Source organism: Alosa sapidissima, chromosome 1, assembly GCF_018492685.1.
Source record: "Alosa sapidissima isolate fAloSap1 chromosome 1, fAloSap1.pri, whole genome shotgun sequence".
Lineage (NCBI taxonomy): Eukaryota > Metazoa > Chordata > Actinopteri > Clupeiformes > Clupeidae > Alosa > Alosa sapidissima.
The window spans coordinates 23,976,118-24,119,016 of NC_055957.1; the positions used below are offsets into that span (position 1 = coordinate 23,976,118).

General features: G+C 42.9%; 7 protein-coding genes and 2 long non-coding RNA genes across 16 annotated transcripts; 7 read left to right on the forward strand and 2 right to left on the reverse strand.

Moving 5' to 3' along the window:
- Positions 1 to 22,881: 22,881 nt before the first annotated feature.
- LOC121716779 lies at positions 22,882 to 26,469 on the forward strand. The gene is made up of 3 exons (XR_006033801.1): positions 22,882 to 23,001; positions 24,191 to 24,348; positions 26,242 to 26,469. It is a non-coding gene; the product is annotated as an uncharacterized LOC121716779 (long non-coding RNA).
- Positions 26,470 to 54,389: 27,920 nt separating this feature from the next.
- On the forward strand, positions 54,390 to 61,595 carry psip1a (PC4 and SFRS1 interacting protein 1a). 5 transcript variants are annotated; one of them, XM_042106480.1, is made up of 17 exons: positions 54,390 to 54,530; positions 55,118 to 55,207; positions 55,350 to 55,426; positions 55,659 to 55,797; positions 56,042 to 56,140; positions 56,404 to 56,487; positions 57,257 to 57,301; positions 57,387 to 57,450; positions 57,529 to 57,637; positions 57,821 to 58,004; positions 58,101 to 58,204; positions 59,124 to 59,176; positions 59,346 to 59,416; positions 59,683 to 59,784; positions 59,956 to 60,157; positions 60,389 to 60,485; positions 60,720 to 61,595. In XM_042106480.1, the coding sequence occupies exons 2-17, from the start codon at positions 55,136 to 55,138 to the stop codon at positions 60,748 to 60,750; spliced, it is 1,533 nt and encodes a 510-aa protein (XP_041962414.1). In that variant the 5' UTR covers positions 54,390 to 54,530; positions 55,118 to 55,135; the 3' UTR covers positions 60,751 to 61,595. The 5 variants fall into 5 exon arrangements, with proteins under 5 accessions (XP_041962414.1, XP_041962431.1, XP_041962448.1 ...); XM_042106497.1 differs by having other exon boundaries at positions 56,045 to 56,140; XM_042106487.1 differs by having other exon boundaries at positions 54,478 to 54,496.
- A 2,022-nt stretch (positions 61,596 to 63,617) lies between these two features.
- Positions 63,618 to 66,962, reverse strand: snapc3 (small nuclear RNA activating complex, polypeptide 3). Its single transcript, XM_042109994.1, has 9 exons — positions 66,694 to 66,962; positions 66,473 to 66,559; positions 66,286 to 66,367; positions 65,725 to 65,829; positions 65,438 to 65,587; positions 65,210 to 65,292; positions 64,619 to 64,777; positions 63,991 to 64,098; positions 63,618 to 63,889 (listed from the first exon to the last, which is right to left on the reverse strand). Exons 1-9 carry the CDS (start codon positions 66,924 to 66,926, stop codon positions 63,742 to 63,744), a joined length of 1,155 nt encoding a protein of 384 aa, XP_041965928.1. The 5' UTR covers positions 66,927 to 66,962; the 3' UTR covers positions 63,618 to 63,741.
- A 3,276-nt stretch (positions 66,963 to 70,238) lies between these two features.
- Positions 70,239 to 77,658, forward strand: LOC121714875 (tetratricopeptide repeat protein 39B-like). Of its 3 annotated transcripts, none has more exons than XM_042100035.1 (20): positions 70,239 to 70,642; positions 70,752 to 70,879; positions 71,070 to 71,098; positions 72,116 to 72,292; positions 72,374 to 72,505; positions 72,882 to 72,958; positions 73,051 to 73,118; positions 73,274 to 73,338; positions 73,520 to 73,625; positions 73,707 to 73,772; positions 73,959 to 74,067; positions 75,099 to 75,166; positions 75,256 to 75,315; positions 75,454 to 75,615; positions 75,804 to 75,895; positions 76,163 to 76,283; positions 76,385 to 76,496; positions 76,618 to 76,735; positions 76,876 to 76,992; positions 77,447 to 77,658. In XM_042100035.1, the coding sequence occupies exons 2-20, from the start codon at positions 70,790 to 70,792 to the stop codon at positions 77,547 to 77,549; spliced, it is 1,872 nt and encodes a 623-aa protein (XP_041955969.1). In that variant the 5' UTR covers positions 70,239 to 70,642; positions 70,752 to 70,789; the 3' UTR covers positions 77,550 to 77,658. The 3 variants fall into 3 exon arrangements, with proteins under 3 accessions (XP_041955969.1, XP_041955990.1, XP_041955979.1); XM_042100056.1 differs by having other exon boundaries at positions 72,116 to 72,220; XM_042100045.1 differs by lacking the exon at positions 70,752 to 70,879.
- Positions 77,659 to 78,211: 553 nt separating this feature from the next.
- Positions 78,212 to 90,908, forward strand: dnajb14 (DnaJ heat shock protein family (Hsp40) member B14). Its single transcript, XM_042100070.1, has 8 exons — positions 78,212 to 78,395; positions 81,677 to 81,851; positions 84,506 to 84,651; positions 84,768 to 84,953; positions 85,591 to 85,676; positions 85,973 to 86,082; positions 89,052 to 89,224; positions 90,015 to 90,908. The coding sequence occupies exons 1-8, from the start codon at positions 78,263 to 78,265 to the stop codon at positions 90,137 to 90,139; spliced, it is 1,134 nt and encodes a 377-aa protein (XP_041956004.1). The 5' UTR covers positions 78,212 to 78,262; the 3' UTR covers positions 90,140 to 90,908.
- LOC121714890 lies at positions 80,331 to 80,897 on the forward strand. Its single transcript, XR_006033477.1, has 2 exons — positions 80,331 to 80,366; positions 80,422 to 80,897. It is a non-coding gene; the product is annotated as an uncharacterized LOC121714890 (long non-coding RNA).
- Positions 90,909 to 91,381: 473 nt separating the features above from the next.
- Positions 91,382 to 93,983, forward strand: pla2g12a (phospholipase A2, group XIIA). Its single transcript, XM_042110274.1, has 4 exons — positions 91,382 to 91,781; positions 92,018 to 92,094; positions 92,228 to 92,393; positions 93,167 to 93,983. Exons 1-4 carry the CDS (start codon positions 91,577 to 91,579, stop codon positions 93,283 to 93,285), a joined length of 567 nt encoding a protein of 188 aa, XP_041966208.1. The 5' UTR covers positions 91,382 to 91,576; the 3' UTR covers positions 93,286 to 93,983.
- Positions 93,984 to 101,882: 7,899 nt separating this feature from the next.
- Positions 101,883 to 105,766, forward strand: LOC121710099 (caspase-6-like). Of its 2 annotated transcripts, none has more exons than XM_042094052.1 (8): positions 101,883 to 102,015; positions 102,404 to 102,449; positions 102,871 to 102,900; positions 102,988 to 103,137; positions 103,310 to 103,386; positions 103,513 to 103,688; positions 103,793 to 103,943; positions 105,399 to 105,766. In XM_042094052.1, exons 1-8 carry the CDS (start codon positions 101,988 to 101,990, stop codon positions 105,635 to 105,637), a joined length of 897 nt encoding a protein of 298 aa, XP_041949986.1. In that variant the 5' UTR covers positions 101,883 to 101,987; the 3' UTR covers positions 105,638 to 105,766. The 2 variants fall into 2 exon arrangements, with proteins under 2 accessions (XP_041949986.1, XP_041949977.1); XM_042094043.1 differs by having other exon boundaries at positions 101,884 to 102,015; positions 102,404 to 102,448; positions 102,858 to 102,900.
- A 1,495-nt stretch (positions 105,767 to 107,261) lies between these two features.
- LOC121710094 (calcium uniporter protein, mitochondrial-like) lies at positions 107,262 to 118,925 on the reverse strand. The gene is made up of 8 exons (XM_042094031.1): positions 118,622 to 118,925; positions 111,773 to 111,842; positions 111,475 to 111,645; positions 108,795 to 108,899; positions 108,506 to 108,666; positions 107,920 to 108,123; positions 107,571 to 107,687; positions 107,262 to 107,480 (listed from the first exon to the last, which is right to left on the reverse strand). The coding sequence occupies exons 1-8, from the start codon at positions 118,724 to 118,726 to the stop codon at positions 107,403 to 107,405; spliced, it is 1,011 nt and encodes a 336-aa protein (XP_041949965.1). The 5' UTR covers positions 118,727 to 118,925; the 3' UTR covers positions 107,262 to 107,402.
- Between the last annotated feature and the right edge of the window lie 23,974 nt (positions 118,926 to 142,899).

Genomic DNA, 142,899 nt, shown 5'->3' on the forward strand with positions numbered 1-142,899 from the left:
CTGATTCTGTCCTGAGAGTAAAAAGTACACTCATCAAATCTCAGCACTGCACTGATGCAGACATCCATTTGCTTTACCCCCTCAACGCCACAGAGGAGCAGAAAGATTGCTCATGGAACACTCCCAACATGAGTTGTTTGTTGTCATTTTGAAGGTACACACCTTGAGAAACCATGTCAGGTAAATGATTTATCTCTCCTCTTTGTTGTTACAATAGCCCCAACGGCGACCTGTGACCTAAGTGTGTTTATTTTTTTTTTCCCCTGTGCACTCCCTGAGCCTCAGAGTGTCCAAAAAAACAACAGCAGCACGCTCTCTTCCTCCGCTGGGAGCAGCAACAATGGCCCTGAAAGGAACAATGCGGCTGCACTCAGCGCACCTCTTAAGCACTCCCTGGGCCAAGGGCGGCTGTGCGCAGGGCCACCGAGGCCTCTGAGTGAGCGCTGGCCTCCTCGGCCGCCATGAAATAATAATGAGCCTCCACTTCCTCCTTCACGGGCAGAGGAGCGCAGAACCCTCTCATGGCCTCTCCATCTCCCATTGTCGCCAGGCACAGGAGAGATGCTGCTAGACCCTGAGAGTTTAATGGGGGGGGGGGGGGGGTCGGCACAATAGGCTCGGGCCTAAAAAGGCTGCGGCATGAAAATTTAATCGACTTTTTGTCTTCCCTCCTTCGTTTTCCCCCCCCCTCTTTGCGACGGTGAGCGCGCTAAATGACAAGAGGGACAGGTGCTCTCTCAACACCCCCCCCGCCTCATCCTGGTCCCTCTGGCCGGGTTCATCTCTCTCTCTCTCTCTCTATTTCCGGATCTTAGGGAGCGAGTCCTCCAGGTGTGTCACAGAATCGCTTCGCAGGCTGTGGGCACTCAAATTGGATTACCAGCCGAAGACCCAAAGTCCTGTGCACTTAACAAAGAGAGATGCACTTAAGGGAGCCCACAGGCTGATTCAGGCCCAGGCAGAGAATGGGAATGGGAAAGACTGGCCAAGACCACAGGGGCGGTGTAAGATGTCGTATACCGGAAGAGCCATCAGCCCAAGTTAGCGTACTGGAAGAGGCGTGAACTCAGAGAGCTCTGCAGTGTTTTTTTGAAGTGTCGTGAAGTGCTCGGTCTACCCTCTGTGGCTGCCAGGGAAAATGGCTTTAGCAGTAGACTGGTGGAGCTTTTACCGTATGTGGTCATCGATAAACAACCCCCACCACCACCCACCTACACACACACACACATACACACACACACACAAGAATCTTTGTGGCATTTAGACATCATAACACTTAACAGGGTTTGCACACAGGTCAGGAATAATGGTGACACTACAAGCAGTTTAGAGAAACATGTTTCTGTCTGGGAACAGACATTTTCTATTGCTGCAACTTATCTGTGCCACAAAGTGACGGTTCATATTAGAATGAGGTTAAAGTAGGGTCTTGACCCCAATATAGCCCTCATAAATTCTATAATTATGAAGCTGTATGCCTATACAGTTCAGACGCAGTGAAGGTCATTATGGAAGGGTGTGTGTGTGTGTGTGTGTGTGTATTTTCTTTTATGCAAATACTTCAGTAACACGTTATGCAAACAAATAATGTTTCCTGAGTCTTTACTCTGAAAAGATCAAAAGCCATCACATAAAGGTGGGTGAAAGTTTCCTACAGTCCGAAAGGTCCTTCTCTAACAGAGAGCCATTCTCTGCGCTGCATAATGCTGTAATAATTGGGCTCTACTGTATTTGCTAAGTGTAACATTTTGAACTTGCCCTTCTGCTCTTTTCCTTCTTTTTATGAAGCTTTTACTGCCCTGTTACTCGCTATTTCACAGGACTTTATAACTACCCATAAACCAAGCTATACCATTTTCATCTAGTGACATTTTATTGTAGCGTTTTAATGACATCACATCAGTTATTTAAGTGTATTTTTCCTTTGTTCAAGCTTCTTTAGAACAATATTGTGAATTCACCGAAATAACCCTTTGTTTCACAGTTTACCACTTCATTCTTGTGCAATAATAAATTAGCATTTCTGTGGCCTGAATATAGAAAATGAAATCTGGTGAACAACAAGGAAAATGCAGACACCGAATTTGAAGCAATGCTCGTGCCAGCACAGAAATGGTTCACAAGGGTGTTGCAACAGAAATTCCACAAATGACACAAGAGGCGAATGTGGAGCTTCTCTACATAGAGAGCGCACACTGGAGCAGGAGGGGGCGGACGGCAGCGGCTATCTCCAGTCGGCTGTCAGACAGGGGGCCACACTGAGAGCAGGCCTGGGAGACAGTGCTCCCAGAAGCCTCCTTTCTGACGGTCTGGGGTGGAAGCACACTGTTCCATAGGAATGGGTTTATGGAAATGGGGGTTAACCGGAGCCCCGGCAAGCCTCTGATAGGGAATCTGCGATGCGCTGACACATGCTGCCCCAAACCCGTGTTACATGAGAGGGAGGTCACCGCCCGGCCTAATCACAGCCGTGACATGACACGCTGTAGGTTACCCCCTCCATGTTAAATATTTATGTCAGCTCCACTGCGTGGCTCTGTGAGTGCTGTCAGGCCCACTTTTGACACCTTTCCTTTCTCTCTCTCTCTCTCTCTCTCTCTCTCTCTTTCTGTCTGTCTTTCTCCCCACACAAATGCTGATTTAATTTGCGTCTAAAGTGAGCGTCATGAAAATTCATCAAAAAGGGTCATATTTGACACCACAATTAATAGTGGACATTCATTCAAGACTTAATGTTTAGGACGAAATATTTTCTGCAGCCTTTATTTTTTTTTATGTTTGCATCTGTTGAGATCAAAGTCAAATATATTGTCTGATATATTGCCCTATAGTGTTCTGCAGTGTCAGAAATTACTAGTTTAACTGTTTGACACCTTGTTGACCAACATTTTACCTTATTCACAGGATCATGTTCAGATTCCACCAATGATTCTGATGAAATTGGCCAAACTGCATAATAGAAGATATACAGTATTCATCTGAAAAATATCTAATGGCAGCATCATAAAAAAAAGTCAATTCCTGCACACCCACTTAGACTAAATCAATCACATTAATACAACTTAGCACTTAAATCTACATCAAATGACCAGTCAGATCTGAGCCCACCATCTTTACACCCAGTACACAGAGAGAGGAGAGGGGCAATCACCATGACTAGCGGAACGACGGGTGTCAGGGTATTCTAATGAGCACACGAATACATTTCTTAAGGCACGAGCCACTGGACTGGTCCCTGCCGCACATCCGCCCAAACTGGGACCGACCTCAACTCCCCCCCCCACACCACCACACCACCCTCGCCCCCTAGCCCTGTCTCTGCCATGTACAAAGGGTTAAGAAGATTAATCAATGTCAATGTCTGCAGCTTTGAAGCCAATAAGGTGCAGACAGCCAGGGCCATGCCCAACAGAACACCACTTTGTTCAGTCACAGGGCTGGCCCTGGGCCCCCACGTCTGTCAAGCCTGGCTTGCCGGAGCCTGTCTGCCCTTCCCCAGCCAGCTCACCGCTCCTCCCTGCTTGACCTATTATTTGATATTTGACCACTCGGTTGCAAGACACTTGCTCTTTGGAGCTGAAATGTCACTGGGGCATCTTGTCAGCGTGGAGACACCTCGGCCTGACAAGCGGTTTTACTTTGGTGTGCTACAAGGCAGAAAATGCACAGGGCCATGGCTGCGGCACTCGGTGGAAAAGGAGGCAGCAGGGGCAGCCATCGCCTGGGCGCTGCTGGAGACCAGAGGCTGCGACTCACTGCCCTGCTGGGGGCATGAGAGCGGCGTCTGACCGCACCTCACCTGAGACGCCGCACTACAACGGCCAGTCGCTTGATGGCATCATAAAAACCCTCCCCTGCTCATCTGTATGCAAGAGTAGAAATGAGATGGTAGGAGGAACTTAAGAAGTCAACAAGCAAAAAGCTATGAGCCAACACAGTAGAGGACAGTAAAGGAAATAGACTGCGCCACACACACAGCATCCAAACAAAGCAGAAGCGCGGAGCTTGATTTGGTGAACCAGGTCACCAACCCTTTCCTCCAGGATGTCTCCGAGCCTCCCCCACTAATAGGGTGACTTAAACAGTAAATGACTGAAGTCTCATCTGTGTGGGAGTGATAGGAGTCCCTAGAGTCTTGTTCGACTCCATGTGACATCGCAGTGTGCCAGGGGAGGCTGTGGAAGAGGTGGGGGGAATGGGTTGGGGCTATTATAGAGGTGTGTGTGGATGTTTTGTGTGTGTGTGTGTGTGTGTGTGTGTGTGTGTGTGTGTGTGTGCAGGCGCGTGCATGGGGAGGGGGTAAAGTAGCAGTCACATCATTTCTGGTTTGCGCAACCTGCTCAAAGTTTGCAACTAAATGCTTGTCTTCCGTCGGGCTGACAAGGGAGAAGTGGGCGCTCACTGAACCATGGCCTGGCTGCCATGAAATGACAGGAATCATTGGCATACATTTCAAACAGCTCACACGATCCTATTAAAGTGCCACATCCAGCGCTTTAAAACAGACAAGGAGGAATCCACTTTGATAGATAGAGACTAAAATGGCTTATTGATTTTTTTTTTCCCCCTTAACCTCTTCCTTTGTTAAGAACTTTGGGAAATTACACCAAACTTAAGCCCAAGGTTTTTAAAACTGTTACAGCAGTTATGAAATGTAAAGTGCTGCAAGTCATCAAATCCATCGTCCGTCATTTTTTCAAAAAATATGATTCCTGGCGTAGTCTGTATAAGAATTCACCCCGGCGGTGGCAATGTCAAGCAGAGCCAAGCAGTTATTTTTATATCCTTCAGGAAAAAAAGGAAAACCTACATTCCTTCAAGTAAGAATGTAAATAAACAATGTTTCAGAGTTTCTGAAACTAATTACTGCCTATAGTGCAGTACAGTAATTGGGTGTAGGTCAAGCTGGAGTGCAAAGAACATATTGACAGTTCCACATATCGACAGTATGCTTCCTTAATGATCTAATGCAGTAGCTGCAGCTCCTTTTCCATAAACATGACCCTCCGTGAACCATGCCATTATTCTAAGAAAAATATTACAGTAAAGAGTTATGCCATTCTTTTCCAAACAAGTGTCCTCCTGATTGCTTCCTCAAAATAGGAAATACATACCCTTGCCTTCCACCTATACAGGATGTGAGGTAATGGCTTCATAAGCGGGTTAAAGAGTTATTATTGCTCAGGAGGAACGGCTGTAGAAAGGCTGGGCAGGAAGCATTTGGACAATGTGAGAAATGCATTCTGGAAGATCTGATATCCTTCTGAGCGGGGCTAACTGGATTAAAGTAAGAGAGGAGATGTGATGATGATGATGATGAGGGGGCGTTTGAGAGTGGCCGTAAGACGCTGGCCACAGGTATGCAGCCCTTCTCGGTCAAGCCCTCAGCTTCAAGCCCTCATTAGTTAGTCAGACACAGAACTCTTTGAGAAAACGCAGATAATTATTTACCCAATCCATACATGCATAACATAGTGAAGCATTGGGTTTTCTGTATCCTGAGCCTTATTTTCTGGAGACAATCTCAATGTCCAAAACACTTCCTGTGAACACTTAAAAAAGACATAAAAAAGAACCATGAAATAAATGGAAACTGTGATGTAAAAGCAACAAGGTCTTAATAATCTTGTCAAAAGACTATGGATGCACATAGGACTGAGCTGAATAGAGACCATGTTCTGGCCCATCAATTTCATGGAGCCTCTTCCATACAGGTCTGAGGGTGGGAGAGCTCCAGCTAGTGTTTGTGCTGGGCTGGAGGCACTGGAGACCAGAGACAAATGTGCGTTAAAACACAATGATGCTCTCGAGCGCGTGTCCTCTCATCTATCATACGCTCCCCTTTAATTAGGCACAGGAGGGAGGGAGCCCTGAATATCAGTCCTCAACACTGAATGCTACTACAGCAATTGTCTCATTTCCATCTGACACAATGATGGAAATTGAATGTGAGCTTTAGGAAGATAAATGGGCTCACACACCGTCTCTCTCTCTCTGTCTCTCTCTCTCTCTCACACACACACACACACACACACACACACACACACACACACACACACACACACACACACACACACACACACAATCTTTTAAGGCACAATAGACATCACTCTTGGGAATTATGGCAGGTCACAAGGGAACTCTTGGTTCAAATAAATACCTTTTCTTTTATTCTGTGTGAGAGCGGGGGCATTACTAAAACAAACCAGTTTTACTATAATACTGAAACATAAAACAGGAGCCTAAACAACCTCATGAAGTGGCTTTTAATGAGGTTTGTTTTACTTTATTATGTTTGCATACTTGCCCAAACCCTGATAGAGTATATAGAATACTTTAAGTTCAGCTTTGTAAGAGGCAATACATTTCCTATTCACATTAATCGTGTCAACATCTCTCAAGAATTCAATTCTTCCCTGTTGTATTCTAAGAAAAATACAACAGGAAATTATTACTAGAACTAGCAATGCCGATCATTGTAAGCACATGTCTGCCGTTAAGCATAACAACAAAAAAAAACAGAATCTTGGGATATCTGTTTCAACAATCCCATCTCAGCATTTAGAAACATATTCATATGAAAATGACAAATAAGAAAATAACAAAACAGTCAAGACGATCATTGTAAGTACATGTCTGCCGTTAAGCATAACAAAAAAAAAAACAGAATCTTGGGATATCTGTTTCAACAATCCCATCTCAGCATTTAGAAACATATTCATATGAAAATGACAAATAAGAAAATAACAAAACAGTCAAGAAACCAAAAATATATTATTTTTTTTGGGGGGGGGAGCATTTTCAGCATAAAGCTGTCGATGATTAGCTTTTTACATAGCTAGTTATATTTAGACTGTGTAAGTACTTTTTTAAGCAGGTGCTGGTGAGTGAATTAGCAGACTCTGACACTTCTTATGAGTGCATATTAATGCTTCATTAAGGACCTACTGAGTGTCTGTCAAGTGCTGTAGGCGCCTGCTCTTCAACAGTGACATCGTTAAATTGGCGAACACGTGATTTTCTTCTTCCTCTATTTTTTTTATTTTCATTTCTCCCATTTCAGATGGGCTGGTACAGGGGCTGAAGTAATATGTTTGTGGATACTCTCTCTCTCTCTTTCTCTCTCTCTCTCTCTCTCTAACAGCTCAGAGGCCCACTCGGGCCCAGTGACAGGGTTCTGTCTCTCAGCCACACTTGACTGGGTCCTGCTGACACTCAACTGTCAAGCCGGCAAGCCTCAAACCACGGCCCTAACATGCTCTACAGCTTCACCCAATTAACTTGCTTTCACTTGACACCGCGGCAAAGAGCTTCATAATAGGTGGTCAAGGTGCAGCGTGTCTGCTTCGCCCCTCCGACGGCTCACACAAGGCCAGCGGGCTTAACTACCTCTCTCCTCTCTGCTCCTCTCCGCTTCCTGTCTCCCTCTCACCCATGTCTCGGAGGGCCTGGCCATTCCCCCCTCTTCCCTCTGTGACATGGACTGAGCAGGTTGCTGAGGAACAGGCTGTGTGCACTGCCGAGCCATCAACCATAAACTGGAATGTACTTCAGGATTATGTCCACTGATGCTTTTTCCATGTAGTTGTACATGGGTGTTTGAGAATATATCTTAGTCTGCCTCGGATAAGTCTGTATAGGGGAGGTCTACATTGCCATCTGTGTGTATATCAGTATATAAACCACATTGTGTGTGTAAGTCTATGCATCTATGTGTTTGTGTAGTATAGTATCCTTCTTCCTCTCTCTCCTTTGCTCTTTCCCTCTCTCTTTCTCTCTCTCTCTCTCTCTCCCTCTCTCTCTATCTCTCTCTTTCTCTCTCTCCAGCTCTCTTTCTCTCTCTCTATTACTGATTCAGTAAGTCGGAGACAAACACTGGCGGGGAGAGGAGAATGCCTGACCCCCGACAGCGTGGCCGGGGAGGAGTGTCTTGAAGCGTGTCAGGAGCGCTTCAGAGACCAGGCTCCACTTCCTCTCACTGTGTCCTTCCTATTTTTTCCCCAGTGCCCAGCCCAAACTTTGAAAACATCCACCTTAATAGGGCCGCTTCCATAGGCGCGGCTCTCCCAGCTATCAAACTGTGATCCGAGGTGTCAACCTCAGCGGCTGACAGAATGTCTCCAAACGTATAACAGAATCCGCCTGCCTGCTAGGCTCGCCATTACAGTGTGGCGTTGTGCTGGCTACTTTATTCCAGTCCACAGAGCACGTTGATCCTAGTTGTGATGGACAAGACAGATAGATTAATTGTCAAGGTTTTTTTTGCTATTATTCTCCCTCTCAAAATTGATCTGGAAGCTTTCATCAAATAATTTCCCTACCAAGTGCAGCTGTTGGTTGAGCTGGATACCGCGGGATATCTTATTTCAAGGGTGAATGTAATTAACTGCAATCAGAGCAGGGGGTCACGCCAAATCAAACGAAATATCTCTGACCATAAAACAGCCTTAAATGCAGTAAAAAGAAAAGCGCTATTGATGCAGCCGATATGGAACTGCGTGATGGAACACACACACACACACACACACAAACACACACATGCAGTAGCCCGGGGGTGGGTTGACCCCCACCCGCCATCCTCCTACAGCGTCTGATATAAAAACACAGAAATAAACAGAAACTCCCCAGTCCCAGCGCTCTCCCCCATCCCCACCCATACACCCCGCAATCTGACAAAAAGTAATATCATTCCTAGCTGTCAGGCCCTGTGGCATCTGCAAACTTCCAGCAGTATTGATTGGGCTTGGTATTGACCATTCACCAGATGTAGGCCAGTTGCATTGTAGTTACAGAGCATTTCATAAGCAATATTGTGCTAAGGAGAAATTAAACCTGCCCTACTGAGACATCAAGATGATGTCCATCCTTTATGATGTTCATAACAGAGTGTAGAGGTAAGGAGAGAGAGAGAGAGACCCGCGGAAAACACAACAGCTGAGTTCTTCCCCCATTAGACCCCCTGCTCTCACTAGGCTGCAGAGAGAAAGAGAGAAAGAGAGAGAGAGAGAGAACAGCAGAGCACAACAGAAAGGTGAGAGTGTAGCAGTGTAACTAGTGGTGTGTGCTGCAGGTACAGTACGGCACATTTCTTCTCCACCCAGGGAGGGTTTTTCACGATGGATATGGACTAAATGGTAGCACGTTACTTAAGAAGTCGTTGCTATGTGGTGTAGGCTTAAACAGAAGAGACGCAGTACAGTGAAGCAGACCTCCCACAAGACACACAGTAAGAGCTTCTTGGAAATGTCCAGGAGCAAGGAATCCACGTCGGAGTGACCAGACACACAGGGCTTTGTATTACTTCTCTGTTTTGATTTCTTCGTCTTGTAGCACTACACCGTTTTTATTTATTAATACTGCACCCGGGCTGGATAACACAGGCTTAAAGAAAACATGCCTGCTCTCCAAAGGCCAGCCAGGGCTGGGACTTTGTCAGATAAATTCACAGCAACAGAGTCGGCAACAGACGCAGGGCTCAACACCGCACAGAACCCTTTTTCCAGGGGAGGACAAGTCTTAGGCCATGGCCCCCGTCAGGGGACGCTTTGGTCCTTGGTGATGTTTTGCTGGAGAACACCAGCATAGTAGCCGCTGGTGGTCCAGCCCTCGTGTTTTTTCATGCTCCTCTCTCTCTCTCTCTCTCTCTCTCTCTCTCTCTCTCTCTCTCTCTCTCTCTCCCTCCCAATTCCCTCTCTCCCTGAGCCTCTGTCTCTCTGGTTGCAGTCGGACCAGAGCCAGAAGAGAGAGGGAGACGGGGGCCTCACGCACAACACGGTTTGTCATTGAAATTGCATGAAACTCTGGCAGATTACGGGGTTCAGGGCACGCATTCTTTTTCAGATTCACTGCCCTGAAGCTACGCATTGCAAACTCCAAAAGCACCAGTTGAGAGTTATTTTTTTCTGAACTCTCTTTCTCTTTCCCAGACTGCAGAGTGGTGATGACTCCTCTTCTTGAGGCCCTCTAACCATTATTGAGTCAATACACCAAAATAGGGCCTGGATGCTGGAACGGTTCCCAGTGGCAAGGCTGACTACTGCCACTGCCTCTCATTTTCGCACCCTCTCTCTCTCTCGCTCTCTCACACACACACACACACACACACACACACACACACACTTACACCATCCTCACACCATCTTACACAAGGACACTTGGGTGGTTTAACAGCTCTAGAAGTCGCTGTCAACCTCCGGCAGGGTGATGTTTCAATGTAACACTTACAGCACAACTTGTCCAGCCAGAGACAAGAACCCGTTGTCAAAATATTAATGTAACACCTCATAAGGCTCTTTAGGAGGAAGGCCGTCCTGGGGAAAGCATTAGGCACAGTTTAGAGGCTGCAAAATGTCAAAGTGCTGTCATCACAAACAGGAAAGGAAAGAGAGGACAAGTTTTCAATGCCATTCCTCAATGTGTATTTTGCATATTTATTTTGGACATCGTTAGACTGGACACACAAGGAGAAAGCAAAAAAATTAAATAACAAACACTTTCCAGACACCAACTATCTCAATGATTGAAGCAGAGTTGTCTGAACATGGAGAAGCCAAGGTCCACAATAAAGAGCGCCCAGGACTTTGATTTCAGCACAAGGCCAAGGACACAAATGTGGTTCTCATTCCTCGGCGGGCTTCCTTGTTCCAGAGTTGCCCTGTGTGCTTTCGCCAATCACTGAAATTCCTTGCCTTGCCTCGACTACTTCGAAAGCTATATTTCACATACACAGTCCTGTGATGGTGAAAACCACCTAACAGGCTTCCTGAGACTCCAACCAGGGAAAGAATTCGGAGACAGGGACTCCTTTCTGTAACTCTATACCATACCACGGGCTAAAGGGAAAAGCCCTATTATTTATCTCAAGAGTTTGTGGCTTTAAATACTGAGCGGAGAGCAGTGTGATGTGTGTGTGGTCCAAAATGTCCTCTGTGTTTAGAAGACCATTTATTCTGCAAATGCCAAGTGTTCTTTTACAAAGGCGAAATGTTCCTATGGACCAAGGTGACTCTTCTCTCCACAGTGTTCTTTCTCAAATACATCACCGGTTAAAAGTAAGCATGATGAATTACTCCACAAAATATAAGTCCATCGGTCTTTGGACCCGGTGCTACTGCAACTGAGATGGTGAACCAGAGGAGCAGTGTGAAACGCGAAGGAGAAAATGAAATACAACAAATCAGTATTTTAATGCTGCTTGTCACCATGTAATGTCCTCCATTGGACAAAACGCTGACCCTGAAGAAACTGTAGAAGACTTCCAGAAATCCCCTACCACCACCGTGTGCTCCACGGCGAGTCCAAACGAAACACTTATAAATCTAGTGTGTCCACATCCATGGCGCAGCGCTGAAGGCCTCCCAGCCCCGGACAAGCACTGGGGCCAGGGTGTGGAGGGTAGGATGTATTTGGGAACACACACACACAGACACACACAGACACACACACATCCCAGGCAAGGAACGATCGACTTATAGAATTTTTTAAAAGCTGCCGCAGAGGCCTCTGCCATGTTTTGTGAATTTCATGAAATTTTACTCTCTGTTATGTGATCAAAATTTCAATACACTGCATCTTGGGAAAGGTTATAGCATACAGTTTTGATTTAATATATCCAATTTTTCAACAACAAAAAAAAAAAAAAACATGTACACCCACATCCACAAGATGAAAAATGACCACTCGCTGCTAGAGCCTACCTAAGTGTTGAACATGAAGTGACAGGACTTGTACATTGGCCCTCTGCCACAACCAGCCATTCCTTTCTTCCTCATCTCATTTGTTTGTCTGTTTGCTTGTTTGTTTGTTTAGGTGTACCACAAACATGAAGACCCAAGTGAGGCAGGGGGATTTATGTAAACATGTGCGTAGAACTGGGGCTGACACAGACAGAGGACAAGTCCTAAAGGTTAGGCAAACGCGGGGCTCAGGGGTGAGCCAACTGCCGACGGAGGGCCACAAACACTGTCCCTGTTTTCCCAGCCGCTGCTCGGTGAGGACAGGACTCCAGCGCTGGCTCGGAGGCTGAGGCGGCGTGGCGCAGCACGGCACAGCGGGGGAGGAGGCGGGGGAGGGGGCGGCCAGGGAGCTGCAGAGGCAGGAAATAACTCTGCCTCACTGTCAAAGGCCAGCCTGTTTCTCAGAGCGACTGCGCTCTCGCCACCACCTCTGGGACATATTACCATCCTCTCCGCTCTCCAACCACCACCAGCCCCAGCCACCTACACTCCTCCAACCAGCACCCCCCCCCCCCTCTCTCTCTCTCTCTCTCTCTCTCCCTCACTCCTGCGCACTTTTTTTCTCTGGGATCTGGCCTCTTGAGCCCGCCGTGGTTGCTGGGTCGAAGCTGTCCCCGCGTTGTGTTGCTGGGTTTGGGCCTGGGCCCAGTTTTGATTAAATCAAGCTGGATATTTTCCTTTTTTCCCCAACTCTGTGAGGGTGGGAGACAGAAACACACTCTCAGAATGTATTAGTGCCAGAGCTACACTATGGCAGCGACACACTGTTCCAGTCTAGTCACACACACACACAACTCACCCATCCAACCTCCCCCCCCCCCCTCCCCTCACACATACACACACAAAAACACAATATTTCTCTTTTCCTCTCTCACACTCACTCTCCCTCCCTCATCATGCTTTTTTTCAAAGGAAATAAAAGATCATGTGTAGAGTGAGGAGAGGCATAAGTAGAGGCTGGAGAAAAACATATAAATCTAAATTAGGACGGAGTATGTGAGGAGAGGACTTCGGGGTCTTAACACATTCGTGCTCACCTAAGTCAATAAAACCCCAGGGGTCAATGAAAGAAAATCCAATCCGCTGGCCACAGGTACTATATACCATCAAGCCTTTTGATTTCTGCTGCAATTAAAACTCTTCAACCCACCATGACTATCAAACAGAAGATGCTATGACACATTGACTGTACTATCTGGGCGAACCCTATAACCCCGCTCCATTAGCTACTAAACACTACTTACTGTATGAATGCATTTGACAGGCCTGTTGTATAAATCTGTGGCGTCTGTGTGACCCAGCTGGTTACATATTTGTTCATGCCGGCCTCATCCTGCTTGACACTGCATTGAGATGTCCAGGTCAATCCTGACAACAAAGCATTTTTTAATTGGACACTAATTCCTTTTAATTACTGTGTGCACACAGATAAGGGCAGTGTGTAGTCTATTACAGGGAAAGGGGAGGGTTGAGGGTAAAATAGTGGTTAGCCCGGTCTTATTCAGACAGCAACACATGTGGAGCCTGCACCCCATTTGGGAGTCTCTAGATGATGACATCATGACACGGTGAGTGGGAGGTAAAGCAGAGAACAATAATAATTCATTCTCATCAGCCCATTACAAAGCCCATTGATCTTCCTCTCCACCTACTGACAGGCGAATTCGGAAATAAACAACTGAGTCTAACACACACACACACACACACACACACACACACACACACACACACACACACACACACCACACACAGATGTACATGGATACACGCACACACACACATCCGCACACACTGACATGAACAAGCCATGACAGATTCAACTGCCCACACATGCATGCATACAACTGACATGCTGTACAAACATAAAGATACACACACACACACACACACACACACACACACACACACACACACACACACACACACACACACAAATGTACACACTGAGACCAATAAAAATGGCTAGTAAAGAGTCATACAAACTCAACACAATAAGAGGTTTTGTACTCAGCGTCACCCCCGGCCCCTGCACATACATGTAAACGCTTCCGGCCATGGTTAAGAGTGAAGGTACACATGTTAAATGCGTGTGAGCTGGAAGATAAGCTACACTGGGAAAGCTGCCCCATTGTCCGTCCCCTTGCTCAAGAGGCCTTAAACCAATTTGCACACCAATTCCTTCCACCTCTTCACTGCCATGATGTTTAAATTAGAGAGGGAGGAGATTGGAGCAGAGCGAGAGAGAGAGAGAGAGAGAGAGAGAGAGAGATAGAGAGAGAGAGATGAAGAGAGAGGAGGAGAGAGTGAGAGCAAGAGAAAGAGAGAGAGAAAAAAAAATGTTTCCTGAACATAGTAGAAAATTATTTTCTCTGGACAGTTTTAAGAGTCTACATCCTGTGCTGGAGTTCTCTAATCATCACCAGCGCAATTTACAATCAGAACACACAGCGAGCCGATGGAGGCCAGCTCATCTGTTGACTTTGGCCGCGGCTCCCCGTTTCGCTGTGTGCAGCTGCCATTCGAGACTGGGTGACTCGGCACAGGGCCTGACACGGGTGGGGTGCAGCTCTGGGCCCGGAGCAACCGCATGCACTCTCATACACACGCACGCACACACACACACACACACACACACACACACACACACACACACACACACACACACACAGAGAGAGAGAGAGAGAGAGAGAGAGAGAGAGAGAGAGAGAGAGGAAAACATAACTAGCAAACACAAAGTGAATGCAAACCGAACAAGATATACATGGTTGTGCTTCCATGTGTGCGTAGTTATGTGTGTTGCCCACATCCCCAGAGTATATCTACATGTGAGAAGGCATACACGCCCAATCACAGAGGAAGGAAAAATATGGAAGACATACAGTACTCAAGCCCCAATTTTATACAGTGCACTACATTAAGGGAACATGTGCACATACACACACACTCACATGTGGCTACTACCTCTAAGGCTTTGTGGTCCTTCAGTGTGGCCTCCAGTTTCAGACATCCAGTCAGCACTTTGGTCTCCCTCTCTCTCGCTTTCTTTCTTTCTTTCTCTCTCTCTCTCTCTATGTGTCTGTGTGTGGGTGAGAGCCCCTCTCTCTCTCTCTCTCTCTTTCTCTCTCTCTCTCTCTCTCTCTCTCTCTGAGACATGCTCTCTCTCCCCCATGGCTCCCTGCAGGGCTGGGATGAACAGTGCTCAGGGCTCAGCGTGTGTCTGCCCAGACTGTTCTGTCCCCACCAATGTGCTTCTGATTAGGTGGCTTAATTGCAGCTGTAAAAACAATGTTGATATAAGCCTCCAAATTGCACAGTGTGTCAGATACTATTAGCCAACCTTGGACGCCAGCCATTGTTATCCAACTCTTCCCAAAGACTCGCCCCCCCCCCCCCCCCTCCAGCCTCCACCTCCTCCTCCGCCATATTTTCATTCCCCTCAAGTCGCAAAGCTGCTGGACACATTTATTTTAAGAGGCCGAGTACCCCGCAAATAAACAGCACTGGCACGCACACTTTCCACAGGCAGGACGGACAGTGTTTTCTCTCTCTCTCTCTCTCTCTTTCATTCTCTCTCTATTTCTCTCGCTCCTACCCACAGACAGGAAAGGGGCAAAGGAGAGGAAACATGGTGGAATGTTCACACATTGCTCTTACACACACCCACATAAACACACACACACACACACACACACACACACACACACACACACACACACACACATCTAGTTTAAAATTCGTCTCTTGAAAGGAGCAGGTGTGAATTTCAGTTCATAAGCTAGGCAGCTCTTTTTAAAACACCAACATCAACGCAACATACTCTCCAGTGGATGCACAGACGACATCCACTGGAGACAAAAACACACACAGCCAGTGACAAATTGGTGTGACTCAGTACCCTGCATTGGCAGGTGAGCAGACAGCATCTGATTCCAGTCACTGGGGGGGGGGGCTGCAGAAAGGTCAGATGTGTGTGGTACGGTATGGAGTGGGGCAGACTGGGTGGTCCAGCTGAAGTGGCAGCTCTAGGGCCGTCCAAGTCCTCTCTCCTCTCTCTCTTTCCTTCTCTCTCCCTCTCTCTCTCTGTCTTTTTTTCTCTCCTACTGGCTGGGAGAGTGTCGAGGCGTCGTGGGTGAGAGCGGGGGGGCATTCATCAAGCTCACTTACAGCTCATCAGCCACGCAGAACAGCCACGAGACAAAGTTTCACTCTGGATGTGGGGAGAGACGCGCAGGCACCGCGCCAGGCTCCGCAGCTAAATGGCCTCTAATAGCCCGCGCAGACGCCTCCACCGAGGCCCTCGCGCCGCTCCCACCACCCTAATAACACACCTCCCCCACACAGACCCAGAGCAGCGCGCCTGGAGCGAGGGGACCGCCATGGAACACGGCACCTCTTGCGGCTCGCCGCCTCGCTATATCGATTCCAGAGGGCCGCGTGCCGCCACCCCCATCCCCTCGGCCTGAAAGCGCGCGCGCGCGTGTCACTAGGTGAATGTAATCTGCTATCAGCCTTAATAATTCATGCCTTTATTCAAAGCAATCAGGTCCTCACAAGACAATGCACTCCCTCTGGTCTGAGAGCTTGGCCTCTTTTTTGTCCCAGTGCCTTAAAGGTACTGATAAAAGCTTTTAAAGAGCAGGAGAGGCCCAGGCCACTGGAAGTGCTCGCGCTCCCCGTGGACTCACACGTCTCCCGTTGCAACCGGGCCAATCAAAATGGCATCCCAGTCAGTATGCTGGGGGAACACATTTGAAGTGCACCAAGAGAGAGAAAGAAAAAGGAAAAGAAAGAAGAGAGACAGACAAAAGAGAGAGGGAGAGAGAGAGAGAGAGAGAGAGAGAATGTTCTGGAATCCAAGAGCCTTTGTCCAAACAGGAAAGGAGTAGAGTTAATAGCATCACCACCCTTTTCCCTTTGTGGCTCGAGCAGGAGCAGCCTGCAGCCGGCCAACTCCACATGACACACCGCACGCACCCTCTCCACACCAGCTAACTGCAGGGGGAAATTAAAAAGCAGCAATCGGCTCCTAGAGTCTCGTTCCGACAGTACATGCGCCCTGAGAGGTGGTTACATGGCAGCCTATTGTCACTCCATTATCAACGTCAGGCCTGCTAAAAGCGTCCCCAGCAGCCCTCCTGTTGGCTGGGTTGCTTTGGCCCTGTCACGCTGGCAAATCAGACGGCTCAGAGTCAGAGAGGGCAATTTTACTGCAGTGTACCTTGGGCAAGCTTCCTCTCTTATCTGTGTGCTGTAAAAGCAGTTAGCAGTTAGTGCACTCCAGCCCAAACCCCCTGGTTGTTGCCTTTGTGAGTCAAGCGGGGTGGTGGAGGCTATGGAGCTCAGGTCTCTCTCAGATGGGAGGCTGAGGCAGACAGTCTGTGGTATCAGCATGGGACAGAGAGAAAAAGAAACAGAAAGAGAGAGAAGGATAGAGACAAGGTGTGTGTGTGTGTGTGTGTGTGTATGTGTGTGTGTGTGTGTGTGTGTGTATGTGTGTGTGTGTGTGTGTGTGTGTGTGTGTGTTTGTGTGTTTATGTGTGTGTGTGTGTTTGTTTATGTGTGTGCAAAGGTGAGTGTGTGAGGGGGGGGGGGGCAAAAGGGGCAAGTGGGCAGGGTGAGAACAATGTGACACATGGCCGCCCTGTTATCACATTTTCCTCCTGCCAGCGAGAGAGCAGCTCTTCTCCAGGGGAAGGCCTGCTGCTACCGTGCACTCTGTGTCCCGCAGCCTCCCACGCCTGTTCAACAAAGAGGCTACAGCAGAGTAAACCCTCCGCAGCGCTGCACTGTCATAGCCCATGGAATCACCTTGACACAAAACTAGCAAACTAAATATCTTTGACATGTGGACAAAACAAGGCAATTGAGGACATTATCTTGGGCATTAAGAACTATTGTTCACTATTTCCCCGTATTCAGAATTCAGAACTATTGTTCACTATTTCCCCGTATTTGTATAGATCAAACAACTAATCGATTAATCAAGAAAATAATCGATAGATTAATCGACTATGACTTCTAGCAGTCAGGATACAAGACTTATGGGACATGAGGCACAACAAGATTAAGACCTAGAAGTCCATCTTTTTTGTTCTTTTCTTAATGAGGTGCCCAAACCATTTATTTTTCTCTTGATTTAGACCCTGTACCAGCTGTTTTGACATTGCTAACTGGTTTTGTCGGCAGGGGAGCCCTTGATTATAAATACCAGTCCAAATGCATTGAGAAACATTCCACACACAAAAATGCTTGTTGAAAAGCATGGGCTGATTTGAATATCAAAGGCTACTAAACATATTCCACTAATTTGCATCATAGTAGGAGTATGCTGTCTCCTGAAGAGATTATCTGGCAGTTTATACAAAAACATAATGGACACCAACATATTCTATATACTCATGTGAAGTACAAGCAAGCATCATAGATTTTGCTTCACTTGATTTCATAAAACATATTTGGTCCTTCTTACATAGAGGATGTGGGAAGGCTGAAAAGTCAAGACTCCACTTCGTCTTCTCCACCATGTCTGAGGGAAACATACCTCACAACTTAAATAGAGAAATGCTAATGAAGTCAATGTTATGACCTTAAGATGACAAAACTGTTTATTTACCACGTTTCCCGCATCTCTGCGTCAGGAGCTTGCATATTCATGGTCCGCTCCAGCCGAGGGCATGTCACTGAGACTGCTATCCCATGCCGACTGGGCCGGGGGGAGGGGGGCAGCATCTCTACTCCAGTCATCACCCAGACAACTGACAAAACAGCCAGAACATCAGGACACACCGAGGTGCGCACTCAGAGGTTACGCTCACCTTTACTTTCTCTCTCTCACACACACACACACACACACACACACACACACACACACACACACACACACACACACACACACACACGTCCACAAATACACAATCACCATCACATACACACAGTCACACACTTGCTCAAACACTGAGAGTTTCAGCAGGTTAACTTCTTAATAACCCCAATGCTGTTCTTTTGACCTTCACACAACAGGCAATAGCAGGAGAGGTGAGCCCTGGCACACTGCTCTAAGCCATACAGAGACCTTATGGATTCATGAGCAAATGCTCAGTAGTTAAAAGGTCGCTTAATAGGAAAGGCCATGTTTTCCCATTTGCATAGAAGTAGTTTTGGCTTTCATAAAACCACTACAGAGCATTCCTCAACAGCAGCACCTTATCCCAGGTACAAATCGAACTGTGGAGGGCAACGCTGAGGTCATGACCTCCAGACGCACCTGCATGTGCTTACTGCCTACTGAGTGATGCTGGGCAGAACATATCCACCTGCCCCTCCACTCCTCCTATACAGCACAACATACAGCTCATTCAGCTCCTTCAGCAAGTCCTCAGAGTCCACATGGAATCTTTTCTCAGGTAAAGGAAAGGGACTCCATGATAGACAATACGTAAAATACAAATATCTGTGGGAGATCACAGCTTTCTGGGTAGAATAATCACATACCAGTGGTAGAGGCAGAACATCTATTTGATCTCATATTCAGATAAGATGTATAGCCTTTGAATAGAACAGCTGTACATCAAATATGTCAGTTTAAAAGAGCCAGAGGCCAGAGGCCAGACATTAGAAGTGCCTTCAAGTGATAAAATTATAATGAAAGTATGTGCAGCATGAGGAAACCGTAATCCTACTAACAATGAATTGGATAAATGTATATTCTCACATTTTTATGATGAGTGATTTATCATCACTTTGTCGTCTGGAAACATTTCAAAGCAAAAAGTTGACTTGAAAAGCTACCTGAAATGCTATTGATGCTAGAATAAAGATTTATACTAGGATTGCCCTTCTCTATTTTTGTTAAGAACCCGATTCTTTTGTTTCTGTTCAGCTCACCTCAGTCGCAGCTTCTGTTGCAGTACACTGACTCCATTTTCAACAGCATATTGTTTGCCATTACAAAGACATAAAGATGTAGTGCTCATTAAATTGTTCTGAGGAGATATACCTACATCCACCCTTGTTCACTTATCTTGTTCACATTGTTTTATAAATGTGGTAACATGGCTTACTGTAAATGAGAGAAACATGACTCTGTGTATAACTCCTATTTAGCTGTCATGTGCCTGTATTGTGCTGTATAAACACAAGATGTGGATGGAATAAAGCTTTGTTTTACATATTGAAGCAGTTGAAAGACTGCCTCTGGCCACAAGGACACCTGAAATTCCACTGCTAATTGAGGAGATGTGTATAGACCCTTTCAACAATAAAAACAAAAACAATGCTTGAACGTTCTATTTGGGCCCCAATCTACTTCCTCTGCATTAAGTTAACATATGGAATATTAAAAAGGAAGTCTTGTGGGGCCAACTATGATGCTGATAATGGAACTCTCTTGAAAGGGTCCATACTCTACTGTGTCTGTGTTCTCTGTGTCTCTGTAATGTCTCTTACATCGCACATAAATATTCAGGAGAGTAATTTTACCTGATTTTAATTAAGCCATTGACAAGGTGCACCAAACTCTTTCAAATAAATACTGTTTCTTGGATAATGAGATCTTAAAATGACTGAAATGTAAACAAACTAGAGAATGAGTCTTACTCTAACTGAAGAGACCCTAAGGATATTGTTCACAGATGCCAATGAAAACACTTCTCCACAACAAAGCCTTCTCAACAACAAAGATTCTCAACATCCAAGTACCAAGAATAAATACTGCAAAATTATCAATGATTTTACTAGCCATTCAGTTGGTTTATTATGGCCCGACCTTATTTAAAAAATATAAGACTAAAGTAAAACTAAAAATAAGACTAAATAAGAGACTGATGTCACATTCATTATTTTGTTAGTACTATAGGAGTACATATGAAGCAGACTGCATTTATTACCATTTGTTCTCGCAGTTAGATGGCCATGTGCACTAGACACTGGAATAAAAGAATCAGATGGAAAAAAACATCTCATTTAGTTTGTTGGTTTAAACTTTTCCCCCGCAGGTCGCAGTATTTATACGGAAACGCTTATCATTTAGTCTCTGTAGCGGATCAAGATGTCAAGCTCCGCAGAGAGTCTAAGCATAGCTATTAGGGGCTAAAGAGCATTTTCAGAGCCTCAGGATCTGAGCGTGGAAAGAGATGATTTGCAAATGTCGAAATATCTTTAATTGACCTGGATATATAGCCTAAGTGCTGTAACCATTTGAAATCAATACTCATGCTGTTTACTGTATGTGTCTTAAAAAAACAAACACATTCGCACACACACTTGCATAAACAGTCATACCACTGCATACATTACAAATATCAACAAGAGAGAAGAAAGTGGACTGCTGAAAATATGAAGGAAGATCCTTCACTCAAAGCCCTTGAGCCATGCAACAGCTGTAGAAGCTCAGTGGTGATTATTTGAGTTACATATACATTTGTTTTTTTAGTTTTTAATTGCATGTTTGCTTGTTTTTAAGGCAGCTTACCTGCCACACATATGAAAATATTTTTGGTATATCGCATCAAGTCAAACCGGTAACCTTTACACGTTTGACAATTATAGCTCTCAGCACTGGTCAATTGTTCTCTGTGGAATCCTCCCATGGCATTTCAGCTGCCGCGTGTTCTGTATCATACGCATCCCTGTGATGTGCACTTGTATCCCCTCTGGTTAAAATGGATTTAGAAGGGCTAAAGCAGACCTGTTTTAATAATGACTCCAGGCTAACCTGACACTCCACCACCTCTGGCCGTCCCAGCGGTCCTCGTCATGTCCAAGTGCCTTGTGGGTAATGGTGAGGTGAGGCCCTCCCTGGTGGCGGTAGGCCATGACAGCTCGACGCGCTCTTTGACCTAAAGGAAGAGAAAACAACATCAATGGTAATTCCCCTTCAAACACATTAAGTGGGATGAACCCGGTCCCAGGGAGCCCTACTGAGTGGACTTGCATTGATCGCCAGACCCAGAAATCCATGAATAAATTTAGCACTAATTGATTTTTTTTCCACAGCAAATAAATCTCTAATTCTGTGTGGAGGCAATGAATGTCTGAGATGGAAAAATGCTTTCCTTCATTTGAAATTAAGGGGAAATAGTATTTTAAAACAAAAAACAAAAAGCCATCAAAAAGTATTCTTCACATTGTCTGTGTCACCTGTCTGTATTTGGCAACTCTGCCATTTCCACAGAACCACAGAAGCTTCATCATATTGAGACCCGACAAGAGTCAATAGAGTCCAGCTCCAGCTCTGTTGCGAAGCAAACAAACAAAGAGAAGTCATTGTATTGGGCTGCTGAGCAACAAGCCCAGAAATTAACCCATTAGATCCTAAGGATTTCAGCTACCTTTTAATTGCTTTCAATGGGGATTGAAGTAATGGTTGGAGAGAAATGGTGTCACATCTGCATTACAAGAGCTTTCCCTTTTCCTTGGCCTCTGTTTTGGAGGAATGATATTGTCAATATTGGTGGGAATAAAATATGTTATATTTTGTGTATGCCATATCATCCAGCAACCAGTTTCAAAAGGATAAAATTGATTAAATGGATGAATGAAAAAAATCAAATGAAAAATATATACAGTATATCTCATATTTTCTTTTCAATTGATATTAGATGTTTCAACATTTTTACACAATAACTTGTATTTTTATGGGAACTGTCATAAATGGATATGTTCTAGACATTCTTGGTTTTACTTTTATTGTTTGTGACTGTTACGTTTTTATTTGCCTCATGTAAACTATGATTTGATTACAAAAATGAAAGAGGAAATGATAATTACTTAAAATAAAACACCAACTGTCAACATAAAAAAAAAACACAAAAAAAAAAAAAAAAAAAGCAATTTGTTTACATTTCAGTCACTGTCAACAGATTTTAGTTTTAATTTGTTTAATCTTGTTTCAAAATTGAAAGATGTATGGCACTTGTTTATTTGTGCATGTTTATAGAGACATAGGCTATGGACACTGCCTAAAGGCTACAGTCTTCCCCAAGTCTTCTAAAAAGAAGCTTAGGATCTCCGGCAGCTGAGCCATTGCACGGAGGGATTTAAGTATCTTACTGCCACCTATCGGCGGAAAGCGTTCACAACAATGTACTACTGTGACAGAATGTTTAAAGTTGGTTAGAGTCAGCTTCATGGGCATTTGAACCTATGATTTGAACACATGAGCTGCACTAGTCCAGTATCAGTAGGCCAATGGACTAACATGAACATCATTCAGGTAATGATTTAGAGAAAGCGAGAAAGCTAGTTCTCTGAGCAGTCTATTTTTTAGGTAAGTTTTTTTTTTTTTTTTGTCTGTTTGTTGTTAGAACTATTGCCCTATTTGACATAAAAGGATTGACTGACAGGCAGGCTAGGCTAGTCAAAAACATGTCATAGAACGTACATGTAAATGCTAAGGTCACCTCCATATTGGTGTGATTTAGACGCCATGAAGTTTTGACAAAAACTACTAGGACTTAGCCTAGACTCCTTCTCTTCAGTCTCCCTGCTGACTTTAACGTTGTCTGTTATTTGAAGTAGCCTAGATGAAGTACAAAATGAAGAGCTAATAAAAAATAAAATAAAATATAAAATGAGCTAGTTACGAACAAGTAGGCTAACCTAGGACGAAAGGCACCAGGGATTAATGATAACCAACTGCTCATGCTTAGCAACAACAGCTACATTTTCAAAATATTTCTTAAACACGCATGTGATGGATAGGCAGAGTAGTAGAATATGCTTACATGTCGTTGGTGATTTGTTTTATCAAATCATATTGGAGGCATTTATAAACTGTCTGGTCACGCTTAATAAAAATAAAAAATAGCTGTAATTGAGAGGACATAACGAGTCAGACAGCTGTCTCAATCACCTGCATAGAGCTCCTTCACAGTGTAGGCTATTGACTGCTTGTGAAGGAATGCATTGCCATTCTCCAGAATTACAGCATGCCGCCATTTTTTGAGTAGGCCTAAACCTAATGGCCTACCACATAGCAGACAAAAATATTTGGGGCACATTTAGTAATTGCAAACTTCTGCATTTCTTTTATGAATTTTATGCCTGAATACTACTGCTACTACTAGCCTACCACTACTACAAAAAATAGTAATAATAATAATGATGATAATAAGGACAATAATTGACTGTGTTTTTTTTGTAACAATATTTTAACACACAATGTGTGCGTGCGTGCATGGTGTGAAGTCAACTTCTTCCCTGCAAGCCAGTTTCTAGAAAGCAGTTGTTTCTTTTATAAATGAATTATAACAAAATGTCACCATGGACGGAGCATAATCAACAGTAAATTTAACTAGATAGTGTGTGTACACAGTTTCAGCATTTTGACTGTATAAGTATGATTCATGCTCTTAAACACGCTTCAGATGGCTTTGTTTGTAATATAGAGAGAACTGTTGACTTTTATTGTGTTTGCCATCTCTAAGTGCCCTGTGTTTGCCCCTTGTCTTTTGCAGCTGGTGCAGGGGGAGAGAGTCACGTCACTTGGCTGAAGTAACCATACAAGAAAAAGGAAGATGACGGCATTGTCATCATCATTATCATCATCACCATCATCCCACAAGCATTTGCATGGCAAAAGCCATTTGATGCAGGCCAGCTTGAGAAGAGAGAGGTGGGTGAGTGGGTGGGTTGGGGGAGAGTCTGTATTCAGGCAGATGTGCCTCAGTGTCACTCCACATCCCGAATCGAATGAATCACACAACAGATGTTTAACGTCAGAGCCAGGCTGTCACGCCAGCCAAACGCACCCGCGTGCGGCGCATACAGCTATTTATTACCTCTGAACACATGAGGGAGATGGGTTCTGTGAGGGGTCAGGACCGAGCGCTTCACCTCAACGTGACTTTGACAACAGAAATGGACAGAGTAATTTTCACCCAGCCAGAAATGCCAAAGACAAGCTGGGATACGGTTTCTGAGACACTGCATTTTCAGAAGGTGGAGTCTGCAGCAGGAGACAGAAAGTGAAATAGAGAAGACACTTGTGTGGGTTATCAAATTTGCCTTCACAACGTCAGCACCATCATATAATGAAAATGAATGAAAGTTGTCGAGATGGGGTTTTTTTGTTTCATTTTGTTGTTTTTTTATTCCTTCTTGTTTGCTTGTTTGTTTGTTTGGGCTTTGCACATCATCTTTTTGACCAAACAAGCCGTCCAAAAGATGTTAGGCCCTTTGATAGCCACCACACTCTTTGTAATGTTGTGACTTTCTTGGTGTTCCTCATAATGTTTTCTTTTTATTGTGAGTTGTTTCATGTCAGTGTAATGATATTTTGTCAATACGTACCGGAGTATGGCCAGCCGGCTTCTATTGGTCCTTTTGTGATGTAATTTTTATCACCCGGCTAGTGTGTGCTGGTCTTTTTCTTTCTTTTTTTTGTGGAGAGAATTGCATCAGTATTGGCCAGCGCAGTACAATTAAGAAAGTATACTTTTTGGAAAGATGGCTTTAAACTGTGCGGCAGAGGTATGCTCTTTAACAGAGTTGGTGGATGTCTGAGAATATTCTTGAGGCCTTTTTCCCCCTTTTGGAGAGACCCAAGAAGATAAAAGGAAACACTCGGGTGGATTAAAGTACTCAGAATGTATCAACATCAAACCACTAGAGTTTTTGCCCTCTACATTTTTCAACCACAGTCAATAGATCTAAATATTTTACTGTGCCCTGGCCGATTTATTGTTTGATGTTTAAAAACTTGCGTGGAATGAAAGAAAATTCATTAAAGTGGAGCCCCCGAATGAGGTGCGATCAGCTTTGAAAGTCGAGTTTAACTGGGATATTGATCATTCTCTTTCTTCTGTGACAAAGGCCACCAGGGAGGCCGCTGGTGTCGGAGTAGAAAGGCATGCTGCCAATAACCCCAGACAACAATGCACGTACGTGAGGCAGGGAATAGCATCCCTCCTCTGACACCTCCGCTGCTCGCTCGCCAGCCAATAATGGCCCAGGGAGTGCGGCCAGAGACACCCTGCAAGCACCCAGCCCTTTGTTGTTTGTCCGAATGAAGTGCTGTTAAGTGTATTACCCTGACTAAATTAAATGGCACCTGGGGTTAGTGTCTAAAGCAAACCTGTACACGAGGAAGGAGTTCTGGTTGATATCTCAGGCATATATTGATCTGCTCGGTGAAAACCTTGGTTTGGTTTTGATGAGCGCACTGCACTGCAGCTGGATCCACATAAATGACAGCGAGAAGGTCTGCAGGAAAGTGCATGGCATGTAAAGTCTCATCACAGTTATATTCATAGAATGTCACCAGTGTTTTTCACCTTATCACAATTTATTGTTTTGTTAGTACATTTACCATTTGTTTTTCAAACAGCCCATAAGAGATCTTCATTTTTGAGTATAAATGGAACTAAAAGTGAAATGAAGTCTTAAATCTCTACTTTTCAGATTGGCCTATACTTATAAAGTTTCTCCTATTTTGTCTCAAATCATGCTCAGTTTTTTACTAGATTTTTAGACATCTCAATATTATTTCCTCTGTTTCTCTCCCCAGACAATCATGATGTTTGGAAGTGGGACACATATTTTCACAATAAAGTACATTTAACCAGAGTATGATGAGAAGATTGTTCAAAACTGCTGGGGAGAGGGATAGCTAAGAGACAATAAAATGCCTTATCTCATGTGCCTCACATCAAACTGCTTCTCTTATAGAAAGTTTTGGAAATACCTGAGAAATAAATTGATACATAAATGAAACAGTAATGAGTCCCATCCAAGCTCCCGGAGCTATCGAAAATTTTACTAGGAAGTAATTACAGTTTTGTGTGTGTGTGTGGGGGGGGGGGGGGGTTCTGTACACTGAAATATTTGCCATGAATCAGAAATATTAGTCAGAGAACTGTACAATATATATACATATATTTCAGATTTTCTTTTCCTTTTTGCAAATTACAGAAAGTTGTGTTGCACTGCTCTACAGATTGTCAAAACATAAAAAATGTGTTATTAATTCTTGCGTCTAACTCCACTGGCGTAGTAATGGCTGTGCTCTCCTGCCAGGGATCAACATCAACAACAATTTTATGGCCATTTTGTATTTATTTCCAGAAACAGACCTGGGGAGATGTGTTTTGCATGAGAAAAGACTGTGTGAACTTTATTCCCCAGGTGGCTTTCTTTCTCTGTTATTGTTTGGCTTTGTTTGGCTGTGAATCCATGTCAACTCTTCAACAACGGAAAACTCATTTTGAATACAGTTAATGTCAAAATACTGTGTTGCATTCTGTTCTCATTTTTTTCCTTTTTTCCTTTTCCAGTGAAGTTCATATTAGGCAAAAATACTGTACATGTTATACCAATATAAATTAGACAGCAAACACATGGCCATTTTGTTCTACTAAGCAAACATGTAATATTATGTTATAAAGATAAATAAGAACCTTGCATTTAATGATACTATTTCATTATGACAATAATCAATCATAAAGAATGTTATGGCAGTTTAGAGATTTTGTTATAGTGGGTGTATCACAGCAAGAAAGACATTTTCTGCTTTTATGTGTGTTGCAATATTTATTATGTGTGTCATTCTGCTTTTATGTGTATAGTTGGACTATTTTCTGCTTTTAATTTAATTTGTGTTCTTTTCACATTTCCTACTTTTAATGCGAGTAGTTGTAATATTTTCTACATTTAATGTATGTACTTTTCATATTTTCTGCCTCTATATTTTGTGTAGTGTTCCTATTTTGTGCATATACTTTGTGTAGTGTTCATATTTTGTGCGTATATTTTGTGTATTGTTCATATTTTGTGCTTTTTGTGTAGTGTTCCTATTTTGTGCGTATATTTTGTGTAGCGTTCCTATTTTGTGCGTATATTTTGTGTAGCGTTCATATTTTGTGCGTATATTTTGTGTATTGTTCATATTTTGTGCTTTTTGTGTAGTGTTCCTATTTTGTGCGTATATTTTGTGTAGCGTTCCTATTTTGTGCGTATATTTTGTGTAGTGTTCCTATTTTGTGCGTATATTTTGTGTAGTGTTCATGTTATTCATCTTTTCACAGTTGTGCTCCTGTTGCTCCTAATTGCTTCAATTCTGAAGTTTTCCCTCAACTGCAACAAAAAGTGTTTACTGACAAAGCCATGACTGGAAGAGCCTTGCTGGGCTGTGCTGTCGTGTCTATGTTGGACTGCCTGCCTGTTTGTGTTGCGTGTCTGGTCGTTGGTCAGGTGTCTGAGTGTCTTCTGCTCTCTGCCCCACTGACCGCACCGTTCTCCTGATAGCCCGACCTCTCCAGCTCCTGTCCTCAGACCAACAGAGCCTGTCTCCCTCTCTCTCTCTCTCTCTCTCTCTCTCTCTCTCTCTCTCTCTCTCTCTTTCTCTCTGTCCTTCCTCCTCAGCTCCTCTTTCTTTTCTCTGTGTTGTGGAGAGGGAGAGTAACCAACCAGGAGCTGTGACTGCTGGGTTGTGGTGGGCAGAGAGGTGCGGTGTGCAGCAGGGGTGAAAGACGCCGGCCCACCACCACCACCACCACCAGCTCCTGCTGACCCAATAAGAGCTCTCAAAGTGGAGCAGCAGCATCCGCTCTCCTGCCCTTCCAGCTCATGCCCCCCGACACACACACACACACACACACTCCCTCTCTAGCCTTCTGTCTTCTCCTCCTCAGTTTTGTCTTTGTGTTCCTCTCCTCCTATGCTTTGTGTTCCTCTCCTCCTATGCTTTGTGTTCCTCTCCTCCTATGCTTTGTGTTCCTCTCCTCCACTCTTTTCCCATCTTCTGCCCCTTTTTCTTTTCCCCTCCTGTCTCTCCCATATCTGCATGTCGTTTGCTTCCTCCGCCTGGTACTCTGATCAAAATGGCAGGTCCAGAGACTGTCAGAGGAGAGGACTTATTCTGCACTTGGCAGGATGTCATTCACGCCTCTCCAAAAGGAGGGCTTTGCTAACTGCATGTACAGAGCCATTCTGTGGTGTCAGATTCAAAATGCGGGTCAACCATCAAGGGATCCACGCTTGTAATATGGGCTGGAATGTTGTCAGGACTGGATCAATGTCATAAACCAAAACAGAAATGTGCAGATGTACTTGGCAATGCAGGGTTGTGTAGAAATTGTGGTGCGATTGATGCAATGCGTGCTATCGAACATGTGAATGTCATTATGGGGTTTTTTTGCAGAGGACCATATGTTTTTCATGCCTTTGTTATTGGTGCAGAACTACAATGTTGCTCTAAGCTGTCAGCCATATTGTTAAAGTTACTCAGTTCCATGAACAATCAAAGAATGTGCAGTTTTGGGGTCATTTGGAATACCGTCCAGTATGTTCTCAGCAAATTGCAGAATATTACATTAAAATGAGCAAAGGACATGCAGCCTTGCAAATTGAATCCACTGTTGTCAATGAGGCATTAATTCACTAGTAATTCAGCATGAATTTCACCTTCTGTCCCCTATGACCCCATTGAAATGGATGACACACACTGCACATTGCTATTGTGGGTTTATGCTTCTATTGTGAGCGTGATCTCTACAAATATGTCTATACTTTACTCTCTGTCCAATGGCTATTCTCTGGTCAACATGCCAGGCAGGAGCCCCTGACAGCAAGCTGTCGCAGGCGCAGCATGGGGGACCACAGCAGAGGGGGTGCAGCCGAGGGCACAGCCAGGGTGTGTCCTTGCCTCTGAATGACAGGATTGATGGGAGCCTAGGTCTTTAGCCACAGTGGGGGTGGTGCCCATCAGTGTGTGTGTGTGAGATTTTGTGTATGTGTAGTTTGATAGTTTGGGGAAGGAAGAGTGGCTGGAGCCCTTCATATATATGCAGCGTGTGGCTTTGCCCTCGTAGCCCTGTCAAGGTCTCTCCCTCCCCATGCTGCTAGGAGGGGCCCGTGACGGGTCATGGATGACACAGACGTGACAGCACAGCTGGCCGCCTAATGACAGAGGCTCCAACACCTGCCCGTCGTCCCCGGCAACACGACTTGAGCGGGAACAGACACGCCGGGCCGCCGAGGTGGGCAGATGTTGCGGAGGAGCCGCGCAGGCAGCCTGCCGCGCTACAGGGACCCCTCTGCGTCTTCTCTGCTCTCCTCTCCCCTAATTGAAAACCGTGTAAAAGGTCACCCGTGTAAGCTGTCCCCCCTCTCACACTCGCAAAAGCCAAAGCGCGCATTCAGAGCAGCGCAGACCAGACTCTTCATTTAGCCTCTTCATTTAGCCATTGAGCCGGTAATGAACGGCTGTGTATTGGTGCTTTGTCCGTGTAGAGACCCTCCAAATCAAATATGGACATGTGTCTGAGCGCGCTAATGAGTGGGGGGCTCATCTGGCCGGTTCCTGAGGCCCAGCTCCCACAGGGCGGGCCGATCATGGGAAACATTATGGAGACGATGTTATGACATTGAGGGGGTGACGGCCAGGAGAGACACTAATAATGTGAGACATGCAGAACGACACGGCCAGAGGAGCGCGGTGCGGTGTGGGCGCAGCACAGCCCAGAGATGGGGCCTTTACGGGAAGACAATCACGTCGCCCTCAGCTCAGGGTCTACTGGTGTGATGGTTGGAGCCTCTCGATCCAATTCCCCAAGGCCATTTCTGTTTGCGGTTATCGTAAAACAGAACCAGATCTCCTCCTGTCACACCCTATCATCTCGCCACAGCACAGCCCATAAGTCTGGACACCGACACACAGGGAGCAGGCCAATTCTAGTGCCTCAAATCAGAAAGACAGACACAATAGGCTTCAAATATGATAGACGTGGCTTGTGATCTCTTTGGAATATTGGATCTTTGGCAGTGGATTCCACCACAATATGACGGTGTCTTCCTCTGTTCTTGTAGGTGGATCAGTGAATAAATGTTTTGGGGTTTTTTTGCCTGAGCTACAGGTTCAAAAGGCTAGCTTAGAATGTGCTGTATGTTGTTGAAAAATGGATTTGGAAAACCAAGTGTGCTCCGTTTCCCAGTATCCAGTGTTCCAAAGTAAAAAAGGTAAATGTGAATCAAGTGAACGCACCAACAGGAAGGAAACATTACACTCCCCAAACTCTCCAAATGAGTGTGTTATCAATACCATTTGTGTCTGTGGGGGAATCGTAGAGCAGATTTTCACGGTGTGTGTTTTGAGTTGAGGACTGTGGTCGTGGCCAATAACAATGTAAGCCACAATCACCATCCAAACCACACACCCTTGGCTCGCATACAGCCACAAATTACAGTATGCTATGGTTCTGATAGTATGCAACCGCTCTGCATTTTACTCTGTCTGTAATGCATTCTTTCTGTGAACAAATCAATGATGGTCTCTGGAAGAAGAAAAACAGGCATAGGATCTAAACACATAATCTGCTACTTATGTTGAGAAAGTCTTGGTTGACAGACCTTCGTTAAGATATAGATATGATAAAATAGAATTAAGATCTATGTTGAATTTATTGATGAAATATGCACATATTTGGACATAGAGCCCTTTTGGAAGCACTGCTTGTTTCCCACATCTATGCAATGCAGCATGTGGTTATGTCTGTGCCTATATCTCACAAATGTTTCTGAGCCAGATTGAACATTTCAAATGCGAGACAACTCCTAGCCATGCTGAACTCAGGCTTGTTATCAGGCTTTGGAGAAAGATGGAGAGAATTGATCTTGTGTCTGTTGGAGGAGAGTCCCCCAGGGCCAGGCGGCTCTTTCTCAGTTCACTATCCCAGCTGCTGTTCTCCCTCTCTCTCTCTCGCCATCTCCCAAGCTATCAATCCATCCATCTATCTATCCCTTCTATTTGGTACATTCTTCATCTGATAGAAATATAGGAATTTGACTGCTGTTGCTGTCTTAAATTTTAATCTCTTTAGTCCTCTCATTATCTTTTCAGTCACTCTGGCTTTTTCTATTTCTCTCTCCTTTTCCATCCATACATGTAGCTTATTCCTATCTTATCTGTCTGGACTTGTCATTCTTTGTTCATTCAAATATCACAATATTTGCACTCTTTTAATTTATAGATACCTCCATCTCTCATGAAGCCTCTTATGGTTACTGTAAGAAAGACTTGAGGAAATCTTTGCCTCATAACTAGTGGGTTAAAGTTGAAGAAAACACAAGTCATATCATTTAGACAATATATCAGTTTCCTCAAAGCCTATGCTTTTTTATGCTATTGCTGACTGCAAACTTAAGGACTTTCTCGGTTGCTTTGGTACATTTCCCATATCATCTTTAGCATTTATAAAACAGTGAGTGTGTTTCTCATAACAAGTACAAACAGCAACACACTATGGATTACCTGAAAAAGTGTACCTAAAGATAACCTACTATGACATAGTTATTTACTTTTGAGATCAATGTTACTGGCCAACAAAATGTAAAGTCCTTTTCTCATTGACTAGAACCAAGACAGTGAAAATGTTTAGTCATGATATAAAATATAAATTGAATATCAATATAAAATTGAATACTTAAACTGTATTTTTTCCCAATTTGTGTTTGTACTATCTCCCTGAGGTCTCTCCCACAGTAATTCATCACCATTCCAGATTATTGCAAGTCTCTGACAAACTGTAACTATTTTGTTGCTAGATGAATGCTATTCATGTCAATGGCAATGATTTCAACTCAATTAGGTATCAAATGGTATGGAGGAATGTAGTAGCAATAACTTGAAAGACTAGAACACCAGAAACTATAACCTATTGAGAAATTATTGGATAATCTTGCATGCCATATTACAGTAACTCTTTAATGTTATCTAATCATGATGATCATAAACATGTTCAGCCTCACATAACCCATACAGAAGCCATTTGATGAAGGACAAAATAATACTGATGAAGCAGTAATCAGCATCCTTTTGAGGCCTACTGTTGATGTTTACTTTCATCCAATTGACTACATACTTCCAATTTGGCATACTGCCTCTTATAACCTCCCTCTCAATCTTGTGATTGAGATCTTAAGCTTGAGATTGATGGTTCAGAGAAAGGAAAAATTTTTGCATATTGACACATGACTGTGCAAAATGATGAATTGCTGTTATGATGGGAACACATGACTATATTATGTGGAGACTGAACAAGCAGTTAATTCTGATCTGGGAAATGTACCAAAGCATCTGTGGGAAACTGTGATATAAATTGAATCATATTTTTTAAACATTTTTCCATGTCCAAACCCCCTGTCCTTGATTTTTGATGTAAAAACGTTACTAACTACAAAGGCCCTCAGACCGTGCAGACCTCCACCAAGGACAAATGCCTCATCTCAAAATGTTAACGGAAGTGAAACATAAAAGGTGGATCCATCTTGTAATTCAAACATTGGGTTCTCCCTTGGTCCATGCTGCACCAAATTTCATAAAAATCTGCCTGGTACTTTTTATTTGTGAAATCTTGCTGACAAATTTGTCTCACAATACACTATGAAAACACAGTCTCCATGGTAAAGGAAGTAATAATAATATTATTTTATTATTATTCATTATTATAAAAAACAAATATTTATCTTTTTTTATTTCTATGAACAAGAAAGGTAATTGCAACATGACTCAAAAGTGTACGGACTGGAGGAATTCTGCTCACATAGTATTAACATTGAGCCGGCTACACTCTCATTCAGCTGTATGGTTGTCTACATCAAGCAACTTTTTATTGGTTTTCTGCAGTCAACCTCATTTGTTATGACAGAGCTGGAATAAACACAGCAGGAAGAGGGTGAAAGTGGAGAATCATAAATAATGCTGGAGCTCTGACTGAGGACTGGTGCAGCCTCCTGTCCTGACCACTTTGACTGGCTGAGTATTCCGTTACTTTGGGTGTGATTTCCCCTTTCTTTGATTCAAAACCGTGTCCATATTTTTACATATGATTAATGACACTGCATGAGAACCACCCAGCCGATTTTGACATGGCGTGCCTCCCGCCTCAAAGCAGGCGGCTGACTTTTTTTTTCTGCGCCTTCGGGTCTATCTGTCATTACAGTTTCCCAACTCCACAAGATTTCCTTCCCCCACCAAAAAATAAATAAAAAATCTAAATCTGGACATCTTCCAACTTCCATGAATTATGAGCCCCAGTGAGCGCATCATACAACTGAGAATCTCTCAGCATTCATAAAAACACACAGAACATCAAATAGAGCTGCATGTTTCTGCATGGGGAGGGGAAGACTGTGTTAATGATGTCACCCAATCTATGGAAGTTATGCCTATCGAAGCACGCCAGAGTTTAGAAACAACAACGACCTTTGAGTCAAAGCTCACAAACAGACACATGTGTGCACTGTGGGCCAGACAGGAGGAGCTGTGAGGGGGAAATATAAGACTGGACGGGGAGAACTGAGACAGAACAGAATCCTGCAGGTGCTGTAGCATCCAGTGAAATAGATGTAGTGTTATGGCAATGAATTAATGGTCCCCACTTAATAATCCTTGAAATAGGTGCCACGCACCTCCTCCTAATCGTCTTAGCTGTGCGGTGGGAGGCCCTGTGATTGGTGACAGGTATCTGCTCAGGATTTGCTGACAGGCTGTGAGTTGTGTGAAGGGCTGTAATTAGCAGGCTGGTGCCAAGGCTCAGCACCGTCCTCCTGGGGATGGAATAAGGGCATGTTAGCACAGTTTACCAACACTGATAAGGTCCCCTCTACACAGCAGTCTACTGCCACGGCCCTCTAGTTTTTAATATTCAGAACCATGTATTTGCAATGAGGATGACACACATACTGCTGTTGATTGAAATACATTAATTGTAATAATGCTTACAGTCACTGCAGCTTTTAAAAGAAGCAATTTCTACGTGGATATATGATGATACATTGCTCAAATTACCATTTATTTTGCAAGGCATGATGAAATGAAAAAAAAAAAATATTTGTATTTTGACACACCCTGCGAACTTGGTTTGATTAATTTCTCTGCTTTATTTGTCAGGGAAAGAGACACCAGTGCCTGTCTAACAAGAGGCAAAATGTAAGAAAATCATTGTCTCACAGTGTCTTTTGGATTAAATTATCATAGTTTTTTATTTCTGAAAATACATTTTTTTTAATTATTATTATTATTATTTTTCTTTTACCAAATCAGCATGTTGCTCCCTTACTGATTCAGGAGTCCAGTTGAGTCCAGCCATTCAGTGATGGCACAACATGAACAACAGGCGGAATCAATTTTAATAACAAAGACTACTGATTGGACACCTCGTCTCACCTCCTCTCCCTCTCATTCTTTCTACTGAACTCTAATTACGCAGAGAGCTCTCTGCACTGTCACCTGATATTAAGTTGTCGGAATGTGGGAGTAGGCTAATCAATAAACACTTACTTACGGTGGCGAGCGAGCGAGCGAGCGCGTGAGCAGGGGAGAGGAAGACAGAGAGACAGCAGTGGAGGGCTGGGCTGGGCGCGGGGCTCCACACTGCCAGGGAGAGTGGGAACGGCAAGCACCCAAAGCCCCTTCAGCATGAGAGAGCTCCGGTGGGACAAAACCCAGTGATTGCTGAGGCAGTAATCCGGAGCCTGTCTTGCTGGCGAGAGCCCCTCACCCCTCACCACCACCACCCCCCACCCAGGAGGCCCCAGGGGGCCCCACCATGCTGCAGCGCCTGAGAGGGAAAGGTGAACACGGTCACCCTAATTACGGGGGCCCCACTCTCCCACACTTCAGCCAGAAGTAAAGACAGGCCAATTAGGACGGGTGGGAGATAAGGGGAGTTTATTTGTATACTAATTAAACCCCTGATGAAATTCAAACGTGGGGCAGGCAGGAAGGGGAGGCCTGTGGCTAGGTAATTGTGTGCCTGAGAAAAGGTCGCTGTAGGTGCAGTTATCGGAGAAGCGCAGCCTTGAGATAGTTGCCCTTAATCCTGCACAGAGCCCCCCGTGCTGCACCGCAAGGTCTCTCATAATTTGATCGGGCTCTTATGAAATTTCAGGTCTTGACAGTGGGATCATCGACTGTGTTTATTGTCTATTTGGTCCTTGTTAGTGTGAAATGGGAAGGTTGGGGATCAGCAGAGATGCTCTGTTGTCTTTGTCTGTTGTGTGAAGGTAAAGAATCTCTCTAGTGCTGCCTTCATCACAAAGAGGCTCATGAGTGCAGTGAACTCAAATTAGATAAAGTTAATAAGCTGACGGTGCCGTGCATGACAGAATATGTTGCTCAATGACAGAAGTGTTCTTCATCATTGTTCTGTGCTATTGGTGCCATTATCATGTTTACTGAAGAAGGGTGTTTTGATATTATTTGTCTTACATATCAGTGTATGTTTGGCCCTTATGCTTTTACCAAAAGACTCTGTGGTACATACAGTTCAAACTGCAGAAAGTCAACAGTTTAATATGACAAACTCTTCAATCTCCGAGAGGAAACTATGATTCATAGTTAAACTCACAGGACAGCTTTGGATCACAAGAAGTAGCAGAATTTATGCATCTTATTTTCTGAGTCACTTCATCTTCTGCGCACAACACTCCTCTCTCTCTCTCTCTCTCTCTCTCTCTCTCTCTCTCTCTCTCTCTCTCTCTCTCTCTCTCAACTTAAGAGCTTTTTTTAAAGATCAACCTGGTGCTCTAATGCTCCTCTGTACGCGTTTCATCCCTGATTAGAGATTAGCTTCACAGAGACCCCCTGCGAGGCGTTGTCACAGTAAGCCATGTTGCCGGGGAATCAAAGAGGGTGCCCCACCGTGCGTCGGTAAAGCTGCACTTTATCTCATGAGTAAAGCAGAACCGCATGTGGCAGGATCTTCAAAAAAAGCAAGTAATCTGGACGATTTGACAGCTCACCGTGGGGGTCCTTGTTTCTCGACTCTGAGAAGAGTCGAACGCGCTTGCGGTCCCCTCGCTTCAAATTGAATTTGCCGGCGAGACGAAAATATTAATGATGTAATAATGCGTCCACTCTAAACCCAGGCGAGTAGCACATCAGAAGTGCCGGCTCTCAGAAACTGATAAAGAGAATTCGGCAGAAGTTTCTTCATCACTTCATGTCAGCAGTTATTTCTGGCCTGGGCCTGGCCAACACACACACACACACACACACACATACCACCAAAAACAAGTTTTACAACCTTTCAATATAACACATCCCATTTTGTTGTGACAATGATTTTGTTTCTATGGTTTCTCTCATAATGCTTCTCAGATTTTTGATGATTTGACTCGGAAAATGCACAACAATCCTTGGATTTTGTTGAGCACGAGGTTTCAAATCCTGGCATACACTTTCACATTTTGGGGCAGTCAAAGTGTCTAAGCATTTACATACTTTTTGATTAACACAGCAAATCAGAGTAGCCATGCTACTGCAAATTGATGGGGCAGGCTGAGATACACACGTAATAGAGTGAAAGACGGACCCAAACCACAGTCATCTAGTGCGCACTCCATCTGATGAACCACTGGAATGAGGAGAGGCATTAGTGAGGGCTTTAAATAATTTATTGGCCAGAGGCTCATTAAGGCACTGACTCGGACACTCACTTCGGACTCTTTTTTGATGTTACAGAAAATGTATAATCTGGAATCAACTAGGCTCAACGGCTATGGCAAGGTGTCTTTTTCAGCCCTGAAGGGACAGGTCAACAGGACTTGAGTGTAATGCTTCTCTAGAAGCTGAGGGGGGTGGGAGGAGGATGGTTTACTTACTGGCTTTGCTTTTCCACCACATCTCTAGGCAATTTGACTGAAAAAGCTAGAAAGCTAGAAGCTGCCTCTATCAACCTGAACACTCGGTTTGAACCGGTCTGTGGATCCATGTGTTATGGTTGATCAATGGGGCGGACTTGTGAGCAGAATGCACTTTTTAAGATAGAACACTTGAACAGATGTGAAAAAGAAAATGACATTTTCATAAAATCATACAGTATGCAGTGAACCTGAACTGCATAAAATAAACGAGAATGACTAAAAGCAAATTCATATATAAGATCACCTATATAAAAGCACATCCATATACGATCACTTATTTTGCTTAACTTGATATCAAAGAGAAAGATTCTCTGGGTTTTGTGGATACAGTCATGAAATATAAGGCGGTGTTTGTTTACTGGTGTATGTTTCATCCACACATACGGACACACACACACACACACACACACACACACATACACACACACACACACACACACAGGTCCAGAATGTAGTTGATTCATTTGGTATGTTTCAATTTTCACAGGATTCCTTGCAAATATTAAAAAAATGATGCAAGCCCCTGCAACTCCAAGGGTCAACAGATGGCTAGTGGGATCTTACAGAAATAAAAATCACCCAAACATCATTCTGTATTCCACAGTGTGCACACTATGAAAAGAAAAACAGTGTAGGTCATTTTTTTTCTGATTGCATGGTAATTCAACATATGTCACAGACTTTGCAACTTTTATCGTGGATCCCTTACAGGAATAACCATCCGTGAGTTTCATATCCAGTGGTCATTTCTGAACTACTGAAAGATTAGTAGGAACTGTTCAGTGCTGCACAACTGCTGAGTCTTGAGAGAAGCCAATTTGAGACACATTGTTTAATAATGACTTTGATTTGATTTGTATAACAGAGCTGTAAAGGTGTGTTTTTTAACGGTGACATACCAAGGCACTAAGCTCAAAGTGGCAGATGAGGACGAGAAGTGAAGTACAGCACCCCCCTCTGACCTCCAAAGCGACTCTTGCGCTTGTTATTAGCCACAGGAGTCCACGGGGAGCGGTAGCGGGAGCAGGCGAGCTGGAGAGATGCCCACGCCAGCGACAGCCAGCTCAAAGAAAGTGCCGGAGCAGCACAATGAAGCCTAATTAGCGCCGAGACCATTCCGAGTCCCTGTGTCATTACCCTCCCTCTATACATACACACACACACACACATATACTGTATATATATATATATATATATATATATATTATATTATATACTGTATATATATATGTGTATGTGTGTGTGTGTGTGTGTGTGTGCACGTTTGTGTATATATGTATACAGTGTATGGACTATGCCAGACACAACTACTGTTTCCAGGGTTAAAACCTCAAGCTACAGAATGGAGAAGGTTAAGGTAAGAGAGGGAATTTAAGTCTGTAAGTCTACACACACACACACACACACACACACACACACATACTGCACACACGCACACACACACACACACACACATTTCATCATTTCTTGATACACCAGTGTTGTGTCTGAAAACAAGACGTCGTAATTTAGAATGAATTTCAGAGCAATTAAAATTTCACAGGCACAATTACATTATGTCCCCACTGGGGCCTGCCACAGTCCTCCTCCAAGAGCTAAGGGTTTATGGCCTTGATGCAGCAAACATGTCCTGCCAGGTCCTCCTCAAGACTGCCGGTATTAATTGTGGCTGAAGTTGATAAATAAAAATGCTCTGTGCTCTTTAGACTAATTAGCACTTGAGATCAATTTATGATTTCATAAGCGTACATTTCTCCCAGGCATACGTAGAGGCATGCATGCCTCTGTGTGTGTGTATGTGTGTATGTGTGTGTGTGTGTGTGTGTGTGTGTGTGTGTGTGTGTGTGTGTGTGTATGCTGACTGTGTTGTCGTAGGCAGGCCCATGTGTGTAATACATCTGTGTGGGAGAGCGTAAGGGAGTGCGCTGAACCAGAGGTAGTAAATACTATACGCATTTAGCTGCTACTGAGGGACCCACAGTGCTTCCTGGTGATTTACTGACACACTCACTCACACTAGAACACACAGCCATGAAGAGAGCGCCCTGCAAAAGAACAGCATTCAACAGGGCAGTCACACGCAGACAGAATGGTGTAAGTGAAGCCTTAACATAAACATATAACACAAAAAACTGACAACAGTAATGTTTTCTGCCAAGACCTAAAAGTCATTATCTTTCTCTCTCTCTCTCTCTCTCTCTCTCTCTCTCTCTCTCTTTCAATTTACATGACAAGAGTACGTTATCAAGGCTTATCACCCAGAGAGAAGAAATACTCTTTTCTGATTGGCTGATAGGGTGGCTATTAATTCTGAATAACGGGACACCTATGAAGTAGATCTGGTGAAAAAAAAAGTTTAATCACCGTTCCATATCAATGCTCATTGAATGGTAACTATAACAACAACATTAAACGATGGTTACTGTAGGCCTGGAAGCAGGCTTTGCAAACAACGGAACAAGCTAAGCACTGTCAGGACCAAAGACAGTTATACAACAAACTGAACAAGTCGGCTTCTTTTTTTAAAATGAACCGCATGACTATTGCCTATAATGGCAACTGGGTGATAAGCAGGATAACGGCCTTCGAGGAGTCCCGATATACAGAATTCGGCGGTCGTTAATAAGGACAATATTGGTATTACTATTAATAGTTGCTATTGTATGAAGTAAAAAATATATAAATAAAACAAACAAAAAAAGGGATATTGTTTTTTAGTAGTGACAGTACTAGATTAGTTTGGACAAAGAGCTTTTCTTACTCTGTGGGCTTGCAAGCTCTAATGTCTTGTTCATTTTAGAATATTCATCTAGTGACTGTAATTGAGGATGTCCTCAAAAAATTTAAGTTAAAGTTGTTCCTCTCTCTCTCTCTCTCTCTCTCTCTCTCTCTCCCTCTCCACTCTTCACCATACTATCTCACTGTTTGCATGTGAGTGCCAAGAGACCAGCTTCAAAATGGGGAAGAAAGGCCCTGTGCAGCGTTGTGCTCTCTCAGACCTTCTGCGTTAGCCACCGCCGCCACTGATTCCATGAGTCTGGCTATTGATCCAAGTCCCCGCATCAAGGTGAGGTGATGCTGGAGAGGCGCGTTGTGGGACTCTGCTGAAAGAGGCGCAGGGCCAGGAGCCTGAGGCCATGCCCAGAAGACTGATGACGGCTGAAAGCGAGTTCAGCGCGGCCCGGGCCCCTGGCCCTTTGCTCTCCACTCTTCAAAGCCAAGCAGAGCCTCTGGCTGTCCCTCTTTGCCTCCTGCTCCCTCCCTCTCTCCCTTCCCCTCCTTCTCTGGCTCTGGCTGTTCCTTTGCCTGTCTACCATTTTCCCTCCTAACTCTGAGAACATCATTACTAAGGTACATGGAAACTGTGTTCAATCCAAACAATCCATCTCACTGTTTGGAGAATCTATGGATGCCACGTTTACAAAAGAAGTGAAATACAAAAATAGCCATAGTGTCATAAGTGAATCAAAACAAGCACCTCAAAGTCTTCAGTTGTGTCCTTGGCTTAAAGTTGAAACAGCTAAAGAGGTCCAGAAGGGACACTACAGGAAACCATCTCTACAAATGGAAAAGCCCAAACTTGCTCCTTGGCAGCACTCATGACTGAGGGAAGGGAGGGGAGAATGAGCCAAAGAGCTCTTCCCACCGATGGGACCTCAGGTTTCACCCCCCTGGGCTGAGAAGCTTTCATTTGACCTCTCTTACACTTCTATTCCCACTTGGTCTGCCTCAACTCAAGATTGACTTTCTCATATTGGAGTTTTTGAGGGAAACTCTCAGCTTGTTTATCCACAAAAAGAATGATCACTGGTGAGGATGGGGGGAAAGCTTCATAATTCTTTTTCTCTCTGACTCTCTCTCACACACACACAGTCAGACACACACACACACACACACACACACACACACACACACAAACACACACAAACTGCAGTTCCATTGATTTAATCAGAACTCATCAACACTCTGGATCTGGCCACTGGCAGCAGAGGACGGCATCTGGTGAGACGGTCAGGTCCCTCAGTACCCACACAGCCTGCCCAGTCTGACCATACTGGAACCTCCCAGCTCAGTCCAGCCAAGACAAAAGCACTGTGACATCATTCACCTTCAGCAAACATTGTGTGTTTGTGCTTTTTTCTATTAACCTCAGCACCGAGCCAAATCTTTCACCTGGTCCATGGTGAGACCTGCACAACTCCAGGTTTCAACCTTTGGCTTTGAAGCCATATTCATTTTTAATGAGGCAGCTGAACTCGTTAATCAATACAAACACACGTGAATTAAGTTCCTATTCAGTCCCCAGACAGGAGCAGAGATGTGAGGGAGAGGAATGCACCTGGCAGGAAGGGTTTGGCAGTTTGTGTGTGTGTGTGTGTGTGTGTGTGTGTGTGTGTATCTCTCTTTCTGTGTGTGTGTGTGTGTGTTTGCGTGTGTGTGCGTGTGTGCGTGCGTGCACGCGCGTGCACACTTGCTTGTTTGTGTGTATATGTGTAATAGGGAGAAAGTCAAAAGAGAGAGAAAGATCTCTCCACTGTAATCATTTCACCAAAGTGGACAGCACAAAGATCTCTCTGAAATGCACATTGTCAAGGACTAGCCATGGTCTTGTGAGAGGGAGAAAGACAGATAGTGGGAGAGAAAGGAGGGGGGAGAGTGGGAGAGAAAGGAGGGGAGAGAGTGGAGAAAGGGAGGAGGGGAGAGAGTGGAGACAAGGAGGAGGGGAAAGGGGATGTGCTTCTTGCTGGGCCCTGGTTGTGCGAGCAGCCTCAATTATTCATGGGGCGGTGCACATGTCAGAGGCCTACAGACAGGCACGCTGCTGAGGCCGCCCTCGAATCAAAAAGCGCCATACCCACAATGCACTAGAAGCGCCCCCTCTCGTCTGACTCACTCCCCCCTCCCCTCTCTCCCCTGTTGTTGCCTTATGTGTGTGAGAGAACTACAGCGGAGGCCTGCTACACGGCACATTCACACCTGCACCAGGAGCTCACACACTCCATTTTCCACCAGTGGACATTTTGCCATGCCTCATTAACCTGCCCTTCAGTCAGTTCAGCTCTCCTCAGCTCATCCTCCATGTCACAACATGCAGGCCCTTTCACAACTCTCCAGAAAGTGAAAAGTGTTACATAATGTTCTACGTTATGTGTTACATAGTATGCATATGTATACCATATGTTATAACTGTTATATATGTCCACATAGTGTGGTCCAGAATGGCCTCTAAATGAGTTTCCAAGGCCGTGTTTAATTGATGTGAGGAATGTCATTTGCCCAGACAACCTTGGCTCTCCTCGTCATGTGCATATGAACCTGTGCTGTGCTGCCAGAGTGAGCTGGGCTGGGTCACCGAACCTTTGGCCTCCACTCAGAGCACTCTGGGAATGTAGCCCACAGTTCCAGGATGACTGCTCACCCATGCCAGACGCTGTGCCAGAGGTGCATGTTAGCTTTGCCCACGAGTGTCCTTTGGTCTGGCTTTGACCCTCCACGCATGACTGAGTTGCCAGAGAGCTTTGCCTCGCAGCACACATGGTACCAGTGGTAGCCTCCAGCTGGACGAGTTCACTGTGGGTACAATCCCGAGTCTAAAGCGAAGCTGGCCAAACTTGGCCAGTGAAAGGAAATAGAGAGATAAAGTATGCCAAGAGTTCAACACTGGACTAGACAACTCTAACCCTCTACTTACTTACAGACAAAACTTTCTAGCAGTGTTTGCTTTTAATCTCCACCACGCTGTGCAACACCTCTATACCTTAAGCTAATGTATCCACAGATAGGAGCTAAATACAGTACAAACATTTTTTATGATTCTTTGTCACACACAACTCTCCAATTCTCAGCTGACATTTATTTTAAAAAAAACTTGTACAGTCTTGTACTTTCATATTTTTTTTCACTTACTTAAGCCTTCAGCCTTAACAGTTAAACCTCCAACTTAAACCTCCAAGTGCCTGGAGAACTGTAGTGACAGTTTTCATGAACACACTCTCAGAAATGGTGTGGTCTGTGTTTGTGGGCTGTTCAGCTCTGATTTAAGCCTATGTCACTGGGCATAACACATGAGAGCATGACATGACATGTCAAAAATGACATGACATGTCAAAAATATGGATGACAAAAATGTCAAACAAATGAACAAAACTTTCAACACTTTTTTTCTCTGAGAGGAGGAAATGTACTCTTTACAGAAGACATAAACAATCGAGACAGTGCCTTCCCTTCTCTTTCCCTGTGTCTGTAAGGGCAGTAATAACACTGTGCAGTGCTCTCCCCGGGTGTCGGAGTGGACAAGTGAGGACACACCGACTCTGCCACTCGTCGTCTGCTCTTTACCCAGGGATCAGTGAGCTTCCCATAGCCCCCTCCCCCCCCATATTGAAACTCTGCCACATATTTCCCATGAAACCCATCTGATCCTTAAAGGCACAAGAGAGCACAAGCAAAATTAATATTACAGCATGTTTACCCTCTACAGTTATCACTCTCAGAAGACATGCTGTTGATGTTTGGGCTTTCTTTTTGCCAACTCCATATGGAATCAGGTCAGAGGATGGCGATAAGTTTGCACCACTTAAGTCAAATAACTTGTATAAATGTCAATCATCCCTGAGCTTTTATAAATGATTCATCCTCCAGTGACTTTAACCACATACTTTCTGTGTGGAAATCGAATGGGGATAACACTGAGTTTTGGCAGCCGTGGTTTACTGGTTAGCGCTTCGGACTTGTAATCGGAGGGTTGCCGGTTCAAACCCCGACCAGTAGGCACGGCTGAAGTGCCCTTGAGCCCTAACCCCTCACTGCTCCCCGAGCGCCGCTGTTGTTGCAGGCAGCTCACTGCGCCGGGATTAGTGTGTGCTTCACCTCACTGTGTGTTCACTGTGTGTTGAGTGTGTTTCACTAATTCACAGATTGGGATAAATGCAGAGACCAAATTTCCCTCACGGGATCAAAAGAGTATACTTATACTGTTTGCTGGGATGCGCTCAGTGATGTCACCCTGTGAGCCTGCGGTCAAATTGTATTGACAGAGGAACAGACGAGGGATGTGAAGCTGCTACACAGCTACAGAAAACAACAACAAAACAGAGAAACAGGAACAAAGCCTTGGCTTGTGCCCAGAGAGGGAACTAGCTGTAGTCCTTTGGTTAATTAGCGATCGCTTGTTGCTCTACGAACCTGAAGTTAATTGCACACCCAGTGTGGTGGCACACGCTACAATTCCCACACATCCACAACCCCACAGGCCTGTCAAGGAGGAAAGCGCATACACACACACAGACACACACACACATATTAGCTGGCCTATTGTGTGGCCAGAGAGCCACACACTGCGTGGTAGCTGTGGCGCTTTGCCCTGCGATGGCTCCTCTGACTGCTTCATCAACAGTGCTGTAATTTATGTTGTGTTAATTAGGTCCCATGGTGGCCGTGGGGGTGGGGGCTGTGATAGGCAGCCAGGCCAGGGCAGAAGCTGATGGCACGAAGAGTGGCTGCTGGCTCCTCACTGATACCAGTCGCCGGTACATGCCGTCAGCAATGGCATCAAACTGAGCCATGGACAAGTTATAATTACTGCTGCTGAATTATTAATGTGGGTCTATATGCACTCCTGAGAAAGCATGTGTGTGTGTGTGTGTGTGTGTATGTGTGTGTATGTGTACAGTATGTGTGTGTGTGTGTGTGTGTGTGAGAGAGAGAGGTAGTGATAGAGAAAGAGACAGAGGCGTGGGGAGAGACGAGTGGACTTTCTCTTTCCTTCGTCTGTATTGTGAGTGCACTCGGTGGAAAGCCCTGCTGATGAGGACGAATGTCATTGCCTGGAACCTGCACAGCACAGCTGCTCTGGCCCTCCATGCCAGCCAAACCTGCTCATTAGCCCAGGCTGGGGTCAAAGGTCACGGCACCCGGAGCACGGCGGCGGGAGAAGCACAGCGGCAGCGCTATCCCAGCAGGCCCTGGGGTTGTGTTATTAGCACACAGTTGGCTGCCAGAAGCCAGTTCAGGTTGTGAAAAAAGGTCTGCCCTCCTCAGAGAATCCCCCCACCCCCCAACACACACACATACATACACAGAAACTCAAGAGCAAACACAAAGACTCAGGCAGCCTCTCAGCATGTCCACTCAAGCACACATCATTAACACACAAACCCTTATAGCCTCAGAATATTTATGAAGAGTATAATACACAACTTACATGGAGAAGCAGAGCGCAGACTGGACAGGCGACTCTGAAGTTCACATCAGGTTATGTGTCAGAATACTGCATCCTCTTATTATTTTCACAGAAGGGTGCGGTTGCATTTCACATATTCCAAATATTATCTACATACATTGTTAGAGGAGATGGGTTGCCATGCCCAGCCAAAAAACTGACGATCAATCAAAAATGAGACCATAGGCAGAGGGATTTGATGTGAGAGCCACCTTAAGATCATACACTCTCTTAATTAGACTAGTTTTGGGAGGGGGGGCTCACATCACAGTGTTTGTCTAATTCCCTTGTAATAAATTAAGGCCATATAGCCATAAAGCACTGAGACCGTTCTACTCTTAGCAAAATACATAAATACATTATTTATTCACAGGATAACCCCTGAAACTAAATAACCCTTTTTAGAGAAAATTACACTCAACCGGCTGACAAGGAGACATTTTAACAGGGACACACACACACACACACACACACACGTGTGCATAAAGCCATAAACTACCCTGAAGACATTTAAATTGCTAATCACTGGGTATCACCAACGTCACACAGAAAATGAATTATTTACACACATGTCCAGATACCATAATTATTTCAGTTTAATCAATTTATTCTTTTTTCTAATCTCTCCAACCTTGATCATTAATCACTTTAAGCCGACCATGTTTTACAAGAAATCATAATTACCATGGCCATGCTCGTTATTGTAACAAGATCAAGGACATCAGAGGCAGGAGGGAGATGTGCCGTTTGGAGGTTGTTATGGTGGGAGCGAGTGAGGGTCGGTGGGTGGGTGGGTGGTTGGGGAGTGGAGGCCATAGCTTCACGCTGTGGAAACTAGGCCAAAGCCAACCCAGGGAGCTCACAGCAGAAGTGTACTGTGGCCACAGAGGGGTCCCAGGTCCCCAGCGTGCACCAGCAGGACTGCATTACACTCACAACACAAACAGCTTTAGATTCCTCACAGGGGTATTTATAGCTTGCAGATATTGATATTGGTGTGATCATACTGAGACTATGATCGATGCTGATACGTGAGGTTTATTTGTTGCCTCTTTTGACTGATGTAAATTAGAGAGCCTTGTGGCCTTGTGGCGAATCTGGTGTGAGTCTGCATACTTTGGAGTGAGGGCTCACAGAGACTGGAAGAGTCCTGGAAGTTCCATTGGATTTGTAGTTGTTGAATTTCCCCTGGGGATCAATAAAGTATCTATCTATCTATCTATCTATCTATCTATCTATCTATCTATCGATCTATCTAGTTATTTGTCTGCCAGAGTAACATGTATGTGACTGTTAATGATGGAGTTTGTGTGTGTGTACATGTGTATGTGTATGTGTGTGAATATATGACATTAGTCTGTGGCAATAAAGTGAATGTGAGTGAGTGAGTGCATGCGTGTAGTGGGTGGCTGTGTTTCTCTGTGTTGTATATGTGCATATGAATGAGGGGAGAGGGTTGGAGAGAGCAGGGGGGGGGGGGGGGCTCTCAGACGGGGGGCCGGTCAGATGTGCTTTCGTCCCTCCAGTCTCAGCCGCAACCCTCATCACCTCTGTGAGCCATGCCACTGTCAGCGCCTCTGACCCAGCAGCACTCAGTTCAGAAGGCACCACAGTTCACAAGCACAGAGGCGGGGGAAACATTGGGAAAACAGGGTTCGCCAGAGCAAATGAAAGATGGAAAAACAGGGAGGGAAAACCCATAGGCGTCCCAAAAAAAAATCAAGAAAATCAGCAGCAGCGGGAAAGTCAATGTTTGCTCAAAGGAGCGTTTAAATATACATTTATTCAGAGACCAGCGAGTTCAAACAGCAAAATTGATTGGCTCCATTCATCCTCATGCTAACTGCCATGCATAGCGGCCACCTGTGTGCGAGAAGAGGGATAGTTACCGAGGCGACAACCTGTGTTACCAGACTATGTACATCAAAAATGAAAACATATTAATATAAACATAACACACAGACATATATATATTGGTGTTACATTTATGTCATTTTTCGTTATTTTGTTATTAGTTTAGTTATAAGTGCCTGCTATTTAATGGAATATTACTATTCCATTCCAAACAGGATTCATTTTTACAAAAGAAACATATGGACCATCAATGGTCTTACGTAATTTTACAACCTCAGAAAACCACTTGTCCACTCAAAATGCCAAAAAAGATGTTTGGTGAGGTGACAGAAAGAAGTCAGTCCCAACAGAAACCTGGCACCTGTGCAGCAGCTCCAGTAAGTGTCAGTCAGTTGCCATCCCACTGGCATTTCATCCATCATGTCACACCCAACCTGTCACGCATGACAGATATGACTGGGCTTCAAAGTTCCCTGCAATCCATGATGCTCAGGTTACTGTTTATCAGAGACAGTAATTGTTCTGGTATAAAATCAGTGTTATTACTCTTCAAGACCTTAATGATTCTAACATCTTATTCACTTGATACACTGCATGTATTCCTGTAATGGTTTGTGTACATATTACTATAATTTCAAGAGTAAATATGTTATATCTTATATGCTTATCATTCTGATCAGCTCTGATCTAGTTCTTCATCAGTATACTCCTTAAACATTGGCAGTTTGTTTTCCATACTGTACATTTTTGTCTTTGGTCTTTCATTTGAATATATGAGAAAGGCCATCTTTGGTGCCTCCATGTTGGACAAATAGTGTCACCAGAGCAAGTGTCCATTTGGCACTCTAAATGCTCATGACAGAGGACACAGTTTGCAGGGTCATTCACAGTATACAGCCAGTGTCTGGCAACAGACCTGGAAGTTAGACTAACAGTTCCGAGGTCAGTCAGATATCATGCCTCTCAGGGTTCCCTACACAAGTAACCAGCGAGATACAGGCTCTGGGTCAGTGGCTCACTATTCTTTTTAGGGCTCTCAGGCAGGATGACCGGCATGACACAGACCTGGGGTCAGCCAGTTGCTGTCCTTACCAAGCATCCCTGTAGTGGGTCATTGGCGGCCAGTCTCTCCTCTCGTTATTTATCTCCATCTGACAGTCCATTCCTCTTCCTGTCAACACATCCGAAACGGCCCCTCCACAATATTTGGCACAGCTCCTTCCCCAAGCCCCTGCGCCAGGACCCTGCAGAGTCCACCAACCTCTTTTCCTGCCCACCCGCCGCTAGGCATCGCGGGATGTTTGGCTGTTGGACGTGCCAGAGGGGTGGTGCTTCATAGTCTCTCCCTACTGGTGTGGCGTAAAAAAAAAAAAAAAAAAAACAACAAAAAACAAACAGAAGTGGATCCTGTGTTGTCCAGGCCAGCGCAAAGGGTCCCCCTCACCTCTGGCTTTCCGGAGGGGTAATTACATAGTGGGCTAGCAGGCTTCGCCTGGCCTCCTCTGGCTCCCCCCGTCTCCCACCGGAGTGGACAGGACGTGGCCCCTTTCATTAGCGCAGCGGCTAGCGCGGCAAGAGCACTGGCCGTCGGCTTGATGAATGGCCCGGCCTCGTCGAGCGCAGGAGCGTGACATGCAGAGGACACAGTGGGAGGAAAAGTCACAAATAAAGTGAGCTGAATTACCAGATAAAAATACCTTACAGACAGGGAGGTGTGCAAGGTGCTAGCAGCCTCACAGTTGCCGGCCTGCCCCCCTTTTATTGAGACAAGATTCTGGGTTATCAGCCAGAGACCGGTCACCTACTTCAAGGACAGGGCACGGAAGTCTGAGAGAGTGGTCAGTGCTAAATTTCAGCCATTCAGAGAGAAAGTGGCCATTTTCAGAGCCGTTTTTCAGGTTATTCCTTTGCTACTTTTGTGAACTTACCTCACACGTGGCTCACAGACGAGTTTAAAGTGACACTGAGAGGCATAGAAGGCGCAATTAGCAGTGGCTACATGTGGGAAACCTGCTTTGATTTATAATTCAGCATGGCTCCTGGTACTGTAGGATGAAAAAAAAACATTCCTCAGAATTAGACCTGCGACTGGTCTGTCTAGTGAGAGAGGGCAATTTGTGAGGGCTTTTGAGGTGCTTTAAGGGTGCATGTGAAGTAGAAAGGAAAGAGGTTGAGGGGAAAGTCACGACAGAGACGGAACGTGACCTCCATGCTGGGTGAATCTTCATGGGTGGTGGAGGAGGGGATGTAAAAATGAAGGGTCTTACCTTCCACACCGTTTCAGAGTTCATGACCATCAAATTCTCCAATGGGAACAGCAACCTGGTCCCATAGCGATCATATTTAGGCTTTATACATATTTATTTATTATACATATTTATGGCATGTACATCAGTGACTTTCATTGCCACTGCCCTGTGTGATCAATGGACATGTACTCTGATAGATTATAAATTAAGTTGAACAGCGTTGAAGTGAATTCATCTGAGGGGTACACGGCCGTCCTGGTGTCTTCTCTGACAGTTTAAGCAGCCGCACCCAGAGCGGCTCTTCCCACTGATGAGCCTCTCCCTGGCATCGGCTCAGCGCCCTGGGAGGATAATGATCTGATCGTCTTCTATTCCGAGGGCCTTCTAAAGCTAATGTGCTTATTTGACACTTTCGCACGGCATGATCCCTCACACGATAAATCCCCTCTGTTCCTGCCGATGGGTGCATTCACACCCGAATGAGAATCATGAGGCCCCTTTGATCACCGAGTCCCCTGTTAAGGTTTTAAATGTCTCAATTCCCGGCTATGTTTGTGCCGTAGCGTTTTCTCGCTCATTTCCTGTGGCCCCCACCGCCCCTGAGCGAAGGAGTCAACTCTTCCTCCTCTCTTCCCAGCACCACAAAAAGTCTTTCAAGTTCTCCTCGGGACCGCGTAACAGCCATAAGCCCCTAGATTTTGTTTCCCCCCGTCTTTGTCAAACCCGTTGCCAAATCTAAAAAGGGCCAATAAGCTGGGTCTTCTCCGCCAGCTCTTCTGGTAATCCCCTGCTCCTTCACTTTCAAAAGGAATCAATGCGGAGGTTGTTAACGGGTGAGCTGCACTTCGCTCATTTGTTTAGGAAGTTACTAAAAGTGGGGTGACAATCTTCCCATATCTCTCAATTTGCACCTGTGGGAATGGCTTTTCTCAAGGCTATGTCATGCAGTCCTTCACATACAATCATAGAACATATAACACCACTAGTATACACCAATATATCAAGCGCATACATGCAAGCCTCATCAGTATGACAAAAACATCCTACTGTACTTTAAGAACACTCAGTCTGTAGAGAAATGGTGTGGGAGCCCTCCCTAATTTTACTGTGAAAAAATGTATTATAGAGCAGGTTGCAGGATCTGCCAACCACCTTGGCTAATGTCAACCGAGCGAAGCTTGAAGCAGTGGGGTGGTATGTTCCACTACAACCCTCCAGCCCTGGGTCTGGCTCCATAATTAATATGTTGTTGTATCAAAGTTGATGCGCTCGCCTCTCGAAATGTCCCCCACGCCGCCCACCTTATTGAAGGCCTGACCTCCAAGCAGCTGAAGGTTGCTACGGAAATTTGGCTCGCCCCGAGCGAAAACATCTGCTCCCCTTGCGGGGCGGGACGCACGGACCCCGCGGCTCAGCTGGGGCCACAGCCCAGTGCGAGAGCCCTTCCCCTGTCCTCGCACGCTGACCCCAGCATTTATAACCAGCCCAGCAGCAGAGGCAGGGGCGAGGCAAGGCGGTGCTATAGGCCCCACCACGCAGCTCCATCACTGGGCCCCCTCCTCCACCCCCAGCCTGGTCACTCCACGCGCTGGGAGGACCACGCCTGTCTTGTCATCCTCAGTGCCGCCTGTCGAGAGCAGAGAGGCGATGGGGGATAGGCCGAGGAGGAAGAGGAGGAGGTGGAGGAGGAGGAAGGCATCTGCGGTGCTCCCACAAAGCGGCGACTGTTGGAGAGCTGACAGAAGCATCTGTCATCCACCCTAAGCCTTCATACACTCACCTGCTGTCCGAGGCCCTGACTGCCTCACTCTCTCGCTCTCTCTCACTCTCTCGCTCTCTCTCACTCTTCCTCTCTCTCCCTCCCTCTCAGCATGCATGCCTCTCTCTCTCTCCTCCTCCTCCTCTCCTCTGCTCCCTCCCCCCCCCCCCCACAGCCGCGGATCTGAAGCTCTCCTGCGCCTCCCTGAGAAAAGCTCCTGTATCTCCACCCCGCACGAGCACAACATCCAGCCATGAGTGCCAGTCAATCAAATTCACTTTCTGCGGCGAGCTGAAAACATACAGAATATCCCTGCTTCACAACATAGTTCTACATTTAACACACTCACTCAATTTCTGTTCCGTTCTGAGTCAGTTTTTTTCAGTGTCTGTTTTGATCTGCATTTGGAATTACATTAAATTACTAACCCAAATTGACAAGGATTGAAGCACGATTCTTGAAGTATAGACTGATACACCATCAAATAAAACAATCTAATATTTGTGAAATGTCAGCAGCAATATTGTAACATTACAGCACTGCCTGACAGAAAGAAAAGCAAGTAAACATGTTGGGGCTTCTAATGGAGGCGTTGACCTGCCTGGCGACCACTTTATCATTCTCCAATGGCACCCCCACCCCCTAACGGGCTGTAGGGTTGCCAGCAACAGAGGGGAAGGATGCCAATCGACACAAACACACCGACGGCCCAAGGACACCATCGCTCACTCAACTTTGGGAAGGTGCCCTTGAGAGAGGACAAGATGGGGGATCCTGTACCGACACACCTCTGAGACCTCCTGGACACAGGGTGCATGTACATGTGTCAGCTGGGGAAGGTGTGTGTGTGTGTGTGTGTGTGTGTGTGTGTGTGTGTGTGTTTACTTAGGTCAGCATCTTTATTTTAAACAAATAAAATGCATTGCATTAATCTTCAATCATATGTGAACTACATACAATCACTGTTGTCTACGGATATTCAAGTGCAGGGGTACTTCTGAAATGTTCATGAAAATATAAGTCATAGGTGCAAAAAAATGCATTTCATGAAGGTTACATTCAACAAGTTTGTTTCAACAGTTTCCTTCTTTTGAATTTGTACTAGAATGATATCACGATGTACCTACTGACTTCCAGCTGTGGAGGGTCTGAGTAATTCTCTTTATTTGATTCTGTATAGAACTTGGGTGCGTTTCCCAAAACCATAGCTGCTAACTAAGTTAGCTAACAGGTTAGCAACTATGGTTTTGGGAAACGCACTCCTGGGTGCTTATATCCATCAAATCTGAGACCAGTGAGCCCAGTGCACACAGTAAACGAGGCGCACTGACAGTTAGGTATTTTTTTATACAAGCTCTAAACTTCTTCTTTCAAACATTCTATTTTTCTGTGACCAGGTTTTTCCACATTAGGGTATAACACCTTCCGTGACAAAAATATTAGTCCCCTCATACACAACGTGGGGCTATTCAGTGTCCACAAGGAAAGGACTGAGGTGCCAGGATGCCTACGTAAGCACATCAATCAAACAGCGCCTCCGTCTGTTCCCAGGCCCTAACTGCAGTGATACATCACAGAGGCTGGGCCATTGGAAGGACCCACAGCAGATGTGTCTCATACTTTGAAAGCAAGTCAGGAGAGAAACAAACTCGAGAGAGAGAGAGAGAGAGAGAGAGAGAGAGTACAAAAATGAGAGAGAGAAAGAGAGACAATGTGAAAGAGGACAGGAGAGGAAAAAGAAGACAGATGCCGCATGGACACCTAGGCCCCCAGTTAGAGTGACTGTGAATGAGGTACTGTGCCAACAACTCATCTGTCGAGGTGAAGGGTAGAGGCCTGATTACCACCCCAAGTCATCCGCCTGAGCAAGACCCCCATCGTGCTGGCCGCTGTCCAACAAAGGGGTCTCACCCCACAGGCTGGGAAGGGAGTCCTCCCTGGGCCAGGCCGCTCTCAGCCCTTTCAATCCCCCCGCCAGGGACCCTCACGGCTGACATGGCCTGTCCTTCACACCAATCACATGCCCCTATTGTGTTACCCTGCTCTGAGACCAGAGCATCTTCTTGTAGGTGATATTCACTCACCCTCTCTCTCTCTCTCTCTCTCTCTCTCTCTCTCTCTCTCTCTCTCTCTCACACACACACACACACACACACACACACACAAGGTATATATGGCTGCTATTGTTAATTATTTCATCCAGTTGTTATTCAGAGATCATTGTATTTGAAACCCAGATCCAAACACTTCACAGACACAACTAGGCTATGTGCACGAATACAACATACAGAGAGACCGACAGACAGACATTTTTGTTATAAAATATTGTAACCTAGTAGTCGTTTGCATTCACATGACAAGAATTTAATACCACCACTAGAGAGCGCTAAATTCAAGCTTCAGCACATTTTATGAGCATAGCATTTTCCCCCACCAGATGGCATCATTGTAAAAACGTGTAATATGCTTGTAACAGAGAACTCTGCTTGAACCCTTCCTGTTTCAGAAATATATGAAGTTACATGTAACTTTCAATTGTTAAATTGTTTTGTTGTCAGTTTTAAGGGCCACGCCTAACTTTCTGATGTTTTAAGTTTCCATTCATACGACCATATCAAATTATGATTTGTGGTGTGAAAGACATGTAGGCTTACTTATGCAATTTAAAATATATATATATTCAAATTGTGTTTCAATACGAGATGGTTTAAAGCGAACAAAATATGCATCAATGCATTGTGAACGAGGCTAGTTCTAACCATTGATGTTGGTAAACTAATGAATGTCTAGGATGCTTAAAGTATGTAAAACCGATAATCTTGTTTGTTTAGACAATTTGACGAAATTAGTCGCCTGCTTCCCTCCACCGTCCCGTTATGTACGTGTTTATGTAGATTTATTAATTCAACAATCTATCTACATTAAATCTGCCAAACTAAGGAGTATGTTTTGATCCTATTTTCTCCCCCTATTTCAAATCTCGATTGGTACCGTCGGTGTTCCGCTGCGCGGGAGTAGAGGCTGCTGCTTGTCGAAGGTACGCTGACTGTGTGCTGCTAGTGCTAATTCCGGTAAGCATGGTGTCTATTAATCATTTTAAAAGGTGACTGTAGTAAAGGCACACTTACATCAGATTATTAGCTTTATTGCTAATTTCACTCAGCGGGCCAAGTAGTGCCATCGCAATTTGACAGCAAAGGTCATAGTTAAAGCTCACCAGCAGCACTGTCTGCTGAAATTGCATACCGAGCTAACTACTGAAACCGAATGTATCCATAGAAATGCATGGGCAGTTCGAACTTGCTTGATGGAGCTGCCACCACGTGAACGCAACTAGAGTATTGTGAAACCATGTACTGCCTGGTTTCTTTTAAAATAATAAAAAACAATTATTGGGTGGATGCACGCTTTATTTGTTTGCATTGCTTGGGGGAGGGGTCACTGGACACTACTGACCCATCCACACCCTAAAAGCTTGACTTTACCTCACGCGCCGAGTGTTTTGTTTCTGTGCTGATGTCATTTATTGTTTTCAAAGTTACGTTGTTGCTGCAGTTCGTTTAATTTGAAGCAGTTTTATTGGCATAACTTGTTTTGTACTTTCATGAGATAATGATATTGCAAGCTTATAATACTTCAATGGTGTGTCTCATTCAAGGTCTACGCATCAGAAAACATGGCTCGGGATTTCAGACCTGGAGACTTGATCTTTGCCAAGATGAAGGGTTATCCCCATTGGCCAGCCAGGGTACGCATGGCACATTAGACTTCCCTCATGAGGACCACTGAGTAGACTTGATGTTGAACAATCAGTGTTAGTATAAATAAATTATGCCCTCCAGTGACTGAAGTGTGACAAGTCTTACCTTTGTATTCTATTTCTTTGGAAGATTGATGAAGTTCCAGATGGGGCTGTTAAACCGTCCAATGTCAAGTTCCCTATCTTCTTCTTCGGCACTCATGAAACGTGAGTTCACCTTTGCCTCACCCTCCTGCAGAATAAAGTGGGCTGCTCCACTGGAGTTTGTCTAGCTGCATATGATGCATTATATAATTCAGTTGACTGTAGAACGGGAAGATCTTCAGTAAAATAATTTATCCCATCAGCTTCAGCCAGCTAAGTTAATTCATATGACTTGGCTAAGACCACAAATATTACTGTCAATGTATCTCCTTTTTATTTAATTTGTTTGATACAGGGCATTTCTTGGACCAAAAGACATATTCCCATACTTGGCTAATAAAGACAAGTATGGAAAACCTAACAAGAGAAAAGGTTTCAATGAAGGCCTGTGGGAAATTGAGAACAATCCAAAGGTGGAGCTAGGTGGAGAGAAGGTAGGGTTACGTGATTAGTCTTTGTATAATTTAGGGATGCACACCCCTGCATCGCCCATGCCCCACAGCTCTCTATGGTTCCCACCTCTAGTCACACCTTGCTACACTCAGGAGTGCCACTCTTGATTCGCTGAGAGAGCACCAAAGTTGTTGAAAAGTTAAATGCTTTCGAAAAATGTAAATAATTCATGTATTTCTTTTGGATGAGTATGATCTTTACTGTAAAGATTCTTTATGACCTCAGCAGATGATGTCGGCTGAGTCAGCGGAAGACAAAGACTCGGACAGCAGCCCTGAGGGAGAGGAGGAAGGCGAGGATGGGGAGAGGGGGAGGAAGTCCACGGTGGGTTCCTGCTGACTTTGCACATGAAGTTGTGGTGTTTCTGTGATCCTGATCTCTTTACCCACCCTGAAAACTTCTCTCAAACCCCAAGGTCAGGTGCCCCTCAGTGCAGGCCTCCGGGCAGGGTCACCCCGTCGCAGACACCCCTACCCCTGAGCCTGCTGGTGGAGCAGCAGTGTGCTGCTGGGTCCCCCTTAGCGAGCTAGGCCCTGTGTTTAACACCTGCACCGTGGGGCCCTTTGTGTTTGGTGTCTTTGGCCCAGGTGTCTGGCAGTGAAGCGGGTGAGGAAGAGGAGGAGGAGGAAGGGGAGATGGAGGTATCAGGGCAGGGGCCCCTGTTGGAGGAAGTACGTACTGTCCACTGCATGAGGGGGAGCGGTGGCCGCTGGAAAGATTTCATTCTGGTTTTAAGTTTTGCTGGGGGTGAAGGGGACTGGGGATTGCATGCGGTGTACTATGTTTGGAAGTATAGCTGCTTTTGGATGCCTCATTTCCTTTATGGTTTCCATTACTGTGGCAAAGCTAGCAGGACGTGGCAGTGTGGAGGGTGACGGTGAAGAGAGGGTTTTAAGCCTTTGGTTCTTTCACTCCTCTGTTGCTGTTCCCAGCCATCTGAGAGGCTGTATGCTTGGAGCACTCCCACCTCTCTGCAGTAGGGAGACTGGTCAGGGCTTGCCTCTTCTCTCTCATGCGGAGCAGTCTCTTAACACAGAGATACAGCGCATAGTGCTTGATATGGCCACACATTCCCATGAGCCATATGATCAGTGGAATGAGTATGCTACCTCATTGTCACCAAAATATCAAGTTCAACATCAGATGATGTCTCTTCTCCCTACACTGGTTTGTGACGTTATGTCATTACACTATTTTATGCTATTCCAGGTGTATTATTAAAGAGAAGGCCAGTCATCTGTATAGTCAGTGTTTATTTTGGACTTCAACTGCTTCCAGGAAGAGGCTTATGACACCTTCCCTCAGCAGGAGAAATCTCCAGACTGCATGCATCTTCCTTTGTAGAACCATTTCCCACATCCATCGAGTTCAAAATGTAAAAACGTTTAATAGCTGATATTTGTGAATCTGATTAATTATTGTTATTCTTTTCTTTTTAAGGAATCGACAGACACATCTAAGCCAAAAAGGGGGCGAAAGAAAAAGGTAGCACTGCTCATCAGGTGTGAGGTGATTAAAAATGGAAGTACCTACCCAGTACCTACTTAACATTCTCCTGTGTCTTTATCAGAGTGAACCAGAGCAAGACTCAGAGAAAGATGAGGCTGCCACCAGTCCTACTTCAAGTCCAGCTGGTAAGGCCAAAGCACCTTTGCAGTTGTCATGTTAGACCAATGCCATTCTATGGTGGTGATTTATATGTGCGTGTGCAGGTGGAGACACACCTGTGCCTAAGCGGCGTGGCAGGAAGCCCAAAGCAGAGAAGTTGCTCCTCCTGCAGCAGCAGTCATCACATGACCCCCACGGATCAGGCAGTGACATGTAACCACCTTTCTCTCATCATCAGTGCCACATAATACCTGTGTTTGTGTGTTTGCTTGCTAAAGAGTGTTTTGTTGCGGTTTTATGTTTATCCAACAGTAGTGTTGTTGATTAAGTGGTTTGTGTGATGTGTATCTGCATTCTTTTTAAGCTTTATTGATTTGTGTGGTGTCTACATAACAGGGAGACTACTGCAGATTCTGAACGAAAAAGGAAGCGTGGATCAGATGACAAGAGCAAACATCAGGAGGAAGACGAGAGGAGGGCAGATGGCAGGAAGAGAAAGGACGAGGCGAAGAAGGAGCCAGAGGCCAAGAGGAAGAGAAACGCCAAAGATGGGAGCTCCTCTGACTCTGAGGATGAGGAGGTGAGCATAAACACTCCCTCTTTTAACAGTATGCTAGTGAATGCGTGTTAGTGTTGGTACATTGACCCTTTCTCATGGTCCTTCCAACCTCTACAGAAGAGCAGTGGACCAGGCAGGAAACGCAACCCGCTGAAAGCCCAGCAGAATACAGTAGAGCCTGACAAGGATGAGCGTCGCCGCAAGGGAGACGACACCAAAGAGTGAGTCCAGGCCTCCAGCCACTCTTAGTTCAGGGCAAGGGAAATTAACACACTGCTGAATACAAAGATCACAGTCAGAAATGGCCGATCATGAGGGCAGCATTGCATATGCATAGTGTGAGGGATGGTTCAACGATTAAAGAAAGAAATACTTCATGACGAGGCTCATAATGCGCGACATTCGAAAACGGAAGAAGAATTTAAGTCATGCACTGACTGCACAAACAGTCCTTTTAATAAACCCTTTCTGTACACTTACAAAGTTAAAATGACACTAGTTTGTCTGTAGGGACCCTCTCCACAGTATCACAGAAGTGTAAAAATATTTTGAGCCTTGTCAGTAGCTTACTAAGTAAGTAGCGATTTACTTTGATGTAGCAAGCTGGCAACAAGGCTGTCGTTATATGCTACTTTGTTGTAAATACATTTTCCGGACTAACTAAAAACTCCTATTTATACTCATTATTATTGAAAACAAATATACACTAAGTTGTTTTTGGACCATAGTTGTCCTTTAAGATTGGAATAGAGAACACCTGATTTTTTTCAATTCCACATGATAAGAATGAGATTGAGTAGACCAATCATCCATTTAGAGTGTGGCATGATTGGGAGTAATGAGCACAAACATAACGACGAAACATAACTAGCTGTTTGCTTTTTAATATCATAGACCATAAAACTGGCCGGTCAAGATAACATCAGACATATTTGATTGAATCTGGATTGCGTCAACAATGGAAAGAAATGCAAAAGATTCAAATCTGTCACGCAAACACACATAGCGATTCATGGACATCTCAAAATCGGGCTTAAACATCAGGTCTGCTCCCAGTATAGGTGTTCTGAGTGGAGGCCTTCCTGTTTCTGTTGCTTTGTGTGTGACGAGACTTTTACGCACGTTTCGTTTCTCCTGTAGATTAGGGAAAGAAGACTCAAAGAAGGACGAGCGGAAAGGAGACCGAAGGAAAGGTGACCGTCAGAATGTTTTCTCCAGTTTTGAACTTGTCGATGCCCTTGTGCCTTTCTGAAAGAGTTTCACCTCAGGGGACCTTTTAAATGAAGAATGTTATATTCACTTTTGTGCATGACGTTCCTCCTCCATGCTTTAATTTGTGCCGATATGTTTTACACAATTCAGAAATGTCCACGGAGCACCGACTGCAGAGGTTGCATGGAGAAATCAAGATCTCTTTGAAGATAGACAACCCTGTGAGTCCTTGAGTCTGACCATCAAAAGAGCATTTTTTGAGTGAAGATGTTTAAAGATAGCCCTGCCCTTTCCTCTCACCAGTGCCAGGGGCTGCTCTGGTATTAATGAAACACTCTCTTTGTGCTTGCCTAGTCTTAGTGTGTGACTATGTAGACGTATGTGTGAGAGAGAGACAGACAATGTGTATGTTTGTGAAGTTTGCTCCTTTATTAACTGAAGTGATATTTGCTGAAGCGTTCAGTGCTTGTTTAATGCTTAATCCCAGGATGTGAAAAAATGCCTGGTTGCATTGGATGAGCTGGGCTCTCTACAAGTCAACACCCAGCACCTTCAAAAGCACAGTGACCTGATAGCCACCCTTAAAAAGGTACCGACTCACAACAACTTCTTTCCAGTGCCCTTCTTCGTTACTTTGACATGTTGGTCCAGTGACCAACTCCGTTACTCTCTCCAGGGCTGATGTATGCCCTGCCTCGAGCAAGTAACTTAATTATGAGATGCCATTTCTAACCTGGGGTTTCGTCTTGACTTCCCTCAGATCCGCAGGTTTAAGGCCAGCCAGGACATCATGGACAAGGCCACCATGTTGTATAACAAGTTCAAGACCATGTTCCTGGTGGGTGAGGGAGACTCTGTGCTGAGCCAAGTGCTCAACAAGTCTCTGGCTGAGCAGAGGCAGTATGAGGAGGCCAAGAAAGGAGCGCTGAAGAAAGCCGAGCAGGCCAAAGAGCAGAGCATGGGTGAGTCCACAAGGCACAGCAGCTCTGTCAGGGCCAGTACACTACTGTTATGTTGACCGACCTTCTTCTCTCACCTGAGTCTCTCAGAGCATTTTGACCTGCTTTAATGATCTTTAATGGCATCCCTTTAAGAAAGCATTTCAGTCCATGTAAATGTTTCAACTGTCACTGCTCAGGGTTAGGTATATGTGTTGATGATGTGGTGGTGGTGATGTTTTTGGCGAACCATAGAGGGACAGGTTGCCAATGGAGGGTCAAGCCCAGAGGTGAAGCAGCAAGAGTCTGAGCAGAGCAAAGCTGCTGAAGAGAGCCGCACTGTGGAGAACAGGTTGGATTTGTTTCCTCAGAGCAGAATTCTTTTCCTAGTTTTCTCCTCCCCTTAGCCCAATTGTGCTAGACTGTATTTCAGTTTTGTAGGGTATACAGACTGGTATCTCAAAAAGCCTACTCCAGGAGATTTGCTTACTAATAATGAGCAGAGTTATCTGTAAGTGTGAGGATCTGTTCTGATAATAATCTACCTTCAGACTTTAGTCAGATCCGTCTCTGTTTTTGCCTTTAGTGTGCCAGTAGCCCAGCAGGAATCCGGTTGAAACAAAGGCCTCTTGTGATGAAGAGGAAGCACTGGCCTCCAGGGGTCCTCCAGGCACCTGCCACGCTCCAGCACACGGTCTCCACTGGGATCACAGCACCTCTCCTCAGAGACTAGTCCAACAGGGTTTCATCCTCAGCAGCATCTGTTTGCACACCACTGAAGTTTCCAGACAAAAAAAAAGATTGAGTATTGAGTTGTCGGACAAATTTGCCCCCATGTTTAAGGAACTGGACTTCCAACAGTGATGGTTCACCATTATGTTACACTGAAAGTGCTCAGAAGTTTAAAGCTCACTCAGAGGTTATGCACATATCTTTTCTTCTTTGTGCCTTTTTGTTTTATTGAAAAAATGGCAAAAACCATGCCAACCTTGCCATAGTAGTAGTCCAGTTTGGACCATTTGGCAGTTTTTGTAAGTTTTTAAGTAAAATGCATTGCTTTGCCTTTGCGGTCACTAGATATTTCGAATGTACTTCACTTACCGTGATGTCCAACCTGCTCTATGCAGACAGTTAGTTGTAAGTTGTTTAGTGAAGTAGTCAGATGGTGGTATCCCTCATCATGTACTATCTGCCTGTGGATCATCATAGTATTCATCCCTAGTGTAGGTGTATATATTTGTTGAAGTACTCTCAAAGCGAAGACAGTTTTGCCTCAGAAGTGCTACTAGATAGACATGCCAAAGTTCACCTTATCAAGGAACTGCTTATGTCTTTATTCAAATTGTCTGTTTTTAAAGCTTTCATTTTACTGGCGTTCATGTACTGTAAATAAGAGTATTTTTGTGCCCATCTTAACTTTAACTGTTTTGTTCTCACTAATAAAGCAGTGGTTACATCAAAAGCTTGCTTCTGATTTCTCCTTAGTGAATTATTGGTGTAGTAACATTGGATTTTCTCTGGAGCTTTACAAGACAAGTTTGTATGGTCTGAACATTTTGTTGTTTGTATTACATGACTGATTGGGGGGAATTTCTACTGTACTTTTGCCATGCCAGCAACACTCCCCCTTCTTTCAGTGCAGTCTCCACTAGGGCTTTGACTTTTGCCCAAAAATCATATTTGAAGTTCGTTTGTTTATTAATATTAAAATTCGAATATGTGTTAATATTTTAACCATTAAATGTCTTCAGTAAGACCGATATTGGTATCAAACTTAAGTTCTATATGTTCTGTCCACCAGAGGGCAGTGTATCAGTCAATGTCAATAGACTACGTGCACTAAAGGCTGAGTATTTATGCGTGTGTTAAAATTATTATTAAGCACAGGGCTGGGCGATAAAACGATAGCGATATGTATCGCAATAGACATGTAATCGTCTCGATATCAATAAAAAATACGTTCAATAGAACATTCATAATTAAAAGCAACACACACCTCCTGCCTTACGTTGTCCATAAATAAATAGACTATATATATTGCATTGTAGTATGTCAAACTCTACCAGAGTAGGCGATAGAAGTAGGCCTACCTCAACACAGACTCTCCTTGCCCCGTGCACTCTCTCTCTCCCTCTCAACAGGTGCATCCCTCCTCAGCATGGACATGTAATCCAAACATTAATCGTACAAGATGACTGGCTAAATTGCTATTAAATCCGGTTAGCATCATTAGCACGCTGCACGAATTTGTTCAAAACTGTTGCATTCAAATTGACTGCTAAGTTCTAATCATCTCAATCCCGATGCAAATGGAAAAGTATTTTCCAAGACTCAAACGGGCCTGTCCCAAGGAGTAAAAGTATTCATTTGAAACTTAAACACACGTGGGGAAACTGAACAGTCTAACCAGTAGACTATGATCAAATAGAAAATTAAGCTAACCTTATTCTACTTTGTTTACAATATGTCCAGGCTTCAACCAGTGCTGCTTTTCATTCAGACTTATCTGCACATTTATTTATTTGAGTGTTTTTCATGATTGTGTTGACATTTCTTTTCCCTGTTTGCTTTGATTGATACCTGAGGTGATTAAAATCAGAGGAAGGTTAAGTTTAAAATAAAGTAATAAAGTGTCTATTTTGTCTGTGGGAGCTCACTAAGCGCGAACCAGCAAGGATGCTTCACCTACAGGAGCCCAGATGACCAATAATAGCCTTGCTAATGAGTTCGCGATTTTACTTCACCAGGCGTGAAAAAAAACTCGGAATCTGAATTGAAAACAACGTTTACAACCCAATACATTTACAAAAAAATATTTCCATAGGCTACAGGTTCGAATATTAAGAGATCCCTAAAATTCGTTCGAATATCTTTAATTTTTAAAATAATCGAATTATATTCGAATAACGAAGTTCGGAGTCAAAGCCCTAGTCTCTCCACGGACTCAACAAGTCTGCATGCAGGCTAAAATTGTGGATGGATAAGCAGATGTTTGTCCTGATTACAGATCCTAAGAGAATCGTTGTCAGGATATGATATACCAACAACAGCTGTGAGGGGGATAGGCAGTGTAGTTCTCCAAAGGTGTTAGAGCAAGATGCAAAATTAACTAATGTAGATGGGCAAAGTGCAGTCATGTATGATCTAAAGATATTGTATGTCCTTAGGCTGTTAGTATTAAAAAGATACCACGGCAATAGATTTTGCTTCGTTATTAAATTAGCTATAGAACTTATGCCCACTATTTTGATTAAGGCCCATACACTTTTAGCTGCCTCATTGAGTTGTCTGGAGAACTTAAACATCAATAACTATTTTGATGTGTGGTTATCACAGTACATCCATCAATCAATCCTTCCTTTCACTTATTTACAGATGTTTTCTGTCAGGAAAATGAGTAAGCAAGGCTATGCCTGCAAGTCCACAAAAAAAGTTACGCTCATTCACCATTCATGCCAAGAGGAACCTGACTGATACAGGGATGTAAAGATTGAAGGCACTTTAATAAATAAAAAAATATATACATGTTCATTTGTAATGGAAAAAACAGGTAAATGTAATGTAAATAACAAATTGTTTAAATGAATAAAGTCAAAGAAAAGTGAGACTTAGTTGAAAACTCCAGGGTCCACATACGCATAAGCCTGGAAGTCATACAGCTTATTCCCTTGGTCATCATAATGAAGCATGCGAAAGCATTTATCGCAGAACAGGCAAGGATCCATGGGAGCAAGGCGGTCATTAGTGGTGATCCACCTGGAGAAATTAAGCAAGAGAGAGTCACAGACAACCAGTAAGCACACTGTAAAATGTCAAATCCACCAGTGACATTGAACACGTTGGGATGTGGGCCTCACCGGCTGATGTACAGGTGACACACGCAGCACTTCCGTGTGATGACTCTGTGCTTGTGGACGAGCAGTGGGTACAGTGTCCTGTCTCTGCAATCATCTGCATGGATCAACCTGACAAGTATGGATCGAAATCCAGTTAAACAGTTGTCCAGTATAAAACGGTATTTCCATGCCTGAGTCTCAGGCTTAGGAAACATAAGTTCAATTTGACTTTCACCTTTTTTCGTGACTGCTCATAGAATGTCAAGGACACCAGATTTAGCATCCCTACTTCAATTCACTCATGAAATCTGCAACACGTGGCACATAATAGGGCAGCCGTGGCCCACTGGTTAGCACTCTGGAGGGTTGCCGGTTCGAGCCCCGACCAGTGGGCCGCGGCTGAAGTGCCCTTGAGCAAGGCACCTAACCCCTCACTGCTCCCCGAGCGCCGCCGTTGTAGCAGGCAGCTCACTGCGCCGGGATTAGTGTGTGCTTCACCTCACTGTGTGTACACTGTGTGCTGTTTGTGTTTCACTAATTCACCGATTGGGTTAAATGCAGAGACCAAATTTCCCTCACGGGATCAAAAAAGTATATATACTTACTTATACATATCTAGGAATGATTGTGGCTGTATTAAAGTGCATACCTTATGTCAGTGAGGACCATCACATGCTCACAGTCTCCTTGGTGGCAGTAAAAGTAGGGGTAACCAATCTTCATCCTGAGGTCATAGAAAGTGGTGTCCTCCATCTTGGCGGTTTTAAACTCCGGGTAGTCACGGGTCTTTGCCCACTCGCGTGTGGTCCTGACATATCAAGAACGCCCTATTAAAGACTGCTGTTTGACAGTAATATTTTTGAGCACAAAAACTTAACATTATGAAACCAAAATGGATGAAGGACTCTTAGCAATCAATTAAACAGTTGCTTATGCTGTGGAGATTTCTGTTGCAGTTCCACAGGAAGACTACTATGGGGTGACCACAGGCAAAAGCCACCAGGCCTGCCTTGTAGGTTTGACATTTTGTGTGTGGGAGGAAAAGGGTGGAGCATCTCCAAATCGATTCTACTAATGGCTCACAAGACTCAGGCAAAGTCATGCAATAGCAGTTCTACCGTGATGTGTGTAACACCTTGACAAAACAAATGGATGACATGGAAATATGCCTACAGGGACTGGTGTAATCGTTTAGTCACTTTAGAGCAGTCTTAAGAAATAATTAAAGATAAAGGCTTACTCGCTGATGTCCCGACATTCTGGGTATCTCATATCATTATAAAAGACTCCCTCAAAGTAGAAGAAAGCAGACTTGTAGTGATCCTATAAAAGGAGATGTTTTTGTTTAGTTTTCTGTGGACTGGTACAGAGTAACAACAAAATCCTACACAAGGAGGTCACAGTGGACACAACAAAGTTAGTAACCAGTCCTTGGCCATGCATAAACCCTTCTTCTTCCTCATCTGACCTTGCTAATGTACTGGGGTGTGGCATCAGGCGTATTGCTGAACTCCCCAAACACTTGGAGGTCACTGACACAGCAGATAGCATCCCTCAGCTCGGTCAGCTTCTGGCTTCCGAGCACCTGCAGGGTCTGATAGGCCCTGACATGTTTGAACTAAATCAAAGTAAATTCAAGTAAATTAAATCAGCATAAGAGGCTAAGTAAATAATTGTATTATTAGCTTTGAAAGATGAAGTGTCTTCATCTTTTCTCTCAAGGATCCAAAAAAACATAAGTGGCACATACTGTACCCTTTCAAATATAACAGGGTAGATGATGTTGAAACTCAGGACGATTTCTCCTGCTGGGACCACACTGGTAGAATCTTCTGGCATTAACCCCAAGTGTACACTTTCCTATGTGGTGGACAAAATATGTAAAAAGGGACACCATCGTATAATATCATAGCTTTAGGGTTCTGTAGGCTCCTGTGTCAGAGGTCACTTAACATGGATGTGTGTTACTATACAGCAACATTGCAGAATAGATTATGTTACATTACATCACATTCATGTCCAGATGTTTCATCAACTGAGAATTTATGGCTGACATGTTGACAATGGCATGATGGAAGTTTTTAAAGACCACTCATAAACTTTATACTTTACTTTTTAACACAGTAAAAAAGTAGTCTGTAGTCGGGTGTGGCCTGACAAAGTAGACTGGCTTTGCCAATCCTACATTTTGCTTTACAATATAATGATATGTGGGACTGAGTTCAAATACATCTGCATTCAGCTGAGCTGAAGATGCATGTTCATTGAAAAAATGTCCTGTGCAGCATTCACCATCTGACATAATCGAATACTAACCATTTCATTAGAGTAGTTGTCGTGTCTTCCGAGATTATCTCTAACAAGAGTCTCTTTGTAATCTTGTCGTTTTTTCCGAAGCCTGCAATCAAAAATGCAAAGTCTTCGTAACGTACACAGCAGACATCGAGTTGACTAATTTCTGCAACAGACACAAGATAAGTGAAGAAGGCGTTCTACACGTTACCGCAAACATGCAAGTTCAGGATCTGGTGGCACGACACTTGTGTCAACTGGCTGGTCATCATCAGAGTGACTCTTCAACGAATCTACACTGGATATGGAAACAGTGAAACTAAAATCAGTGTCGAATAACATATATAAAAGCAAAAAATTACACTTAGAACCAACATTAAGAAATCAAGTTTACTATTCTGCAACAGTAGCCTGTATTGTGGGTTCACAAACCTGCAGATATCTTTGAGCTCGTTCAGCGTCTCTGTGGGAATTTCTAAGAGCTCTGCAAATTGCGCATTTTCAATTTCTTCTGACTTTGTCTCGTAAGAATACAGATCGGGCGGCAGAGTTTCAAGCCACAAATTTCTAAATGACCCTATATGAATTATTTGAGAGTTTAAAGCATTAGATTCATATCTAGGAACATTTCCACCTAGCGTTTCATCTGCGTTGCTCTCCGCCATGTTTCTTCAAAAATCATCACTACGTCATCACAGTAGTGCTTCTGGGAAGTGTAGGTTAATTAATGCTTTGACGCAACCATGATTGCCACCACCCCAACCCATGATAGTCCGGTGGTAGCCTATACGGATCTTAATGAATGTGATGTTAACCGTGTAATAAACAATTAGCACGTAAACACGAGCAGGTAGTTTTACCTTATTTACTGCAGATGTGACGTCAACAATAGCCAATGCCAGTGTGTCTGGTGATCATGTTCATGTTGACTCGTGACATTGCATAAAATCAGTGAATATTCAATTCCTAAGCCTACTTCTTAAAAGCCTCTGCCTTCGCAGCTGGAGAAGTTGTCGTTCCCACGTGTTTGCAAGTGAGATAACACGATATGAGAATTTGCACATTTGATCAAAATTATTATTTATCAGAGATGGGGGACTGAGTCAGATGACTTGAGTTTTTTTAGGACTTTAGACTTGCTTGATCAACATGTATGAAAGACTTGACTTGACTTTGACTTGCTATTCATGACTTGAGACTTGACTTAGACTTGAGACAAATGACTTGAAATGACTTGACTTTTTATCTTTTCATAGATATTAAGGAGACAACTCTACGATTTTAGAAAATCTGCTTATGGCGGCCTTACATTGTACGATTTTGGCCTGTTTTCACAGTCGGCGACTAAATTTCCAAAGTCGGACAGAAATCATGGGAGTTATAGCCTACTGGAATCGCGGCGCGCTCCCGAACTAGATCGTTAAGTGTAAGGTGCGGTTTTAAGTCAGTCGGAGTCATAGTGGGGCTGTTAAGCTCTTAAAATAAAACAATCTTGCTTTTCATGAAAGAATCATGAAACTTTCAGGGTTTGTTCTTGATGACCTAAGCTTTAAATTAAGATCTGGAGGCATTCTCAGTTTGACCTCTGTAATATGTTGTGACACTACAGGTGAATGGGGTAAAAAAATTAAATAATAGATATCACCATGGAACTTTATCAGTTGATTACTCATGTCAAGCTAAGAAAAAAATGTATTGAAAGTTGTTTATATGTTAATGTTTAAATATGCAAATTAGGCCTTATCTCATTAAAAATGCGCTAGGTCATATGGCTTGGGAGGTATTGAAAAAAAGGAGTCTGTTTCTTATGAAATAATGTATTTTCTTTAAAACATTCATATAAAATACAGCGTGCATAAAGTCGCTATAAAAAGAGGTGTGTCTGATGAGTCCCATATAGGATAACTATTCTGCATTGGTTTGTAGTCTCTAGGTCACATGACTTGGGAGGTATTGAAAAAAAGGAGAACATTCCTTATGGGAAATAATGTATTTTCTTTAAAATATTCATATAAAATACAGTGTGCATACAGTGACCATAAAAAGAGGTGTGTCTGATGAGTCCCATATAGGATAACTATTCTGCATTGGTTTGGAGTCACTAGGTCACATGGCTTGGGAGGTATTGAAAAAAGGAGACTGTTTCTTATATGAAATAATGTATTTTCTTTAAAATATTCATATAAAATACAGTGTGCATACAGTGACCATAAAAAGAGGTGTGTCTGATGAGTCCCATATAGGATAACTATTCTGCATTGGTTTGGAGTCACTAGGTCATGGCTTGGGAGGTATTGTGTCCAGGAAAACGAATGAAGTTACGTGGCCAAACTTAGTGACAACACGCATACCCGGCTGAGCTGTTATGTAGTCTATATTTAAACTTATTTATTAATTTTCTATATGTTTTTCATTTTTTGTACTTGTTTTAATTATATATTTAATGTGTCTGAGATGTTGTTTGTTCATCTGTCTGGTGAGCCAAAGACAAATGTCCACTACGGTGTAGGCTAGCTAGATTAAAGATGTATTTTATTCTATTCTAATCCACCATGCGTAATTGCATCAATCACCTGGTATGGGAACTCCACAGTTAGAGATTGTAGTACTCTGCAGAGAGTAGTGCGCTCAGCTGAACGTACTATAAGAACTCAACTCCCTGCTCTACAAGATATCTATTCCAGAAGAGTACTCCTAAGAGCCCAAAAGATTCTGAAGGACTCTTCTCATCCTAACAATGGATTATTCCTACCGCTGAAATCAAGAAGACGCCTATGTAGTCACAAAGCCAGAACTGAGAGACTCAGGAGAAGTTTTTATCCCCAGGCCATCCGAACTCTGAACTCACACTATACTGACTTTGCACACATTCACTCCTCAGCACTCTCAAACATTTCCCAACTCTGAACTCACACTATACTGACTTTGCACTCATTCACTCCTCAGCACTCATGACCCCCCCCCCCCCCCACACACACACACACACACCCACACACACCTACAAGACTTTTAGCACTTTTACACTTTTACATCCCTCTCCCTATGCTACAGACCTTTTATTTATTTTCTTATTTCATCACACGTCAAACACACACACACACACACACACACACACACACACACACACACACACACACATATCTGACTTTCTCCAACTTTTGCACACTTTTTATTTATTATTTTTGATTTCTCCTCCATCTACCCATGTCCTTGATTGCCTAGCCTTTCTTGGTAAGGGAGTTTTTCCTTGCCCCTGTTGCTCTTGGGTGCTCCTTGTTGGTGCCCCCCACCCAATCCCAATCCTCCCCCACCTTTTTTATGCAGCCCTTGCCACTTAATCTACTAAACCCCTCTTCTACTGCACTTTTTACCCCCCCCCCCATTAATGCACAAATAGGCTGACACCAGACATAATTTCACTGCATTTCTTACTTCCAGTAACTATATGCATGTGACAATAAACTTCCTTGTATCCTTGTATCCTTGTAATGTAGGAATGGAGAATGCTTTTCAAGTAGCCTATATTTAGGATTTAGCTGAAAAACTAGCGTTCTTGAAAAACTCGTTTGGAAAAGAATGGATAGGCTATCATGTGATGCCGTAGTCTTATCGCCCTCTCACGGTGAATTGCACGGATGAATATTACATGATTTTGTGCTTCTTTGTCAATCGGACCTTCGTCAAAATTAAACAAAATTGTGTGACAAGTGTAAAAATAGCGGCCTGGTTGAACATGCACTGAAATAACCGAACATAGGCCTAATTGAACATAACCTGAACAAAACCTACCCCTACCAGGTTAACCCTTAACCCTTAAAGGTGTAGGTTTGTGAATGTTAATTTCCCAACATTCCCGTCACAACGGTGTGATGGGAATGTTGTGAATGAACGTTCTAAAGAATATCTGGGTTCATTGAATTCAACATAGAATTTTAGAACCTTCAATTGTTGCAAAAACTTACACCTTTAAGGGTTAAGTTCAGAGCCTATGTTACCATAGTTACTTACATAGCCTGATTATTTTTGAGCGTTCTGGAACTAAAATCCCAGGTTTACCGCTAACTCTGGGTTAACATACCAGTAAACAAACAGTAAACCTGCTTTCTGGAACAGCCTACCCCCCGGGCAGCATCTGTGGGTGGGCGGTTGCCCAGGGTGTCATAGGCTACAAGTTAGGACCATGAATCTGGACACGGTGGTATGTGAAAGGCGTGCCAATGATGTTTTTTTTCGTCTGCACTTTAAGCATTAAAAGGATTTTTCAACTGAAAATAACATTGGACAAGGGCAGTGGGCCTGCATATCTTGTTGGAGAGCGTGTAGCAGCTGCTAAAGTAGGCTGACAATGGCTAAAGTGGAAATTGCAAGTTCTGAAACAAAGGTGAGTTTATTTTGTATTTCAGTAGGTATAGGCAGGCCATGCTTGTTCTTTTTTTGGTGTCGGGAATGTAGAGCAGCAAATCTACAAACATCTGATATTTTTCTTACAGTTGTTGGGTTTACCAGATATCCGCATGATATTAACCATATGAGAATGACTTTGAATGAGCTTGCAATTTCTATTAATTTCCCCCATATTACGCTTGGTCGTGGTGCCATCAGGAGGATACCTTTAAAGGTAAATTTACCTCCATGAAGCTGGCCCACCCATGCCACCCAAACCATAATTCGTTTGTCCTAGGCTACGTGCAAACAAATCAGCACAAACGTACCACGAACGAATAGCAATGATATTAACATTGTTTGGATGACATGGGCGACCAGCTTCATGGAGGTCATACAAATGTGTGGCTTGTTTTGTCTTTCAGGATGAAAATGCCTTTGTGAGCATCGTCAAGTAAGTCTATTAACACCTAAGTTATCTTGTTTGTGCTGTCAGTACAGGGGAAACCTGCTTATTTTGATTAATTAAATAACATGAATCACGTTGGCCTACATGATCTGTATGTCAGCCTTTCCTGACTTTGTCTCTTTGCTGAAGCACATGGACATGTGGACAATGTCAAGTTGAACAAGTTGAGCATTTGTTTTTATTATTTGCTCACAGGTTGACTGTATTGCTCAACAAATGTAAATATAGCTCAGTTTTTTTCTTGGGGACAAATACATCCAAAATAAAGCTAAAATGCTTAAAAGTGCAGTCATATGAGCTTATTGTGCAGTCATATTTCTATTTTGTAGCTGTTGTGAAATTGCTGATAATTTTTAAGGTGGTTTGCATGATCAGCAGCTCAAAATCCATGAAATACACCTAAAAGTCTGATTTAAAGCTTGCTTTGGGGGCACTACTTAAAATATGAATGGCATTCCTCCAAACAGACCAAAAGGTACATAATATGAAAATTCCATTACAAGGATACAAGGATACAAGGAAGTTTATTGTCACATGCATATAGTTACTGGAAGTAAGAAATGCAGTGAAATTATGTCTGGTGTCAGCCTATTTGTGCATTAATGGGGGGGGTAAAAAAGTGCAATAGAAGAGGGGTTTAGTAGATTAAGTGGCAAGGGCTGCATAAAAAAGGTGGGGGAGGATTGGGATTGGGTGGGGGGCACCAACAAGGAGCACCCAAGAGCAACAGGGGCAAGGAAAAACTCCCTTACCAAGGATGAATTAAGGTGATGTATAGCAGCCTAAAAATGTAAGAAAATAGCTTGCTTTATCAGCAGTATAGTCGAAATAGGTATGTTCTCCAAAATAAATTAGATTCAACTTTATTGTCATGCAAGCATTGCTTGCCCTGGATGGCCTCGATGGAGGGGAGTGAGGTTATCTGACTTGGTTGGTTCCTGTCATATTTTGTTGTGTTGAATGTATGGATTCGTATCTGATGCTTGAACCTCTTTTACATAGGCCAACCCAGATGGACCTTGAGGTGGCACTAAATGAGAGTTTTTTGGCGCTGAATCTCTTTCTGAACAACAAGTTTTTAGAGGCGCTTGATATTCTCAGACCATGGTATGTGGACACCATACAAGTAGAACATGATTCTTATACTTACTCAATTCTCCAACCCAATTCAGTCACCATGTAAGCATAATCTAAAAAAAAAAAACAATGCTACATAGCATGCCTAGTACTTGCTATAATGTATGGTGTTCCCCCATGCAGGAGGAATGACAGCATGTATCATGCAATGGGATATAGCAGCATCCTGGCTATGCAGGCTGGGATGACCTTTGAACCAAAGGATATGGAGATGGCTGTTGCAGCACTTCAGGACGCCCTTGTCACATGCCAAAGGTACTCCCAGGTCTTCAATGCCTGCATGTCTCCTGTTAAGGGCCGAGGACCAAGAATGTTTACTATAACAATAACGGTAAAAAAAATATCGAATGACCACGTCCACACATCAACTATAACGATAATGGCATGATGAACTATATGGTTTCAGAGAGATTTTGAGAATGATAAAAAGCTGACAGCCAATCAGAATCTATTACATTTTAGCCATCACATTCATCCACACGAGGAGAGACTTTCCTTATCGTTGGTCATTGTGGATGCTTTTATCGTATAGTTCTAGTTATCTTTATAGTTATCATTTTGGTGTGAACAGCCCTTTAGTTTGTGTACGCCACAGTGTGTCATGCTTGCTGTCTTTCCCTTCATATGTCAGGTTCAGAAGAAGGATGACTTTTCTAAAGGCTATTTCAAACATGGTCTCCGGACAGGTCCCACAGCAGATGACCGAAGGTCTTTTGCACCGTCACTACTTGTATGGTCATTATCTGCTGTTGTTTCTTCTGTAGTTTTCCCATCCTAAACCTAATGTCTCTACTCTGTAGAAGAGATGCATGCTGAACTGTGCTATGCTGAGGTTCTACTCCAAAGAGCTGCATTAACCTTTTTAGAGGTACAGCACTACAAACTCCTATTAAGCACAGGGCTGCACTGTTTAGCAGTCTCTTAAATTCTCAATTTTTGTTTGATTGATTTTTATGTGATTTATTACTACATCAGAGGGATTCAGTGCAATGTCAAATAATTGCTCGTTTTGTACCCCATAAGGATGAGAGTTTGATTGGCTTCATTAAAGGAGGAGTGAAAATTCGAACGAGCTATCAGATATTCAAGTGAGTGATTTTCATTTTTACCTCATCTTTGATACCCTGATTTAACTGAACTACATTAATGCTACCCATATTGATACTTAACTCAAACATAGCATCATAGCATAATGCTGGTACTAGTTTGTCATTCGAATTTCATTTTTATGGCAAGAATATGACACGTTTTTTTTATTCTCTCTACCAGACAATGTCAGGAAGTGTTAAACCAGTCCCAGAACCTGGATGAAGAAAGTAACACTTTCAAGAATTTTGCTGGTGGAGTCAACATGGGCATAGGCTCTTTTAACTTGGTATGATGATGGTTTTATATGTGTGCAACGTCCGTACGTGTTTGTCCGCACATGTGTAGCTCATGAGTCTCTTTTTTTCAGATGCTGTCCCTTTTTCCTGCCAGAGTCCTTAGATTACTGGAATTCCTGGGCTTTGCTGGTGATAGAGTGAGTATTGGTATAGTAGAGTCAATTATGTATATAACATTTTAATTTGCTGTGACTCCTTTACCATGTCCTTTACCATGTATGTTCTGTTCTGTAGTTAACACCTCCACTTGCATGAATAGCTGTTTACAGTAAAAAGTCAAAACCTTCCTTCATGTTAACATGTGTAATCCTGTCCTCCACCAGGAAGTGGGGCTATCTCAGCTACACCAAGGTGCAGCCAGCAATACCCTACGCTCCATCCTTAGCACGCTCACTCTTCTCATGTTTCACACCTACATCTCAGTCATACTGGGTGAGTTGTGAGGTGTGTGTGTGTGTGTGTGTCCGAGATAAGATGTTTTTTTAAACAAAGCACATAGTCTCATCAGGCCTTACAGGGAGGCTCCACCGGCTCCACAACTGAAGCACTCTGTTCGCGTAGCGTAAAAATACTTTTAGAAGGCTGGTCTACATTTTTTTAAATGTACACACCACTATCACATCTGCTGTAGCCAGTTCCATTGATTATAGTGGAAGCTATAACGCAACGCAAGCGGAACGCTTCAGTTACGTGCCTGGTGTAGCCTCCCTGTTAGTTGCACATTTCCATGAGGTAGGCGACATAGCTTAGAGGTTTTGATGTTTGGCAGTGGGTGTGTTCAGAAACTGATTGTTACTGACCTCCAATTGGCAGGCCTACCTAGTAAAATGTTTCTCTGTCTCAACTAATTGATAGCCTATGTGGTGCATGTGATGAGATCTGCACCCTTCAAGTCCTGTAAGCCAGAATCGTACAGGTTAGAGAACTATTCCTGAAAATGTGTGGAAATACTGTGGTACTTAATTGTGGAGTTAGACCAGGGGTGTGCAAACTTTTTGGCTCGAAGGCCATATTGGGTTTTAAAAATTGACAGACCGGCTGGCCCACTAGTAGATGAGGCAAAAAGTTTAATTTAGTTTAATTTTAGTTGTGGCAATTCAAAGGACAGATCTCAAGTGTTCCTCAGTGAGCTTGTCTCTGTGGCGTGCTTTTTGACCAATAAATGATTTTTTTGAAAAAAAAAATAGCAAAATAAGCCTATTTTGTGAACGGGCTGCATGTGTTAAATATATTTGTTTTTAAAGAGGGGGGGTGCTTTTGAATTATTTTTGTAATATAGTTCAAAAGTGTATAAAATGTACTTCCAATCTCGCATACACTGGCATGCAAGGCCATGTATGCATGAGATGTTTGGCTTATGGATCTTGGAGCATTGAAGTGTATGTGGTTACTCCCTCCAGTGGTTAGATTATGTAATACAGAGGTTGTTCTGGAAAAAAACAATACTGGTATTGTTTTTCTAGGGACTGGTGAGTGTAATCTTGCTGAGGCTGAAACCCTGCTGGTGCCATATGTTGAAAAGTTTCCCAATGTAAGCAATTTTCCTACATTTCTTTCTACAACAAGAGGTCCAAACATCCTTCAATATTCTAATATGTGTAGTTTTGTTTCCTCCATTAGGGTGCGCTCATGCTTTTCTACACTGCCAGAATTGCAGTGCTAAAAGGGAACTTTGAATTGGTGAGTGCTCTTGCTAGTCTGCATTACATGAGGTACAGGGAAGTATATTTTAGTTTCCTGTATGAAATGCAATTGATAAACAACAACATGCTTATGATAAACAAAAATGCTTATTTTCTGTATGCTTCTGTATCGCAGGCCCAGCAGAAGCTTCTGGAGTGCATTGCTGCCCAACAGGAATGGCACCAAGTCCACCACTTGTGTTACTGGGAGCTGATGTGGTCCTATTCATACCAACAGAACTGGTTGGAGGCCTATCGCTATGCAGACTTACTCTGTAAAGAGAGCAAGTGGTCCCAGGTACAGGGTGTAGCTGTGAACTTAAATCCTGTTTGCTGTCACCATTCTTCATCTTCTTCATCTTCATCAACAATTATACAACCTATCACCCCCATGTTTCTATTTATGTGTATTTTTCTGTTCTGAACAATGCGATCCATCCCAGTCATCTTAGCATTTCACTTCATATTCATATGTGTGGTCTTCAGGCCATCTACGTGTTTCAGAAAGCCTCCATTCTGAGCATGATGCCACAGGAGGAAGTGAGTAAAACTGGAGAGAAGGTTGAGGACCTGTTCAGGTGAGCAGCAGGAAGGACCGTTGGGGAGGTGGAGTTGCACTCTTCTTGCTCACGCTGAGAAGAGTAATCGACAAAAATATCAATACTGAATGTTGAGATTTTCATTCCTATGTATATAGGGGAGAGAAGTTGGTTTGCAAGCACTTTGCCAGACACATTTTTAAAAAGAACAGTTTGACAGTCTGACTAAGTTGTTTTCATTATCCTTTGGTGTTTGTTTAGAGTGCATATTAATTACTACTATTTCTCTTTGTTCTTATTCTTTAGACAAGTGGACAGCCTGAGACTGAAATTTGCCGGGAAGTCTGTCCCTACTGAGAAGTTTGCAGCACGGAAAGCAATACGCTACAGAGATCCTAAGCCAACTAAATTGGTCATCCCCGCTCTGGTTAGCACAGTCTATCCACCTTATGCACTCCACCACTTTTTACAACAGCATGAATATGGGAATACAAATCTGTGTACAACCCTATCCTCTGTCTTATTCAGGAAATGATGTACGTGTGGAATGGCTTTACTATTGTGGGCAAGAGGCCTGAACTAACAGAGAGCATCCTCAGCACCATAAAGAAAGCAGAGGAGCAACTGACCAGTGACCCAAGTGAGTTGACGACGCTCCCTTGTGGTGTTGACATTGGCGTGATGCATCTCATGAACACATACCAGTTGACTCAACTGACTAACAAATGAGGTGTTCTCTGTGATATACCCCTCTCCATCAGAGCCATCAGAGTACCTTGCTGATGACCAGTGTGTGGTGCAGATGCTGAAGGGCCTGTGTCTGAGGCATCTCGGCCGCCTGCCTGAGGCCGAGAGCTGTTTCACTCACATCATCTCAAAGTGAGGGCAGAAATAAGCACACAAGATGCCATGAAAAATCACTTACTTGGTGTCCAATATTTTCATTTTCATTTCATCAAGAGTCAGCAATAGAAATACTTTGAAGCTGACCTTGAGTACTCTATATTCTAACCCCACAGTGAGAAGAATATTAAATATGATGACTATCTGGTGCCATTCACCATGTATGAATTGGGCCTCCTCTACAACCAGCAAGGAGACACTAAGAAAGCCATGACATACATTGAAAATGCCAAGTGAGTGTTTCTTTTGACAAATTAATGTTTTATTCAAAAAAGTGATTTGAGTTAGTTAATTCCCCAATGGTTGTCTACATGAGACGACCCAGACCAAGTATATACAGCAAATGTAGATATTTTGACATGGCATGCTTAAAGATGCCCCCCCCCCCCCCCCCCCAGACACACACACACACACACACACACACACACACACACACACACACAAACTCCTGTCCATCCTTTTGTTTTGTTTTGGGGGACAGGCTGCCTGTGCGGAAGACCGTTTTCTCATTTTTTTCCCTTAGTGTACTCACAGAATGGACAGCTAGTGTATTGTGAGGAGATATTGCTGAATATGACAAATGTTACATATTACAAATCACTTACAGTTCCTTTTAAGTCCTCAAGAAAAACTAACTGACTAAGAATAAAATATATAAAAATGGCTCCCACATCTATTATATTGCAGGCTGAACTACAAGGATTACTCAATGGAATCAAGGCTGCACTTCCGCTGTCATGCAGCACTTGCTAATATGGGCCATGCTGTGGAAGGTGCCATCCAGCAGTAGAATGTGAGCCTACCTGTACAATCCCAGTGTGCCCTTAATAGGTCCTATGATTAATATGCTCCTATATTTACAGCACAGTGCACATTAATTAAACAGAAATTCCATTTGATACAATGTTCAGTGTCTGTTTCTTGCACTTTGGTACTTTTTTAAATTGTATTTTATTTTTTGGTCCTTTCATATGCCATTCAGAATTGCAGCTCTGAGTCCTTCACAGGCCATTTTAGGGCTGGTAAATGGTCCATAGTCTATGACTAGGCCTACATTTATCAGCCTTCTTGGTAGGCTACATACATGCATGTATGATTGATGAGATATCAGTCTAGATGCATCTTTAAGTCGGAGCCTTTAGGCGAGGTCCTGCCAAAGGGGAAAAAAGAATTTCGGTTATCTATTCTCACTACACCAAAAATTGGCTGAACCGAACTAGAAATGTCGTGGCTACATCCATTTAAACATTAAGCCCAACCGTTTCGTTAATATAAGAACTCAATTGTTGATAAAAAAAAAATAGGTTATGCTCCGGTAAGTTTTATTATGTTATAAAGGATATAAGTTTAATTAAAATGCTATTGTCTTCTCCTTCATTTCAATAAGACATTGATCCAGAAACTGGTGTCGAATGTGCTGCATCGAACGATGGAATTTATCGTTTTGCGGTTGTCAGCCTCTCTGAAGGTATCAGCTGAGTGGGGGGTGTAAGAGGAAGGAAGATGGAAAGCAACCGAGACGAAGCTGAAAAATGTATAAATATTGCTACGAAAGCCCTAGCAGCAGGAGATAAAGATAAGGCGGTAAAATTTTTGCATAAGGCTGAAAAGCTCTATCCAACCGACAAGGCGAAAGGTAAGATTTAAAAGTCATTTTATGGTAACGTTAACGTTAGCTAACCTCTTACATTCATTTGGGCTTTCACTCTCTAGCATAGCTAACGAGTTACTCGAAACATCAGCTAACTGGAAATACGCTAAGCTAACCTGTAATGAAATGTTATGGTAGCATTGCTAGGCTATTTGCAAGCAACTTGGCGTTAGCTACAACCCCTCCCAGGCTTACACCAGCAGTGGTTAGCAATACCCAACCATTGGTAACATTAGCTAACGACAGTGATTATGATATCTTAATAGAATAATCCCACGGTTAACTTCTTGACCTAATCTTATTTTAATATGGCCCAATGACCTAACAGTTTGTGAGTTATGACAACGTGTCAATTTTGTAGTTGTGTTAAATTGACAGCGGTTATAACGATCAACGTCACCTAGCTGGCTAACTCTTGGCGTTAGCTTTTTTGCTAGGTCTTGGGTAATATTACGTAGCAAGAAGATGACCACTGATCAGGTCCAATCATCATCAGAATGTTCTGTGGCATTTAATTCCCTTCATTTGTAGGGTCGATCATTAACTACTTCCACCATCCCCTCCTGGCACTAACATATAACATTATCGGGTTTTATCCATATATCGAGGTTGTCGGGAAGTAACGTTAATAACGTTAACTGTTAGCTATAAGAAAACATTGCTAGCTGGATGGTAATGATAAACAGAGGTGTATGCAGTCATTTTACGAGTGAAACAGAAGAACAAATTGCCTTAAACGAAAGATTGTCTGCATGTAGAAAAATCATAATAAAAAGATAAATCTTATTTTAAAATGTTACTCACTACACATGTGAGGTTTCTAAGCAACATTAACACTGGTTGACGTTGTGTTCGTCGTAGTTGACAGCCTATGAAAAATGTAACGTTAACTAGCTAACCTACGGAAGTTTGTAGGCTGGTAAATAAATGCAACCCCTTGTAACAGACTTCATGTCTCCCATGCGAGCTAGGTGTCAATACCATTAATGTCAGGTAAAGCGTGAAATATAGCCACCCGAGCTTGGAGAAAATTCTGTCCCGTCATATACTGATTTTCAACCATCTCATTGCACTTCTAACACAGTAGTTCATAATGTTGACATCTTGCTGGTGCGAATGCGAACCAGCATTCCGATGTGTTGTCAGTTTGTGCGGTCGATTCATACTCCGATGATGACTGTAACAATACTCTAGCAAAGAAGACTAAAATTGTTACATGTGTGGTCTGAATGGTTGGATTCTTTCTTTTGAATTTGTGTCCCTTTTATGGTGGCCTCATGAAGCTCCATCATATAATAACGTGCAGATCCACCATGCTTTTATGTCTGGCTAATCTGCAGGGGATTTGAAGGGAAATGGGGCAGTAGGTAAGCACTGAGCATGGATCACAGGTGGTGGTAATGGACTGTGCAAAGGAAGCAGTAGGAGACAAATAGGATTGGTGACAATTCTCCAATGAAGTGATTGACCCTAAAAGAGGCAGAGCACTGCCTTCCAACATGTATGTCTGTGTTATATGTTCTTGTAGAAAGTGTAAAGTAATGGAGAATTGGTCCAAACAAGAAAATCCGATTAAACAACTTGAGGGAAAAGAATATATAAGTATTAGTATATATACTGTTTTGATCCTGTGAGGGAAATTTGGTCTCTACATTTATCCCAATCCGTGAATTAGTGAAACACACACAGCACATAATGAACACACAGTAAGGTGAAGCACAAACTAACTGGAGTAGTGAGCTGCCTGCTACAGCGGCGTTCGGGAAGCAGTGAGGGCTTAGGTGCCTTGGGGTTAGGGGTTAGGTGCCTTGCTCAAGCCGTAGATGGGAGAGCAGTGCTCAACCACTTCCCCGCCCACATTTTTCCTACTGGTCGGGGATCAAACCGGCAACCTTTTGGTTACAAGCCCGAAGCCCTAATCAGTAGGCCACGGCTGCCCCAATGTGTAGGCTTCATGTAGATAGATAGATAGATAGATAGATACTTTATTGATCCCCAGGGGAAATTCAAGGTAGGCTGCCCTGTTAATTCTGCTGTATGCACATCCACTCCTCCAATGATTTTATGATCTTTTCCCTTTTTAAACGGGTCTCAGATCATGTTAGGAAAAATGTATTCATAATTCTCCGGAGCCCCTCTACCTGTGCCTCTCTGGCAGTCATTATCAAACATGGGTTTGGTTGATTACCCAATCACCCTGCAGATGGGAAAGGCAGTCTTATTGCTTGTTGCCTAGCCTACAATAAGTTAACTTGAGTATTATAGTACCTTCATATCTGAGTTGTACTTACCACTGTGGTTACCACAAATTCACCACTGACTACACTTCAGTATCCCAGTTATTAGGCTTATCCTTTCTGGAATATCATGGGATTTTGGAAAGTCTATTCCAGACATGAAACATGGGATTTTATCATTTTGCGGGTAAAGTCATGGAATATCAGGGAATTTTGTTGTAGCAGCTCAAAATATACTTGCCAAAATGCATTAATGCAAAAAATATTTCCACTCAGATTTGTTCTATATCTGGTTATTAGCTTTACTGCTTGCTTGAGTAGTTGAAGTTAGCAACTGTTTTTTTATTCAATGTCCATTTATTAATTTATCGCTCTAAAGAGTAAAAGATTCTTGAACGCTACGCGACTGTTATACAATCTTTGGTCGGTATATGGGAACCCCCTGTATCCCGTATCGGGATATGGTGTTTACGTGAAAACAGAGAAACCCAGTTATAAATATTAGCAGTTAAGGTTAATTAATATTAACAGTGAGGTTGTTATGACCACTGACTTGAGTAATAAAGCTGATTTAATTTCATGCAGCTCTGCAAAGATCTGATTGAACGTGATGCGTGCTGGTTAGAAATGTTGTCTGATTTTCTTTGGGTTTTCAGCACCCCTGAAAAATAAAGTAAAACATTGGAATTTCCATTGCTTTCATTCAGTCAGCAAAAAAGAAGGCAAATGTTGCCTGATCAGCCATTGTTTTCACAGACGCTACAAGAAGTATAACTATCTGACTTGATGGCTGCCTTTTTATACTCCTTGCCTTGCTGGAGCTGTGCCTCAAACTAGCTTAAACTTTTGACCGCATCTATATACTTCACTCTAGGAAAATTACACGTTTTTATAAGGCTAGATATAGAATAGTTTTCATTAAAAGCACAGGTTTGGTACCACCTTAACCTTAGCCCCCTGATTAAGCATGTAGTTTGAAAGAGGTGAGTGTTTTACATTCTGTGTGTCTGTGTGCAATCTGTATGGCAGTGTTACTAGACGCTCTGTCAAGGAATGGCAGCTCTGCAGGGAATGGCAATGCTCACCACAGGAAGCCCTCTGAGACTAACGACACTAACCAGCGGTCAGACAGAGCTGGCCAGGATGCAGCAGGCGGGGAGCCTGCCAAGCCATACACCAAGGATCAGCTGGAGGGGGTGCGAAGGTGAGGGACCACCAAATGTTTTCTTCAGACAATCTCTCCATTTTTCCACCTATCATTTCTTCTGTTGTCCCTTTGCACTGTCCTGGATCTGCCTCACTGTGCACAGCTCTGTGTATTTCTTCAATTTGGACCTCCATGGTCATGGCAGGTTCCACACGTTCACTCACCCTTTGAAGACCTCTTAATGCGTTCTCTGTTTGGTGTGGGCCTGTGTCCCAGTTCTCTGCTGTTGATGGTGAGAAACCGCAGCAGTGGGTAGCACCCTTTTTGCTAGTGAGATCATTTGAGTTTTGGCATGGCCTAGTTTGTGGGTTGTAGCGTAGTTCAGCTGACTTTGTCATGGTCTGTGAATTGGATGCTTCAGCTCAACAATGTTTTTGTACTGTGTTTTGGATTCTCTTCTCTATTGTCAGGCCAAGCTGTTACACCAAAGCATGTTTCACATTTGTTCTAGTATAAGAAGTTTACCCTGCAGGCAGACACCTACATAATGCATGTTAAGTATCTTTGAGACATCTCTGGATTTTAGTTGCATGATTTATGCCTCTAGGGTAGACCTGAAATTCTGGTTGGGCTGTATGCCCTCCTCCCATAAATGTTTTTATCATGTGAGACATATGATTTACTACAATGCAGTTATGGTAAGTACCCGCAGCTAAGAAATTCCACATTCATATAATTCACACTGAAGAGAAAAAGAAACAAAGCTACCGTATTTGCCTTAGGTAAGCAGACAGAAGGCGACACCAAGTTAGCCAGCTCTTGCAGATGGTAAAGGCTCTGGAAGGACATTGTGAGTACTCTGGGAGTCCAGTGCCTATCATGTCGTAGCATTGCATCAGTATTCCCATGTGGGAATAGTTCCGGAGCTGTGCCCACAGTGCTCAGGGTCCCCTGCCAATGCAGGTGAAGCCAAGAGCGCCGCTGCTCCTACAACACCAAGGCGCGTGGAGACCAAACATAATGATAGATACTTTATTAATCCAAAAGGACATTTTGGATCTGATCATGTCTCCCTATCACAGGGTCATTCAATCACAGCATTTCCATTGACTACTTCTGGCATTATTAAACATGGTTTGCCTCAGATGTAGAAAAAGGAAGATTTGAACAGGCCTGAGTTGTATACACAGATGGAAAGGATAGCTAAGATGGTGCCCAGCAGTCTTTTGGCCACTGTCACAGATCTTTTGATATAGAAAATAACAACCTTGATTTTTTTTGTATAATGTAAGATGAAAGCCAGGTGTCCAAACAGTGAATGGGACCCTGAGGAGGGGAGGGAACCGCCCAGCAACTCCACAGTGGGGCATCACAGTCCAACATTAGAAACAGAACAAATAAATACTCAGACAAGACGGCAAAGAAGAAGGCAAAGAAACACACCCACAGTTACACATTTATGGCCACGGTTTGCAGCATCTATTTTGTAAATATTAACTCTCCTTTTCTGGAACATGACTACAGAGAGCATCCCAGAATACATTTACAGGCCTAACCACTTTTTAAAGACTTATTCTGTGAATGTCCTTCTGTGTAACACCATCTGTGTAAAAACCTATGAGTAAAAATGTTATTTCACCACAGACTTCTTTGTAAAAGATTGGCGCTCAATAGGATTGATGAAGAGTAATTCTTTTTAATGCATTTTACTTTTTGTTTTTCTGCTTCTCAAGATTGCCACTGAGTAGTCAATGAAGTTTGCCCTCTTTTGCATTAGTTTTGCATCAGCTCGAAGCTGAACTGGCACTGTGGCTTTGTCGCAACCTGCTCTGGTCCGGCTTGTGTGTTGTGTTGGCTGATGTGACCGATTTTGCAGGGATGTGCTGCCTTTTAATCAGCCCTTCAAAGAGGACATTGCGGTCTCCGCAATGCTCGACTCACCCTGTCATTGCCATGGAAACCCCTAATACTTGGCTAAGTGCCCATGAGGCCATTGGGGGAAGGGGCGCGCGTGTGTGCGTTTGTGTGTTTGGGTGGGGGTAACACAGAAGGATGGAATAAGGCAGAGGGGAGATAACGAGATACAAACTCCTGAAAATCTCTGAGGTGTGATGGGATAACCCGTTTACATTGGTTTTTGTACCCTCTTCTGGCTAGTCTACGCTGACTGAGTCGGGCAGCTATTTGAGACTATCCTTGAGGACTTGGCCCGTGATCCTTTGGGACTGCATGTCATGTTGTGCAACAAACTGAGATGATTGCATCTGAACTGCACATCTCCCTGAGTGAGCTCTAATTTGCTCTCTGGTGAGTTTTCTGTACTTGGAGGATGGTGAAGAGCATAGGGAGGGTACCATGATTGTGTTGACACAATGTATTTGTCTTTAAAAACAGTCTGAGAAACTACACTGTTTTAACCTAAATGCCTGGCTTGTTTTTTCTTATCACATAACCCTTAGCACCCTTAGTGCTAGTATTCGTTTGCTCATGCCAGATTTATGCATATTACATGCGTTGCACCATTCTTTTAGTCTTTCCCTTGGTCACTAACACTTTGAACACTTTCACTAGTTCACTACCACTGTGCATTTTATGATTGCCGTTACTCCATGGCATTATAATATACAGTAAATGTCATGTTCTGTGCCGCTTGCCTATTACAGTGCGAGATTCAAGGAAATAGGTGTTTTAAATGTCTCTGTTCCCTTTAGGATAAAAACCTGCAAGGATTACTATGAAGTCCTGGGAGTTACTAAGGAGGCTGGTGATGAGGACCTGAAAAAATCGTACAGAAAACTTGCGCTGAAGTTTCACCCAGACAAAAACCATGCTCCTGGTGCCACTGAAGCCTTCAAAAGTAATAATGCCTCTTCCTGTCAGAGCAGCCCCATTTAAAACTATACTGTGGCAGTGTTCCGCTCCACTCTGAGTTGTGTTTCTGACACATGGCGCTTCCTGTGTTATTTCAACCAGAGATTGGCAATGCCTATGCTGTCCTGAGCAACCCAGACAAGAGGAAGCAGTACGATGCCACAGGAGGAGAAGAGCCCAGCAGCCCAGGGCACGGACACGGCAACTTCAACTTCCAGCATGGCGGCTTCGAGGCAGACATCACTCCAGAAGACCTCTTCAACATGTTCTTTGGTGGAGGTTTCACCTGTGAGTGACTGTCATTAACCTGGCTTTACTGAAGACCTATAACCTTTAAGTGCTCTAAGGATTTTCCTAACCTCATGTTTGTTTCTGACATACCATACCTGATTTCATTGTTTGGGACATTTAAAGTATTCGGGACATTTTGCCGTTTGAATGAAAACGTGGTAGGTGTAAGTCATTCAGAAAAAAGACTTTGGGTTGCCATGAAATATAATGGGCTATTTTCATTTTTAGCAGGGTTATGTAACTTGGTCTCAAGGGCCTTTTTCTATTGCTGTCATTGCCTCATGTACAGAATTGTGTGACTGGTTATTTGAGGAATTTAGGCCTCCGCTCTTCACCTGCAGTCTAAGAATACAAGTGTCCCAATTAATATGGGTCATGCTTCTGTTCTAGATTAATGCCTTATCATCCAAACACCAAACATCCTCTAATGACATATGATCATCATCTTTATACTGATGTGAACGCATACACTTGAATGTGTAAAGACCTACTGTGCCGTGTCTGTTCTTTGCAGTGTAGTGTATGGCTTAATAGGTCCTTTAATTTCTTGCATCTGTGTTTCTGTTTATCTATGGTAATTGAGTTTTTGTACAGTTGATGTTGAGATGGCTTCTGTGTTTTGTTCTCTCTATAGCAAGCCCACACACGTTCACCAACGGCAGGGCGCGCTACAGCCACCAGGAGCACACCCAGCGAGAGCGACCAGAGGAGAGGGGGGATGTGAGTGGACTCCCACGGGCCGCCACACTGCCCCACATACACTCCTCTTCTCTCATATGACACTTCATTTTAGTGCTTTAGGTGCAACTGTGCTGGTGGCAATACAGCCTTCTCCCAATTATTCTCTACAATAAGGGGGACATGGTCATACAATATTTGATATCAATGAAAGGATATGATCTTAAGATTTTCTTCATATTGTAACATACTCTATGTGCAACTCTAACCTTGAGACATTCATTTTGGTGAGCCTGTGTCCTGTCCTGTCTGAAGCCTGTGTCCTGTGCTGTCTCCAGGGCGGATTCTCCATGTTCATCCAACTGATGCCCATCATTGTGCTCCTCCTGGTGTCCATCCTGAGCCAGATGATGGTGTCCACTCCCCCATACAGCCTCTATTCCAAACCGTATGTAGCCCTAAACACACCAGATGTCCAGATACACTTACAAACATACTGGCTGATTTCCTGTTGTTCCTGATTGAAACTCTATTAAATTAAGGCATTTAAAAGGCTGTAACTAGGGCTGTGCAATTAATTGAATTTCAAGAAAATCAAGAAAAAACAATTATTTTGCCACATTCTGTTAAGAAATAGGGTTTTTGGAAATCAATACAATTTCAACTCATACAGCGCACTGATTCACGCTGCACTCGACACGCCCCTGCCCTCTGCACAGGCCATTCAGTCAAGCAGTTTTGGGTTGTGTTGTGTGTGTGTGTGTGTGGCATGCTGCAATTGACCGTTCGCAAAAGCCACGCCCCCTAGTTATTGTTACTACGCCCGTCAAACTCAGAACGGAGTTGTCTAGAAATTCAATGGTACAGTCAAAGATCCTTGATCACTAGCTTTAACCCTCTCTGGTACAGTAGCTGTTAAGACTGTAAAAGTTACAGCACAAGAGGCTCTTTTAGAGAGCCACGGACCTAAATTCATTTACAATCATTTACAATCCGTTGAAAGACTGCAGTATGACATGGAGACACATGTATAAAAACTCATATCTAGCTTTGTTGGGTGACAAACTTAAACAGGAGGCGAGTGTGATTCACTGATATTAATATTAGCTGTGCTAGATAGACTTGCATGCATGTTACAAGGACACTGGGCCATGTCATGTAAAGAACATGGTGCTGCCAAAAAAACGGAAACATAGCCTACATTGCAGAGCCACTTCAACTTTATTATTATATGGTGAAAAAATGTTACACTACGGTGCACAGCCCACAGATCTATAAAGATCAGTGGCACAGCCCCATGCTTCTCTGACGTGACGAAGCTAGCACGTTATTAGCAGCGGTTAGCACTAGCTAACTATGCTAACGTTAGTTATCTAGTCCTCCAAGTGACAATCATATACAATGCTGCCTGGCAATGCTGAAAACAATTAACATCCTCCTGGAGCACTGTTTCGTTATGGTTTGCTAAGGAGTAACCCTTTGCTTTAAAATAGTGGAGATCTGGGACCAGAGAATTTAATCTAATTTAACATAATTACAGAAAATGTAATCAAGATTGAAAGGCATTTTTCTGTGTATCGGTCTTGTGTCACATATGTAATTTGACTGTCCTTTTCAACTCACTCAACATCACTATGAAATCCCATAAAACCAGACAAATATCAAGGCTCCCAATACATTTCTATGGAGCCGTAAGGTGAAGTTGACTGGCCATGTCTGCCTGCACGGAGCTACTGGACTGCCATTGGCTCATCTGCGTTCGATGGGCAGGGTTTTGCGAACGGTCAATTGTAACTAGAGCATTCTCTGCTAAGTTTGTTATTATCACTGTCAATCGAGGAGGCCAAACTATAAGTATATATACTCTTTTGATCCCGTGAGGAAATCACGGCGCAGTGAGCTGCCTGCTACAGCGGCACTCTGGGAGCAGTGAGGGGTTAGGTGCCTTGTTCAAGGGCACTTCAACCGTGGTCCTACTGGTCGGGGATCGAACCGGCAACCCTTCGGTTACAAGCCCGAAGCCGTAACCCAGTAGTCTAGAAATCTAGACGCACCCTAGCGGTGGCAAATTAATTTGCTCAGCCTGTACGTCTAGTATCAAACCATAGGGATTTCTATTGGCTGACGCCGTGGACGTCATCCAATCACAGCGCTCTATTTTGTTAGAGAGTCTTAAGGCGGGCTTAACAGGATAACGACAGTCCTGCAACGGTGAACAACAAGGAAGGTGGCTATGGCGAATAAAGAGCGGTTGTTTGAATCGGCGTTGGCGTCAACTTTGGAGGAGTTGGACTTGTGCTTTTCTTTGAAAGTTGAGCAACACAATGCACTTAAGTAATTCCTTTCGAAGAAGGATGTATTTGCCGTTTTGCTGACCGGATACGGATATGGTCGTAGCGCTGGCCTATTGCATGCCTAGGCAGTTTGAAAGACAATTCTCTGCCTGCCCCTTGGATTAAGCGAGGTGAATGGTTCGATTCCAGACTATACATTTCAATGATATAGGATGGCCCGTCAGGCTAATAACCCAGGGGTCTCAAACTCAAATGAGCTGAGGGCCACTTCTGCCAATGTTATCTGATTGGAGGGCCACGTCAGTGTTAAAGAATAATACAAAAAAGAACGGCTATCTCCATTCACAGACTCACCGTGACTATCACTGTCAATAGACGATCGATCATAATCTCCAAGAGGATATTCTCCTTCAGAATCAGAATAGGTGAATAACAGCCTACCTAAGACGTTTTTCAACATTTGGTGTAGGCCTATTTCTGCTTCAATTTCTGCAAAACTATGGCCTGCATGCTTCCGCGTCATTACAAATGCACGTCTCTGTGTTTCTCGCGTGTCATACAAGTATTTCCTGAAAACTTGCAGCGATTTTGGGTTTGAATCGAGCTCTTTATGTCTGGCAAATAGTGGAGGAGAGTACAAATGAGATTTGTCATCGTACTTGGATCTACCGTCTATTTTAATCAGTATCGTTGTTTGTCGCAATTAAAAATACCCTCAAGGGCCGGATTACATTATTATTTGGACATACGTCGCGGGCCGGACGCAGGCCAGATTTGGCCCGCGGGCCGTGAGTTTGAGACCCCTGCCCTAACCACTAGGCCATGGCTGCCTCCACTACTCAGAGAACTTTGCAAGATGGCTAATCTAACGTTAGAACACGCCTGTTTTTTATTTTATTAGCACGTTACAGCTTGTCTATTAGCTTCTACTAGTGCAAGAGGATAACATTAAGCAAACGCGAATGCTACCGTTAGATCATTAACACCAGGGCTGTAGTGGAGGCTAAACGCAAGTAAATGCAGGTACAAGAACCATGCCTAAGGGTCAGGGTCCTGGTATAAAGTGTATTGCTGACATGCTTTCTGAGGCTCAGTGTGTGTCTGTGTGTTTGTTTCATTGCAGGTCAACAGGTCAAACGATTAGGAGGCAGACTGAGAACCTGCAAGTAGATTACTTTGTTAATAGAGACTTCAAATCAGAATATAAGGGAGCAGCATTACAGAAAATTGAGAAGAGCGTAGAGGATGACTATGTGTCAAACGTACGAAACAATTGTTGGAAGGAGAGACAAACAAGTAAGTTACTACTCTACCTATCTTCTACTCACACAGCTCTTGTTTATGCAGGTCTCATGTGTTATGTTGTGTTTCAAAGAGGTTTAATATTTCAAACAAAGAAGAGTAGGGACAGGTAATCACAGCAGACAGGAAAACATCTGGAGCACATGTTCAATTCAGCAATTTTAATATGGTGCAAACAGACTGACGTTTCGTCAGTAATACATTGACGTTTCCCAGACCTGCTGTGTCAAAACATCAGTCTGTTAGCACCATATAAAAATTGCTGAATTGACCATGTGCTCCAGAAGTTTTCTTTTCTGCTGTGGTTTAATATTTGTTTATGTTGGTGGTAATATGCATTACAGAAATGTGTAAATTAAGTTATATGCTATGTGTTTTTATAAGCTTAAGCTATGTGTCTTTTATCCACAACAGCCTTTGACCCACCACAAAAATTCTAGTGTAGTTGAACTGGATGCACTTCATATAATTAAGCAGGAGTGGTGAGGGGGCACAAAATCTACACCTAGAATCTTGTCTTGCTTTTTTCTCTAGTATCAGTATGGCGATTAACTGTGTCTTTATGGCTGTTCTGAATATTATATTAAGTGAATAGCTAACTTTGTATCAATTGTGAAATGCACAAATCTGAAATGAAGTTGAAATGACATCAAGCTTTGTAGAATTCACCTTTCACCATGAGAGGGCGCTCTGATATCACAACTAAGAAGAGAAAGCCAGGATCCTCCAAGAGCTAACACTTATCAACTGACAATCTTATCTTCTTGTTTTCTTTCTTTTTCAGAAACAGACTTGCTGTATGCTGCCAAGGTTTATAGAGATGAACGTCTTCGACGGAAAGCGGAACAGATGACCATGGATAACTGTCAAGAACTTGACAGATTAAACAGCTTATTCCGTGGGGGATGAGACCCAAGCCTCTGGACATTTTAGAGTATATATATGAGAGAATCTATGTATGTAAAATGTAAATGTGTTTTTAAGAAACCATGAAAATAGGAAAAATCTACTAAAACCAGACAAATGCTAATCATACTGTGAGGTCTTTTAAGTCGTTTCCTTCAACACTCCAACTCACTCCATGGAAACTGCCTCGATGCATCACAGGGAAACCAACAGAGATTTAGTCTATCTTCCGGTACAGAACCTTACAAACCTGTGTCCTGTTTTAGCTCCAGGGATAAGATACTAGTCTGAGGATTTTTTTTGTTAATTAATGGACAGACTTAAGTATACTGCAAGACTCTGGTGCCAATCTGAAAGAGGCTCACACACACGCACTCACACACATGCACTCAAGTTCACTTAATTCTCAATCATGATGGACTTTAAGATGGTCAGAAGATGCTTTCCTCCATTTGACTCCCATAGAAGATTACTAGTACCCTGAAGAATCCATCATAGTGGTATGCTTCCTTGCTGTTCGATACATTATTCAATGAAACATTGTGAACTTTGATACAAATGGTGAAAAAGTTGCCACTGTTTTGGAAGGGGATTTGTTCCCAGGCCCTGTCAGAATCCTGCTGAATGGACTACTGGACCATCTGATTCATGAAGTTTATTGTACCTTTTTTTCTGAATGTCTCAACTTATGGAATAATTTAAGTTTCTAGAAAAACATAGTATTTCTTCATTGCTTGACTAATCATTTTAATAAAATGTAAATTATTACCAACACGGTTTGGATTACTAACCATGTACTATTCTGATGCCGGGGTGAAACACTGGGGTTTCATTCATCATGATTATTGGGGAGGTTGCAAATTTGCATTATACCCCCCCCCCCCCCCCCCCATATTTTACGCCCATATGTATGGAACACTCCAGATTAAAACAGAGGGCATTAAGCATTACTAGTGATTACTAAATAAAGTAAAAAGACTGCAAAATGGCATCAAAAAACAGAGACAGTAACGTTGCGGAGTTTCTGCGGCACAATGTCATGTTTTTTTTATTTAATTTGTTTACTTCATAAAGCAAATATTTAAATTGATGTAGAAACTACTTTAACAACCGGTCCTCGAAGATATGGGGACACTATCTTGAACATTGTACCGGTGCCACGCAGACCTATGTGACTCCTTGGGGGATTTCATTGGTTAATATTTTGACGTGACGCAATACCGGAAGTAAACCTTTTGGCCAAGTCAGAGCCCATTACACATTCTCTGGCCAAGTGCAGAGCTGTCAGTTCCAAAGAAAGGCGCTTTCTAATTACTGGATCACAGGCGATAAAGAAACAAAGTAACCTTAGGAAATGATGCCCGTGTCCCCCTTCCGTTAGTCTAAACGGAATGTCTTCATAATTTGTTGTCCTATTTTTTTGTGGGATTAGGCTTAACTATGCACTCTGTTGCCGCCTTCGCGTTAGCAATGCTATTGACTGGTGTGTTTTCATCCCAGCATGACCGCGAGCCTAAAACTCCAGACTGGCGAATGACTCTGAAAACCATACGAAATGGCATTCACAAGATAGACACCTATTTAAATGCAGCTTTGGATCTTTTTGGTGGGGATGACGGACTCTGTCATTACAAATGCAGTGATGGTAAGGGCAGCTAATTTTAACTTTCACAATACTTTTAAACGGAGACTGCATGTTCACCTGTTTAAAGGATGTCATAAGCCTACCCTATGACCTGCCAAGTATATCCATAGTCTAAGGTAATAATTAACCTGAAAAAAAAAAAACATAGGTGCTCCAATCTCAGAGCAATTATATACCAGCTAGCCACCCAGGGTATGATTTGTGGTGGGGGGCAATAATCTTGTTTTTGTTTACAGGTTATGTACCAAAACCCCGTCCAGATTACAAACCTCCTCCACCTAATGGGTGTGGTTCACCTCTGTTTGGATTTCAGGTCTGAAAGAAATTTACAGTCGGGCTACTAGCCTACTAAAAATATACATTTGCTACTATCTTCCAACTAAACACTGAATATGATAAAAAAAAAAAAAAAAGCATTTACTTTACATCTCTAATGTCTCTCAAAGTTTGATATTGGGATCCCATCCATGACGAGGTGCTGTAATCGGCATGACCGATGCTATGACACTTGTGGAAAAGAGAAGCATGTCTGTGACGACCAGTTCCAGCAGTGTCTCGAGACCATTTGCAATAATTTGCAAAAGACCCTAGGACTGGCCCAAAGTGTTCAAGGTGAGGCCTCCCAGTGCCAATAAAGAACCAGTATGCACAGAGAAATGGAAAACTAGCACCTTACTTGATGCTGTTCAGGATCTCTTCTTGCTATGTGCTGAACTCTTTCAGCTACAAATGGCCGACATCTGAATAACTCATACTAACCAACCGATGATGATGATGATGATGATGATTGGCATGCTACTGTCATGAATGACAATGTGTGGCACTCTTCACATACTGTGCGTGTGTGTACTGTGTGTGTGCATTGTTTTGTTTCCTTCTGCAATATTCCCTATAGTGTCACATGTAGTTAGAGAAACACTTCTGATGTCTTGAGATTGAGTGTCACATGACATCAGGGGTATAAAGCCATCCTCTAGTTAACGCCGCTTGGTTCTGCCACCTGTACGCTCACGGCAATCCAAACTTTTTTATCTGTAGTTCCCTGTTGGTGGAACGCGCTACAAGTTCCTACCATAGCAAGGGCATACCTCTATCTTCAAAAACCTCCTGAAGACCTTAGCACTGCTAACAGCTGGACATGCTTACTCTAGCACTTACCACTACCCTCTTTCCTATCCTGACTATCCCTCATTTCCCTCCCTTGGCTTTGCTTGAACTCTTATTCTTTTTTATGTGAGTAGTACGTATTGCTGCACTAACCTATATATTTATATATCCTAGTGGCACTGTACCTTTATTGTACCTTGATTGTTGTAAGTCACTTTGGATAAAAGCACCAGCTAAATGACTGTGTGACTAAATGTTTGTTTGTAATATTTCTACAGCATGTGAGTCTGCGGTGACTCTCCTGTTTGATGCTGTCATGCATATGGGCTGCAAACCCTATATGGACAGCCAGAGGGCATCATGCATATGTCACTTTGAGGAGAAAATGGATCTGTGAAGTTCTGCTTTGAACAACTTTGGGAATACACAGAGGCCACCAGGCCTGCCATTCAGGATTTAAACAGCCGAGGATCTCATCTCATATTATTGATCGGACCTGCTTCATTATGAGCGTAACACCATGATTAAGTCTGCATCAGTGTGGCTGCTCTGGCTGTGACTAGTTAATGATATCACTCAAGTGATAGGAAGGATCTCAGGGATGAAATTTAGTCATGAATGACATTGTAAAATGTGAAGAAATATTATAGGCCCTGATTGAAATGATGGGTAAAGTGCAAAGTCAGGTAACAGGTTAAGTTCAGGTGCATGAACTAAAGCCATTGTGTGTATGGTCCTCTTAATGGTATTAAATTAGCAAATCCATTTTGTTCAGTTGTTAAATAAGCTCCAGTTAGACTTTAGTCATTGCTCTTTGCCCATCATTAGAATTAGGGCCCTGTGTGTTATAATGGTGAAAACATCTAGGTTAATATCAGTTACCTGATGCAGTATAGCTATTTGCAGTTTGTAACATTATTAAGGTTTCATGTGGTGTGTGTATGCAACACATTTTTTAAGTTGCATTCATGAATGTTTAATGACATGCCTCTTAACTTGAATATAATTTGGAATGAACAGGTTTCTGGATGTTACAACCATGCCTAATGAATTTGTGAAATAAAATATTATTGCACTATGTGCTTTTTGCATAAAGCCAGTGGATCATCACTTATTTTATATCGTAGTGTTTGTGAAAATGAATATGCTCTTGTATTCATACAGCGAATACAGCTCTCCATTCCTTGCACACTTTGGGAATGAGTACGCTCTTGTACTCAGTATGCAAAAACAATCTGAATATCCTCTTGTATTCCTGGGCGCTTAAATGACGAGCTCTACTAGAAAAAGATTCAAAGGCAGGCCTGGGAACCAGTTAGACCAACAAATGCACAACAACAACAATGTTCTCAAAAGCTTCCAAATGTATTACAAAAATCAACCCGTAGCATATATGTAGCAGAATGATTGGCCTTTGCATGTATCAATATCATGCTTGACATTTGGGTGTATCAACACGGAGAACAAAAACAACAACGAACGAACGATTAAAAGTTTTTTTTGTCAGGGACGTCACTATGATTGAAAGACAGGGAGGCTTAACCCCTAGGGTTGTAGGTAATGTGCGTGCATAGAGCGTGTCGGAAAATTTTCATCACACCTTAAATGGGCTTCAATGAATTTATTATTAATTAGGGACACCATGCCATTTTTCACTCAGTCTAGTGTGCAATTGTTTTGGTTTGAATATTGTTTGGTGATTGTTTGATTATTGAATGATCACATAAGTGAATAGTAGTTTGTAGTAGCTAGTAGTTAAGCAGCACTTAAGCACACTTATTGTTCTTATGTTTTCTTAATTTTACCTGTCTCCCCAATTTTTGGTCAGCTCTTGCACCTAGGCCCTTTGAGACAGAGACACCGTTCCAACTTTAAAACGTCCGGTCAGTACCGGTGTAAGTTGCTCATGGACATGACGTCACGGGAGCATGTCATTCTTCCGCCATATTGGATTAAACAGAAAGCGAAACTAAATTTTCACAGGTCACAAATTGGTCCGAACTTCACGAAACTTGACGTACATGATCTTGGACCAAGCCTCACAAAAGTTACTATAAGGATTTTTGATTTTTGGAAGCGTTTGCCCTTGACAGCTGAACGAAATCGGCACGTAGCTGCAAAACAGGAAGTTAGGTATTATCTCAGGAACGCTGTCACGTATCGAAACCAAACTTTGTACATGAACTCGGGACTCCAATGTGAGGATGCACAAGATGGTGTTCCTTATTATTACGCTGGAATTAGAGTATAGTTCCATGTCAAATCAGCCTAGAAAATCGCCATGTTTCATTTTCCGTTGGTCTTATTACACTTTCTAACTCGAGAGGAGACAAGTTTTAAATAGGAAAATTACCGGAAATCTTAGTCACTTTTAAACGTGATGCTCAATGCATCAATAGGCTCTCAAAACAATTACAAACAGACACAAGGTGCCTATAGAGGAGGCCCATATAGATTATTTGTCAAATAAACCAGTAAAACAGTATTAGTGGATGGAATATATAACATCAGTGTTTCCCATACATTGACTAATCTGTGGCAGGCCGCCACGAAATCAAAACAGGCCGCCACACAATAATGTTCTATGTTGTACTATTTAAATAATTAAAAAATAATTCAATCACTTTCATTGAGCTAAACTTTTTTACGCACACAGCCTTTCCTTGCCCCTCCCCGCTTTCTCTCGTAAAGAGCCTGCTGCTGCATGTACATTTAACAAAACATAAATGATTGTTGAAGGATTGTTGTTGCCACATAGAAGCATTGCATAGCAGGCTTGTGCAAAATTCCAGAATTGAATTGAAACTGGCTCTTAAATTCCAATTCAATTATTGAATTTCTCTTGCATTTCAATTGAGGTAGCAAACAGGAAGCAGAATTGCAATTCGAATTGTGCACAACCCTGTTGCATAGAAGGTGGCGTGCTAAACTGCTAATCCAAATCATTGAATGGATTTGTGAATTCGGTTTCATGTTCACAAAAGCTGAACATTTTGGCCTTGGCCTTATGGCCTCAGCCAAGGGTCCCTTGAGCTGAAAAAAGTTGAAGGCCCCTGAACTTAATGGTAAATCAAAACCAGCCGCCACACAATAATGTTCTATGTTGTACTATGTAAATAATTCAATCACTTTCAATTCATTCAACTAGGTTACTCGTGCATGCTCTATTAATTTTACTGACTCTGACACTAAATGTTTGCAAAATCCCGATGTAAATGGAAACATTTTCCAAGACTCAGAACGGTTTGTCTCAAGGAGAAGTATAAACCTAGCCTGGCTAGCGCCACCACTTCTCAATGAGACGTGGTCTGGGAACCAAACGTTCATTTTCTCGTATTTGAAAAAAATGCCCAGATCCGTTTATTGGGTGCCACGGATGTCTATCAGATGCGTCTGTGTAGCTCATCATCGTCTTGCTTTCCCCCTTGTTCTGTGATTGGTCCCCTATCTCAGGCGAAAATTTGCTCCATGGTCTCCAGGCTGCCTTAGCAGCGTGAATCAAATCGCGCGCAAGGCAGCATGGGAACACCCAGGCTAGTATAAACCTTTAATTTAACTAACTACGCAGAAAACATTATGAACTGCATGATCCACACATATATCAGCAGCCTTTTAACTGTTACAATTGCAAGGGTTCCCTAACAAACGCCTTAAAGTGACAGGCACCCCCAAGTCAGCCACCACCACAAATTGAATCCAATTCTGTGGGAATCACTGAACATTCACACCCAACTGTCATAACCATAGCTCATATTTTAAAGGTGAACTTGGCAACTATTTGAACGTAATAAACCCGTTTAGAAATCTGGATGGTTAAATGACCTGTTCTGGTGAAAATTACTTTAATCTCAGAAATTATTTCTGACTTTATTTCTCGAAAATGTTTACTTTTTTCCTCAAAAATTTTGACTTTTATCTTGAATATTTTGACTTTTATCTCAGAATTTTCAAAAATATTTTCTCTTAATGTGGCCCTAATACGCTTCCGTAGGTGGCGCCGCTTGTCTCTTTGGTTGTCGTTGAGAAATCGAATATTTGATTGTGGTTTCTGCAAGCTCAATATGGATTATAGGTCAAAGGTTGAATGAACGAGTAGTCACGTCCTTTCCATTTCTTACAGGTTGGGTCATTGTTGCCCACAACACACTAGCTTTCTGCTAATGAATGACGTCATTGACACATTTGAAAGGCTTTTTAGAACAAATAAGTGATTAAAAAAATATAACACTCAACTGTTTGTATTTTCTCTGCCCCCTCTTTCGACTGCAACATTTAAATTTCTACACAAAAAATTATAACGTGAGAAAAGTGGATTTTGAGGGTACAGCTCCATAGACCTCCATTCATTCTGCACTTATTCGTGAGCAGTTCAGAAACCGGAAGAGTGGCGGTTCTCTTTCTTTTACTGTCTATGGGTTCTCCCCTTATTAGACATTCTCTGATTGCAGTCAGGTGTTGCTGGTCATTCCCAAATAAACCAAAACTTTTTTTCCGGGGGTGAGGGGTAAAAAAAAGGTTTTGTCCAGAGATTCACTACTGTTAAATTGAACTATTGTTGTTATTTGCATGTCGCGGACAAAAGCATATGATCAGTATTGCTTCATTCAATATGATCAGCTCCACCAATGCCATTCTTCTTGCCCATCTGAAATGACTCCTATACATTTGCTGCCTCCATCCTTTAACGTATGATGGCCTTGAAGTCTTGAGTTAGTGAATTGGCTACTGTTGATATCCAAGTTCTGTGCGTGCATTCTCTATCTTGATTTGCGTTCTGTAGTGCGTAATTCTGCTGCATAAAGTTGAAAATCATACTGTGTTTATTGTACAGCAAATAAATAGCCTACCGTCATGCAGTTCAACAATGAAGAATTTGGAGAGTCATGATAGGGTAACTTTTGTGAAAAAATAGCATTGCACAAATCGCAACCTCTTCACCAGTGCTTGGAAAGGCTACTTGTCTCAGTCAACCCACTGCAAATAGGGTAGACTGAGTACAGTTGAGACATGTGTACAGTTGAGACACCTTAAATATCTTGCTTGCACAGCAACAACAGCAACAGCAAGTTGTTATTTTTGCTATGCACATGCGTATTAGTGCCCTATTTGATCATGGCAAATTTGAACGACAAAAGTATCTCCCATCCAAGGATATCGGCACATGTTTTTTTTTCCAAAGTAAGAATTCCACTTCACCATGCACCTTCGACAATGAATAGCTCATTACACTTATGTTACTGTTAAACGTAACTGGTATCATTACAAACATGATTCTGTGTCCTAAAAACTGGCATATTTTATGGCATTGTGTCATGTAAGGTCGTTGCAAAATCTAGAGAAATGTGTGAGGTGGTCAGCGGGGTACAATTGAGACACACATTGGATTGTGTTAGGCTACTTGAACATTCCATTTGTAGGCTACTGTTCGCTATCTGTTCCTGTGTCACATTTTGTTCATGATGTATTCCTTTTAACCAACGCTAATTTAAATGAAATGAATGAATTTGAACTACAAACACTTTGCAATTGCTATGTTTTTATTTATTAAACTTTCCAACTAACGGTTAGTTAACTATACATCATTAAAATGGGTGTCTCAACTGTGCAGGTGGGTGTCTCAACTGTATATAGGGTACAGTTGAGACACAGTCAGTCATTATGTTGTGCATAATGAAACCAAAAATTTTGACTTTTATCTTGAATATTTTGACTTTTATCTCAGAATTTTCTAAAATATTTTCTCTTAATGTGGCCCTAATACGCTTCCGTAGGTGGCGGCGCTGGCTAGCTGTACTGCAGCAGAGCCCGTTTACGGAGAGCCGGATCACTCCCTATTAACTCCATTGTACCTGCAATCTGTTGCAGTTCCGCTAGGGGCGATCACGAATAAGTGCAAAAACAATGGGGGTCTATGGAGCTAGACGGCTAAATTTGTCTCTTTGGTTGTCGTTGAGAAATCGAATATTTGATTGTGGTTTCTGCAAGCTCAATATGGATTATAGGTCAAAGGTTGAATGAACGAGTAGTCACGTCCTTTCCATTTCTTACAGGTTGGGTCATTGTGGCCCACAACACATAGCTTTCTGCTAATGAATGACGTCATTGACACATTTGAAAGGCTTTTTAGAACAAATAAGTGATTAAAAAAATATAACACTCAACTGTTTGTATTTTCCCTGCCCCCTCTTTCGACTGCAACATTTAAATTTCTACACAAAAAATTGTAACGTGAGAAACACAAACAACTGCCACCACTGTCCATCGACGGAGATGCTGTGGAGAGAGTGAGCAGCACAACATTTCTGGGGGTGCACATCAGCGACGACCTCTCCTGGACCACCAACACAGCATCACTGGCGAAGAAAGCCCAGCAGCGCCTCTACTTCTTGCGCAAATTGAAGAAGGCAAGTGCCACGCCTCCTGTCATGACTACATTCTACAGAGGGACCATCGAGAGCATCGTCTCCAGCAGCATCACAGTGTGGGGCGGAAGCTGCACAGATCAGAACAGGAAGACCCTCCAGCGCACTGTTAACACAGCTAAGAGGATCATTGGAGCACCACTCCCCTCCCTGCAGGACATTTACACCACCCGCCTCACCCGCAAAGCACTAATGATTGTCAAGGATACAACCCACCCTGCACACGAACTGTTCAGCCTCCTGCCCTCTGGAAAGCGGTACAGGAGCCTCCGCTCCCGCACCACCAGACTGGCAAGTAGCTTCATCCACCAAGCAATCAGGATGCTGAACACTCTACCCACTCTCCCATCACTGACAGCCCCCCCCCCCCACCCACCAGCCAACCAGGAACCTAGGAAACTAGGATCCTGTCTACCAAACCCCCCCCAACACCGCCATGTGGAACTGCACTGTGACTGCGCAGCCAAACGTGTTGCTGCTTCACATCAAGCCTGATATACTTGAATTACTGCATACTGCATATCAATGTAAATATACAGGTCACACAAGCACAAGTTTAAACTTCATGTAACTGTTAAGACTATAGAAATATACAACACAACTACCTCTATTTTTTTTTATATATATGTCCTATATTTCTATTTTGATACATACATGTTCTATATTTCAGTCTTGCACTTTAATTTAATGTTTATTGTCTATGGCTATGTCCATAGTATGTCTATGTCTGTATTTAAAGCATGTCTATGTCTGCATGGGAAAGTAAGAAACGAAATTTCAATTCTTTGTATGACCAGTGCATGTAAAGAAATTGACAATAAAAGCCGACTTGACTTGACTTGACAAAAGTGGATTTTGAGGGTACAGCTCCATAGACCTCCATTCATTCTGCACTTATTCGTGAGCGCCCTCACGTGGAACCAGAATTGGGAACTGCAACCAGTTCAGAAACCGGAAGAGTGGCGGTTCTCTTTCTTTTACTGTCTATGGGTTCTCCCCTTATTAGACATTCTCTGATTGCAGTCAGGTGTTGCTGGTCATTCCCAAATAAACCAAAACTTTTTTTCCGGGGATGAGGGGTAAAAAAGAGGTTTTGTCCAGAGATTCACTACTGTTAAATTTAACTATTGTTGTTATTTGCATGTCGCGGACAAAAGCATATGATCAGTATTGCTTCATTCAATATGATCAGCTCCACCAATGCCATTCTTCTTGCCCATCTGAAATGACTCCTATACATTTGCTGCCTCCATCCTTTAACGTATGATGGCCTTAAGTTTTGAGTTAGTGAATTGGCTACTGTTGATATCCAAGTTCTGTGGTGCATTCTATATCTTGATTTGCGTTCTGTAGTGCGTAATTCTGCTGCATAAAGTTGAAAATCATACTGTGTTTATTGTACAGCAAATAAATAGCCTACCGTCATGCAGTTCAACAATGAAGAGTTTGGAGAGTCATGATAGGGTAACTTTTGTGAAAAAATAGCATTGCACAAATCGCAACCTGTTCACCAGTGCTTGGAAAGGCTACTTGTCTCAGTCAACCCACTGCAAATAGGGTAGACTGAGTACAGTTGAGACACCTTAAATATCTTGCTTGCACAGCAACAACAGCAACAGCAAGTTGTGATTTTTGCTATGCACATGCGTATTAGTGCCCTCTTTGATCATGGCAAATTTGAACGACAAAAGTATCTCCCATCCAAGGATATCGGCACATGTTTTTTTTCCAAAGTAAGAATTTCACTTCACCATGCACCTTCGACAATGAATAGCTCATTACACTTATGTTACTGTTAAACGTAACTGGTATCATTACAAACATGATTCTGTGTCCTAAAAACTGGCATATTTTATGGCATTGTGTCATGTAAGGTCGTTGCAAAATCTAGAGAAATGTGTGAGGTGGTCAGCGGGGTACAATTGAGACACACATTGGATTGTGTTAGGCTACTTGAACATTCCATTTGTAGGCTACTGTTCGCTATCTGTTCCTGTGTCACATTTGTTCATGATGTATTCCTTTTAACCAACGCTAATTTAAATGAAATGAATGAATTTGGACTACAAACACTTTGCAATTGCTATGTTTTTATTTATTAAACTTTCCAACTAACGGTTAGTTAACTATACATCATTAAAATGGGTGTCTCAACTGTGCAGGTGGGTGCCAAATAGACAGTTGGCTCTATTTAACATAAGGTGCATTTTTTTGTCTTGACTGTGTCTCTACAGTTGAGACACAGTCAAGACAAAAAAATGCACCTTATGTTTATGAGCTAATTGTGGAAAATATAAACTACTTATGGGTATTATTGATTTATAATATTTTAGTCTACAAGCTAAGGAAATGGCATGTGGAATGTTGTGTGGAAAATCACTTCTTTTCAGTATCTATTTTTTGTTTGATTTTGTGTGGGCAAAAAGTGTCTCAACTGTACTCTGTCTACCCTACAAATTCACATCCAGTAGGCCGCACTGTTTCCATAGGCATTTTCCCCTCGCATGGTGGCAGTACGAACACGGAAGTTGCTACGCGCAGTTGACTGGCGTCAAATAGAGCCAACTGTCTATTTGGCATGTTGACACTTGTCCAATGACACAAGGGGGGGTATATCTCCTCGTACGTTCAGCATTATTGCAGCATTTGTCGATCAGAAGGCAAGCAGGAAGTAAAGATGGCGAGTCCTGCGAAAGATAAATCAGGTAGGAGAATACCTGCCAAATGATTTGAATAGATTTGTTGTAATAGTTTATCAGTAGGGTAGGCTACGTTGCGCAGTATGAAAGCCTTTTCTTGTTGTTGTCACCAGTACGATTAGCGGTGTTTCTGTAAGGCAAAAGCACAAACAGAAATCACTTGTTGCCTGGCTGCTGAAGGTGCCACACTGGCTTCATTTAACGTTTAAACAACGGCAAAACTGCTCCTGATTCTACTTGCAGTCGATTAGTTGACTGAAAGCTGTAGGACACTTAGTCCTTACATGGATTTAGCTGTAAACTAACTCATAATTTTTGTCTTAATGTACATGGGCTCACGAGGTGTTGTTGATTTAATGTTTGCAATCATTTGAGTTTCTTGGTCATCTTTCAGGGATCGTTGAAAAGGACAGTACGTCCAGTGGACGTATCATTGCAGGTGAGTTTGTATCCGACTCATCTTTTCCAGTATTGTCTAAAAAGGATGCGAAAATGTATCATTGACGCCCCGCATCAGTTGACTAAGAATGTAAAAGAGAACAGACAGATTCTATCACTTTTGAATCCCGTCCTTTTTAAAACCCCCTGCTGTCTTGCACTCTGTCACCAGGCCATTGAAACCCTCCAGCATCAGGTGCTTCTGAACAATAGAGGCTTGACCTCTCTGAGTCCAAATGCTCCATCCTCTTTTAGGCAGTTCACCTAAAACTTGCTGTGTGGTTGGGGTTAGAGGGTGTAGATGAGCATTTTAATGGCTTTGTGATGAGAATAGACGTTTTGAAAGCAGGCCTGTTATGCACAACAATTCCACAATGATCTCTGTCAAATTGAAACCATTTGTGTCTCAGGTGTCACTCAGAATGTCACAGAAACGGATGCCTTTTACGGAGGGTAAGACTAGCCTCTCATGTAATTTACTGAAAAGGATTGAAAACACCATTATACACACTTAATCAAAGCATTTTAACCTCTTGGCAGTTCTATCTCGTTGGACCCTGCCGAGGAGTACAAGATGGACCACAAAAAAAGAGGCCTTGTCCTCATCTTTAATCAGGAGCACTTCTTTTGGCGTCTTGGGATGCCTCCAAGGAACGGCACCAATATGGATCGATACAACTTGGTTAAAAGGTTTGTACGCATATTTGTATTGTATAACAGTAAGTAAAAAATAGTACTGTGTGCTATGTTGCATTTGATGTTTCACTGTAGACAATAAAGTGAGAATGCTAGGACCGCAGACAAAAAAGTAACCAAACAGAAAATGGGTGCACATGTACTAATTATTACAATCTTATCTTAGATTTGAGGTCATGAATTTTGAAGTGAGAGCATTTGATAATCTCAAACTGGAGGAGGTTTGGGACAAGATAGCTGAAGGCAAGTACTTTTAAAAAGAGAATAAATGCGGTGCAATGTCAGATAATACTGTAGGGCACACCTACTTTTACTGTAGGCAAGATACAGATCTAGTTTCACTTTCACTGGAGACTTTGCCCTCCACAGCTGCTGAGGATGATCACACGGACTCTGACTGCTTTGTCTGTATTTTCCTGAGTCATGGGGAGAATGATCATGTCTTTGCTTACGATGGGAAGATCTGCATTCAGGATGTAACAGCACTTTTCAAAGGAAAGAAATGCCCAAGCCTGGCTGGGAAGCCCAAGATATTTATCTTGCAGGTGACAAACTCAGGTCATGCCAGTAATAATTGTTTTAAAAAAGCATTTTTATCAGATAAATCTGCATTTTTCAAATTTTCACCATACCTGTTGATCTTCTGCAGGCGTGCCGTGGGGACAAACACGATGACCCAGTGACCCCCATGGATGTGGTGGACCATGACACTAAGACTAATAAAGTGGAGGTTGACGCTGGGGTTGTTTACACTCTGCCCTCCGGGGCGGACTTCCTCATGTGTTACTCAGTGGCAGAGGGTGAGTACACTGATAAGTGAACCTATTGGATACCCATTACTGATGCATGAGCATATACTTTTTTTAAAGGCGCAGTCAGGGATTTCGCAGGAAGTTGCGTTTGTTTGTGTTTATGTTTATTACCAGACACTTTTGTGCCAAAAAAAACGTACATTATATTTTAACCAAAGAGCAAGGACCAAACAAAACACGCCAGAGAGGTAGCTCACCCTTACATTCAGTATTCCCAGAGAAATTCCATGCAGGGTTTCGTTTTTGTTTGGGGGCAGGCTGCACACACTTTGTTTCCTGTTTTTGGAGCCTGAGGGGTATTTCACAAAGGCAGAATTAGGACATCCAAGATAAATAATAAAACGAGGTTTGACATAGCGTTGTCTGGTCATCCTAGCTAAACTCATTTCACTAACGCCAATCCAAGATGAGTAGGAGCAACTATGTCAAGCCAGATGTAAGCAATTCAGGATGTGTGCGCGCGCGCGCATTCTCGTTTCTGCCCTAAAGAACTCACGGTTGGAATAAAAAAGACGTGGAAAATAGTGTCATTCACACAAACTAACAATGAAGTGAAGTTGTCCTTTTTGGAATGGGGAATCATGGCTATTTCTGTAAAACAGCAGGAGTAGGCGTGGTAGACCAACTGAATGCAAATTTACGTATGCACCCATGTGTGAGTGCTTCCTTGTCTCGGCACGCAAGTGCTTGCCACAGTAAAGATGCACATAGTATGATATACCTTTTATATTATAGTTGAAAACACCTTCGAAAACTTGCCCCTCCACTTCCAATCAACTACAGTAGGCTATTCATCAAACGTCTATCAACAAAAGAAGCAATAAAGGAGTGCTTAGGCTATCACAATTATAATAATAACCATATGATAGTAGGCAGACAATCTGTTTTGTTTTGCGAGCAAATACATTTAGCAAATAGTATATAAATGGAATAAAGCTCCTTAAAAATGATCACAGGGGTCTGATTTGAATGACAGATAGCTGAACCAATAAGACAACATAATTACCATTAGAATTAACTTAGCTTGGCTGTTAGCCTGGTCAGGACCAGGCTAGGTGCAGAGAATAAATCCCCATGGTAACTTATGTGCCATCTCTTTTGTGAAACCAAGTCAAGGCTAAATTCATCCAGGAAAACCAAAAAATCCCAGGTTAATCCCTTATCTAGGTTTTGTGAAATACCCCTCTGGGCTGCCTATAGTGACCAGGTTTTTTGTACAGTGTACTCACAGAATGGGCAGCTAGCGGTCATGAGGAGATTATTGTTGTATGTGACCATAAAATGTCATGGGCTTGAAATTGCATAAAATCCCTGATCGCACCTACTAATTTTATTACACACCTGCTAATTTTGTTGCCAGATCTACAAGTGTTACTAAGCTAATGTTCTTTTCATTACTAGTTAATGTTTATTTCTTTGTCTGATTTTTCTTGTTCTGAAAAGGATATTACTCCCACCGTGAGACAGTAAATGGCTCGTGGTACATCCAGGACCTGTGTGAGATCCTGAAGGAGCATGGCCAGGCTCTCGAGTTCACTGAGCTTTTGACACTTGTCAACCGCAAGGTGTCCCGGCGCAGTGTTGGCCGATGTAATGATCCCTCTGCCATTGGAAAGAAGCAGGTGCCCTGTTTTGCCTCAATGCTCACCAAGAAGCTCTACTTCAGGCCTAAGAGTGATTAGTGTTTTCAGCCAGCTGTAACACACAGTGGGTTCATAATCCTTCCTCAGGTTTTCATGGCATCTATTCTCAGGTCATGAGTATCAGCAGCAAATAATCAAACAAAATGGTGCATAATGTTGTGACTAACTTAAAAAAAAGACATGGATCTTTAGTAAGTTCAAAAGGCTGTGCTAGTCAAATTTTAAGATTTTTCTTTATATCCTTGTAAGAGAAAACAAATACTTCATGGGAAGTTTGCTGGATTTATGTAAATGAAAATATTGCTTTGTACCTCTACATTCCAGCATATACTGCTGAGTATAGAAGAACACAAGGCAACCAAGTTATGGTTGCAGCAGGGGCATATACCAAATGATTCACAACCTCATATTTGGGGGACACAAAATGTTCAAAAGGGTAGTAACTATTAGCTCCTCAGACACAGAATAAATGGTGGTTAAAAAAATATAAAGACCATTGATCTGATACTAGTGCTATCTTGTTGGAAAGAAGACATCTTCAAGAGTCAGTGAACAACCTCAAGGCTTAAGAACAAACAGAAACCTGAATTACCACATTGTTTTGAAATGTTATGACCTTTAAATCATGCATTTGCTTCTGTACTGACGTAGTCCTCCACTGTGTGCTTTCAAAAAGGGAATTAATGTTAGTTGTTGTCACTTCAACTTTGATGTGTTAAACCCTTTGACCATATGAATTTTCACCAGAGTGTCTTGTTCTTCCAACACTGACAAACTGCTTAAGTATGGAAAGTCAGGGATGGGGCGGCTTGAGCTGTGGGAGCATGCTGCCTTTCTGAGATTCTGCCACCACAGGGCCTGACAACAGCCAGACACCAACTCACTTTTGTGAGTCATCTATGTTAGCGTGTCATTCACTGCTGTCGTGAGTGTGTCATCTGCTATCAATTAAGTAATTCACTAGAACAAATATTTACAGTAGTAGCCAAGTTAAAGTACTGGGTTAAAGCTTTTATATATGTAGCAAAATGATACAGCGACTACAAAGGATTATACAATGAGATGTAATGAATTCTGTTTGTGCTGCTGTCAACACGAACATACACCGATGATGTGCCTTTCATGTATCAACCACTCAGGACCATGTCAAGGCTAGATTTCTTATTGTCCTATTATTTTTAAAGCAAATTCCTATAGCCTTTTAGAGGAATTATTAGACCACCAGTACTGGTTGTGGTACCATTAGGCTTGGCTATAATGTGTAATAGATAAATAACTGGTCAGAAGCATTCTGTTCGTGAAGCGCATTTCTTAAAATTAACTATTCATCAGAACCACACAGTCATTCCTCAAGTTAAGTGTATCTGTACTTGAAAGCTAGGTTTACAGCAGCTGTATAATTTCTACATGGTATGGTTTCTTATGGTGGTGGGGGTTTGCACTATCAATGAGTTTTGAAGACTCCCTTGTATTTTGTTTCCTGTTTTTAAGTGCAGTTGGGTAATGTACTACTTTGTGTAATTTTAGATTGACTCTGATTTTATGAATTTGAGGTGCAATAAAATGAAAAATTTACTACTAATGTTTGCTTTAAATTCTGTTCAACACATACACACATCATTTCAGCCTATTTTTGGTATTGATAGCTGTAATAAACAACATGTTTCTTCATGACTTTTATTTCCAGTTCTTGAAAATGTATTTGGTAATTGTATATGGCTATTTTTCAAATGCTTTAAAATGATATGAAAGAAAAGGCACCATTATGGAAATAAAAAAGCGTTCAATCCACCATCAATAATCTTCAGTTGTGGGGTTGGATCTGGTCGAGAGGCAGCTGAAGTTGATTTGGGTTCCTCAAACGGCGCAAATCCTCCTCTACCTTAGGGATGACATGTGCACACAATTGAGCATTCTCCTCAAATGAAGAATCGATTAATAAAATAGGATAAAGAGTTGACAGTGTCTCTACCTCTGCCAAATCACCCTTCAGCTGATTGTATTTGTCCACATTAAATTTAGCTTTCTTGGCACCCTTGTGGAAATACTGCAGGAACTGTCTGTCTTTTGCATCCGGATACACATAGTCCTGTGGAACAATGCAATAGTGTTATGTGGCTGTCAAAACACTCATTTGAATGCATGTTATGGTTAATACAAATAAATGAATGCTGTGCCTTTTGACTGAAGTAAAGCAAAATATGTGATCAACATTTTCAATTTAATTTATTCTCTAAACAATAAACTACTATGAGCGTATGTTTTCTGGCTACAAATGGCTGCATCAACACTATTTGTGTGGTGTCTGAACAGGCCAGTACCTGCTTGGTGAGGACGTAATATGCAAACACCCCAATGCTGGTGGTGTAGGTGATGAAATAGGTGACGGGCTCCATGACGTCCCAGGAGTAAACCCACCAGGTGAGCCAGGCCAGAGCGCCGCCCTGCACCGACAGCAAAGCCATGCCCATCCACACCGCCCGTGAGGATCTTAGCTCCGCATTCCGCACTAACTGGGCTTTAACCTGGAACACACCCACACACACAGGAGTAAGGCATGAAAAAAACAAGTCTTTGAAACCACACTTCTCTGATACAGCACAATAATCATTATATTTCGATTATTATTATTTATTTATTTTCATAATCGTTGGAAGTCATAATTGATGATTAATCAATTAATTGTATTAACCCTTAAAGGAGTACCGTCACACCGGTGTGATGGGAATGTTGAGAAATGAACGTTCTAAAGAATATCTGGGTTCATTGAATTCAACATAGAATTTTAGAACCTTCAATTGTTGCGGAACTTAGAATGTTCAAAAACCTACACCTTTAAGGGTTAATTGCACAGCCCTACTCTGCATAGAAATAGTCATGCCATACACTGGTATTGGCTAGAAGCACCTTCTCAAGTGGGCTCAATTCCTGTTTGATGCCGTCCAGTTTCTCAAGCAGTTCCCTCTCCTTCAGGATGTGGTGGTCGGGCTGGTGGAGGGCAGTGTGCAACAGGTGCACCACATGCTTCACGTCCTTCATCCCCAAGGCATGCTCATGACTGGACAGCTCTTCACGTGGGTCAGTTTCAGTATGAGACATGAGGGAGATCACTTTCAGTACCACATACTTATTAGTTACTTATTACTGTTGGCACAACTTGTGTATTTAAAATGTCTACTTCAAGAGGCCACTGTACCTTTGTATGAAGACTGCACATTGTAGACAGCATCATTGATGACCAGCTTGAAGTCTTTACTGAGGAGTGTGTCAATAGAGGTGGTACATGCTACCTTCTCCCCTTCTGTAGGTACAACAGTGAGCAGAGTTATACTCTTGTCTTATCACCTCTAAGTAAAACAGTAACCAGAGTTGTACTCCATCACTCCCAGCAGTCTTTCTATCTCACTACATGTCATGGGCATAACTTAAAATTGCCTGATCAGTATGGATAACCAGACAAGAACAGGATATCCCTGTTATTATTTGCCAGTCAATATTCAGAATTACAAACAGACTTTACCATCTGCTAAACCTATTTAGATAGACATATATACCAGGGTAGAAGATAATGGTTGTATTAGGCCTATGTACAAAAACATCCCTCTGAAGCCTGCATTATGCTGTAACTGAGTGTACCGCCCTGGCATTAATCCTGGCAGAGCTGAGGCGCATGCAAGGGGAACTCAAATTCAAGCTGAAGGAGGCTAAGGAGGACTACAGAAGGAAGGTGGAACAGAAGTTGCAGGAAAACAACTTGAAGGAGACATGGGACTGCATGAAGGTTATCACTGGCCTGAAGAAGAACAGCAGCTCTGTGGAGGGGGACCTGGACAGGGCGAACCAGTTGAACCACTTCTACAACAGGTTTGACTGCCCTGCTCCAGCTCCAATGGCGGTGGTCTGTCCACCATCCCCCAGCCAACACCATCCAACCCCTCAGGGAGACAAGCTCTTGCAGATGGGTGTGGACGCTCACCTGGTAACCTGGATTACAGATTACCTGACCGAGTGACCACAGTTCGTCAGACTGAAGAACTGTCTCTCTGACACTGTGATCAGCAGCACCGGAGCGCAACAGGGAACTGTGCTCTCTCCAGTCCTGTTCACCCTGTACACCTCTGACTTCTGCTACAACACCGAGTCATGCCACATGCAGAAGTTTTCTGATGATACTGCAATTGTGGGGTGTATCAGGAACGGGCAGGAGGAGGAGTACAGGAGCCTGGTGGAGGACTTTGTGCAATGGTGCAAACTCAATCATCTTCAACTCAACACTTCAAAGACCAAGGAGATGGTGGTGGATTTCCGCAGGTCTAAGCCCACTCTGCTACCAATCCACATTGATGGGGTCAATGTGGAGGTGGTAAGCACCTACAAGTATCTGGGTCTCCACCTGGACAATAAACTGGACTGGTCAGCCAACACTGATGCACTCTACAAAAAATGGCAGAGCAGGCTGTACTTCCTGAGGAGGCTGCGGTCCTTCAATGTGTGCAGCAGAAAGTCATTTGTCCCCAGGGCCATTGAACTGTTCAATGCTTCACTTAAGGGAAGAGGAGAGATAGACTTCTCTGCATAGTCTGTCTGCCTCTTCACCCCCTCCATGTTTGGATACTGTCTGTCCACTAGCCACTTTTACCACTGTCTTTCTGCCTCACTGTTTGCGTGCTATATTAGCACATTAGCACATATGCATAATCCCTCCCTCCATGCCACAGCCGAACTGTGGCCACACTTATACATTTTCTTAAAATAGTTAAATATATAGACTTTATTTCTGCATTGTTGCACTGTTGGACTTACTCATTTGCACCATCACCATGACCACTATCACCATTGCACTATCACCATGACACTCATTCACACAGAGCACCTTACCTTACCTTACTATGCAAAGAGAATCACAGGCTCAGTCCCTGCCTCAGTCATTGCAAGCACCTCTGATTGATTAATCACCACTTAGTTGTGTTTTTATATTATATACTTTAATTACTTTTTCTGCTGTTAAAGAATGTGTATGGGTTGTATGTATGCTGCGGAGACCTTGAATTTCCCCTGGGGATCAATAAAGTATCTATCATCTATCTATCTATCTATCTATTACTCTGTATGCTCATGTGAATTGTCTTTGTGGGACTTTCCTGCTCATCTACAGTCTGTTCCTAGACACACACACACACACACACACACACAAACAAACACACAAACACACACACACACACACCTGAGCACAGGGCAGGATGTGAAGGAGTCACATGTTTGCTGAGAGAGGGAGGGGCTGAAGAATAAAAGGGTCTCTCAAAGAGCAAAGTTCTAGGGTGTGACTGCAAGTTGTTCAGGAGAAAGAATGACAGTTTTTTTAGGTCTGAGGATATGTTGCTTCTCTCTCTTTCTGTGTGTGTGTGTGTGTGTGTGTGTGTGTGTGTGTGTAAGGCCTCTGAATCTATAGTCAATCAATTTCTTCTTGTTTTCTTCTCACACTCTGCCTGAGAATATGTGCTGTCCTACTGGGAACTCTTTAGCTATGGAAGATCTCATCTCTTCATCTAATGTTCTTCTCCATTTATACATACACTCAAATGGCAAGTATTGAGTTTGATACATGCAAAGGCCAATCAATCATTCTGATATACATACTGATGCTGATCCCTGTAATCAACGTTGAAGCTTTTGAGAACATACAACTGAGTGTTGGTGTGTCTCACTGCTTTCCAGGCCTGCCTCGACACCTCTCCAAGATAATAGCTCGAGGATATTTCAGAATACAAGAATGTATTCATTTTCACAGCTTGACTGTGCACTACAGTCTACTTGATAAATCAAATATTTTTTGTCCTGTGCAATCTAATGCAGTGTTGCTGCTTGTGTGAACATACCTGTTGTAAGCACAGCGGCTGCCGTGATCCCAGGATCCTCAGTCTGCAGGTCCTGGATGAAGTCACTGACGGTCATGAGCATGGGCCTGAGGTAGAAGAGACACTTCTCTCTCCTGGAGGGCAGCGGCACGGCCATCGCAGGGCGCCCGTGTTTGAACTGCACGGCCACATCTACAGAGCAGTCCACAAGAAGGGTGACCACATCAATGTGAACATCAATACGGGACTTGAACATTCATTGTATTTAGCTGATATCTGCATATGTATAGTGTGTGATGGGTGCGACTGACTACTGTACCATGGGAGGGCGCCACAGTGCTGCAGAAGAGAACTTGGTGACATCTCCACAGAGGTACTCTGGGCTGGGCCTAAGACAAAAGCAGATTTGAATTAGTGCATTTCAGCGAGCTAAGTCATACACACCATGTTTGTGGAGTCATGGCTCTGCTCTTCAATATACTATAAAACCATAAAATGAAAAATATAATAAGCAAATTAAAAACAGGACAGTTTGTGTTTTATCATCATTCCGTTTAAGGGAATGTAACGTTCCCCATATTGTTGAAAGAGGAGTTTCAAGTTGCAAGTTTTTCCAAACTACCATGCAGCTATTGACTTGGGTGTGGTGTGGGTATACAGTATTTGCATGCTCTGACTACTTTTTGTGTAAACACAAAGGGCCTTCAGAGAGCACACAGCTCTATTAGCCTACACTGGCACAGGCAGACCGGAGCTGGAACACGGAAAAGATGGCCATTACTCAAGGTGTCTCTCAGGAGGAGGCTGTTGCTGCATCATCAAGTTAGCCGATTTGAGAGAAGGCATGGAGTAAAAATTGTGTTATCTTCCAACTCTTTTCATTCTGTCGAGAATTGCAAGGCACTTCATTTACTGAAATGTTTCTGTATGTACTGTACAGCTACATTGCTCATGTATTGATTAATCAGAGAAAAACATTCTACTGCACCAAAGACTGCATCTTTGTTTTTTGTTTCCGTTTTAAGACCATTGTATGCAAAAGAAATGTCTGAGAGAGGTGCATGGAATTCAAAGCACACACACAGCATGCAGTCACAAACTGGAGCTAAACTCATAATAGCAACACATTCTACACTGGCTATAACAAGATGCCACTTGTGTACAAATTAATTGGCAAAATGAATAATTTATATCTACTCTGACAAACGGTCAGAATATTTCTGCTCAACAAGGTTTACATTCTATTGATAAAGTAATAAGACTCTTTAATGCATCATTAGTGACTATTCAATTAAAACAAAGCCTAAATGACTCATACAGGGGTAGAATTGGTTCTCAAGCTTGACAGACATTAAATAATGCAGGCACTAAATCATGCAATGACATTTGTCTGAAGGAAGGGCCATTTGTCTTTTTGTCTTAGGGAGATAATCTTTCTTGGCCCTTGTCTACCATGAATTCCAAGTAGATTCCAGTGGGTCGATAAAGGCCACACTCTGTGGATGAGGCTGCTGTCCTCGCCTCTGTCACAGTGACATAGTGGAACTTGGCGGCAAACACCCTCAGAGCCTTCGTCCTCTGCCTGAGAGGTCGTCTGATCAATATCATGTTAAACAATCATGTGCAGTGATCTTATGATGGCATGGAGGGAGGGCACTAGGATCTGGGCACCCCCTTCACCAATCAGACCCTACGGCTGTGAAAGCTTTTTTGCCCACGAGCCTTTCACCTCTGGCTGGAAAAAAATAGCAGATTAGCCATTTTCATAAAGAGCTCTTATAGATGCTCTTATACTTTGTTGTACAAGAGATCTTGCATAAATAGTCAAATAAACTATGAGTATGTCTATTCTTTCCTATTATCTAAAGTGAAGACGCATGTAGCCAAAACTCTCAGTGATGCACTTAGTGAGACACTGAGGTTTATTTATGCACAGCTAGTTGATTAAAGCGCCAGAGCGCTCACTGAAGTGATTAGTTTGCAGAGGTGGGAGATTGGAGAATGGCAAACGAGATACTGCCTCAGTGCATTCTCATTAGATTGTGCGCCATGCTTGGGCCTCTTAGTGTGTGCAGTGCGACAACACCACTTGGAATGTGTGTGTGTGTGTGTTCAGTGGCACACAGCATCAAGATGCTAATGAGAAAGGTGCATGCTCTGTGAAAGAGTCGGAGCAGGAGATGTGCCATTTCGGAGCAGGAGATGTACTGCGCTGCCAGGCTATTTGTCCCCCGACCAAAGACCATGTCATCATTTCATAACTCACTGGAGAGCACAAGCAGGAAAGAAATGCTATAGGCATAGACAAGCTGTGTAGATTTCAACATTTCACCTGTTGGTAACGTCTTAATAATAAGATGAATCCTATGACCAACAAACCAAAGTGAAGTTTCTTGATAATAAAGACTAGGCCTATGCTCCCACCCATGAGGAGCTATGAACAGAAAGAGCTTGTGTGAAAGAGCTGGTGTGAAACATTTGAATAGTGTTCATAACTCATAGTTGTGAATTGAGGAACAGGAAAACATATGGGTGTTCAAATGAACATGGAACTGGTCCATAGTTGGAACTGGTACACGCTCATCTCATTCAAAACAGAAGTTGAAACACTGTGGATTGAATTTGAATCATCTGGTGACTCAGCTTGTGCTGGTTTGACAAAATTGTCATTCACTGTTGAGGAAATGCTGTGAGAAAACAGGCCATCATCATTTCAGTATCGTGCATCCAGGTCCCATGCGTCACGTGAGAGCAGTTTGCCTCGGATATACAGGCGTGCTGTCAGGCTGCTGTGCTCCCATGTGCTGGGCTGACAGTGAGTGACCGTGGAGGTGAGGAGAGCCATCAAGCGGCTGGCCAGGCTCATTTACTCGCGTGGCCCCCGTGACTCACAGGCTGTTATGGGTGCGGTCACTGCTGATATACTGCCGCCGCAGCAGCGCCGCTCGTGCCCCGTCCAGCCCTGTCCAGCCCAACCCCACTCTCCCCACCGCAGGCTCTTCATTACGACTCACTGCCACCGCGTCAGCAGCACCGGGGTCCGGCCGAGTCTGACAGGAGGATATATGATCTCTCCCCACTGATACGGCCCAGGAGGCTAAGAGAGGGATATAAACCTGTGTGATAAGCCCGCTTCCCCCATGTTGTCCCTTCCCACTGCACGAGTCCACGGACCCCGTTGGATGAAATATGGAGACGCCATGTTGAAACCAAATTACAGAGACGGTCATAGTAACCGCGCCTCCACTCTCCTGTGAAAAAGCAATTTGCATGCAGGTGTCTGACTCAACTCCCCCTCGCTCTGCTGTTATTTAAGAGGGAACAAAGTGGACGTCAGAAGTGAGACTGCGTGTGGCCTGATTTAAACACCTTGGCGTTGTAAGGTGAGCCTTGTCTAGAGGGATTTGCAGGATATGGGTGTTCCAGTGGAAGAGCAGGTCTGAGAACAACAATATCGGTCCAGCCCATGGAAATACCTCAGGAAGGTTTGGTCAAAACAAAAGAAGTGCCTAATTTGTTTTGATTGTGTTAACACAAACATGGAATGTCAGCACTTGAAGTTTGAATCAGGCAAGTGGTTTGTCGAGTAAAAGAAGTGGAGGTAATACATGACAGAAAATCCCTCACAGGCCTTCAAGGCTACATCTTCAAGCCTGAATTCTGCAGACACATAGCGTCTTGGTCTGACAGTGTTAGTCATTGAATACTGATGCCGCGGGACTGCAAGTCACAGACAGCTTATCTGCTTCCTGTTGTGGTGACTGGGCTGACTTGTGTTCTCTCACCACCCTGCATGCCGTTATTTCTGTCTCCATGTTTTACTGGAGCATGTAGCCAAATTACAAAAAAATAAGTAAGTCTAGGTTTATGCTTCAACGCTGTAATTTATCAGATACTATAATGATAGTTGTCTGAAGTCTCCAGAATGAGGAAAACTGCATTAATGCTGACTGGGCTGCCTGATGCACAAATCCAATATAGCAAATGAATGAATGTATGAATGAAATCTATTCATCTCAGAAGAGCCATCAGCGCACCATTGATCATGTTGCTTACAGTAGAACAACCAGTCAATATGCTGCTGAACCATTCTTTTCAACTCACTAACAGTCTGCAGGCATCACCATGCGGTCACAGCTGACTGACGCGTGCAGGTTTGTGGGGAGTAACAGTGGACAGTAAAGGCCGTCAGTGGCATGTCAAGGCAGCATCTGGGTTCAGTGTGGAACTTCTGACATAAAAGAGAGGTTTAGCCTGCATTGGATATTAAACCATATTATGCAGCTGTGCAGTAGTACATGTGTAGCTGTCTTGACAGAACAAAACCAATCATTACACCCTGGTTTCATGTTGCAATTAAACATTACCGTCACACTTCTTGAAACATAAATATGTCACTGCTCTCGTGGGACCATTAAAAGGACCAGGGACAAATGATGCACCTGTTAAAAGGGCAGACCCCAGTGATATGCTCCTAATGAGGAATAATGTGCACCCTGCCATGCCATTCCTCCTCCAGCTGTCAGGCTTGGACAGACAGCTATGACTCACTCCTCTGCCTCCATAACAATATGACAGAAGTGGATAAGGCCCGGTGCTTATTTTTACCCACCACACTGAAGCCTTGACACTAAAGTGCATTTCAGATTTCCCTCTCCCTTCATGCCCATGCATGACTCACATAACAAAACCTCTTGTGACTGATCTTGCTCTTAGGCACAATGTGGCCATTTTTTAACCAGGGTGGAAAATCTCTCTGCTGAACCTTGCATACTCTGATAAATGTAATGTAAACAGAATAGAGAATACTTGACTATTCCTACAATTTCTTGTACCATTATCACATCAGTAAATGCTTTTAGGCCATGGTATCCATCTAATGAGATGGAAAATGTCACATGATGCTGGCTGGATTCTGATAGGAAAGCAGTAGATGATTGGTACTATGCTTTTATTACTACCAGTGGCACACTGTGATTTCACTGACATTCAAATGTGCATCTGCAAATAACCCACCATACTGTAAAACCTCCTAGGACATTTTACTGTGTCCGCATTTAATAGGACACCTGACCAAGATGGACAGATGCTCTCCATGCAGTCCCAGATGCCTGAACAACAGTGAGGGCTCCAAAAGTAAAACGAAACAGGTCTGGTGGTGACTGATAAATATAAAATGACTAAAACACACAACACCTTAAATGGCCTTTACTTATTTTAAAACTAAATTACATTAAATCTGCAAAGAGCATTATTATTATTATTATTATTATTATTATTATTATAATAAAGAGTTTTATGATTTCACTGTCATTCATCATAAAACTGCAACCAAATTTGCTAATCTGATGCTTTAGATAGAATGTAACTGGGGTGCAGTACAAATAGTGCAATCACTGGATCGGTATCACTGGATCAGAGTCTATGGGCTATGGGCTTACCTCTAAGGATTTGCTGAAAGGACATGCATTAATACAACATGACCAAACAAAGTTGTAGAGGACAAGGTGCAACCAGTGCAGCTAGACTCAAGGAACATTTCTATTCTTCTTTATGCATCCATGGGATTATGTATACAGCGTAATGCATGTAATTGCATTTACAGTATATACTGTAGTAGCACTCACAACAAACCTGAAATCTACCAGCACTCATGAGTGCAGTGTAATAAAGTAGCTGCTGACTCAGGGCCAGTCTGGCCTAGCCATTGGCCCATGGGGCAGTCTTTAATTTACCCTTGGGGATCAATACAGCATCTATCTATCTATCTATCTATCTATCTATCTATCTAAACACACGTCAGCTGAGCATGTACAGTGCAACCCTGTGGATCAAAACTACGCTCTGGTCCAACATTGGTGATGTTATCCCTGTCTGTCATTTCAGCTAGACTACTACCCTCCAGGAAACTATAAAAAGGCAGGATGTGAGGACCAGATGGCTGACGGGTGGCCATGACTGATAACCGGTTATTCACCAAGCATCTCAAGACCATAAGGCCCATTTAATTACTGTGTATTCCAGCAGTAGGCTATCCATGTCAATCAGGAAATGAACTGGGTGGCATATCTATGAAGAATACTCAACCATGGGTGCAGATAAGGCACTAAGCCTACTCTGCACTAGTATTTCTCTCCCCATAACATTCTGTTTTCCATTAAGTGACCAACATTCTAACAGCTTATATCTATTTTCCAATTTAGCTGCTCTATTGAGTCCCAAGGCCTAATACATTAAGAATGAAACCCAAGTGATTGAATCAACATGATGATTTATGCAAAATACTGCTGCATAATCACGTTTTAGCCATCAGAACAAGTTTAGCAAAATCACGTGTCTTGCCTACGGGGCGTTTTGAGAATCTCGAGAATGAGAATGAATGTTTACAATCTTCTAATATTCTATTCTTCAATAGGCCTAATGTGCTCCTATCGTCAAAAACTAATCGCGTTTGCACGACGCTCTGAACTACGTTACAGCAGCCTCTACCAGGCGCATTCCTAAGCGTTGCAATGTAGCTTTAAGTCCAAAACTGTAGCTTTTTGTCTAGGTCAACGACATAATTTAAAAGAAAATCTACGATACATTTTTTGTTGTCGCTTCCTGAATGTATTCTGTGTAATCAGAAAATGTAGTAGCCTAGGTCACAAACTTTGCCCGACTGGATAAGACTGACTTGAAGTGAAGAACAAGACAAAACATGATATGCAGCCAACTCATAAGTAGAGTAGACTCTTATTAACATGACGTTTAAACTGCTTTTCTGTGGGGTCGACGTAAAAGTTAATTTAGTAGGCTAGCCGACTGTAGGCCTAAAGAAACTAATCAGTATCCGATGTGCCTAAAGACACAAATTCCACCATTTTAGGAGGGTGTAGGCTACACTGCACGAGAGGAAATAACTTCGGTTAACTTCGCGATCTGTTTATTCACTGTGCGCAAAATGTATCATGTCATCAAAGGATCAGCAGACAAGACTCTGACTTCGCGACATCATCAACAAGTTAACAAAACAAAATAAAAGAATTTGGGTCCCATTGGCTTAACAGCCCCCCAATATACAGTTGGAAATAAGCTATTGTAGCGAAGCAATAGCCCGCTGTAGGCTAGTAGGCTACAGCTGTATAACATACACGAATGATATGTCACCCAAAGGTTACTTACTTACCTTGTGAGTCAGGTGCACTGGTATAGTGGTTGTTTTCAACAGTGAGCATGGTAACGCGTGCCGGATAACTCCAGCCTGTAGTTTGGCGACCAGTCCCAAAGCCATCTCTGCAATTAGTTCCTTTACTGTACCATAATGGTCCGTGCACAGTTCGACTTAGGCAGCTGTTCAAACATAGCCTTTTATAAATGGCTATTTCAAACAACGCCTTATGATCAATATATTGTCGATAGCCTATCCCTCTGCCTCAAACGCTGTCGAAACAGAGAGGATGTAGCACTCTCGTGACGATTCCACTATTCTATTTTAAATGCGCCTCCTATTGGTCGAGTAAATTCTTTAATGGTGATAAATCCGGAAGGTGGCTGTGAGGGTATTTTCATAGGAAAAGATATCTAACCTCTATAACTGGGTTTATCAACCAATATGGCATTGATTGTTGAATAGAGGTATAATCAAAAAGATTCTGTTGGATAGGCTATGTGTTGTTTGAATGGAGGTATAATAACGATTTTGATTGAAGGGTCTGTGTGTGTGCATAGGCTGTAACTTCTCTGGATGGGTTATACAGGTTTCTCTCCCAGTCTCCTCTCTCCTTTGACATTCATATGAACGCTAGATATCCATTGTGAACAATAGCACCAACGGCAGAGTAGTCCATAGCAAAGAAATATGACAGGAATTAATTTCTTGATACAATCGCTCACTGGGCAAAGTGCCCATGCAACACAGCACGGTATGGGCAGCAGGCCATCTCCACTGGTCGAACTGGGCACTAAAGCATTTTTTTGATATTTCATCATTCCAATTTAAGGAATGAGTGTTGAGAGAGTTGTGAATCAGAATCATTCCTGTATATACAGCTCTGGAAAAAAATAAGATCACTGCAAATTTTAATATGACCGTCATCTCTTTCGAATGTCACTCAGCAACCGTAGGATGACATCGGGAAAATGTGCAGTGGTCTCTTAATAAGCTGAATATTTACATACTGTGTATTTCTTATGTTCATTCATTAATTTGTACCTATTTCTCTTGTCTAGAAATTCTGTAGATTTAGATTTAGGATTGAATGGAAGAACTTTAAGGCACCTCTGCTTACTTCTTCGGTGAAACCTATCTCTCTTCCTTCGTGCGCGTCACTGAAAGAACTAGATGTACCGCATAGCGGTACAAAATATAACCGCCGCTCAGTCCTGTTCATCCTCTCCCATTTGACAATTTGTCTCCATCTCCTACTCCAACCCCTACTCTTGCAACTTTTGCGTACGCTTGTATGTGCGTGCCTGTGTGTACGTGTGTGTGTGTGTGTTTGTGTGTGTGTGTGACCTGTGTGCTTGTGTGTATGTGTGCTCCTGTGAGCTTGTGCGCACACACGTGTGTGTGTGTGTGTGTCTAATTGTGTGGATGTGTGTGTGCATTTGGTGTGTGTATGTCAATTTGTCTGACCAATATGGGATTTTGACGGCTGATAACATACCGATTTCGATATTTGAGTTATTCAAAAACTGATAACCGATATATCGGCCGATAGTCATTTTTAATACAAATGTTAACATGTATAAATTTTCTCCCATAACAAGGTTGTAATCAAGGTGGGGCATTATGTATTTGAATAGGCCTAACTATCTAGACTCCTAATGAAAGGCTCTTCATATACAGTTTAAGGAATGAAAAGATTGTATACATATGTTTAAGAAATAAAAGATTATAAAATAGAAAGAATAAAATGTCTTTGTTCTGTGATAACCACATTGCCATAAACTACATTGTGAGCAGTTTATACTTGCAGTGCCTGTTCAAACATGCTATTCCTGTAGAAAACCCATAGCTAGGTAGGCATGCTTTAAAATTAAGATGATATGGAAAAGCATCATTCCAGCTAAGCATTCAATAATGAACATTGAATATATATTATAATACATTATAGCCTTTAAGAAATGTGCAGTGAGCAGAATTTAGGCATGGCTGCATGTGACATTCTTCACAGATCAAAATGATAAGCCTAACAGCAATTTTGAGTTAAGGCTAGGCCTATGTTACCTACCAGAGACTGTTTTTGTTGCAAATTTCATATGATGATGTATCATTCCACAAAATGGTTTGTCTTCTCTCTCCGCCTTTGGACCACCATCACTTTAAATTTTTAACTTGTCATGAATATTAAGAAAAGTTAATAAAATTATATGGAGTATAACTGAACAAATAAAAAATGTTTTAGACCAATAGTGGCAAAATATTGGGCAATTTGTCTGCAACCCGCCAGCGGATCGCCAGAGAACAGATGAACAAAATGCCAGCGGACCACCAGCAATGCCCCCAATGGACCGACAGTGGTCCGCCAGCCTCTTGCTATTTGGGGTCCTTCCATTCAGGACCATATCGCTCGTTTTAATTTGTGACCTTGTAGTTGGAATTGTCGTTTGTTTATTCAAAGTCTCAAGTCCAAAATAGCCTGAGCTATTCCAATCGTCAGTTTTTTGCACATCATTTTTTTCGTCGTTTTGAATAGACACTGCATACCCGTGTTTGTTGGCGTGTTGTTGCAAAATCCGCGGAATCATTGTAAGCAACCTGCATACAGGGAGCCTTAATTGTTGTTGTCGAACATGATAATCATCCAAACATCTTGCATTTTGACCGTAAAGATTGATTCAGTGCTGCCAAAACTCTGCCACACCCACAGTCTTTGGTTCCACCCTGGTCTTGCAGAGAAAGCCAATGTGTGCTGCTTTTACTGATATATTTAACGATACATGCATTAGGCCTACTAATCCAAACAACGTCAAACTTGGCAGCGCGCTCAACTTGGCATTGCACTTAGTCTAGTGAGTGTTTGGGAATTAAAGCTCAGTTGCTCACATTTATTTTGTGTAGACTTTTTGTGGTCTGCAACATTTTACAAAGCAGCTGACAGGGCCACCAAGGACTGTGAGCGAGTCAACAGCAGAAAACCCTAATTAGCAAGCAGAAATGCACGTCCTAGCCTAATCTGGTGCACCGTAGACAGGTGTCCTCATCAGCAAACCATCGCGAACATTAGTGTTGTGGCTAACTAACTTAGCTCCTGTCAGTATGGTCTGAACACAATGGGATGACGAAAGAGAAAATTACAGTGTTTTCTTGGTATAACTGCGTCTATGTTTCACAACTACACCAACAAACTAGCCTCCATCCCATCACTCAACTTATGCAAACGTTCACATTATTTTACCTTTGGATATGACATCAAGCTGGTGAAAGATTAGTAGCCTGCCTACCTGCAGTAAAAACCAAGCATGTCCGATAAATATTCTCAGGTTTATTTCTGGTGGACAAACTACGTAATGCCAATACTGGAAATCAGAATGTGAGCGTGTGTGTGTGTTTGTGAGAGCCCCCCCCATGGATGAAATTCTACGAAACTTGGCATACCCCCAAATGAGTGATTATGGGCTAGGTTGAAGTGGGCCCTTGAGACCAACATACCATAAAAATTGATTCATCCTCGGTGCCATGGTAGTTATGGGAGCGCGGGGCACAAAGTAACACTTTTTGGTTATGGCTAAATAATTCTAAAATCATTTGAGTTTCACTAGTTATACTTTTTAACAAGCAACATACATATCTCTGTTACACATATGCACTGGAAGTTTGTTTGTAGGAGCTACTGTTCTTTTACAATTCCACCGAGAGTGGCGATAGGTGAAATGTTACAACCTGCCCCATATGCGGGCTTAGTTGTAACACTCATCCCAAAGGCTGTTTTTAATTAAATTAATTTAATAAATGTATCTGAATGTGTATGACAGAATAGGATCTGACTATTTATGATACATAAGTCATGAACTAACAACAGACGTGTGTCGAAAATTGACTTTATTTTCTATACGGAGAAATAACATGAGAAATATGCGCCAATGGAAGCTAAAGAGTCTAACCAAGGTCAATCCTGCCAAGAAAAGCCCTCAAACCTGAAAACACATGAGGCAAAATGCAAAACATCACAAAAACGAACTAAACTAACACTAATACGCGCATATTTTTGTATTGCAACATCATTATACAGTATGAGTGGCTTAGTTAACAGCGCGTTACAACTAACCCCGCTGGGTCACGTTTGTTATAAGATAAGCTAGCTCCTGCTATGAGTTGGCTACATGTTTCAAAACGGTGGTCATTTTTAGCCTACAAGACGGTTATTAAGATGATACAAGATTGGAGTCAGTGAGCTGCACCCACAACTCCGTAATGGAAAGACAAGTACCACCTAGACATTTACGTTGATGTCTTCAAAAGGCGTTTGCTGCAGATCTACGTGGAAACACGTCCATACTGACTGAAAATTTGTGGAACACCGTCTCATAGTAGTGTGATTAACTGACCAATAGCATGCCTCGATCAACCCCCTGCAAATAGGGAAAAAGTCCGTGTTACATTTAACCCCGCGTTACTTTGTGCCCCGCGCTCCCCCTAGGTGTTATCGAGAGGCCTAGCACGGGGGGATGGAGTGGACTCCGGGGACCAAACAAAAATGTTCCGTAAAAGTAGTGGGGCTATATGCCCACCAAATTTCACGTGCCCCGGTGTTTCGGTCAAAGATTAATTTTTGGTCGATACCCAAGACTCCGCTTTAACCCTCTCTGTTTCGGTGTCCCGTGTATCGTTGACCAACAATTCAGGAAGTAGATGATGAAAACAAAAAATAAAACTCTGACAATCCCTATATGACCAATAAAGCAATAAAGCCTGTTTTCTGATTGACCATCATCCTGACTGAGTCTCCAGATATCTGTGGTAGGCAACTAGGAAAAATACCATCAGTGTGTTACCTGTCTCTGTGGCATGAACAGTGTGGCATGAACCGAACTTTGCTAGTGGGGGACAATGCTCTCTAGATTATGCCTTTATTACACATTACAGGTGTACACTTCTTACCACTTGCATTTTGTAGAAGCATTTGATGAACCTCACTTATAGAGTGAAGAATAGCCTATGAAATATGGTCTTTATTTTAACACAAATAAGGCAGCGATCAGCAATTTGTGAGAAAAGTTATTTACGTGTCCAGGACTCGGTTCCAGGCACTGCAGGATACGACGAGCCAAGAGCAGATAGACATTGTACTAGTGCTTCTATCCACAGATGCTTACATGGTCGTAGATTTAGGGTGGGACGCTAAGGACTAGTCCTAATCAAAATTTTAAGATGACAAAATTGTCCCCACCAATATTTTAGCGAACTTATTTGTACTGCCGATCAGTAGGCACGGCTGAAGTGCCCTTGAGCAAGGCACCTAACCCCTCACTGCTCCCTGAGCGCCGCTGTTGTTGCAGGCAGCTCACTGCGCCGTGATTAGTGGGTACCTCACTGTCTGTGTAGTGTGCTGAGTGTGTTTCACTAATTCACAGATTGGGATAAATGCAGAGACCAAATTTCCCTCACGGGATCAAAAGAGTATTTATACTGTAGCCTATGGAAGTTCAACCACATAGGACACAAAGGAGTTAGGATTCTTTCTTTAAGTTTATTCACCAGTGTGTAGGTAGCAGCTAGTAACCAGAAATAGTCTCTGGCATTCAACCAAAATACGTTAGCATGAATTGGTAATGTTGAAGCTTTGTTCTCTCTAACTAAAATACGGCAGTGGGCTTACAGTACTTTCTAAAACCAAACAAACATACACACAGTCTTAGAAATGGATAACAACACTTAACATGTCTAATATCAAAATAAAAAGTAGTTTCAAGATCTCACTTACATCTTCAGCAGTTACAGCAAATTATAGTAGTTACAGCAAATGTGGACGAATAATCCTCAAACTTCATTAGCACCTATAGCACAAACATATCACGTTTCTAACAGCATATTAAACACTCACTTTAACTCACTCAACTACTGTGTGGAAAAGCTATTTACCAAGAAACGTTCTTAATATACACAACAGCTTAACATGCTTTCTCTCGTAGCCTCCTTGGGTAAAAAAGAGCGAGTTCCAACTCACGCAGGAAAGTACTAATGAAGTAGGCTAACTATATACAATTCGTCAGAAGAATTGGCAACTACCGCCCCCTACTAGGTATACATATTACTCTAGATATTGCATCCAACTACAAATAGTAGACAACCATTTTTTTGGTTTAGTGTATGACAATGTGAACCTTTGATCTCAATAGAAAACAATAAAAGAAAACAAATGAAAAATCTCACAATATAAAAGATGAACCATAAATGTAGTAATTTAATTCCTTCTTTTTACCACCTGGTTACATTCTCCCCTGCATATGTCAACGTCCTCGATGACAAATTATTCTATGAAGAATTCATTACTTCTTGCAATGCTTTCTCAAATACAACTGCACCAATACTTGATAAAACCTGTGAAACCATCTCTGTGCTTACTGCTACTGCATTACATGCTGACTTAGGAAGATTAAAAGGGTTTGTATGTATCCCCGCAGTAGTTCTTGAACTCCGCCGCTGAGGAGGAGGTAAGCTGGTTCCCTGATCTGGTGAACTTGGTCTCTCTCCCCTTAGTGTTTCCACATACTCATCACATACATTATCACCAGTCACCGGTAACTGCTCATCATTATGTACTGGCTCAGGTATGAGAACATCATCTGTACTGTCCGTGTTTACCTGTGCACTAGGCTCAGCATAGCTTTGGGGAGCAGTAACCTCTTCAAGCACTACAACATCAGGTTCATTAAATTCATCACAATTTGGTGTTTCTGTCACTCTGGGCATGCTACCCTCAGGGGGACTCACTGTATCAGGTCTTGGTTTAGGCATGGGACGATTACAAGGCCGCAATTCTGTTCTGTGTACCCTTTTAGTAGGACCTCCCTCTAAAGGTTCAACAGTATGTGTCGTGCCCTGGATATCTATTACCCTATACACAACAGGGCTCCAGGCATCCTGGATTTTGTTCCTTCCTAAGGGCCTATGACGAAGGTAGACAATTTGACCTACATTGACCTTAGGACAGAAGACTTTCTCATTTAATAACGAGATTCTTTCATTAGCCTTGTGCTCCGAGTATTCTTTAGCTCGTTCATGGGCCTGTCTCAGTCTCTCCTGATGACTCCTGATGAGTCAGTCTACTCTCCTATCACCTGAAACAGTGTCCTGACCTAGCATCTGATGACCTAACAAGGCATCTACAGGCAATCTTGGCTGGACCCCAAAGAGTAAAAAGTGAGGTGAATACCCTGTGGTGGAATGAGGGGTGACATTATATGCATAAACCAATTCAGGAAGATGCTCTGTCCATCTTCTCTTCTTTTCAGGGGGAAGAGTACGTAAGAGGTCATGAAGGGTTCTATTGTATCTCTCACATTGGGCATTACCCTGAGGCCTATAGGGAGTGGTACGAGTCTTTTTAACACCATAAAGTTTACACAGCTCAGCAATGACTTCACTTTCAAAGTTTCTGCCTTGATCTGAGTGTAATCTCTCCGGAACCCCATATTTCATGAACCATTCCTTCAATAAGATCTTGGCTGTAGTGTCAGCTTTCTGGTCTTTAGTTGGGTAGGCCTGTGTGAATTTTGTGAACACATCTGTGACCACCAGCACATTTTCACGACCATCAGATGCTGGTTCTAACACAGTGAAATCTACAGCCACCACTTCGAGAGGTCTGGAAGCCAGAAAAGCTTTAACCGGGGGATGTATCTTGGGCTGGGGCATCTTGGTGAGTATACAACGTTGGCACTTCTTTACCCAGTTATCCACATCTTCGTACATGCCAACCCAAAAACATCTCTGCTTCAACAGGCTAACAGTACGTTCAATTCCCTGGTGACCCATACTGTCATGAACACTCTCCAAGACCTGTTCTCTGAGACAACATGGTAAGAGTAGCTGCCAACACTGACCATGCCGGGGATCCTCTACCATTCGATATAACAAGCCATCCCTCATCTGAATCTGACTCCACTGTTTGAGAAGGCGCTTTACTGGAGTTGTTAAACCTAACCGTTCTCGGTAATTGGGTTTCTTTTGTCTATCCCAGAACTTACAGAACTCCCTGAGAATTACATCATTGGTTTGGAATTCCACTAGTTCTCTGGTGTATCCTGGCAATGTATGGGTGTTGCCTTGAGCATCACTATTGTCAGTGTCTCCTGATTCAAGTGCACGAATTTGTCGAACCCTACAACAATGTATGCCAGCTACCACAAGGTCAGGGTTCAGCACTGTCCCTCTGCTGGTCAGGTTACAAACTGCAACACAGTCATCAAATTCCGCATCCCCATCAGGTTCAGGCTCCCCTGCAAACTCCTGCCTAGACAGAGCATCTGCAGCAGCATTACTAGATCCAGGTCTGTACTTCACTTCAAAATCAAAAACAGATAACTGCCCAACCCATCTCTGTTCTATCGCACCTAGTTTAGCTGATTTTAGGTAACAGAGTGGGTTATTATCAGTCAGGATCACAAATTTCGTTCCAAGTAAGTAACTCCTAAATTTGTCAGCTACTGCCCATTTTAATGCAAGCAATTCTAACTTCATACTACTGTAGTTATGGTCATTCTTTTCTGCATTACGCAGCCTCCTACTCGCATAAGCTATGACACGCTTACGGCCCTCTTGTCGCTGACACAATACAGCACCTAGTCCATGCTGGCTAGCATCTGTCTCTACTATAAAGGGGAGAGTAAAATCTGCAAAACCCAATATAGGAGCAGTGGTCAGCTTTTCTTTGAGATTTTGGAAAGAGCTCTGACACTCACTAGTCCACAAGGAACTAAACTGAAGGGATCTTCTAGGCTTGCCATCATATAAACAACTATTAACCAGATCATGTAGTGGTCCAGCAATCTTTGAAAATCCCTGTATAAACTTCCTGTAGTAGCTACAGAATCCTAGGAAGGACCTCAACTGCTTGACCGAAGTGGGGACCGGCCACTCAGTCACAGCGGCTACTTTGTTTGGATCCGGGCCGATGCCATCAGCAGAAACCTGATGTCCTAAGAACTGAACTTTCTCCTGAAGGAAGTTACATTTCTGAAGTTTCAACTTCAACCCCGTCTCCGCTAATCGTGACAAGACAGTCTCTAATCTATTAAGATGATCGTCAAAAGTCTGCGAGAAAAGCAAAATGTCATCTAAATAGACCAGTATGACCTGAAAAATTAGATCACTCATAGTAGCTTGCATTAAGCGCTGGAACGTTGCGGGACCGTTACATACCCCAAATGGCATTCTACGATATTCAAACAGCCCAAAAGGTGTAGTAAAGGCCGTCTTTGGCCGATCTCTTTCACACATCGCCACCTGATGGTACCCACTAGCCAAATCAATAGTTGAAAAGAATCTGGCCCCTCTTAATGCATCAAAGCTCTCGTCAATCCTAGGTAATGGAAATGCATCTCGCCTAGTCTTTGCATTTAGCTTCCTATGATCGATACATAACCTCAAACTGCCATCAGGCTTGCGAACTACCACTATGGGTGATGCATAGGCGCTCGCACTTTCCTGAATCACACCTTTTTTCAACAGAGTTGTTATGTGTTCTCTAACTTCCCGGTATTGAGTTGGTGGAATTCTACGGTAAGGCTGAGTTACAGGCACATCATCAGTCAAGTGAATCTCATGTTGGACCTTATCCGTATAACCTAAGTCCTCATCCTCAGTTGCAAAGACAGTTGAGTACCTTTCTAACAACCTACCCATCCTATCCTGCTGTTCTGGAGTTCCACCAATATTCAACTGGTCAAATAAAGATGTCTTACTTGTCGGATGAACACTGCTGTCAATACTAATTTGCTCAAGGTCTGCTGAAATCCTCTGAAACTTAACCTCACAGGACTTTGTGGTGTTAACTAGATCTGCAGGAGTAAGCAAGCCAACTCTAGTCCTAGGATGAAGCCAAATGTCCTCTGGTGATGTGTTTATAACTTGCACCGGAAATTCAAGGTCCCCAGCAGGAACAAGCGTCGGCACCACTAACAACCCACCTGGTAATGGAGTACTAGTAGGCTCTAACAAGAGTGTTTGCCCATTTGCCCCTGTTCTCTTGACCCTTCTAGCTATTACTGTAGCAACAGATAAGGCTGGGACATGGGCCAGGTCTTTACCGGAGGTACGGGCAAAGGAGGCCCGGTATACAAGATCAACTAACTGTATTTTCTGAAAAGCTTCTCGCCAATCTGAGTCCAAGTGGCCATTGAGTGTTGTGTCAAACTCGGCATGAACAATCTGCCGGCACCTGCTGATGATATTCATCCCAATCAACCCAGGTGCGGCACAAGAGTTTGGGGAATCTTTTACTACTAAAAACCCACAATCAGGTAAGGTCATACCCATAGTTTCTACATCCAATTCGAGATAACCTAAGTAAGGGATGTCCAATCCATTTGCAGCAGTTAGCTTCAACCACCCAGAAGTAGAAAGCATCTGTTGGTCATCACCTAACAAACAATCCCTGAAGAAACTTTCAGTAATGGTACTAACCTGACTACCAGTGTCTAGTAGACATGATGCGGTTACCCCCTTGATTTTTAATTCAACTATAGGGCATTTCCCAACTGCTCGCTCAAGTAGTTTACTTCGAATGGTAGTATCGGATGAGCCAATAGTCTCCCCTCGCATTGCCTGGCTCGTAACAACCGAGGGAGTCAGTTTTCCTGAACACTAGAGACTTGAGGCTGTGCACTAAACCTCTTCGTACATGCACGTGCTAGATGTCCCACTCCATTGCATTTAAAGCAAATGGGCTGCCCATCTTCAGCAAAGCGTGGCTGCACTCTAGGCCTATAATCAGGTCTTCTATACATCTGTTGGGTCCTAGACATGGTCAGTTCCTTAACAGCTTTTGTAAGTTCAGATATAGCAGTATCTTGTTCCACTAGCCGTCTTTCCTGTCTAGAGACTACTTCTAAGACCTCATCCAATGTAGAAGGTTGGCCTTTTCCCATGCTGACAGCTGAACATAGGGTTTGACTAGTTACCTCGGACACTTTTGATCTCACCATTTTGGGAGCCGTACTATTTTCCTCCATGGCCCATAACTCTGCTTCCTTACGAACACCTCTAAGGTCTAGGTGAGGTTTCTCTCTCACTAATTTTCGAAGTTCTCGCTTGAGCAATGCATCTCGTAAACCCTCAATGAACTGATCTCTCAACAGGATTTTTCCATCTGGAACGAGATAGGGAGACTGCTTGACTGCAGAAATCAGTAGATGGGACAGATTGTGGGAATAGTCACTTAAATTTTCACCCTCTGCTTGTTTGAGGTTGTAGAAGGACTGTAAAAGTTGAGTGGCACTGCGTTTTTCACCAAAAGCCTCACGTAGACAATCAAACACATCAGGCTGCTTAGACTCATTTCCTACGCACATCCGGACCTCTTCAAGTGCTGGGCCCCTTAAGAGGGAAATTACAAAGTCAAATTTCTCATCTACGGTTTGCTCCCGGGTTCTTAAAACCCTCTCCACCTCCTCAATAAATTCCTCAACAGCCCTCCCATCTTTACTGTACTCCCCGCTAAAATTCTGAATGTGGCGTTCTCTGTAAACAAAGGATCTCGTTGCCTTATTAGTCATGGCCTCAGCCTGCAACCTACCAAGCTCTGAAATCTGATCCTGTAGCCTATCCAAAGCTGAGTCACCGGTAGGCCTTGAGTCACGGGTAGGCATACTCTGCTCTGGCAGTTCAGCATCACTATGCTCCAACATTTTCAATGTTAAGCTATAAACAAATAAAAAAAAATCTCAGTCCTCAAAACCAATGAAAATGTTCTCAATTTGCAAGGATATTTGCTGAAGAAAAGTCTTTCAAAATAAACTGCGCGGAGATCCGCTCATCCACACCGTCTTGGCACCGCCACAAAACCGCCTCCTCTGTAGTGCAGCTGGTTGGAACGTTGTAGATCTTCCCGCGCTGTCTTCACCACTGCCGTATTTTTTATTTTTTTATTTAGCTAAGCTATGCGACGCTAGTTGATATTAAAGACTCCACTCCTGGTACCAATTTGTGTAGCCTATGGAAGTTCAACCACATAGGACACAAAGGAGTTAGGATTCTTTCTTTAAGTTTATTCACCAGTGTGTAGGTAGCAGCTAGTAACCAGAAATAGTCTCTGGCATTCAACCAAAATACGTTAGCATGAATTGGTAATGTTGAAGCTTTGTTCTCTCTAACTAAAATACGGCAGTGGGCTTACAGTACTTTCTAAAACCAAACAAACATACACACAGTCTTAGAAATGGATAACAACACTTAACATGTCTAATATCAAAATAAAAAGTAGTTTCAAGATCTCACTTACATCTTCAGCAGTTACAGCAAATTATAGTAGTTACAGCAAATGTGGACGAATAATCCTCAAACTTCATTAGCACCTATAGCACAAACATATCACGTTTCTAACAGCATATTAAACACTCACTTTAACTCACTCAACTGTAAAAAGATGTAGTAATTTAATCCCTTCTTTTTACCACCTGGTTACAATACTTATACTTCAGACCAGAGCTGATGCTTCAGCAAAAGGCTGTCACTGAAAAGCTGTGAATGTCGTTGAACACAGCTGTTCTCACATTAGCTGATTGCGATAAACATTAACCATTGTTGCCTAATTACCAATTATTCATCAAGTAGTATCTACTTTTTTTTAGTGTTTTTCACATAGTATTTTGTAGTATTTTTAAAATACAAAAATACACACCAATAAAGTATTTTGATACAAAATACAGAGCCATTTCCTTCAACCCAATAAAATAAAAATTACAAAATACTATTTTGTATTTACATTACATTACATTACATTACATTTAGCTGACGCTTTTTTAACCAAAGCGACTAACAACATGGTAAACAGTAAGTTTTAGAACAATTCTCACAATTTTAGGACAGTTTAAAAAACATTAGAGTACAGTAAGAATAAGTGCGTCGGTGAGTGCTGTTTTTAACAGTTACTTGTCAGTTTAAAACGGCTGGTGAGTGCTAGGATCAGTAAGACTTGTTGTAAGTGTTGCTATGAGAGCAGATGTTCTCTAAAGAGCTGGGTCTTCAGGAGTTTTTTGAAAGTGGAGAAGGATGTCCCTGCCCTTGTAGGAACTGGCAGTGTGTTCCACCAACGAGGAACAACAGATGAGAAAAGTTTGGATTGGCTTGAGCGTACCGGTGGTAGAGCTAGACGTCGTTCGTCAGAGGAGCGCAGCGGTCTGGAGGTAGTGTAAGTCTGTATGAGGGCATTCAAGTAGGTGGGAGCAGAACCGGAGACTACTTTGTAGGCAAGCGTTAGAGACTTGAATTTGATGGTAGCCAGTGTAGCTGGATGAGCAGCGGGGTAACATGTGCCCTTTTGGGTTGGTTGTAGACCAGGCGCGCCGCCGCGTTCTGGATCATCTGAAGTGGTTTCACTGTGCAGGCTGGGAGACCTGTCAGGAGGGCATTGCAGTAGTCGAGTCGTGAGATGACTATTGCCTGAACCAGAAGTTGGGTAGCATCTTGAGTCAAGTAAGTCCTGATTTTCCGTATGTTGTATGTGTGCATGACCGGGCGACTGAGGCAACATGATCTGAGAAGTTTAGTTGGTTGTCGAGAACAACTCCTAGATTTCTTGCAGTCCTGGTCGGTGAAACAGACAGGGAGTCAAATTTGATGTTGATGTCGTGGTGTATGGTAGGTTTAGCTGGGATGACCAGCAGTTCAGTCTTTGAGAGGTTCAGCTGGAGGTGGTGTGCCTTCATCCATGTAGCTATGTCTGAAAGGCAATCCGAGATCCGTGCTGAAACCAAGGGGTCATCAGGTGGAAAGGACAGATAGAGCTGTGTGTCGTCTGCATAGCAGTGGTATGAGAAGCCGTGCGAACGGATAATCTGTCCCAAGGAGGTGGTGTAGATAGCAAAGAGGAGGGGCCCCAGCACTGAGCCCTGGGGGACCCCTGTGGTGAGATGGTGAGGTGCAGATAGCTGACCAAGCCATGATACGTTAAACGAGCGTCCTGTGAGGTAGGATTCAAACCAGGAGAGAGCAGAACCGGAGATTCCCATGTCAGCGAGTATAGAGAGAAGGATACGGTGATTAACCGTGTCAAAGGCAGCCGATAAGTCAAGCAGAATGAGTACTGATGACCGAGCGGTCGCCCTGGCTTCTTTTAAGGCTTCTGTTACAGACAGCAGAGCAGTTTCGGTAGAGTGGCCGCTTTTGAATCCAGACTGATTTGGATCCAGAAGGTTGTTCTGTGAAAGGAAGTCAGAGACCTGTTTGGAGACTGCTCGTTCAATGCCTTTGGATAGGAAAGGCAGTAGTGAGACAGGGCGGTAGTTCTCGACTTGAGCAGGGTTGAGAGAAGCTTTCTTAAGTAACGGTGTTACCCGGGCCATTTTGAACGCTGTTGGAAATGTGCCGCAGGTTAGCGAGGCATTGATCACATGTGTGATAGCTGGAGCGATGGTCGGGCTGATGGACTGAAGTAGGCTCGTAGGTATAGGGTCCAGCGAGCATGTGGTAGGACGGCTGCATGTCAGGAGTCTGGATACTTCACTCTCCGAGAGCGGCGTGAATGCTGAAAAAGATGTTCCAACAGTCCCTAGAGGTTGTAGGAGTGCGGTATCTGAGTCAGATGCGTTGAGTGGGCATGTAGAGAATTGACTGCTGATTGCCGCCACTTTGTTTGTAAAAAATGAGGCGAGGGTATCTGCAGTGAGGCTGGATGGAGGAGGAGGCAGCTGAGGGTTGAGTTGCGATTTGAAGGTTGAGAAAAGTTTTCGAGTGTCTGTAGCGCTGTTGATTTTGTCATTGTAGAAAGCAGTCTTAGCAGCAGTGATGCTGGCTGAGAAGGAGGTCAGGAGTGTCTGGTAGTTTTTGAGGTCGTCAGTTAGTTTGGATTTGTGCCATTTCCTCTCCGCGGCTCTGAGTTTGGTGCGCTGCGATCGGAGGGTATCATTTAGCCATGGATGAGAATGTTTGGATCGAGCTGGCCTTGTGGTAAGAGGGCACAGCTCGTCTAGACACGAGGTCAGTGTGGAGCAGAGCGAGTCTGTGGCCTCATTAACCTCCAGAGAGGAGAAGGTGTTGAGTGGAGGTAGACCGGAGGCAACCACAGAGGAGAAGTGCGATGGAGACAGGTTCCGGATGTTGCGGCGGAACGTGACCATCGGCTGAGGAGCCGGAGGCTGTTCTGTCAGGCTGACGTTGAACTGGATGAAGAAGTGGTCAGAAAGATGGAGAGGCGTCACCATGAGGGTGTCTGTGCTGCAGTTCCGAGTGAAGATCAAGTCAAGCTCTTTGCCAGCTTTGTGAGTCGGTGGGCTTTGAACCAGTTCGAGGTCAAAGGAGTGGACCAGGGCCAAAAAGTCCGCTGAGCCTGGGCATCTAAGTGGATGTTCATATCACCGAGAACAAGAAGCGGACAGTCATGCTCAGGGATGGAGGATAGCAGAGTATGTATTTGAAATACATATTACATGTTTCAGAAATCTTGACATGTCTAAGTTTTGAGTTGCAATATACAGGTAGTGGGCTCTCTGTTAATTTTAATGAATAGGCCTAAGCCTAAGTTACAGCATTTCTATCACGATTGACCAGACTTTGACCTTTGGTCTGCTTTTAACAAAATTCTGGCTATGATTGTTCCTTGTATTGCATCATGAGCCATCACTGTGCCTATTGCATTCTACTGTTGTTAGCCTTAAGCCTAGCTCAGTCATTATGTTATACCACATCACCCTCCATTAGAAGTGCAATGAGCTGCATTGAGCATAATAAACTGCATTTAGAATTCCAAATTCATATTTCTAGATATGTTGGTGAAAGTAACTCAAAAGTAATACAATAGTAGTGTAATGCCTTACAATTCAGATACATATTATAATGTAACAAATTACTTTGAAAGTACAGTAATGAGTAATACATAATACGATTTTGAAGTAACTTGCCCAACACTGATGACAACCATCACTTTCTATGTATGTCTGTGTTTGTGTGTGTGTGTGTGTGTGTGTGTGTGTGTGTGTGTGTGTGGAGGGTCAATCAAATTCTATGATTGCCACTGATGTGAATGATCTCACAAATCACACAAACCAAATCAAGTTTTAAAAAATCGCAAAAGTATCGAAATTGAGATTCTTCACTTAGTATTGGTATTGAAACACTAATGTTGGTATTGTGACAACAGGAGTTGGGGATGTGTCCCCACCAAAGCTGAGACCAAACCTACGCCCTTGGCTTACTCTCAGCATGGAGTGCAGTCGGGACCTGAGCCAAAGCTTTGTGGCAGTATTTATCTCCATCAATAGTGAATGAACTGAAATTGCATTATTAAAGAGAAAGAAGAGACAGCAAATAGGCAGGCAACATGAGCTACAGAGGAGTGTAATGCAGATCATAGGCCTACTGATAAGAAATTTGAATCTCTGATTATTGTTTCATTGTGTAGGAGAGGATCCACTGTCTCAGAGGAAGATTTCTTTTCCTGGAATAGGGTAAAGCTGATGACAGCACTAAAACTGTAATGGTAAGTTACACTTTGTGCAGTCAATTGTTGATTTTTATTTAGCGGCCTACTACTTCCATAGTCAGTTACACAGCTGCCATAATGCTTTGTCAGATATTCCATAAACCTCCTGGCTCCTGCCAACTCAGAGCTAATGTCTGCACAACTACGGTTGCAGCATCATGGTCGGTTTCTAGATTAATTGGGCACCCTTGTAGTGCTACATGGGCCCAATCCCAATCTCTCCCCTTATGCACTCACACCCTTTTTACGTGTTCCTGCAAGCTTCGTGATGGTTTAGGGCTGTCCCAATGAGAAAATTGTGAAGTGCTTGAAGGCTCGCTCACACCCTGAGCCCTTTTCCCAAGGCGGCATATGTGGACTTTACTCATATTTTACCTACAATTAATAGCGTTGTGACATGAAACACAGGGTTACCCAAAGGGAGAATGGAAGCTTGGTCCAGCCTAACCAATCTCATTTCCTAATGATTAAGGACTAATTAAGGATTCTTAATGTTACTTTCTACTTCAACGAAATTTTACAAACTGAAGTTTCGAAATCGAAAGTGGCTGTGGTAAATGGTAGTACCAACACCTGCAAACATCAAAAAATGCATTCGGTAGAATGTGTATATTTATGTACAGCAGGTATACATACATACATTGTTTCCTGACTGCCAATGCTGTTTATTGTCAGTTTGTAAAGTTTAGGCGATGTTGAAAGTAACATTCGAAATTCTTGATCAATGTGATTGGTTAGGCTGGACCAATGATTTCAAAGTAAACGCAAAGTCTATACCTGTCATGATGCTAGAATTGGAAATGTTTCCCAATCATGAGAGGTCAGACTCTCTTCACAAAGTGAATGAATCCACAGATCACAGAATAACATGCATTGTCAGGACAGTTACTGGGAATGCCATGAGTGTTTATGTGTCCTTCATCTGCCTGTTATCATCTATATTCTATGTGGCATATACAAACATGCAAAACATAGCCTACTCTGTCTCAAAGGTATCAAATTGCCGCACAGTGTTTAAGATATTTTATATTAAAATGTAACGGTTTCTGTGACCATTACATGATCTCTTAACACAAATTGCTTTCTCTGTAACTAAATCTTTCCCCACTGAGTGTAAGGAATTCAGCAATATAATAATCTCACTGCCATCATGTGGACTTAAGAGCTCTTTAAAATTGTAATTTAATAATGTAACAGTGTAGCTGACAGAAGTAGGTGATGGACGACGTAGGCAGGTGAATCACTATATTATAAAATTTCCAAAATACAACTGATTCACCCATATACACCCATCAACCTTCAGTTTGCTTTGTGTTGCCTTGTGTATGAAATGTGCTATAGAATCAAATCAAACCAGCTAATAGGCTAACTGAAATAAAACCATGCCAATCTCTAGTTATGGTGAAGGGTATGTGATGATGTGGGGCTATTTTAATGCCAAAGGCCAAGGGAACTTTATCAGGATGCGTATCCTGGATCCATGAAATAACTGGCCTTTAAAAATAAAAATCTGCCTGCCTCTATTGGAATTTAACATAGGGGTGGCAATACTTATGACCCCTGTATTTTAACGAAGAACATTTATTTTTTTATGATACATTATTCATTCACAAAGAAAATTGGTGTCCTTAAAGGTTGGATATTTCCTCATTTTTTTACTTAAGGCATTAAGATCAATTTCCAAAAGATGATTTTATATTCCTCTTTTTAGTCAACTTTAGCAGAGGTGCCAATAGTTCTGGAGGGTACTGTAGATAAGAGTGAGAGACAGGATAGATAAAAACGTCATGGTCATTCCAAGTTGAGCGTTTTGGGTTGTTAGTGGTGTTAGGAGAAGAGCTGGGTCTTCAAGAGGTTTTTGAAGATATAGAGATGGTATATGCATTGATAAATCTATTCCATGTCCTCTTTGTTGGAAGATTACAATAGGTTTAATCATACGTTTTACTCATCAAATGATTTGATGATGATGCACTGTTATTCAAGAAAAATGTGGCCTATGAAAAAAGCAAACAAGAGTTCCCTCTAGTGGTATTTTACAGTAGCACCCTACTGAAGGAGAAATGTAGAGATGGTCCTTCTCATTATGGTTCCCCCTAGTTCCCAGATTGTGTGGAGGGCCCCCTAGGGTAGGCACTGAGTTACAACATGTAATCTGTAACATTGATAAATTTAAAGCTTATTTTGTACTTGTGAGTGAGGGCGTGAATGAGTTTAAAGCTCACTTTGTATTTACATAATTTGTCAGTGGCCTACCTTTTATCCAATTTGTTATGGACAGAACCTAATTACTCTATTAAAACAAGGAACAAACACCTAACATGAAAATGGTATGAATTGATCACCCAGTGAGAAGTAAAAAAAAAGTTTAAACAGCTCTGAGATCAAATAAAATGTAAAAAAATGTCAAGTCAAGTCAAGTCAGTTTTATTTTTAAAGCGCATTTAACATGCACATAGTGCAACCCAAAGCGCTCCAACAAACAAGACACATAACAAGACAAACGATGCCGGATGGAGCGGCGTAGTCGCCAGCGTGCCCATGACATCAAGACATGACAAATACATTTAAATAATAACAAATACAAAAAATGCTGGACGGAGCGGCGTAGTCGCCAGCGTACCCGTGACACCAAGACATATAAGACAGACAACAAAACAAATAAACAAATAAAAAAGTGAAAAAAAGAAAAGAAAATATATTTAAAAAGGGGAAGGTGATGTTAAAATTAGTCCAATTTCCAAACCAGCTGAAAATGTCCAAGGGCAATGGTGATCCGTGAAAACTGCACAGAGTGTCTTCACAACCGATATGCCAACAAAGTTCTTTAACGATAGCAAATGATCAACCCAGTGAATTCACTGGCAGTTTGGAGATCACGTTGACGTTAGGCCTTGTAGACTGCAGTCTGGAGATCACTGGAAGCACAGTATAGAAACATAATACACAAACAATGTTCAGAATATCTAGGCAACAACTGGTTGTTGCAAAAAAAAGAGAAAGAAAAAATGGCTCACAAGAAATGTTTTGAAAATCAGCACATCATCATGATAAAATGATAACTGGAACTGATGCTGATATGGCCTTCTAACAACATTGTTGTTGTTTTTGTTGTTGCTTTTTTCAGTAACATTTTGGACATGGAATATTGAAAATGGATGCATTAACTAAATTTAAGATAAACATAGAAAGGCAAGCAGGGAGAGACATTAAAGTTTCTGCAGTACAATTTTATGCTATCATCAAAGGAAAGAGGGTATACATAATGGTGAATAATGGTGTGCCTGTTTTAGAAGCTTGTTTTAAATAATAAGGCACGAATTGAATATATTCCTTCAATACAATCCTACAACCATACACACATATACACAAACATTCATATATACACACACACACACACACACACACACACACACAAACATTCATACACACACACACACACACACACACACACACACACACACACACAAACACTCATTGAGTTAACACACAAAAAAATCTAATTATATCAGATTGACTGAGGTAGAACATCAAAGGCTTGCAGAATATCATAGAGAAACCCTGATAACTCAAATTCTTCTTAATTAGTCAGAGAAATTTCGAACTGGAGAGAGTAGAGAAAACCATCACAAGCAGAAAACAACCAAGGGGATGGAAGGGAAGGGAGGTTATGATGACAGAGAAATGGATAGACTGGGGAGGGGGGGGGTGGGCAGAGGAGAATGGAGAGATGTCAAGCTGCGGTGCTGGGCTCTGGCCGTTGTTCGGCGGCGTTTGAAGTTGCGCTGGCGCGGAGATGGAGAGAGCAGCGAAGGTAATTGTGTCTGACGGCGGAGCAGATAATGATGAGCACGGCTAGATGGCGGTTGCTAACGCGCACACAGCCCCCTGCTGCTCGCGCTCACACTCTCCTCTCCTAATTGACCGAGGCCTGGCTCCCCCGAGCCCTCTGTTATTATTTATTAATAATTCATCACTAAATAATTCACAGCCTGGAAAGCGCACACACTACGAATGGGCAGTGTTAATTGAGCATGGGAACGATGAACTTGAAAACAGTGGCAATGTCCAAAGGCACAGATTTGGATTCTTTTGGTTGTTGCTGCTGCGGTTGTCGTTTCCTCACTTTTCTCTTTTTTATTTGTTTTGTCTTGATCTGTTGTAATAAGTTGTAAGAAGGTGAGGGGAAGAGGGTTAAAAGCTGCTGGGGCAACTGCTGAAAAAAGATGAACTGGGTGGTGTATGTATATGACTTCTCAGTAGAAGAAATTCAAGGCTAGAAGATTTAAAGGAGACATGTCAGAGAATAAAAAGTGTGTGAACATTGATGTCATTGTTCGCTGGCCCAGATACATAATCTGGTCTCAATCCATATCTTCTGTGATAAGAAATTTATTTTTTATTTTTATGAAGTGCAACCTTTGCACTTTACCTTTGTATTATCACACCAAGCTGGAATAAAGATTCTGTCTTGAGTCAACAAAATGTAACACACCCATCAGAAGATAGTGATATAGTGGTGCTTGTGGTGTCATTCAAAATAGGCTTCTTAAGCCCCATTTAAAGTAGTGCTCAGTAAACACTCTCTCTTGTCTGTTAAACCATTGCTCCTGAAGAGGTCAGCAATGCCCCATCCACAGATTGATAATTCAACCAGTAAGATTTCATAACTGCAGTCTGCCATCCCATGCAAATGCTGTTATTTTTGCCTAACACTTTTATAATAAATCTATAATTGTAACTTTTGCCCTGTTTTTTTTGTTGCTGTTGTTTTTCCTTTTAACTAAAGTCAGCTATGATTTGTAAGGGGTTTTGTCATAACTTTATGTAACAGCTGCATTAGATTGCATTTTGTGAACTGCATTTTTATTCCTTTCTCATAAACGGCATTGTGCTCTCTCATTGTGCTCTTTCCTTGTGCTCTCTCGTTTGTCTAAAATCTGTTGCGTGTTTTGTTTTGTTTTGTTTCCTTCTCTTGCCAAGGCCTACTGTTTTTAGATGTTGGCATGGATTGGAAATCACTTACAAACACTCATTTAATAACATATCTGAAGAAGGCTAAATTAAATAAAACAAGATAGTGGTACTCTAAAGTAAACCAAATTAAATAAAATCCTCCTATACGTTCCAAATGCGATTTTGAGGACTTCATAATGATAAATAAAAACATAAACATATACCCTGTTTTGAACGGAGTAATCTGAACCCCAGCCTCAGTAGCAGTGTATTTTTAGTTTTCATATATTTGTTTGCAAACATGGCCGCCACCTCAGGCCTCTCTTGAGGGTTCAGTTCTCCGAGGCTTGATTAACTTCAGTTTAATTTATCTGCAAAATGGTGCAGAAGCACACAAACTCAATACTGAGAGGTCCTGAATGATTTGGGAAGATGAGATATAAACTCAGGATGTTGTGTAGGGATGCATCTATCCCAGTGATGTGGCTCTCATGAGGTTGCTCTCCTTCGTAAACCACTTTTAGTCACTGAGTTTCAAACGCCGCAAAGTAGCTCTCTCAAAGTTTGGTCTCTGTTTCCATCTCGATTCCTGTAGGGAGAGGAAAGTAAGTTGTGGAAAGATTTCTCTTTGGACTGGCATCAGTTTACTTCGCTTTGGGGATTGGTTTATCAGAAGTTGTCGACACGATCCGTACAAATCTCCCGTTGCCACCGTGCAACACAGACAGCCTTTCATGCTTTGGCTTTGGGGACTGTGAAGGGGTTGGTCCATCGAGACCAAGGGTTTAGTTCTGCTCTGTGTATATATGTATTTTTGTAGACATCGCTGTAGACTTCACTTAATCTGAGAGCACATCAAAGCGTCTCCTCTCCTTCGGTGCTAAATCCTCAACTAGTCCTTATTACCAAAGTGCTCATAAATGCCTATAGGGAGTCAAGAGGGAAAAAAAGGAAAAACAAAAAACAAACATGTTTGCTTTTATCTCGCAAATAACTATTTATGCTGGTACAAATGAGCATTCTGAGGAAATATCAGTTTGTGTGAGAGCATTCAGAGATAGAATTACCCCAGAAAAAAAAAACAGATGGGCTGAGGGCAGATTGTTCTTCTGGGACGCCGTGGTGTGGAGAATTTTATGTCGTTTGAGTGATCTTTTGTGAGGGAACTGTCAGTGACAGATTTCTTAGGGTAAAAGGAATTCTCTGCCATTTGTTCGTCATCCCAGTCTTTGGTTCGTGTGTCAAGTGAAGTGTCAGAGAACACTGCGTGAACAAATGAGTGGCGCCTGCGGTTTTGATTTATTTTTGATGGCCTGCTGTTGTGAACATGGAAGCAGAATGTTACAGTTCTGCACTCACTCTCTCAGGCTCTATCCAGAGTAAACAACTTTCATCTGTTTGTCCGTCGACCTGTTTGTCTGTCTGTGTGTCTGTCTGCCTGTCTGTCTGTGTGTCTGTCTATCTATCGATCTATTTATCTATCTATCTATCTATATATCTATATATCTATCTATCTATATATATATATATATATCTGTTCATTCACCCATTCGTCTGTCCATCCATCTATGGCACTCTGTGAGAAGAGCTCCAAGTCCGCTGAGATGCAGTGAGCTCTGAAGCTGAGCTGGTGAATAATAGAACAAAGTGTGGACAAGCCTTCTGAGGTTCCAGTGCACATCATCACCCCCCTACCGAACACAGAGGGGAGGGGGAGAGAGCGAGAGAGGTATAAGGATGGATAAAAAGAGAGAGAGAGAGAGACCAAAAGGAGATGAAGCACAGAAATGGAAAGAGATGCAAAAAGGAGAGTTGGAGCCTTTAAACTAGTGGTTAATAACAGACTCTTGTTGTGACACAGGTGATGACTGCTGTAAAAGTGTCATCGATTTCTGATCTTCAGCGGCTGGCTACTCAGTGACCCTTGAGCAGTCTCGCCAGCTCATTGGACAGAGTCACCTCAGATAAATCCGTCTGTGTATCTTCCCTGCGGCCAGAAGGTCCACCCAGGGTTAATCACCAGGAGGCCAAGCCAGGGTTCTGTCCCGAGAGGCCGCCGCCATCACACGTCTCTCTCTGTTCTGTCCCACAGAAGGAGCCGGGCCCATTGAAGTTTTGGCAGCTCTGGTGTGCCTCCTCTCAGCGATCGCACGCTTCATTAGAGCTGTCAGTCAGTGGGCCGTGGTGACGGAGCTGCACCGCGGGGCGCCCTCAGGGCCTAATCAATGCACCGTCCCCAGCAACACGCCATCAAGCGCACGACGGGACGAGGGGCGCGCGTGCCGCACCGGCATCCCCTCTGGAAGCGCTCTGAGTCCTCACGCTGATCTACTCATAAACATGCACACAACAGAGCTCAGCCTGGGTCAGGGAGCCCTCTTTTGTCTACCTCAAAGGGACTTCATTTCACAGCTCAGCAGTGGACCTTCCCATCCTTCTCGTGTGGTCAAAGAAAGAATGACAGAATACAGAAAGGAATGAATAAATGATGGGAACACTTATACCACATTTGAGATAACCCAGAAGCTTCATGTGTGTCATATCTGACTGATGTCACCCTCTGCAATCTGCAGAGTCCAACTGGAAGAGCTGCTGGCAGTGCAAATTCAGCATTCAAACACCTGGTCTGGTGGGGTTACGTGAGCGGTTACGTTCTAGGTTCTCTCTAGGTTCTCTCTAGGTTCTCTCTAGGTTGTTTTTTTCTCACCGCCGTCCCGCTCTCTCCTCCTGACACCGTGAGCACAAACATCACATGGCCGAGCACCATTCCCCTGGAACAATACGATATCCTTAAAGCCGTGTTGTGCGGCCCGAATACACCACAGGTGAAAACACGCCAAACAAAACACAACAATGCCTTTGAAGA

Excerpts from the sequence above, each read along its gene's own strand:
- LOC121714875 (XM_042100035.1), top strand. The coding sequence starts at position 70,790 with ATGAGAATGACTTTGAATGAGCTTGCAATTTCTATTAATTTCCCCCAT. Across the intron at positions 72,506-72,881 it reads GCCCTTGTCACATGCCAAAG|GTTCAGAAGAAGGATGACTT; the intron begins GTACTCCCAGGT and ends TTCATATGTCAG. Across the intron at positions 76,284-76,384 it reads AATTGGTCATCCCCGCTCTG|GAAATGATGTACGTGTGGAA; the intron begins GTTAGCACAGTC and ends TGTCTTATTCAG.
- dnajb14 (XM_042100070.1), top strand. The coding sequence starts at position 78,263 with ATGGAAAGCAACCGAGACGAAGCTGAAAAATGTATAAATATTGCTACG. Across the intron at positions 78,396-81,676 it reads TCCAACCGACAAGGCGAAAG|TGTTACTAGACGCTCTGTCA; the intron begins GTAAGATTTAAA and ends TCTGTATGGCAG. Across the intron at positions 86,083-89,051 it reads TACAGCCTCTATTCCAAACC|GTCAACAGGTCAAACGATTA; the intron begins GTATGTAGCCCT and ends GTTTCATTGCAG.
- pla2g12a (XM_042110274.1), top strand. The coding sequence starts at position 91,577 with ATGCACTCTGTTGCCGCCTTCGCGTTAGCAATGCTATTGACTGGTGTG. Across the intron at positions 92,095-92,227 it reads CACCTCTGTTTGGATTTCAG|TTTGATATTGGGATCCCATC; the intron begins GTCTGAAAGAAA and ends TGTCTCTCAAAG. Across the intron at positions 92,394-93,166 it reads ACTGGCCCAAAGTGTTCAAG|CATGTGAGTCTGCGGTGACT; the intron begins GTGAGGCCTCCC and ends ATATTTCTACAG.
- psip1a (XM_042106480.1), top strand. The coding sequence starts at position 55,136 with ATGGCTCGGGATTTCAGACCTGGAGACTTGATCTTTGCCAAGATGAAG. Across the intron at positions 56,488-57,256 it reads AGGGGCCCCTGTTGGAGGAA|GAATCGACAGACACATCTAA; the intron begins GTACGTACTGTC and ends TTTCTTTTTAAG. Across the intron at positions 58,205-59,123 it reads AAGGGAGACGACACCAAAGA|ATTAGGGAAAGAAGACTCAA; the intron begins GTGAGTCCAGGC and ends TTTCTCCTGTAG.
- snapc3 (XM_042109994.1), bottom strand. The coding sequence starts at position 66,926 with ATGGCGGAGAGCAACGCAGATGAAACGCTAGGTGGAAATGTTCCTAGA. Across the intron at positions 65,830-66,285 it reads ACAACTACTCTAATGAAATG|GAAAGTGTACACTTGGGGTT; the intron begins GTTAGTATTCGA and ends TCCACCACATAG. Across the intron at positions 65,588-65,724 it reads ACCCTGTTATATTTGAAAGG|TTCAAACATGTCAGGGCCTA; the intron begins GTACAGTATGTG and ends ACTTTGATTTAG.
- LOC121710094 (XM_042094031.1), bottom strand. The coding sequence starts at position 118,726 with ATGGCTTTGGGACTGGTCGCCAAACTACAGGCTGGAGTTATCCGGCAC. Across the intron at positions 111,646-111,772 it reads CACTGTGGCGCCCTCCCATG|ATGTGGCCGTGCAGTTCAAA; the intron begins GTACAGTAGTCA and ends ACTGCTCTGTAG. Across the intron at positions 108,124-108,505 it reads AATTGAGCCCACTTGAGAAG|GTTAAAGCCCAGTTAGTGCG; the intron begins GTGCTTCTAGCC and ends GGTGTGTTCCAG.
- LOC121710099 (XM_042094043.1), top strand. The coding sequence starts at position 101,988 with ATGGCGAGTCCTGCGAAAGATAAATCAG. Across the intron at positions 102,016-102,403 it reads TCCTGCGAAAGATAAATCAG|GGATCGTTGAAAAGGACAGT; the intron begins GTAGGAGAATAC and ends GTCATCTTTCAG. Across the intron at positions 103,138-103,309 it reads CGATACAACTTGGTTAAAAG|ATTTGAGGTCATGAATTTTG; the intron begins GTTTGTACGCAT and ends ATCTTATCTTAG.